A 113,925-nucleotide genomic window follows, 5' to 3' on the forward strand; every position below is an offset into this window, starting at 1 on the left:
CTGCCGGGTTTCTGGAGGGCTTCCTGGAAGCAGCGTCCACACCAAGCCCTTGGAAGGCCCAGGCGACGGAGGAGCCGGTCAGGCAGGGGCCGAGGACGGTGAGAGGCCGGGCGGGAAGGAGCATGTCAGGCAGGGGCAGAGGACGGTGACAGGCCGGGCGGGGAGGAGCCGGTCAGGCGGGGGCCCAGGACAGTGACGGGCCTGGCCGGGGAGGAGTGCGTCAGGCAGGGGCAGAGGAGACGGGCTGGGTAAGGGTTAGGGTTACAGTTAGGGCACAATTCACAATCGCAAAGACGTGGAAGCGACCCGAGTGCCCATCCATCCAGGAGTGCATGAATAAAATGTGGCGCGTGGACACCACGGAGTGCCATTCGGCTGTGAGGAGCAGCGGTGAGAGGGCACCTCTCGTGTTCTCCTGGCCAGAGCTGGAACCCGTTCCAGTAAGCCAAGTATCCCAAGAATGGACACACGAGCACCACGTGAGCGCGCTCACCAGCAAATTGGAACGAACGGATGGACACCTAAGTGGACGGAGAGGAATCACCTTCATCGGGTGGGTGTCGGGCGGGTGGGGGGAGGGGAGGGGCATCCACATCCATTAGGCATGGGGTGGGTGCGCACCGACTGGGGGATGGGCGCACTTGAAGCTCTGACCCCAGGGGGGAGGCTTGGAGAGGGCAACGTACCCGACCTTAACACTGGTACCCCCACAATACGCTGGAACAACATGAGAGGTATATGAATGAGAACACAGGGGGGAGGGGGGCACGGGCAATACATGTCACCTGAATACTTGTACTCCCATCATCTGCTTGAAAAGAGAGAGGAAAGAAAATGCAATAATAGAGGTAAGAGACACTTTTTAAAAATAATGAATCCGAAGAGAAAAGTAAAAGGAGGCCTGTGGAGCAGGTCTGGGTGTGACTCCGGATCCCCCAACATCAGGTGCCACCACCAAAGATTCCTGCGTGGAGCCCATAGAACCCCCAAAAGCAACGGGACGAGTTCTGGTCACATACTCCCTCAAAATGACATCCTGGCCTTCTTCTGGAACTCCCTCCCCTCTCAGACTCTCAAGGTTTCCTCCAGCGTGTCGGTTCCCACAGAGCAGACCTTTGGTCTGAGACCTGACAGTCCAGATGCCACGCATGCTGCCGCGTGGCGGCGGTGTCTCGGCTTGGGACAAGAGGAGGCCCCACGGTGCGGGCTGGGGCGCCAGGCACCGCGGCGGGCGCTGAGGGTTGGGGTCACCCCCACACCGGGCCGCCGCCGCGCTCCCAGAAAGGGGACAGAACAAGAGGCAAAAAAAAAAAAAAAAAAAAAGAAGCAGCCTGAGGCACCCGGTATTCCCAGGCGGTCTCCCATCCAAGTCCTAACCGGGCCCCACCCTGCTTAGCTTCCGAGACCAGACGAGATCGGGGGCGTTCAGGGTGGTGTGGCCCTAGACGGCGGCGGAGGCCGCCCCTGCCCCACTCAAGAAGCCGAGCCTCTCTGCGCTTTCCCCCCGCCGCCGCCGCCGCCGCCGCCGCCGCCGCCGCCGCCTCCCGCCCCAGGCCCCGCGCCGGGCCGGGCCTGTTGAGTTCGCCGGCCGGGTCCCGCGGGCTCCCAGGGACGGGGGTGATGGGCGGGGCGGGGCGGGGGGCTGTCTCTCTATACACACACACACACACACTCACACTCACTCACACAAGATGCGCCTCCACGGCTGGACTCGCCAAGGTGGAGCCCTCCCAGCCCCCCTCGTCTCCTCGCCCGGCCTCCTTCACCTACCCGCTGCCCACCCCCGGCGCGTCGCCGCCGCTGACGCTGACTGCGCACGCGCGCTCGCGCGGGGCGCTCGCCCTTTGACCCCAGCCAGGGGCCGCCCTCCCCCACAACCCCTTTCAGCTGCGCCCCCCCTCGCCCTGTGGGTGGGCTGCCGCCTATTCCCCCGGGCCAGGGCTGGGGCACAGCCAGTGTATGGGGCGTCTCTCTCTGGGGATGTGTCCCATGGGTGGGGTGGGGTGGCGTGGTTTGTGGGGCGCTGAAGAAATCAGTCCCCTCCATCTCCTACCTCTGGAAAACGCCCAAGCCCGTGGAGAACTGCCGGCACCGCTTCGTGGGGGCCGGGACCCTCCTCTGTGTCCTCCTGTGGCCCAGTCCAAGGGGCCTGGGCCTGGCCGGGGCTGCATTGGACCCCAACCACCCTGGCGTGTGGACTCGCTAAAAATCGGCCATTAGATATTGGATTCCAGCTTCCTTGAGGTCATTTCACTAATGAGTGCACCGGAAAGAGTTTCCTAATCCATCTGTGAGGGTGGCAACTGAAAGAGAATTTTAAAGCTGACAGAATAGGCGAGGGAAGGCATAGGAGATTTCCACACCCAGCAAGGAAGCCTTTCCCGAAATGGAAGAAAGAAACGAGCAAACAGAGACACCGGTAGCCCGCCCGGAAAAGAGTCTGCCCCCGAGAGAAAGTACCCTGACCAGGTTCACCCATGGGTGGGTGGGTGGCGAGCTAGCGAGGTTCAGAAGAGCGAGGACCGCAGTCTGTGCGGAAGACACCTGCGCTCGGGTGTGTGTGGCGGCCCGATTCGCAAGCAGCTCTAGATGTTAAACCAAGGAGAAGCCAGGGAGTTCCCAACGCCCCAGGTGTCCTCAGCCCACGACTGGCTGCTGTGGGAATGCGAAGCCCGGCTCCTTGTCTCAGAGCGGGGTTCCCAGGAGGATCAGGCTGAAGCTGGGACTTGGCCTCAAAGTGTCCCCTCGCATGGCCACCCCCTTCCCCTTCCTGCTCCTCTACTCCTGGTGCCCCTCCATCCAGGGGCCAGACCTTAGAGAGTCACCGCAAGAGAATCCTGGTCCCAAAGGAGCCTTCTGGGGGACCGGTGCTGAGAGAGGTTGTGGGCATGGCCCGCTGGGGCTCTGCCCGACCCAGGGCTGAGAGATGCCACCTCCCAGCTCTGGGTCCCTGCAGGAAGTGTTGGCAAGCACAGGGCCAGTCCCCCAAAGGCCCAGGTGCAGGGAGCCCAGGCCAAGCAGCCTGTGGAAGAAGCCACTTGCCGTGCCACCCCGGGAACAGGACTGCAGGCCCCGGCCCTTCCCACCTCCTCCTCCTCCTCCTCCCCCCCCCCGCACCTCCCCCCCCCCGGACATGGCACAGGGCTCAGAGACACCTCAGACTCTTGCTACCCAAGGTGCAAAGGGCATCAGTTGCTCCTCCAAGCCCCCCGCCCAGCAGACCACGTTGTCCAGCCAGCCCCCGGGCCTCCCTGGGGTGCCCAGCACAAAAGTGCAGACACCCACCGGACCCTCAGTCTCAGCTTTCGGATGTTTTTGCCACTCTAAGGACCCGCAGGCCCGCTGGGCCTTCGGGCAGGACAGAGAGCCCCGGGATCCGCCTTGGAGAGCTGCGTGTACGTACGTCCCCATCAGGAGGCGGTCCCCACCTCCGCGGCTCTCCCCTTGGCTCTCCCCTTGCGGGGAGCGGCAGCAGCCTGCAGCCGCAGGGCCTCAGGGAAGACACCAGGCTGGGCCCCCGCGGCACAGCGGGGGCACGTCCCCCGCACTCGACTTAGGGACGGCTGCTGGAGACTGCTGCGGCCACCCTGCTGCCGGGTTTCTGGAGGGCTTCCTGGAAGCAGCGTCCACACCAAGCCCTTGGAAGGCCCAGGCGACGGAGGAGCCGGTCAGGCAGGGGCCGAGGACGGTGAGAGGCCGGGCGGGAAGGAGCATGTCAGGCAGGGGCAGAGGACGGTGACAGGCCGGGCGGGGAGGAGCCGGTCAGGCGGGGGCCCAGGACAGTGACGGGCCTGGCCGGGGAGGAGTGCGTCAGGCAGGGGCAGAGGAGACGGGCTGGGTAAGGGTTAGGGTTACAGTTAGGGCACAATTCACAATCGCAAAGACGTGGAAGCGACCCGAGTGCCCATCCATCCAGGAGTGCATGAATAAAATGTGGCGCGTGGACACCACGGAGTGCCATTCGGCTGTGAGGAGCAGCGGTGAGAGGGCACCTCTCGTGTTCTCCTGGCCAGAGCTGGAACCCGTTCCAGTAAGCCAAGTATCCCAAGAATGGACACACGAGCACCACGTGAGCGCGCTCACCAGCAAATTGGAACGAACGGATGGACACCTAAGTGGACGGAGAGGAATCACCTTCATCGGGTGGGTGTCGGGCGGGTGGGGGGAGGGGAGGGGCATCCACATCCATTAGGCATGGGGTGGGTGCGCACCGACTGGGGGATGGGCGCACTTGAAGCTCTGACCCCAGGGGGGAGGCTTGGAGAGGGCAACGTACCCGACCTTAACACTGGTACCCCCACAATACGCTGGAACAACATGAGAGGTATATGAATGAGAACACAGGGGGGAGGGGGGCACGGGCAATACATGTCACCTGAATACTTGTACTCCCATCATCTGCTTGAAAAGAGAGAGGAAAGAAAATGCAATAATAGAGGTAAGAGACACTTTTTAAAAATAATGAATCCGAAGAGAAAAGTAAAAGGAGGCCTGTGGAGCAGGTCTGGGTGTGACTCCGGATCCCCCAACATCAGGTGCCACCACCAAAGATTCCTGCGTGGAGCCCATAGAACCCCCAAAAGCAACGGGACGAGTTCTGGTCACATACTCCCTCAAAATGACATCCTGGCCTTCTTCTGGAACTCCCTCCCCTCTCAGACTCTCAAGGTTTCCTCCAGCGTGTCGGTTCCCACAGAGCAGACCTTTGGTCTGAGACCTGACAGTCCAGATGCCACGCATGCTGCCGCGTGGCGGCGGTGTCTCGGCTTGGGACAAGAGGAGGCCCCACGGTGCGGGCTGGGGCGCCAGGCACCGCGGCGGGCGCTGAGGGTTGGGGTCACCCCCACACCGGGCCGCCGCCGCGCTCCCAGAAAGGGGACAGAACAAGAGGCAAAAAAAAAAAAAAAAAAAAAGAAGCAGCCTGAGGCACCCGGTATTCCCAGGCGGTCTCCCATCCAAGTCCTAACCGGGCCCCACCCTGCTTAGCTTCCGAGACCAGACGAGATCGGGGGCGTTCAGGGTGGTGTGGCCCTAGACGGCGGCGGAGGCCGCCCCTGCCCCACTCAAGAAGCCGAGCCTCTCTGCGCTTTCCCCCCGCCGCCGCCGCCGCCGCCGCCGCCGCCGCCGCCGCCTCCCGCCCCAGGCCCCGCGCCGGGCCGGGCCTGTTGAGTTCGCCGGCCGGGTCCCGCGGGCTCCCAGGGACGGGGGTGATGGGCGGGGCGGGGCGGGGGGCTGTCTCTCTATACACACACACACACACACTCACACTCACTCACACAAGATGCGCCTCCACGGCTGGACTCGCCAAGGTGGAGCCCTCCCAGCCCCCCTCGTCTCCTCGCCCGGCCTCCTTCACCTACCCGCTGCCCACCCCCGGCGCGTCGCCGCCGCTGACGCTGACTGCGCACGCGCGCTCGCGCGGGGCGCTCGCCCTTTGACCCCAGCCAGGGGCCGCCCTCCCCCACAACCCCTTTCAGCTGCGCCCCCCCTCGCCCTGTGGGTGGGCTGCCGCCTATTCCCCCGGGCCAGGGCTGGGGCACAGCCAGTGTATGGGGCGTCTCTCTCTGGGGATGTGTCCCATGGGTGGGGTGGGGTGGCGTGGTTTGTGGGGCGCTGAAGAAATCAGTCCCCTCCATCTCCTACCTCTGGAAAACGCCCAAGCCCGTGGAGAACTGCCGGCACCGCTTCGTGGGGGCCGGGACCCTCCTCTGTGTCCTCCTGTGGCCCAGTCCAAGGGGCCTGGGCCTGGCCGGGGCTGCATTGGACCCCAACCACCCTGGCGTGTGGACTCGCTAAAAATCGGCCATTAGATATTGGATTCCAGCTTCCTTGAGGTCATTTCACTAATGAGTGCACCGGAAAGAGTTTCCTAATCCATCTGTGAGGGTGGCAACTGAAAGAGAATTTTAAAGCTGACAGAATAGGCGAGGGAAGGCATAGGAGATTTCCACACCCAGCAAGGAAGCCTTTCCCGAAATGGAAGAAAGAAACGAGCAAACAGAGACACCGGTAGCCCGCCCGGAAAAGAGTCTGCCCCCGAGAGAAAGTACCCTGACCAGGTTCACCCATGGGTGGGTGGGTGGCGAGCTAGCGAGGTTCAGAAGAGCGAGGACCGCAGTCTGTGCGGAAGACACCTGCGCTCGGGTGTGTGTGGCGGCCCGATTCGCAAGCAGCTCTAGATGTTAAACCAAGGAGAAGCCAGGGAGTTCCCAACGCCCCAGGTGTCCTCAGCCCACGACTGGCTGCTGTGGGAATGCGAAGCCCGGCTCCTTGTCTCAGAGCGGGGTTCCCAGGAGGATCAGGCTGAAGCTGGGACTTGGCCTCAAAGTGTCCCCTCGCATGGCCACCCCCTTCCCCTTCCTGCTCCTCTACTCCTGGTGCCCCTCCATCCAGGGGCCAGACCTTAGAGAGTCACCGCAAGAGAATCCTGGTCCCCAAGGAGCCTTCTGGGGGACCGGTGCTGAGAGAGGTTGTGGGCATGGCCCGCTGGGGCTCTGCCCGACCCAGGGCTGAGAGATGCCACCTCCCAGCTCTGGGTCCCTGCAGGAAGTGTTGGCAAGCACAGGGCCAGTCCCCCAAAGGCCCAGGTGCAGGGAGCCCAGGCCAAGCAGCCTGTGGAAGAAGCCACTTGCCGTGCCACCCCGGGAACAGGACTGCAGGCCCCGGCCCTTCCCACCTCCTCCTCCTCCTCCTCCCCCCCCCCCGCACCTCCCCCCCCCGGACATGGCACAGGGCTCAGAGACACCTCAGACTCTTGCTACCCAAGGTGCAAAGGGCATCAGTTGCTCCTCCAAGCCCCCCGCCCAGCAGACCACGTTGTCCAGCCAGCCCCCGGGCCTCCCTGGGGTGCCCAGCACAAAAGTGCAGACACCCACCGGACCCTCAGTCTCAGCTTTCGGATGTTTTTGCCACTCTAAGGACCCGCAGGCCCGCTGGGCCTTCGGGCAGGACAGAGAGCCCCGGGATCCGCCTTGGAGAGCTGCGTGTACGTACGTCCCCATCAGGAGGCGGTCCCCACCTCCGCGGCTCTCCCCTTGGCTCTCCCCTTGCGGGGAGCGGCAGCAGCCTGCAGCCGCAGGGCCTCAGGGAAGACACCAGGCTGGGCCCCCGCGGCACAGCGGGGGCACGTCCCCCGCACTCGACTTAGGGACGGCTGCTGGAGACTGCTGCGGCCACCCTGCTGCCGGGTTTCTGGAGGGCTTCCTGGAAGCAGCGTCCACACCAAGCCCTTGGAAGGCCCAGGCGACGGAGGAGCCGGTCAGGCAGGGGCCGAGGACGGTGAGAGGCCGGGCGGGAAGGAGCATGTCAGGCAGGGGCAGAGGACGGTGACAGGCCGGGCGGGGAGGAGCCGGTCAGGCGGGGGCCCAGGACAGTGACGGGCCTGGCCGGGGAGGAGTGCGTCAGGCAGGGGCAGAGGAGACGGGCTGGGTAAGGGTTAGGGTTACAGTTAGGGCACAATTCACAATCGCAAAGACGTGGAAGCGACCCGAGTGCCCATCCATCCAGGAGTGCATGAATAAAATGTGGCGCGTGGACACCACGGAGTGCCATTCGGCTGTGAGGAGCAGCGGTGAGAGGGCACCTCTCGTGTTCTCCTGGCCAGAGCTGGAACCCGTTCCAGTAAGCCAAGTATCCCAAGAATGGACACACGAGCACCACGTGAGCGCGCTCACCAGCAAATTGGAACGAACGGATGGACACCTAAGTGGACGGAGAGGAATCACCTTCATCGGGTGGGTGTCGGGCGGGTGGGGGGAGGGGAGGGGCATCCACATCCATTAGGCATGGGGTGGGTGCGCACCGACTGGGGGATGGGCGCACTTGAAGCTCTGACCCCAGGGGGGAGGCTTGGAGAGGGCAACGTACCCGACCTTAACACTGGTACCCCCACAATACGCTGGAACAACATGAGAGGTATATGAATGAGAACACAGGGGGGAGGGGGGCACGGGCAATACATGTCACCTGAATACTTGTACTCCCATCATCTGCTTGAAAAGAGAGAGGAAAGAAAATGCAATAATAGAGGTAAGAGACACTTTTTAAAAATAATGAATCCGAAGAGAAAAGTAAAAGGAGGCCTGTGGAGCAGGTCTGGGTGTGACTCCGGATCCCCCAACATCAGGTGCCACCACCAAAGATTCCTGCGTGGAGCCCATAGAACCCCCAAAAGCAACGGGACGAGTTCTGGTCACATACTCCCTCAAAATGACATCCTGGCCTTCTTCTGGAACTCCCTCCCCTCTCAGACTCTCAAGGTTTCCTCCAGCGTGTCGGTTCCCACAGAGCAGACCTTTGGTCTGAGACCTGACAGTCCAGATGCCACGCATGCTGCCGCGTGGCGGCGGTGTCTCGGCTTGGGACAAGAGGAGGCCCCACGGTGCGGGCTGGGGCGCCAGGCACCGCGGCGGGCGCTGAGGGTTGGGGTCACCCCCACACCGGGCCGCCGCCGCGCTCCCAGAAAGGGGACAGAACAAGAGGCAAAAAAAAAAAAAAAAAAAAAGAAGCAGCCTGAGGCACCCGGTATTCCCAGGCGGTCTCCCATCCAAGTCCTAACCGGGCCCCACCCTGCTTAGCTTCCGAGACCAGACGAGATCGGGGGCGTTCAGGGTGGTGTGGCCCTAGACGGCGGCGGAGGCCGCCCCTGCCCCACTCAAGAAGCCGAGCCTCTCTGCGCTTTCCCCCCGCCGCCGCCGCCGCCGCCGCCGCCGCCGCCGCCGCCGCCGCCGCCGCCTCCCGCCCCAGGCCCCGCGCCGGGCCGGGCCTGTTGAGTTCGCCGGCCGGGTCCCGCGGGCTCCCAGGGACGGGGGTGATGGGCGGGGCGGGGCGGGGGGCTGTCTCTCTATACACACACACACACACACTCACACTCACTCACACAAGATGCGCCTCCACGGCTGGACTCGCCAAGGTGGAGCCCTCCCAGCCCCCCTCGTCTCCTCGCCCGGCCTCCTTCACCTACCCGCTGCCCACCCCCGGCGCGTCGCCGCCGCTGACGCTGACTGCGCACGCGCGCTCGCGCGGGGCGCTCGCCCTTTGACCCCAGCCAGGGGCCGCCCTCCCCCACAACCCCTTTCAGCTGCGCCCCCCCTCGCCCTGTGGGTGGGCTGCCGCCTATTCCCCCGGGCCAGGGCTGGGGCACAGCCAGTGTATGGGGCGTCTCTCTCTGGGGATGTGTCCCATGGGTGGGGTGGGGTGGCGTGGTTTGTGGGGCGCTGAAGAAATCAGTCCCCTCCATCTCCTACCTCTGGAAAACGCCCAAGCCCGTGGAGAACTGCCGGCACCGCTTCGTGGGGGCCGGGACCCTCCTCTGTGTCCTCCTGTGGCCCAGTCCAAGGGGCCTGGGCCTGGCCGGGGCTGCATTGGACCCCAACCACCCTGGCGTGTGGACTCGCTAAAAATCGGCCATTAGATATTGGATTCCAGCTTCCTTGAGGTCATTTCACTAATGAGTGCACCGGAAAGAGTTTCCTAATCCATCTGTGAGGGTGGCAACTGAAAGAGAATTTTAAAGCTGACAGAATAGGCGAGGGAAGGCATAGGAGATTTCCACACCCAGCAAGGAAGCCTTTCCCGAAATGGAAGAAAGAAACGAGCAAACAGAGACACCGGTAGCCCGCCCGGAAAAGAGTCTGCCCCCGAGAGAAAGTACCCTGACCAGGTTCACCCATGGGTGGGTGGGTGGCGAGCTAGCGAGGTTCAGAAGAGCGAGGACCGCAGTCTGTGCGGAAGACACCTGCGCTCGGGTGTGTGTGGCGGCCCGATTCGCAAGCAGCTCTAGATGTTAAACCAAGGAGAAGCCAGGGAGTTCCCAACGCCCCAGGTGTCCTCAGCCCACGACTGGCTGCTGTGGGAATGCGAAGCCCGGCTCCTTGTCTCAGAGCGGGGTTCCCAGGAGGATCAGGCTGAAGCTGGGACTTGGCCTCAAAGTGTCCCCTCGCATGGCCACCCCCTTCCCCTTCCTGCTCCTCTACTCCTGGTGCCCCTCCATCCAGGGGCCAGACCTTAGAGAGTCACCGCAAGAGAATCCTGGTCCCCAAGGAGCCTTCTGGGGGACCGGTGCTGAGAGAGGTTGTGGGCATGGCCCGCTGGGGCTCTGCCCGACCCAGGGCTGAGAGATGCCACCTCCCAGCTCTGGGTCCCTGCAGGAAGTGTTGGCAAGCACAGGGCCAGTCCCCCAAAGGCCCAGGTGCAGGGAGCCCAGGCCAAGCAGCCTGTGGAAGAAGCCACTTGCCGTGCCACCCCGGGAACAGGACTGCAGGCCCCGGCCCTTCCCACCTCCTCCTCCTCCTCCTCCCCCCCCCCCGCACCTCCCCCCCCCCGGACATGGCACAGGGCTCAGAGACACCTCAGACTCTTGCTACCCAAGGTGCAAAGGGCATCAGTTGCTCCTCCAAGCCCCCCGCCCAGCAGACCACGTTGTCCAGCCAGCCCCCGGGCCTCCCTGGGGTGCCCAGCACAAAAGTGCAGACACCCACCGGACCCTCAGTCTCAGCTTTCGGATGTTTTTGCCACTCTAAGGACCCGCAGGCCCGCTGGGCCTTCGGGCAGGACAGAGAGCCCCGGGATCCGCCTTGGAGAGCTGCGTGTACGTACGTCCCCATCAGGAGGCGGTCCCCACCTCCGCGGCTCTCCCCTTGGCTCTCCCCTTGCGGGGAGCGGCAGCAGCCTGCAGCCGCAGGGCCTCAGGGAAGACACCAGGCTGGGCCCCCGCGGCACAGCGGGGGCACGTCCCCCGCACTCGACTTAGGGACGGCTGCTGGAGACTGCTGCGGCCACCCTGCTGCCGGGTTTCTGGAGGGCTTCCTGGAAGCAGCGTCCACACCAAGCCCTTGGAAGGCCCAGGCGACGGAGGAGCCGGTCAGGCAGGGGCCGAGGACGGTGAGAGGCCGGGCGGGAAGGAGCATGTCAGGCAGGGGCAGAGGACGGTGACAGGCCGGGCGGGGAGGAGCCGGTCAGGCGGGGGCCCAGGACAGTGACGGGCCTGGCCGGGGAGGAGTGCGTCAGGCAGGGGCAGAGGAGACGGGCTGGGTAAGGGTTAGGGTTACAGTTAGGGCACAATTCACAATCGCAAAGACGTGGAAGCGACCCGAGTGCCCATCCATCCAGGAGTGCATGAATAAAATGTGGCGCGTGGACACCACGGAGTGCCATTCGGCTGTGAGGAGCAGCGGTGAGAGGGCACCTCTCGTGTTCTCCTGGCCAGAGCTGGAACCCGTTCCAGTAAGCCAAGTATCCCAAGAATGGACACACGAGCACCACGTGAGCGCGCTCACCAGCAAATTGGAACGAACGGATGGACACCTAAGTGGACGGAGAGGAATCACCTTCATCGGGTGGGTGTCGGGCGGGTGGGGGGAGGGGAGGGGCATCCACATCCATTAGGCATGGGGTGGGTGCGCACCGACTGGGGGATGGGCGCACTTGAAGCTCTGACCCCAGGGGGGAGGCTTGGAGAGGGCAACGTACCCGACCTTAACACTGGTACCCCCACAATACGCTGGAACAACATGAGAGGTATATGAATGAGAACACAGGGGGGAGGGGGGCACGGGCAATACATGTCACCTGAATACTTGTACTCCCATCATCTGCTTGAAAAGAGAGAGGAAAGAAAATGCAATAATAGAGGTAAGAGACACTTTTTAAAAATAATGAATCCGAAGAGAAAAGTAAAAGGAGGCCTGTGGAGCAGGTCTGGGTGTGACTCCGGATCCCCCAACATCAGGTGCCACCACCAAAGATTCCTGCGTGGAGCCCATAGAACCCCCAAAAGCAACGGGACGAGTTCTGGTCACATACTCCCTCAAAATGACATCCTGGCCTTCTTCTGGAACTCCCTCCCCTCTCAGACTCTCAAGGTTTCCTCCAGCGTGTCGGTTCCCACAGAGCAGACCTTTGGTCTGAGACCTGACAGTCCAGATGCCACGCATGCTGCCGCGTGGCGGCGGTGTCTCGGCTTGGGACAAGAGGAGGCCCCACGGTGCGGGCTGGGGCGCCAGGCACCGCGGCGGGCGCTGAGGGTTGGGGTCACCCCCACACCGGGCCGCCGCCGCGCTCCCAGAAAGGGGACAGAACAAGAGGCAAAAAAAAAAAAAAAAAAAAAGAAGCAGCCTGAGGCACCCGGTATTCCCAGGCGGTCTCCCATCCAAGTCCTAACCGGGCCCCACCCTGCTTAGCTTCCGAGACCAGACGAGATCGGGGGCGTTCAGGGTGGTGTGGCCCTAGACGGCGGCGGAGGCCGCCCCTGCCCCACTCAAGAAGCCGAGCCTCTCTGCGCTTTCCCCCCGCCGCCGCCGCCGCCGCCGCCGCCGCCGCCGCCGCCGCCGCCGCCTCCCGCCCCAGGCCCCGCGCCGGGCCGGGCCTGTTGAGTTCGCCGGCCGGGTCCCGCGGGCTCCCAGGGACGGGGGTGATGGGCGGGGCGGGGCGGGGGGCTGTCTCTCTATACACACACACACACACACTCACACTCACTCACACAAGATGCGCCTCCACGGCTGGACTCGCCAAGGTGGAGCCCTCCCAGCCCCCCTCGTCTCCTCGCCCGGCCTCCTTCACCTACCCGCTGCCCACCCCCGGCGCGTCGCCGCCGCTGACGCTGACTGCGCACGCGCGCTCGCGCGGGGCGCTCGCCCTTTGACCCCAGCCAGGGGCCGCCCTCCCCCACAACCCCTTTCAGCTGCGCCCCCCCTCGCCCTGTGGGTGGGCTGCCGCCTATTCCCCCGGGCCAGGGCTGGGGCACAGCCAGTGTATGGGGCGTCTCTCTCTGGGGATGTGTCCCATGGGTGGGGTGGGGTGGCGTGGTTTGTGGGGCGCTGAAGAAATCAGTCCCCTCCATCTCCTACCTCTGGAAAACGCCCAAGCCCGTGGAGAACTGCCGGCACCGCTTCGTGGGGGCCGGGACCCTCCTCTGTGTCCTCCTGTGGCCCAGTCCAAGGGGCCTGGGCCTGGCCGGGGCTGCATTGGACCCCAACCACCCTGGCGTGTGGACTCGCTAAAAATCGGCCATTAGATATTGGATTCCAGCTTCCTTGAGGTCATTTCACTAATGAGTGCACCGGAAAGAGTTTCCTAATCCATCTGTGAGGGTGGCAACTGAAAGAGAATTTTAAAGCTGACAGAATAGGCGAGGGAAGGCATAGGAGATTTCCACACCCAGCAAGGAAGCCTTTCCCGAAATGGAAGAAAGAAACGAGCAAACAGAGACACCGGTAGCCCGCCCGGAAAAGAGTCTGCCCCCGAGAGAAAGTACCCTGACCAGGTTCACCCATGGGTGGGTGGGTGGCGAGCTAGCGAGGTTCAGAAGAGCGAGGACCGCAGTCTGTGCGGAAGACACCTGCGCTCGGGTGTGTGTGGCGGCCCGATTCGCAAGCAGCTCTAGATGTTAAACCAAGGAGAAGCCAGGGAGTTCCCAACGCCCCAGGTGTCCTCAGCCCACGACTGGCTGCTGTGGGAATGCGAAGCCCGGCTCCTTGTCTCAGAGCGGGGTTCCCAGGAGGATCAGGCTGAAGCTGGGACTTGGCCTCAAAGTGTCCCCTCGCATGGCCACCCCCTTCCCCTTCCTGCTCCTCTACTCCTGGTGCCCCTCCATCCAGGGGCCAGACCTTAGAGAGTCACCGCAAGAGAATCCTGGTCCCAAAGGAGCCTTCTGGGGGACCGGTGCTGAGAGAGGTTGTGGGCATGGCCCGCTGGGGCTCTGCCCGACCCAGGGCTGAGAGATGCCACCTCCCAGCTCTGGGTCCCTGCAGGAAGTGTTGGCAAGCACAGGGCCAGTCCCCCAAAGGCCCAGGTGCAGGGAGCCCAGGCCAAGCAGCCTGTGGAAGAAGCCACTTGCCGTGCCACCCCGGGAACAGGACTGCAGGCCCCGGCCCTTCCCACCTCCTCCTCCTCCTCCTCCCCCCCCCCGCACCTCCCCCCCCCGGACATGGCACAGGGCTCAGAGACACCTCAGACTCTTGCTACCCAAGGTGCAAAGGGCATCAGTTGCTCCTCCAAGCCCCCCGCCCAGCAGACCACGTTGTCCAGCCAGCCCCCGGGCCTCCCTGGGGTGCCCAGCACAAAAGTGCAGACACCCACCGGACCCTCAGTCTCAGCTTTCGGATGTTTTTGCCACTCTAAGGACCCGCAGGCCCGCTGGGCCTTCGGGCAGGACAGAGAGCCCCGGGATCCGCCTTGGAGAGCTGCGTGTACGTACGTCCCCATCAGGAGGCGGTCCCCACCTCCGCGGCTCTCCCCTTGGCTCTCCCCTTGCGGGGAGCGGCAGCAGCCTGCAGCCGCAGGGCCTCAGGGAAGACACCAGGCTGGGCCCCCGCGGCACAGCGGGGGCACGTCCCCCGCACTCGACTTAGGGACGGCTGCTGGAGACTGCTGCGGCCACCCTGCTGCCGGGTTTCTGGAGGGCTTCCTGGAAGCAGCGTCCACACCAAGCCCTTGGAAGGCCCAGGCGACGGAGGAGCCGGTCAGGCAGGGGCCGAGGACGGTGAGAGGCCGGGCGGGAAGGAGCATGTCAGGCAGGGGCAGAGGACGGTGACAGGCCGGGCGGGGAGGAGCCGGTCAGGCGGGGGCCCAGGACAGTGACGGGCCTGGCCGGGGAGGAGTGCGTCAGGCAGGGGCAGAGGAGACGGGCTGGGTAAGGGTTAGGGTTACAGTTAGGGCACAATTCACAATCGCAAAGACGTGGAAGCGACCCGAGTGCCCATCCATCCAGGAGTGCATGAATAAAATGTGGCGCGTGGACACCACGGAGTGCCATTCGGCTGTGAGGAGCAGCGGTGAGAGGGCACCTCTCGTGTTCTCCTGGCCAGAGCTGGAACCCGTTCCAGTAAGCCAAGTATCCCAAGAATGGACACACGAGCACCACGTGAGCGCGCTCACCAGCAAATTGGAACGAACGGATGGACACCTAAGTGGACGGAGAGGAATCACCTTCATCGGGTGGGTGTCGGGCGGGTGGGGGGAGGGGAGGGGCATCCACATCCATTAGGCATGGGGTGGGTGCGCACCGACTGGGGGATGGGCGCACTTGAAGCTCTGACCCCAGGGGGGAGGCTTGGAGAGGGCAACGTACCCGACCTTAACACTGGTACCCCCACAATACGCTGGAACAACATGAGAGGTATATGAATGAGAACACAGGGGGGAGGGGGGCACGGGCAATACATGTCACCTGAATACTTGTACTCCCATCATCTGCTTGAAAAGAGAGAGGAAAGAAAATGCAATAATAGAGGTAAGAGACACTTTTTAAAAATAATGAATCCGAAGAGAAAAGTAAAAGGAGGCCTGTGGAGCAGGTCTGGGTGTGACTCCGGATCCCCCAACATCAGGTGCCACCACCAAAGATTCCTGCGTGGAGCCCATAGAACCCCCAAAAGCAACGGGACGAGTTCTGGTCACATACTCCCTCAAAATGACATCCTGGCCTTCTTCTGGAACTCCCTCCCCTCTCAGACTCTCAAGGTTTCCTCCAGCGTGTCGGTTCCCACAGAGCAGACCTTTGGTCTGAGACCTGACAGTCCAGATGCCACGCATGCTGCCGCGTGGCGGCGGTGTCTCGGCTTGGGACAAGAGGAGGCCCCACGGTGCGGGCTGGGGCGCCAGGCACCGCGGCGGGCGCTGAGGGTTGGGGTCACCCCCACACCGGGCCGCCGCCGCGCTCCCAGAAAGGGGACAGAACAAGAGGCAAAAAAAAAAAAAAAAAAAAGAAGCAGCCTGAGGCACCCGGTATTCCCAGGCGGTCTCCCATCCAAGTCCTAACCGGGCCCCACCCTGCTTAGCTTCCGAGACCAGACGAGATCGGGGGCGTTCAGGGTGGTGTGGCCCTAGACGGCGGCGGAGGCCGCCCCTGCCCCACTCAAGAAGCCGAGCCTCTCTGCGCTTTCCCCCCGCCGCCGCCGCCGCCGCCGCCGCCGCCGCCGCCGCCGCCGCCTCCCGCCCCAGGCCCCGCGCCGGGCCGGGCCTGTTGAGTTCGCCGGCCGGGTCCCGCGGGCTCCCAGGGACGGGGGTGATGGGCGGGGCGGGGCGGGGGGCTGTCTCTCTATACACACACACACACACACTCACACTCACTCACACAAGATGCGCCTCCACGGCTGGACTCGCCAAGGTGGAGCCCTCCCAGCCCCCCTCGTCTCCTCGCCCGGCCTCCTTCACCTACCCGCTGCCCACCCCCGGCGCGTCGCCGCCGCTGACGCTGACTGCGCACGCGCGCTCGCGCGGGGCGCTCGCCCTTTGACCCCAGCCAGGGGCCGCCCTCCCCCACAACCCCTTTCAGCTGCGCCCCCCCTCGCCCTGTGGGTGGGCTGCCGCCTATTCCCCCGGGCCAGGGCTGGGGCACAGCCAGTGTATGGGGCGTCTCTCTCTGGGGATGTGTCCCATGGGTGGGGTGGGGTGGCGTGGTTTGTGGGGCGCTGAAGAAATCAGTCCCCTCCATCTCCTACCTCTGGAAAACGCCCAAGCCCGTGGAGAACTGCCGGCACCGCTTCGTGGGGGCCGGGACCCTCCTCTGTGTCCTCCTGTGGCCCAGTCCAAGGGGCCTGGGCCTGGCCGGGGCTGCATTGGACCCCAACCACCCTGGCGTGTGGACTCGCTAAAAATCGGCCATTAGATATTGGATTCCAGCTTCCTTGAGGTCATTTCACTAATGAGTGCACCGGAAAGAGTTTCCTAATCCATCTGTGAGGGTGGCAACTGAAAGAGAATTTTAAAGCTGACAGAATAGGCGAGGGAAGGCATAGGAGATTTCCACACCCAGCAAGGAAGCCTTTCCCGAAATGGAAGAAAGAAACGAGCAAACAGAGACACCGGTAGCCCGCCCGGAAAAGAGTCTGCCCCCGAGAGAAAGTACCCTGACCAGGTTCACCCATGGGTGGGTGGGTGGCGAGCTAGCGAGGTTCAGAAGAGCGAGGACCGCAGTCTGTGCGGAAGACACCTGCGCTCGGGTGTGTGTGGCGGCCCGATTCGCAAGCAGCTCTAGATGTTAAACCAAGGAGAAGCCAGGGAGTTCCCAACGCCCCAGGTGTCCTCAGCCCACGACTGGCTGCTGTGGGAATGCGAAGCCCGGCTCCTTGTCTCAGAGCGGGGTTCCCAGGAGGATCAGGCTGAAGCTGGGACTTGGCCTCAAAGTGTCCCCTCGCATGGCCACCCCCTTCCCCTTCCTGCTCCTCTACTCCTGGTGCCCCTCCATCCAGGGGCCAGACCTTAGAGAGTCACCGCAAGAGAATCCTGGTCCCAAAGGAGCCTTCTGGGGGACCGGTGCTGAGAGAGGTTGTGGGCATGGCCCGCTGGGGCTCTGCCCGACCCAGGGCTGAGAGATGCCACCTCCCAGCTCTGGGTCCCTGCAGGAAGTGTTGGCAAGCACAGGGCCAGTCCCCCAAAGGCCCAGGTGCAGGGAGCCCAGGCCAAGCAGCCTGTGGAAGAAGCCACTTGCCGTGCCACCCCGGGAACAGGACTGCAGGCCCCGGCCCTTCCCACCTCCTCCTCCTCCTCCTCCCCCCCCCCGCACCTCCCCCCCCCGGACATGGCACAGGGCTCAGAGACACCTCAGACTCTTGCTACCCAAGGTGCAAAGGGCATCAGTTGCTCCTCCAAGCCCCCCGCCCAGCAGACCACGTTGTCCAGCCAGCCCCCGGGCCTCCCTGGGGTGCCCAGCACAAAAGTGCAGACACCCACCGGACCCTCAGTCTCAGCTTTCGGATGTTTTTGCCACTCTAAGGACCCGCAGGCCCGCTGGGCCTTCGGGCAGGACAGAGAGCCCCGGGATCCGCCTTGGAGAGCTGCGTGTACGTACGTCCCCATCAGGAGGCGGTCCCCACCTCCGCGGCTCTCCCCTTGGCTCTCCCCTTGCGGGGAGCGGCAGCAGCCTGCAGCCGCAGGGCCTCAGGGAAGACACCAGGCTGGGCCCCCGCGGCACAGCGGGGGCACGTCCCCCGCACTCGACTTAGGGACGGCTGCTGGAGACTGCTGCGGCCACCCTGCTGCCGGGTTTCTGGAGGGCTTCCTGGAAGCAGCGTCCACACCAAGCCCTTGGAAGGCCCAGGCGACGGAGGAGCCGGTCAGGCAGGGGCCGAGGACGGTGAGAGGCCGGGCGGGAAGGAGCATGTCAGGCAGGGGCAGAGGACGGTGACAGGCCGGGCGGGGAGGAGCCGGTCAGGCGGGGGCCCAGGACAGTGACGGGCCTGGCCGGGGAGGAGTGCGTCAGGCAGGGGCAGAGGAGACGGGCTGGGTAAGGGTTAGGGTTACAGTTAGGGCACAATTCACAATCGCAAAGACGTGGAAGCGACCCGAGTGCCCATCCATCCAGGAGTGCATGAATAAAATGTGGCGCGTGGACACCACGGAGTGCCATTCGGCTGTGAGGAGCAGCGGTGAGAGGGCACCTCTCGTGTTCTCCTGGCCAGAGCTGGAACCCGTTCCAGTAAGCCAAGTATCCCAAGAATGGACACACGAGCACCACGTGAGCGCGCTCACCAGCAAATTGGAACGAACGGATGGACACCTAAGTGGACGGAGAGGAATCACCTTCATCGGGTGGGTGTCGGGCGGGTGGGGGGAGGGGAGGGGCATCCACATCCATTAGGCATGGGGTGGGTGCGCACCGACTGGGGGATGGGCGCACTTGAAGCTCTGACCCCAGGGGGGAGGCTTGGAGAGGGCAACGTACCCGACCTTAACACTGGTACCCCCACAATACGCTGGAACAACATGAGAGGTATATGAATGAGAACACAGGGGGGAGGGGGGCACGGGCAATACATGTCACCTGAATACTTGTACTCCCATCATCTGCTTGAAAAGAGAGAGGAAAGAAAATGCAATAATAGAGGTAAGAGACACTTTTTAAAAATAATGAATCCGAAGAGAAAAGTAAAAGGAGGCCTGTGGAGCAGGTCTGGGTGTGACTCCGGATCCCCCAACATCAGGTGCCACCACCAAAGATTCCTGCGTGGAGCCCATAGAACCCCCAAAAGCAACGGGACGAGTTCTGGTCACATACTCCCTCAAAATGACATCCTGGCCTTCTTCTGGAACTCCCTCCCCTCTCAGACTCTCAAGGTTTCCTCCAGCGTGTCGGTTCCCACAACCTTTGGTCTGAGACCTGACAGTCCAGATGCCACGCATGCTGCCGCGTGGCGGCGGTGTCTCGGCTTGGGACAAGAGGAGGCCCCACGGTGCGGGCTGGGGCGCCAGGCACCGCGGCGGGCGCTGAGGGTTGGGGTCACCCCCACACCGGGCCGCCGCCGCGCTCCCAGAAAGGGGACAGAACAAGAGGCAAAAAAAAAAAAAAAAAAAAGAAGCAGCCTGAGGCACCCGGTATTCCCAGGCGGTCTCCCATCCAAGTCCTAACCGGGCCCCACCCTGCTTAGCTTCCGAGACCAGACGAGATCGGGGGCGTTCAGGGTGGTGTGGCCCTAGACGGCGGCGGAGGCCGCCCCTGCCCCACTCAAGAAGCCGAGCCTCTCTGCGCTTTCCCCCCGCCGCCGCCGCCGCCGCCGCCGCCGCCGCCGCCGCCGCCGCCTCCCGCCCCAGGCCCCGCGCCGGGCCGGGCCTGTTGAGTTCGCCGGCCGGGTCCCGCGGGCTCCCAGGGACGGGGGTGATGGGCGGGGCGGGGCGGGGGGCTGTCTCTCTATACACACACACACACACACTCACACTCACTCACACAAGATGCGCCTCCACGGCTGGACTCGCCAAGGTGGAGCCCTCCCAGCCCCCCTCGTCTCCTCGCCCGGCCTCCTTCACCTACCCGCTGCCCACCCCCGGCGCGTCGCCGCCGCTGACGCTGACTGCGCACGCGCGCTCGCGCGGGGCGCTCGCCCTTTGACCCCAGCCAGGGGCCGCCCTCCCCCACAACCCCTTTCAGCTGCGCCCCCCCTCGCCCTGTGGGTGGGCTGCCGCCTATTCCCCCGGGCCAGGGCTGGGGCACAGCCAGTGTATGGGGCGTCTCTCTCTGGGGATGTGTCCCATGGGTGGGGTGGGGTGGCGTGGTTTGTGGGGCGCTGAAGAAATCAGTCCCCTCCATCTCCTACCTCTGGAAAACGCCCAAGCCCGTGGAGAACTGCCGGCACCGCTTCGTGGGGGCCGGGACCCTCCTCTGTGTCCTCCTGTGGCCCAGTCCAAGGGGCCTGGGCCTGGCCGGGGCTGCATTGGACCCCAACCACCCTGGCGTGTGGACTCGCTAAAAATCGGCCATTAGATATTGGATTCCAGCTTCCTTGAGGTCATTTCACTAATGAGTGCACCGGAAAGAGTTTCCTAATCCATCTGTGAGGGTGGCAACTGAAAGAGAATTTTAAAGCTGACAGAATAGGCGAGGGAAGGCATAGGAGATTTCCACACCCAGCAAGGAAGCCTTTCCCGAAATGGAAGAAAGAAACGAGCAAACAGAGACACCGGTAGCCCGCCCGGAAAAGAGTCTGCCCCCGAGAGAAAGTACCCTGACCAGGTTCACCCATGGGTGGGTGGGTGGCGAGCTAGCGAGGTTCAGAAGAGCGAGGACCGCAGTCTGTGCGGAAGACACCTGCGCTCGGGTGTGTGTGGCGGCCCGATTCGCAAGCAGCTCTAGATGTTAAACCAAGGAGAAGCCAGGGAGTTCCCAACGCCCCAGGTGTCCTCAGCCCACGACTGGCTGCTGTGGGAATGCGAAGCCCGGCTCCTTGTCTCAGAGCGGGGTTCCCAGGAGGATCAGGCTGAAGCTGGGACTTGGCCTCAAAGTGTCCCCTCGCATGGCCACCCCCTTCCCCTTCCTGCTCCTCTACTCCTGGTGCCCCTCCATCCAGGGGCCAGACCTTAGAGAGTCACCGCAAGAGAATCCTGGTCCCAAAGGAGCCTTCTGGGGGACCGGTGCTGAGAGAGGTTGTGGGCATGGCCCGCTGGGGCTCTGCCCGACCCAGGGCTGAGAGATGCCACCTCCCAGCTCTGGGTCCCTGCAGGAAGTGTTGGCAAGCACAGGGCCAGTCCCCCAAAGGCCCAGGTGCAGGGAGCCCAGGCCAAGCAGCCTGTGGAAGAAGCCACTTGCCGTGCCACCCCGGGAACAGGACTGCAGGCCCCGGCCCTTCCCACCTCCTCCTCCTCCTCCTCCCCCCCCCCGCACCTCCCCCCCCCGGACATGGCACAGGGCTCAGAGACACCTCAGACTCTTGCTACCCAAGGTGCAAAGGGCATCAGTTGCTCCTCCAAGCCCCCCGCCCAGCAGACCACGTTGTCCAGCCAGCCCCCGGGCCTCCCTGGGGTGCCCAGCACAAAAGTGCAGACACCCACCGGACCCTCAGTCTCAGCTTTCGGATGTTTTTGCCACTCTAAGGACCCGCAGGCCCGCTGGGCCTTCGGGCAGGACAGAGAGCCCCGGGATCCGCCTTGGAGAGCTGCGTGTACGTACGTCCCCATCAGGAGGCGGTCCCCACCTCCGCGGCTCTCCCCTTGGCTCTCCCCTTGCGGGGAGCGGCAGCAGCCTGCAGCCGCAGGGCCTCAGGGAAGACACCAGGCTGGGCCCCCGCGGCACAGCGGGGGCACGTCCCCCGCACTCGACTTAGGGACGGCTGCTGGAGACTGCTGCGGCCACCCTGCTGCCGGGTTTCTGGAGGGCTTCCTGGAAGCAGCGTCCACACCAAGCCCTTGGAAGGCCCAGGCGACGGAGGAGCCGGTCAGGCAGGGGCCGAGGACGGTGAGAGGCCGGGCGGGAAGGAGCATGTCAGGCAGGGGCAGAGGACGGTGACAGGCCGGGCGGGGAGGAGCCGGTCAGGCGGGGGCCCAGGACAGTGACGGGCCTGGCCGGGGAGGAGTGCGTCAGGCAGGGGCAGAGGAGACGGGCTGGGTAAGGGTTAGGGTTACAGTTAGGGCACAATTCACAATCGCAAAGACGTGGAAGCGACCCGAGTGCCCATCCATCCAGGAGTGCATGAATAAAATGTGGCGCGTGGACACCACGGAGTGCCATTCGGCTGTGAGGAGCAGCGGTGAGAGGGCACCTCTCGTGTTCTCCTGGCCAGAGCTGGAACCCGTTCCAGTAAGCCAAGTATCCCAAGAATGGACACACGAGCACCACGTGAGCGCGCTCACCAGCAAATTGGAACGAACGGATGGACACCTAAGTGGACGGAGAGGAATCACCTTCATCGGGTGGGTGTCGGGCGGGTGGGGGGAGGGGAGGGGCATCCACATCCATTAGGCATGGGGTGGGTGCGCACCGACTGGGGGATGGGCGCACTTGAAGCTCTGACCCCAGGGGGGAGGCTTGGAGAGGGCAACGTACCCGACCTTAACACTGGTACCCCCACAATACGCTGGAACAACATGAGAGGTATATGAATGAGAACACAGGGGGGAGGGGGGCACGGGCAATACATGTCACCTGAATACTTGTACTCCCATCATCTGCTTGAAAAGAGAGAGGAAAGAAAATGCAATAATAGAGGTAAGAGACACTTTTTAAAAATAATGAATCCGAAGAGAAAAGTAAAAGGAGGCCTGTGGAGCAGGTCTGGGTGTGACTCCGGATCCCCCAACATCAGGTGCCACCACCAAAGATTCCTGCGTGGAGCCCATAGAACCCCCAAAAGCAACGGGACGAGTTCTGGTCACATACTCCCTCAAAATGACATCCTGGCCTTCTTCTGGAACTCCCTCCCCTCTCAGACTCTCAAGGTTTCCTCCAGCGTGTCGGTTCCCACAGAGCAGACCTTTGGTCTGAGACCTGACAGTCCAGATGCCACGCATGCTGCCGCGTGGCGGCGGTGTCTCGGCTTGGGACAAGAGGAGGCCCCACGGTGCGGGCTGGGGCGCCAGGCACCGCGGCGGGCGCTGAGGGTTGGGGTCACCCCCACACCGGGCCGCCGCCGCGCTCCCAGAAAGGGGACAGAACAAGAGGCAAAAAAAAAAAAAAAAAAAAGAAGCAGCCTGAGGCACCCGGTATTCCCAGGCGGTCTCCCATCCAAGTCCTAACCGGGCCCCACCCTGCTTAGCTTCCGAGACCAGACGAGATCGGGGGCGTTCAGGGTGGTGTGGCCCTAGACGGCGGCGGAGGCCGCCCCTGCCCCACTCAAGAAGCCGAGCCTCTCTGCGCTTTCCCCCCGCCGCCGCCGCCGCCGCCGCCGCCGCCGCCGCCGCCGCCGCCTCCCGCCCCAGGCCCCGCGCCGGGCCGGGCCTGTTGAGTTCGCCGGCCGGGTCCCGCGGGCTCCCAGGGACGGGGGTGATGGGCGGGGCGGGGCGGGGGGCTGTCTCTCTATACACACACACACACACACTCACACTCACTCACACAAGATGCGCCTCCACGGCTGGACTCGCCAAGGTGGAGCCCTCCCAGCCCCCCTCGTCTCCTCGCCCGGCCTCCTTCACCTACCCGCTGCCCACCCCCGGCGCGTCGCCGCCGCTGACGCTGACTGCGCACGCGCGCTCGCGCGGGGCGCTCGCCCTTTGACCCCAGCCAGGGGCCGCCCTCCCCCACAACCCCTTTCAGCTGCGCCCCCCCTCGCCCTGTGGGTGGGCTGCCGCCTATTCCCCCGGGCCAGGGCTGGGGCACAGCCAGTGTATGGGGCGTCTCTCTCTGGGGATGTGTCCCATGGGTGGGGTGGGGTGGCGTGGTTTGTGGGGCGCTGAAGAAATCAGTCCCCTCCATCTCCTACCTCTGGAAAACGCCCAAGCCCGTGGAGAACTGCCGGCACCGCTTCGTGGGGGCCGGGACCCTCCTCTGTGTCCTCCTGTGGCCCAGTCCAAGGGGCCTGGGCCTGGCCGGGGCTGCATTGGACCCCAACCACCCTGGCGTGTGGACTCGCTAAAAATCGGCCATTAGATATTGGATTCCAGCTTCCTTGAGGTCATTTCACTAATGAGTGCACCGGAAAGAGTTTCCTAATCCATCTGTGAGGGTGGCAACTGAAAGAGAATTTTAAAGCTGACAGAATAGGCGAGGGAAGGCATAGGAGATTTCCACACCCAGCAAGGAAGCCTTTCCCGAAATGGAAGAAAGAAACGAGCAAACAGAGACACCGGTAGCCCGCCCGGAAAAGAGTCTGCCCCCGAGAGAAAGTACCCTGACCAGGTTCACCCATGGGTGGGTGGGTGGCGAGCTAGCGAGGTTCAGAAGAGCGAGGACCGCAGTCTGTGCGGAAGACACCTGCGCTCGGGTGTGTGTGGCGGCCCGATTCGCAAGCAGCTCTAGATGTTAAACCAAGGAGAAGCCAGGGAGTTCCCAACGCCCCAGGTGTCCTCAGCCCACGACTGGCTGCTGTGGGAATGCGAAGCCCGGCTCCTTGTCTCAGAGCGGGGTTCCCAGGAGGATCAGGCTGAAGCTGGGACTTGGCCTCAAAGTGTCCCCTCGCATGGCCACCCCCTTCCCCTTCCTGCTCCTCTACTCCTGGTGCCCCTCCATCCAGGGGCCAGACCTTAGAGAGTCACCGCAAGAGAATCCTGGTCCCAAAGGAGCCTTCTGGGGGACCGGTGCTGAGAGAGGTTGTGGGCATGGCCCGCTGGGGCTCTGCCCGACCCAGGGCTGAGAGATGCCACCTCCCAGCTCTGGGTCCCTGCAGGAAGTGTTGGCAAGCACAGGGCCAGTCCCCCAAAGGCCCAGGTGCAGGGAGCCCAGGCCAAGCAGCCTGTGGAAGAAGCCACTTGCCGTGCCACCCCGGGAACAGGACTGCAGGCCCCGGCCCTTCCCACCTCCTCCTCCTCCTCCTCCCCCCCCCCGCACCTCCCCCCCCCGGACATGGCACAGGGCTCAGAGACACCTCAGACTCTTGCTACCCAAGGTGCAAAGGGCATCAGTTGCTCCTCCAAGCCCCCCGCCCAGCAGACCACGTTGTCCAGCCAGCCCCCGGGCCTCCCTGGGGTGCCCAGCACAAAAGTGCAGACACCCACCGGACCCTCAGTCTCAGCTTTCGGATGTTTTTGCCACTCTAAGGACCCGCAGGCCCGCTGGGCCTTCGGGCAGGACAGAGAGCCCCGGGATCCGCCTTGGAGAGCTGCGTGTACGTACGTCCCCATCAGGAGGCGGTCCCCACCTCCGCGGCTCTCCCCTTGGCTCTCCCCTTGCGGGGAGCGGCAGCAGCCTGCAGCCGCAGGGCCTCAGGGAAGACACCAGGCTGGGCCCCCGCGGCACAGCGGGGGCACGTCCCCCGCACTCGACTTAGGGACGGCTGCTGGAGACTGCTGCGGCCACCCTGCTGCCGGGTTTCTGGAGGGCTTCCTGGAAGCAGCGTCCACACCAAGCCCTTGGAAGGCCCAGGCGACGGAGGAGCCGGTCAGGCAGGGGCCGAGGACGGTGAGAGGCCGGGCGGGAAGGAGCATGTCAGGCAGGGGCAGAGGACGGTGACAGGCCGGGCGGGGAGGAGCCGGTCAGGCGGGGGCCCAGGACAGTGACGGGCCTGGCCGGGGAGGAGTGCGTCAGGCAGGGGCAGAGGAGACGGGCTGGGTAAGGGTTAGGGTTACAGTTAGGGCACAATTCACAATCGCAAAGACGTGGAAGCGACCCGAGTGCCCATCCATCCAGGAGTGCATGAATAAAATGTGGCGCGTGGACACCACGGAGTGCCATTCGGCTGTGAGGAGCAGCGGTGAGAGGGCACCTCTCGTGTTCTCCTGGCCAGAGCTGGAACCCGTTCCAGTAAGCCAAGTATCCCAAGAATGGACACACGAGCACCACGTGAGCGCGCTCACCAGCAAATTGGAACGAACGGATGGACACCTAAGTGGACGGAGAGGAATCACCTTCATCGGGTGGGTGTCGGGCGGGTGGGGGGAGGGGAGGGGCATCCACATCCATTAGGCATGGGGTGGGTGCGCACCGACTGGGGGATGGGCGCACTTGAAGCTCTGACCCCAGGGGGGAGGCTTGGAGAGGGCAACGTACCCGACCTTAACACTGGTACCCCCACAATACGCTGGAACAACATGAGAGGTATATGAATGAGAACACAGGGGGGAGGGGGGCACGGGCAATACATGTCACCTGAATACTTGTACTCCCATCATCTGCTTGAAAAGAGAGAGGAAAGAAAATGCAATAATAGAGGTAAGAGACACTTTTTAAAAATAATGAATCCGAAGAGAAAAGTAAAAGGAGGCCTGTGGAGCAGGTCTGGGTGTGACTCCGGATCCCCCAACATCAGGTGCCACCACCAAAGATTCCTGCGTGGAGCCCATAGAACCCCCAAAAGCAACGGGACGAGTTCTGGTCACATACTCCCTCAAAATGACATCCTGGCCTTCTTCTGGAACTCCCTCCCCTCTCAGACTCTCAAGGTTTCCTCCAGCGTGTCGGTTCCCACAGAGCAGACCTTTGGTCTGAGACCTGACAGTCCAGATGCCACGCATGCTGCCGCGTGGCGGCGGTGTCTCGGCTTGGGACAAGAGGAGGCCCCACGGTGCGGGCTGGGGCGCCAGGCACCGCGGCGGGCGCTGAGGGTTGGGGTCACCCCCACACCGGGCCGCCGCCGCGCTCCCAGAAAGGGGACAGAACAAGAGGCAAAAAAAAAAAAAAAAAAAAGAAGCAGCCTGAGGCACCCGGTATTCCCAGGCGGTCTCCCATCCAAGTCCTAACCGGGCCCCACCCTGCTTAGCTTCCGAGACCAGACGAGATCGGGGGCGTTCAGGGTGGTGTGGCCCTAGACGGCGGCGGAGGCCGCCCCTGCCCCACTCAAGAAGCCGAGCCTCTCTGCGCTTTCCCCCCGCCGCCGCCGCCGCCGCCGCCGCCGCCGCCGCCGCCGCCGCCTCCCGCCCCAGGCCCCGCGCCGGGCCGGGCCTGTTGAGTTCGCCGGCCGGGTCCCGCGGGCTCCCAGGGACGGGGGTGATGGGCGGGGCGGGGCGGGGGGCTGTCTCTCTATACACACACACACACACACTCACACTCACTCACACAAGATGCGCCTCCACGGCTGGACTCGCCAAGGTGGAGCCCTCCCAGCCCCCCTCGTCTCCTCGCCCGGCCTCCTTCACCTACCCGCTGCCCACCCCCGGCGCGTCGCCGCCGCTGACGCTGACTGCGCACGCGCGCTCGCGCGGGGCGCTCGCCCTTTGACCCCAGCCAGGGGCCGCCCTCCCCCACAACCCCTTTCAGCTGCGCCCCCCCTCGCCCTGTGGGTGGGCTGCCGCCTATTCCCCCGGGCCAGGGCTGGGGCACAGCCAGTGTATGGGGCGTCTCTCTCTGGGGATGTGTCCCATGGGTGGGGTGGGGTGGCGTGGTTTGTGGGGCGCTGAAGAAATCAGTCCCCTCCATCTCCTACCTCTGGAAAACGCCCAAGCCCGTGGAGAACTGCCGGCACCGCTTCGTGGGGGCCGGGACCCTCCTCTGTGTCCTCCTGTGGCCCAGTCCAAGGGGCCTGGGCCTGGCCGGGGCTGCATTGGACCCCAACCACCCTGGCGTGTGGACTCGCTAAAAATCGGCCATTAGATATTGGATTCCAGCTTCCTTGAGGTCATTTCACTAATGAGTGCACCGGAAAGAGTTTCCTAATCCATCTGTGAGGGTGGCAACTGAAAGAGAATTTTAAAGCTGACAGAATAGGCGAGGGAAGGCATAGGAGATTTCCACACCCAGCAAGGAAGCCTTTCCCGAAATGGAAGAAAGAAACGAGCAAACAGAGACACCGGTAGCCCGCCCGGAAAAGAGTCTGCCCCCGAGAGAAAGTACCCTGACCAGGTTCACCCATGGGTGGGTGGGTGGCGAGCTAGCGAGGTTCAGAAGAGCGAGGACCGCAGTCTGTGCGGAAGACACCTGCGCTCGGGTGTGTGTGGCGGCCCGATTCGCAAGCAGCTCTAGATGTTAAACCAAGGAGAAGCCAGGGAGTTCCCAACGCCCCAGGTGTCCTCAGCCCACGACTGGCTGCTGTGGGAATGCGAAGCCCGGCTCCTTGTCTCAGAGCGGGGTTCCCAGGAGGATCAGGCTGAAGCTGGGACTTGGCCTCAAAGTGTCCCCTCGCATGGCCACCCCCTTCCCCTTCCTGCTCCTCTACTCCTGGTGCCCCTCCATCCAGGGGCCAGACCTTAGAGAGTCACCGCAAGAGAATCCTGGTCCCAAAGGAGCCTTCTGGGGGACCGGTGCTGAGAGAGGTTGTGGGCATGGCCCGCTGGGGCTCTGCCCGACCCAGGGCTGAGAGATGCCACCTCCCAGCTCTGGGTCCCTGCAGGAAGTGTTGGCAAGCACAGGGCCAGTCCCCCAAAGGCCCAGGTGCAGGGAGCCCAGGCCAAGCAGCCTGTGGAAGAAGCCACTTGCCGTGCCACCCCGGGAACAGGACTGCAGGCCCCGGCCCTTCCCACCTCCTCCTCCTCCTCCTCCCCCCCCCCGCACCTCCCCCCCCCGGACATGGCACAGGGCTCAGAGACACCTCAGACTCTTGCTACCCAAGGTGCAAAGGGCATCAGTTGCTCCTCCAAGCCCCCCGCCCAGCAGACCACGTTGTCCAGCCAGCCCCCGGGCCTCCCTGGGGTGCCCAGCACAAAAGTGCAGACACCCACCGGACCCTCAGTCTCAGCTTTCGGATGTTTTTGCCACTCTAAGGACCCGCAGGCCCGCTGGGCCTTCGGGCAGGACAGAGAGCCCCGGGATCCGCCTTGGAGAGCTGCGTGTACGTACGTCCCCATCAGGAGGCGGTCCCCACCTCCGCGGCTCTCCCCTTGGCTCTCCCCTTGCGGGGAGCGGCAGCAGCCTGCAGCCGCAGGGCCTCAGGGAAGACACCAGGCTGGGCCCCCGCGGCACAGCGGGGGCACGTCCCCCGCACTCGACTTAGGGACGGCTGCTGGAGACTGCTGCGGCCACCCTGCTGCCGGGTTTCTGGAGGGCTTCCTGGAAGCAGCGTCCACACCAAGCCCTTGGAAGGCCCAGGCGACGGAGGAGCCGGTCAGGCAGGGGCCGAGGACGGTGAGAGGCCGGGCGGGAAGGAGCATGTCAGGCAGGGGCAGAGGACGGTGACAGGCCGGGCGGGGAGGAGCCGGTCAGGCGGGGGCCCAGGACAGTGACGGGCCTGGCCGGGGAGGAGTGCGTCAGGCAGGGGCAGAGGAGACGGGCTGGGTAAGGGTTAGGGTTACAGTTAGGGCACAATTCACAATCGCAAAGACGTGGAAGCGACCCGAGTGCCCATCCATCCAGGAGTGCATGAATAAAATGTGGCGCGTGGACACCACGGAGTGCCATTCGGCTGTGAGGAGCAGCGGTGAGAGGGCACCTCTCGTGTTCTCCTGGCCAGAGCTGGAACCCGTTCCAGTAAGCCAAGTATCCCAAGAATGGACACACGAGCACCACGTGAGCGCGCTCACCAGCAAATTGGAACGAACGGATGGACACCTAAGTGGACGGAGAGGAATCACCTTCATCGGGTGGGTGTCGGGCGGGTGGGGGGAGGGGAGGGGCATCCACATCCATTAGGCATGGGGTGGGTGCGCACCGACTGGGGGATGGGCGCACTTGAAGCTCTGACCCCAGGGGGGAGGCTTGGAGAGGGCAACGTACCCGACCTTAACACTGGTACCCCCACAATACGCTGGAACAACATGAGAGGTATATGAATGAGAACACAGGGGGGAGGGGGGCACGGGCAATACATGTCACCTGAATACTTGTACTCCCATCATCTGCTTGAAAAGAGAGAGGAAAGAAAATGCAATAATAGAGGTAAGAGACACTTTTTAAAAATAATGAATCCGAAGAGAAAAGTAAAAGGAGGCCTGTGGAGCAGGTCTGGGTGTGACTCCGGATCCCCCAACATCAGGTGCCACCACCAAAGATTCCTGCGTGGAGCCCATAGAACCCCCAAAAGCAACGGGACGAGTTCTGGTCACATACTCCCTCAAAATGACATCCTGGCCTTCTTCTGGAACTCCCTCCCCTCTCAGACTCTCAAGGTTTCCTCCAGCGTGTCGGTTCCCACAGAGCAGACCTTTGGTCTGAGACCTGACAGTCCAGATGCCACGCATGCTGCCGCGTGGCGGCGGTGTCTCGGCTTGGGACAAGAGGAGGCCCCACGGTGCGGGCTGGGGCGCCAGGCACCGCGGCGGGCGCTGAGGGTTGGGGTCACCCCCACACCGGGCCGCCGCCGCGCTCCCAGAAAGGGGACAGAACAAGAGGCAAAAAAAAAAAAAAAAAAAAGAAGCAGCCTGAGGCACCCGGTATTCCCAGGCGGTCTCCCATCCAAGTCCTAACCGGGCCCCACCCTGCTTAGCTTCCGAGACCAGACGAGATCGGGGGCGTTCAGGGTGGTGTGGCCCTAGACGGCGGCGGAGGCCGCCCCTGCCCCACTCAAGAAGCCGAGCCTCTCTGCGCTTTCCCCCCGCCGCCGCCGCCGCCGCCGCCGCCGCCGCCGCCGCCTCCCGCCCCAGGCCCCGCGCCGGGCCGGGCCTGTTGAGTTCGCCGGCCGGGTCCCGCGGGCTCCCAGGGACGGGGGTGATGGGCGGGGCGGGGCGGGGGGCTGTCTCTCTATACACACACACACACACACTCACACTCACTCACACAAGATGCGCCTCCACGGCTGGACTCGCCAAGGTGGAGCCCTCCCAGCCCCCCTCGTCTCCTCGCCCGGCCTCCTTCACCTACCCGCTGCCCACCCCCGGCGCGTCGCCGCCGCTGACGCTGACTGCGCACGCGCGCTCGCGCGGGGCGCTCGCCCTTTGACCCCAGCCAGGGGCCGCCCTCCCCCACAACCCCTTTCAGCTGCGCCCCCCCTCGCCCTGTGGGTGGGCTGCCGCCTATTCCCCCGGGCCAGGGCTGGGGCACAGCCAGTGTATGGGGCGTCTCTCTCTGGGGATGTGTCCCATGGGTGGGGTGGGGTGGCGTGGTTTGTGGGGCGCTGAAGAAATCAGTCCCCTCCATCTCCTACCTCTGGAAAACGCCCAAGCCCGTGGAGAACTGCCGGCACCGCTTCGTGGGGGCCGGGACCCTCCTCTGTGTCCTCCTGTGGCCCAGTCCAAGGGGCCTGGGCCTGGCCGGGGCTGCATTGGACCCCAACCACCCTGGCGTGTGGACTCGCTAAAAATCGGCCATTAGATATTGGATTCCAGCTTCCTTGAGGTCATTTCACTAATGAGTGCACCGGAAAGAGTTTCCTAATCCATCTGTGAGGGTGGCAACTGAAAGAGAATTTTAAAGCTGACAGAATAGGCGAGGGAAGGCATAGGAGATTTCCACACCCAGCAAGGAAGCCTTTCCCGAAATGGAAGAAAGAAACGAGCAAACAGAGACACCGGTAGCCCGCCCGGAAAAGAGTCTGCCCCCGAGAGAAAGTACCCTGACCAGGTTCACCCATGGGTGGGTGGGTGGCGAGCTAGCGAGGTTCAGAAGAGCGAGGACCGCAGTCTGTGCGGAAGACACCTGCGCTCGGGTGTGTGTGGCGGCCCGATTCGCAAGCAGCTCTAGATGTTAAACCAAGGAGAAGCCAGGGAGTTCCCAACGCCCCAGGTGTCCTCAGCCCACGACTGGCTGCTGTGGGAATGCGAAGCCCGGCTCCTTGTCTCAGAGCGGGGTTCCCAGGAGGATCAGGCTGAAGCTGGGACTTGGCCTCAAAGTGTCCCCTCGCATGGCCACCCCCTTCCCCTTCCTGCTCCTCTACTCCTGGTGCCCCTCCATCCAGGGGCCAGACCTTAGAGAGTCACCGCAAGAGAATCCTGGTCCCAAAGGAGCCTTCTGGGGGACCGGTGCTGAGAGAGGTTGTGGGCATGGCCCGCTGGGGCTCTGCCCGACCCAGGGCTGAGAGATGCCACCTCCCAGCTCTGGGTCCCTGCAGGAAGTGTTGGCAAGCACAGGGCCAGTCCCCCAAAGGCCCAGGTGCAGGGAGCCCAGGCCAAGCAGCCTGTGGAAGAAGCCACTTGCCGTGCCACCCCGGGAACAGGACTGCAGGCCCCGGCCCTTCCCACCTCCTCCTCCTCCTCCTCCCCCCCCCCGCACCTCCCCCCCCCGGACATGGCACAGGGCTCAGAGACACCTCAGACTCTTGCTACCCAAGGTGCAAAGGGCATCAGTTGCTCCTCCAAGCCCCCCGCCCAGCAGACCACGTTGTCCAGCCAGCCCCCGGGCCTCCCTGGGGTGCCCAGCACAAAAGTGCAGACACCCACCGGACCCTCAGTCTCAGCTTTCGGATGTTTTTGCCACTCTAAGGACCCGCAGGCCCGCTGGGCCTTCGGGCAGGACAGAGAGCCCCGGGATCCGCCTTGGAGAGCTGCGTGTACGTACGTCCCCATCAGGAGGCGGTCCCCACCTCCGCGGCTCTCCCCTTGGCTCTCCCCTTGCGGGGAGCGGCAGCAGCCTGCAGCCGCAGGGCCTCAGGGAAGACACCAGGCTGGGCCCCCGCGGCACAGCGGGGGCACGTCCCCCGCACTCGACTTAGGGACGGCTGCTGGAGACTGCTGCGGCCACCCTGCTGCCGGGTTTCTGGAGGGCTTCCTGGAAGCAGCGTCCACACCAAGCCCTTGGAAGGCCCAGGCGACGGAGGAGCCGGTCAGGCAGGGGCCGAGGACGGTGAGAGGCCGGGCGGGAAGGAGCATGTCAGGCAGGGGCAGAGGACGGTGACAGGCCGGGCGGGGAGGAGCCGGTCAGGCGGGGGCCCAGGACAGTGACGGGCCTGGCCGGGGAGGAGTGCGTCAGGCAGGGGCAGAGGAGACGGGCTGGGTAAGGGTTAGGGTTACAGTTAGGGCACAATTCACAATCGCAAAGACGTGGAAGCGACCCGAGTGCCCATCCATCCAGGAGTGCATGAATAAAATGTGGCGCGTGGACACCACGGAGTGCCATTCGGCTGTGAGGAGCAGCGGTGAGAGGGCACCTCTCGTGTTCTCCTGGCCAGAGCTGGAACCCGTTCCAGTAAGCCAAGTATCCCAAGAATGGACACACGAGCACCACGTGAGCGCGCTCACCAGCAAATTGGAACGAACGGATGGACACCTAAGTGGACGGAGAGGAATCACCTTCATCGGGTGGGTGTCGGGCGGGTGGGGGGAGGGGAGGGGCATCCACATCCATTAGGCATGGGGTGGGTGCGCACCGACTGGGGGATGGGCGCACTTGAAGCTCTGACCCCAGGGGGGAGGCTTGGAGAGGGCAACGTACCCGACCTTAACACTGGTACCCCCACAATACGCTGGAACAACATGAGAGGTATATGAATGAGAACACAGGGGGGAGGGGGGCACGGGCAATACATGTCACCTGAATACTTGTACTCCCATCATCTGCTTGAAAAGAGAGAGGAAAGAAAATGCAATAATAGAGGTAAGAGACACTTTTTAAAAATAATGAATCCGAAGAGAAAAGTAAAAGGAGGCCTGTGGAGCAGGTCTGGGTGTGACTCCGGATCCCCCAACATCAGGTGCCACCACCAAAGATTCCTGCGTGGAGCCCATAGAACCCCCAAAAGCAACGGGACGAGTTCTGGTCACATACTCCCTCAAAATGACATCCTGGCCTTCTTCTGGAACTCCCTCCCCTCTCAGACTCTCAAGGTTTCCTCCAGCGTGTCGGTTCCCACAGAGCAGACCTTTGGTCTGAGACCTGACAGTCCAGATGCCACGCATGCTGCCGCGTGGCGGCGGTGTCTCGGCTTGGGACAAGAGGAGGCCCCACGGTGCGGGCTGGGGCGCCAGGCACCGCGGCGGGCGCTGAGGGTTGGGGTCACCCCCACACCGGGCCGCCGCCGCGCTCCCAGAAAGGGGACAGAACAAGAGGCAAAAAAAAAAAAAAAAAAAAGAAGCAGCCTGAGGCACCCGGTATTCCCAGGCGGTCTCCCATCCAAGTCCTAACCGGGCCCCACCCTGCTTAGCTTCCGAGACCAGACGAGATCGGGGGCGTTCAGGGTGGTGTGGCCCTAGACGGCGGCGGAGGCCGCCCCTGCCCCACTCAAGAAGCCGAGCCTCTCTGCGCTTTCCCCCCGCCGCCGCCGCCGCCGCCGCCGCCGCCGCCTCCCGCCCCAGGCCCCGCGCCGGGCCGGGCCTGTTGAGTTCGCCGGCCGGGTCCCGCGGGCTCCCAGGGACGGGGGTGATGGGCGGGGCGGGGCGGGGGGCTGTCTCTCTATACACACACACACACACACTCACACTCACTCACACAAGATGCGCCTCCACGGCTGGACTCGCCAAGGTGGAGCCCTCCCAGCCCCCCTCGTCTCCTCGCCCGGCCTCCTTCACCTACCCGCTGCCCACCCCCGGCGCGTCGCCGCCGCTGACGCTGACTGCGCACGCGCGCTCGCGCGGGGCGCTCGCCCTTTGACCCCAGCCAGGGGCCGCCCTCCCCCACAACCCCTTTCAGCTGCGCCCCCCCTCGCCCTGTGGGTGGGCTGCCGCCTATTCCCCCGGGCCAGGGCTGGGGCACAGCCAGTGTATGGGGCGTCTCTCTCTGGGGATGTGTCCCATGGGTGGGGTGGGGTGGCGTGGTTTGTGGGGCGCTGAAGAAATCAGTCCCCTCCATCTCCTACCTCTGGAAAACGCCCAAGCCCGTGGAGAACTGCCGGCACCGCTTCGTGGGGGCCGGGACCCTCCTCTGTGTCCTCCTGTGGCCCAGTCCAAGGGGCCTGGGCCTGGCCGGGGCTGCATTGGACCCCAACCACCCTGGCGTGTGGACTCGCTAAAAATCGGCCATTAGATATTGGATTCCAGCTTCCTTGAGGTCATTTCACTAATGAGTGCACCGGAAAGAGTTTCCTAATCCATCTGTGAGGGTGGCAACTGAAAGAGAATTTTAAAGCTGACAGAATAGGCGAGGGAAGGCATAGGAGATTTCCACACCCAGCAAGGAAGCCTTTCCCGAAATGGAAGAAAGAAACGAGCAAACAGAGACACCGGTAGCCCGCCCGGAAAAGAGTCTGCCCCCGAGAGAAAGTACCCTGACCAGGTTCACCCATGGGTGGGTGGGTGGCGAGCTAGCGAGGTTCAGAAGAGCGAGGACCGCAGTCTGTGCGGAAGACACCTGCGCTCGGGTGTGTGTGGCGGCCCGATTCGCAAGCAGCTCTAGATGTTAAACCAAGGAGAAGCCAGGGAGTTCCCAACGCCCCAGGTGTCCTCAGCCCACGACTGGCTGCTGTGGGAATGCGAAGCCCGGCTCCTTGTCTCAGAGCGGGGTTCCCAGGAGGATCAGGCTGAAGCTGGGACTTGGCCTCAAAGTGTCCCCTCGCATGGCCACCCCCTTCCCCTTCCTGCTCCTCTACTCCTGGTGCCCCTCCATCCAGGGGCCAGACCTTAGAGAGTCACCGCAAGAGAATCCTGGTCCCAAAGGAGCCTTCTGGGGGACCGGTGCTGAGAGAGGTTGTGGGCATGGCCCGCTGGGGCTCTGCCCGACCCAGGGCTGAGAGATGCCACCTCCCAGCTCTGGGTCCCTGCAGGAAGTGTTGGCAAGCACAGGGCCAGTCCCCCAAAGGCCCAGGTGCAGGGAGCCCAGGCCAAGCAGCCTGTGGAAGAAGCCACTTGCCGTGCCACCCCGGGAACAGGACTGCAGGCCCCGGCCCTTCCCACCTCCTCCTCCTCCTCCTCCCCCCCCCCGCACCTCCCCCCCCCGGACATGGCACAGGGCTCAGAGACACCTCAGACTCTTGCTACCCAAGGTGCAAAGGGCATCAGTTGCTCCTCCAAGCCCCCCGCCCAGCAGACCACGTTGTCCAGCCAGCCCCCGGGCCTCCCTGGGGTGCCCAGCACAAAAGTGCAGACACCCACCGGACCCTCAGTCTCAGCTTTCGGATGTTTTTGCCACTCTAAGGACCCGCAGGCCCGCTGGGCCTTCGGGCAGGACAGAGAGCCCCGGGATCCGCCTTGGAGAGCTGCGTGTACGTACGTCCCCATCAGGAGGCGGTCCCCACCTCCGCGGCTCTCCCCTTGGCTCTCCCCTTGCGGGGAGCGGCAGCAGCCTGCAGCCGCAGGGCCTCAGGGAAGACACCAGGCTGGGCCCCCGCGGCACAGCGGGGGCACGTCCCCCGCACTCGACTTAGGGACGGCTGCTGGAGACTGCTGCGGCCACCCTGCTGCCGGGTTTCTGGAGGGCTTCCTGGAAGCAGCGTCCACACCAAGCCCTTGGAAGGCCCAGGCGACGGAGGAGCCGGTCAGGCAGGGGCCGAGGACGGTGAGAGGCCGGGCGGGAAGGAGCATGTCAGGCAGGGGCAGAGGACGGTGACAGGCCGGGCGGGGAGGAGCCGGTCAGGCGGGGGCCCAGGACAGTGACGGGCCTGGCCGGGGAGGAGTGCGTCAGGCAGGGGCAGAGGAGACGGGCTGGGTAAGGGTTAGGGTTACAGTTAGGGCACAATTCACAATCGCAAAGACGTGGAAGCGACCCGAGTGCCCATCCATCCAGGAGTGCATGAATAAAATGTGGCGCGTGGACACCACGGAGTGCCATTCGGCTGTGAGGAGCAGCGGTGAGAGGGCACCTCTCGTGTTCTCCTGGCCAGAGCTGGAACCCGTTCCAGTAAGCCAAGTATCCCAAGAATGGACACACGAGCACCACGTGAGCGCGCTCACCAGCAAATTGGAACGAACGGATGGACACCTAAGTGGACGGAGAGGAATCACCTTCATCGGGTGGGTGTCGGGCGGGTGGGGGGAGGGGAGGGGCATCCACATCCATTAGGCATGGGGTGGGTGCGCACCGACTGGGGGATGGGCGCACTTGAAGCTCTGACCCCAGGGGGGAGGCTTGGAGAGGGCAACGTACCCGACCTTAACACTGGTACCCCCACAATACGCTGGAACAACATGAGAGGTATATGAATGAGAACACAGGGGGGAGGGGGGCACGGGCAATACATGTCACCTGAATACTTGTACTCCCATCATCTGCTTGAAAAGAGAGAGGAAAGAAAATGCAATAATAGAGGTAAGAGACACTTTTTAAAAATAATGAATCCGAAGAGAAAAGTAAAAGGAGGCCTGTGGAGCAGGTCTGGGTGTGACTCCGGATCCCCCAACATCAGGTGCCACCACCAAAGATTCCTGCGTGGAGCCCATAGAACCCCCAAAAGCAACGGGACGAGTTCTGGTCACATACTCCCTCAAAATGACATCCTGGCCTTCTTCTGGAACTCCCTCCCCTCTCAGACTCTCAAGGTTTCCTCCAGCGTGTCGGTTCCCACAGAGCAGACCTTTGGTCTGAGACCTGACAGTCCAGATGCCACGCATGCTGCCGCGTGGCGGCGGTGTCTCGGCTTGGGACAAGAGGAGGCCCCACGGTGCGGGCTGGGGCGCCAGGCACCGCGGCGGGCGCTGAGGGTTGGGGTCACCCCCACACCGGGCCGCCGCCGCGCTCCCAGAAAGGGGACAGAACAAGAGGCAAAAAAAAAAAAAAAAAAAAAGAAGCAGCCTGAGGCACCCGGTATTCCCAGGCGGTCTCCCATCCAAGTCCTAACCGGGCCCCACCCTGCTTAGCTTCCGAGACCAGACGAGATCGGGGGCGTTCAGGGTGGTGTGGCCCTAGACGGCGGCGGAGGCCGCCCCTGCCCCACTCAAGAAGCCGAGCCTCTCTGCGCTTTCCCCCCGCCGCCGCCGCCGCCGCCGCCGCCGCCGCCGCCGCCGCCGCCTCCCGCCCCAGGCCCCGCGCCGGGCCGGGCCTGTTGAGTTCGCCGGCCGGGTCCCGCGGGCTCCCAGGGACGGGGGTGATGGGCGGGGCGGGGCGGGGGGCTGTCTCTCTATACACACACACACACACACTCACACTCACTCACACAAGATGCGCCTCCACGGCTGGACTCGCCAAGGTGGAGCCCTCCCAGCCCCCCTCGTCTCCTCGCCCGGCCTCCTTCACCTACCCGCTGCCCACCCCCGGCGCGTCGCCGCCGCTGACGCTGACTGCGCACGCGCGCTCGCGCGGGGCGCTCGCCCTTTGACCCCAGCCAGGGGCCGCCCTCCCCCACAACCCCTTTCAGCTGCGCCCCCCCTCGCCCTGTGGGTGGGCTGCCGCCTATTCCCCCGGGCCAGGGCTGGGGCACAGCCAGTGTATGGGGCGTCTCTCTCTGGGGATGTGTCCCATGGGTGGGGTGGGGTGGCGTGGTTTGTGGGGCGCTGAAGAAATCAGTCCCCTCCATCTCCTACCTCTGGAAAACGCCCAAGCCCGTGGAGAACTGCCGGCACCGCTTCGTGGGGGCCGGGACCCTCCTCTGTGTCCTCCTGTGGCCCAGTCCAAGGGGCCTGGGCCTGGCCGGGGCTGCATTGGACCCCAACCACCCTGGCGTGTGGACTCGCTAAAAATCGGCCATTAGATATTGGATTCCAGCTTCCTTGAGGTCATTTCACTAATGAGTGCACCGGAAAGAGTTTCCTAATCCATCTGTGAGGGTGGCAACTGAAAGAGAATTTTAAAGCTGACAGAATAGGCGAGGGAAGGCATAGGAGATTTCCACACCCAGCAAGGAAGCCTTTCCCGAAATGGAAGAAAGAAACGAGCAAACAGAGACACCGGTAGCCCGCCCGGAAAAGAGTCTGCCCCCGAGAGAAAGTACCCTGACCAGGTTCACCCATGGGTGGGTGGGTGGCGAGCTAGCGAGGTTCAGAAGAGCGAGGACCGCAGTCTGTGCGGAAGACACCTGCGCTCGGGTGTGTGTGGCGGCCCGATTCGCAAGCAGCTCTAGATGTTAAACCAAGGAGAAGCCAGGGAGTTCCCAACGCCCCAGGTGTCCTCAGCCCACGACTGGCTGCTGTGGGAATGCGAAGCCCGGCTCCTTGTCTCAGAGCGGGGTTCCCAGGAGGATCAGGCTGAAGCTGGGACTTGGCCTCAAAGTGTCCCCTCGCATGGCCACCCCCTTCCCCTTCCTGCTCCTCTACTCCTGGTGCCCCTCCATCCAGGGGCCAGACCTTAGAGAGTCACCGCAAGAGAATCCTGGTCCCAAAGGAGCCTTCTGGGGGACCGGTGCTGAGAGAGGTTGTGGGCATGGCCCGCTGGGGCTCTGCCCGACCCAGGGCTGAGAGATGCCACCTCCCAGCTCTGGGTCCCTGCAGGAAGTGTTGGCAAGCACAGGGCCAGTCCCCCAAAGGCCCAGGTGCAGGGAGCCCAGGCCAAGCAGCCTGTGGAAGAAGCCACTTGCCGTGCCACCCCGGGAACAGGACTGCAGGCCCCGGCCCTTCCCACCTCCTCCTCCTCCTCCTCCCCCCCCCCGCACCTCCCCCCCCCGGACATGGCACAGGGCTCAGAGACACCTCAGACTCTTGCTACCCAAGGTGCAAAGGGCATCAGTTGCTCCTCCAAGCCCCCCGCCCAGCAGACCACGTTGTCCAGCCAGCCCCCGGGCCTCCCTGGGGTGCCCAGCACAAAAGTGCAGACACCCACCGGACCCTCAGTCTCAGCTTTCGGATGTTTTTGCCACTCTAAGGACCCGCAGGCCCGCTGGGCCTTCGGGCAGGACAGAGAGCCCCGGGATCCGCCTTGGAGAGCTGCGTGTACGTACGTCCCCATCAGGAGGCGGTCCCCACCTCCGCGGCTCTCCCCTTGGCTCTCCCCTTGCGGGGAGCGGCAGCAGCCTGCAGCCGCAGGGCCTCAGGGAAGACACCAGGCTGGGCCCCCGCGGCACAGCGGGGGCACGTCCCCCGCACTCGACTTAGGGACGGCTGCTGGAGACTGCTGCGGCCACCCTGCTGCCGGGTTTCTGGAGGGCTTCCTGGAAGCAGCGTCCACACCAAGCCCTTGGAAGGCCCAGGCGACGGAGGAGCCGGTCAGGCAGGGGCCGAGGACGGTGAGAGGCCGGGCGGGAAGGAGCATGTCAGGCAGGGGCAGAGGACGGTGACAGGCCGGGCGGGGAGGAGCCGGTCAGGCGGGGGCCCAGGACAGTGACGGGCCTGGCCGGGGAGGAGTGCGTCAGGCAGGGGCAGAGGAGACGGGCTGGGTAAGGGTTAGGGTTACAGTTAGGGCACAATTCACAATCGCAAAGACGTGGAAGCGACCCGAGTGCCCATCCATCCAGGAGTGCATGAATAAAATGTGGCGCGTGGACACCACGGAGTGCCATTCGGCTGTGAGGAGCAGCGGTGAGAGGGCACCTCTCGTGTTCTCCTGGCCAGAGCTGGAACCCGTTCCAGTAAGCCAAGTATCCCAAGAATGGACACACGAGCACCACGTGAGCGCGCTCACCAGCAAATTGGAACGAACGGATGGACACCTAAGTGGACGGAGAGGAATCACCTTCATCGGGTGGGTGTCGGGCGGGTGGGGGGAGGGGAGGGGCATCCACATCCATTAGGCATGGGGTGGGTGCGCACCGACTGGGGGATGGGCGCACTTGAAGCTCTGACCCCAGGGGGGAGGCTTGGAGAGGGCAACGTACCCGACCTTAACACTGGTACCCCCACAATACGCTGGAACAACATGAGAGGTATATGAATGAGAACACAGGGGGGAGGGGGGCACGGGCAATACATGTCACCTGAATACTTGTACTCCCATCATCTGCTTGAAAAGAGAGAGGAAAGAAAATGCAATAATAGAGGTAAGAGACACTTTTTAAAAATAATGAATCCGAAGAGAAAAGTAAAAGGAGGCCTGTGGAGCAGGTCTGGGTGTGACTCCGGATCCCCCAACATCAGGTGCCACCACCAAAGATTCCTGCGTGGAGCCCATAGAACCCCCAAAAGCAACGGGACGAGTTCTGGTCACATACTCCCTCAAAATGACATCCTGGCCTTCTTCTGGAACTCCCTCCCCTCTCAGACTCTCAAGGTTTCCTCCAGCGTGTCGGTTCCCACAGAGCAGACCTTTGGTCTGAGACCTGACAGTCCAGATGCCACGCATGCTGCCGCGTGGCGGCGGTGTCTCGGCTTGGGACAAGAGGAGGCCCCACGGTGCGGGCTGGGGCGCCAGGCACCGCGGCGGGCGCTGAGGGTTGGGGTCACCCCCACACCGGGCCGCCGCCGCGCTCCCAGAAAGGGGACAGAACAAGAGGCAAAAAAAAAAAAAAAAAAAAAGAAGCAGCCTGAGGCACCCGGTATTCCCAGGCGGTCTCCCATCCAAGTCCTAACCGGGCCCCACCCTGCTTAGCTTCCGAGACCAGACGAGATCGGGGGCGTTCAGGGTGGTGTGGCCCTAGACGGCGGCGGAGGCCGCCCCTGCCCCACTCAAGAAGCCGAGCCTCTCTGCGCTTTCCCCCCGCCGCCGCCGCCGCCGCCGCCGCCGCCGCCGCCGCCGCCGCCGCCTCCCGCCCCAGGCCCCGCGCCGGGCCGGGCCTGTTGAGTTCGCCGGCCGGGTCCCGCGGGCTCCCAGGGACGGGGGTGATGGGCGGGGCGGGGCGGGGGGCTGTCTCTCTATACACACACACACACACACTCACACTCACTCACACAAGATGCGCCTCCACGGCTGGACTCGCCAAGGTGGAGCCCTCCCAGCCCCCCTCGTCTCCTCGCCCGGCCTCCTTCACCTACCCGCTGCCCACCCCCCGGCGCGTCGCCGCCGCTGACGCTGACTGCGCACGCGCGCTCGCGCGGGGCGCTCGCCCTTTGACCCCAGCCAGGGGCCGCCCTCCCCCACAACCCCTTTCAGCTGCGCCCCCCCTCGCCCTGTGGGTGGGCTGCCGCCTATTCCCCCGGGCCAGGGCTGGGGCACAGCCAGTGTATGGGGCGTCTCTCTCTGGGGATGTGTCCCATGGGTGGGGTGGGGTGGCGTGGTTTGTGGGGCGCTGAAGAAATCAGTCCCCTCCATCTCCTACCTCTGGAAAACGCCCAAGCCCGTGGAGAACTGCCGGCACCGCTTCGTGGGGGCCGGGACCCTCCTCTGTGTCCTCCTGTGGCCCAGTCCAAGGGGCCTGGGCCTGGCCGGGGCTGCATTGGACCCCAACCACCCTGGCGTGTGGACTCGCTAAAAATCGGCCATTAGATATTGGATTCCAGCTTCCTTGAGGTCATTTCACTAATGAGTGCACCGGAAAGAGTTTCCTAATCCATCTGTGAGGGTGGCAACTGAAAGAGAATTTTAAAGCTGACAGAATAGGCGAGGGAAGGCATAGGAGATTTCCACACCCAGCAAGGAAGCCTTTCCCGAAATGGAAGAAAGAAACGAGCAAACAGAGACACCGGTAGCCCGCCCGGAAAAGAGTCTGCCCCCGAGAGAAAGTACCCTGACCAGGTTCACCCATGGGTGGGTGGGTGGCGAGCTAGCGAGGTTCAGAAGAGCGAGGACCGCAGTCTGTGCGGAAGACACCTGCGCTCGGGTGTGTGTGGCGGCCCGATTCGCAAGCAGCTCTAGATGTTAAACCAAGGAGAAGCCAGGGAGTTCCCAACGCCCCAGGTGTCCTCAGCCCACGACTGGCTGCTGTGGGAATGCGAAGCCCGGCTCCTTGTCTCAGAGCGGGGTTCCCAGGAGGATCAGGCTGAAGCTGGGACTTGGCCTCAAAGTGTCCCCTCGCATGGCCACCCCCTTCCCCTTCCTGCTCCTCTACTCCTGGTGCCCCTCCATCCAGGGGCCAGACCTTAGAGAGTCACCGCAAGAGAATCCTGGTCCCCAAGGAGCCTTCTGGGGGACCGGTGCTGAGAGAGGTTGTGGGCATGGCCCGCTGGGGCTCTGCCCGACCCAGGGCTGAGAGATGCCACCTCCCAGCTCTGGGTCCCTGCAGGAAGTGTTGGCAAGCACAGGGCCAGTCCCCCAAAGGCCCAGGTGCAGGGAGCCCAGGCCAAGCAGCCTGTGGAAGAAGCCACTTGCCGTGCCACCCCGGGAACAGGACTGCAGGCCCCGGCCCTTCCCACCTCCTCCTCCTCCTCCTCCCCCCCCCCGCACCTCCCCCCCCCCCGGACATGGCACAGGGCTCAGAGACACCTCAGACTCTTGCTACCCAAGGTGCAAAGGGCATCAGTTGCTCCTCCAAGCCCCCCGCCCAGCAGACCACGTTGTCCAGCCAGCCCCCGGGCCTCCCTGGGGTGCCCAGCACAAAAGTGCAGACACCCACCGGACCCTCAGTCTCAGCTTTCGGATGTTTTTGCCACTCTAAGGACCCGCAGGCCCGCTGGGCCTTCGGGCAGGACAGAGAGCCCCGGGATCCGCCTTGGAGAGCTGCGTGTACGTACGTCCCCATCAGGAGGCGGTCCCCACCTCCGCGGCTCTCCCCTTGGCTCTCCCCTTGCGGGGAGCGGCAGCAGCCTGCAGCCGCAGGGCCTCAGGGAAGACACCAGGCTGGGCCCCCGCGGCACAGCGGGGGCACGTCCCCCGCACTCGACTTAGGGACGGCTGCTGGAGACTGCTGCGGCCACCCTGCTGCCGGGTTTCTGGAGGGCTTCCTGGAAGCAGCGTCCACACCAAGCCCTTGGAAGGCCCAGGCGACGGAGGAGCCGGTCAGGCAGGGGCCGAGGACGGTGAGAGGCCGGGCGGGAAGGAGCATGTCAGGCAGGGGCAGAGGACGGTGACAGGCCGGGCGGGGAGGAGCCGGTCAGGCGGGGGCCCAGGACAGTGACGGGCCTGGCCGGGGAGGAGTGCGTCAGGCAGGGGCAGAGGAGACGGGCTGGGTAAGGGTTAGGGTTACAGTTAGGGCACAATTCACAATCGCAAAGACGTGGAAGCGACCCGAGTGCCCATCCATCCAGGAGTGCATGAATAAAATGTGGCGCGTGGACACCACGGAGTGCCATTCGGCTGTGAGGAGCAGCGGTGAGAGGGCACCTCTCGTGTTCTCCTGGCCAGAGCTGGAACCCGTTCCAGTAAGCCAAGTATCCCAAGAATGGACACACGAGCACCACGTGAGCGCGCTCACCAGCAAATTGGAACGAACGGATGGACACCTAAGTGGACGGAGAGGAATCACCTTCATCGGGTGGGTGTCGGGCGGGTGGGGGGAGGGGAGGGGCATCCACATCCATTAGGCATGGGGTGGGTGCGCACCGACTGGGGGATGGGCGCACTTGAAGCTCTGACCCCAGGGGGGAGGCTTGGAGAGGGCAACGTACCCGACCTTAACACTGGTACCCCCACAATACGCTGGAACAACATGAGAGGTATATGAATGAGAACACAGGGGGGAGGGGGGCACGGGCAATACATGTCACCTGAATACTTGTACTCCCATCATCTGCTTGAAAAGAGAGAGGAAAGAAAATGCAATAATAGAGGTAAGAGACACTTTTTAAAAATAATGAATCCGAAGAGAAAAGTAAAAGGAGGCCTGTGGAGCAGGTCTGGGTGTGACTCCGGATCCCCCAACATCAGGTGCCACCACCAAAGATTCCTGCGTGGAGCCCATAGAACCCCCAAAAGCAACGGGACGAGTTCTGGTCACATACTCCCTCAAAATGACATCCTGGCCTTCTTCTGGAACTCCCTCCCCTCTCAGACTCTCAAGGTTTCCTCCAGCGTGTCGGTTCCCACAGAGCAGACCTTTGGTCTGAGACCTGACAGTCCAGATGCCACGCATGCTGCCGCGTGGCGGCGGTGTCTCGGCTTGGGACAAGAGGAGGCCCCACGGTGCGGGCTGGGGCGCCAGGCACCGCGGCGGGCGCTGAGGGTTGGGGTCACCCCCACACCGGGCCGCCGCCGCGCTCCCAGAAAGGGGACAGAACAAGAGGCAAAAAAAAAAAAAAAAAAAAAAGAAGCAGCCTGAGGCACCCGGTATTCCCAGGCGGTCTTCTCCCATCCAAGTACTAACCAGGCCCGACCCTGCTTAGCTTCCGAGACCAGAGGAGACCGGGGCGCGTTCAGGGTGGTGTGGCCCTAGACGGCGGAGGGCGCCCCTGCCCCGCTCAAGATCCCAGCGTCTCTGCGCTTCCCCGCCGCCTCCTCCCGCCCCAGGCCCCGCGCCCGGCCGGGCCTGTTGAGTTCGCCGGCCGGGTCCGGCGGGCTCCGAGGGACGGGGGGTGACGGCCCGGGCGGGGCGGGGCGGGGCGGGGCGGGGCGGGGGGCTGTCTCTCTCTCCACACACACACACTCACACTCACTCACACTCACACAAGATGCGCCTCCACGGCTGGAGCCGCCAAGGTGGAGCCCTTCCAGCCCCCCTCGTCTCCTCGCCCGGCCTCCTTCACCTACCCGCTGCCCACCCCCAGCGCGTCGCCGCCGCCGCTGACTGCGCACGCGCGCACCGGGGCGCTCGCCCTTTGACCCCAGCCAGGGGCCGCCCTCCCCCACAACCCCTTTCAGCTGTGCCCCCCGCCCTGTGGGCGGGCTGCCGCCTATTCCCCCGGGCCAGGGCTGGGGCACAGCGCAAGGGGGAGGGGAGCGAGTGTATGGGGCATCTCTCTCTGGGGATGTGTCCCATGGGTGGGGTGGGGTGGGGTGGGGTGGCGTGGTTTGTGGGGCGCTGAAGAAATCAGTCCCCTCCATCTCCTACCTCTGGAAAACGCCCAAGCCCTTGGAGAACTGCCGGCACCGCTACCGTGGGGGCCGGGACCCTCCTCTGTGTCCTCCTGTGGCCCGGTCCAAGGGGCCTGGGCCTGGCCGGGGCTGCATTGGACCCCGACCACCCTGGCGTGTGGACTCGCTAAAAATCGGCGATTAGATATTGGATTCCAGCTTCCTTGAGGTCATTTCACTAATGAGTGCACCGGAAAGAGTTTCCTAATCCATCTGTGAGGGTGGCAACTGAAAGAGAATTTGAAAGCTGACAGAATAGGCGAGGGAAGGCATAGGAGATTTCCACACCCAGCAAGGAAGCCTTTCCCGAAAGGGAAGAAAGAAAGGAGCAAACAGAGACACCGGTAGCCCGCCCGGAAAAGAGTCTGCCCCTGAGAGAAAGCACCCTGACCAGGTTCACCCGTGGGTGGGTGGCGAGCTAGTGGCATTCAGAAGAGCGAGGCCCGCAGTCTGTGCGGAAGACACCTGCACTCGGGTGTGTGTGGCGGCACGATTCACAAGCAGCTCCAGATGTTAAACCAAGGAGAAGCCAGGGAGTTCCCAACGCCCCAGGTGTCCTCAGCCCACGACTGGCTGCTGTGGGAATGCGAAGCCCGGCTCCTTGTCTCAGAGCGGGACAACCAGGAGGTGTGACGTACACCCCGGGGTTCCCAGGAGGATCAGGCTGAAGCTGGGACTTGGCCTCAAAGTGTCCCCTCGCATGGCCACCCCCTTCCCCTTCCTGCTCCTCTACTCCTGGTGCCCCTCCATCCAGGGACCAGACCTTAAAGAGTCACCGCAAGAGAATCCTGGTCCCCAAGGAGCCTTCTGGGGGACCGGTGCTGAGAGAGGTTGTGGGCATGGCCCGCTGGGGCTCTGCCCGACCCAGGGCTGAGAGATGCAACCTCCCAGCTCTGGGTCCCTGCAGGAAGCGTTGGCAAGCACAGGGCCGGTCCTCCAAAGGCCCAGGTGCAGGGAGCCCAGGCCAAGCAGCCTGTGGAAGAAGCCACTTGCCCTGTCACCCCGGGAACACGACTGCAGGCCCCGGCCCTTCCCACCTCCTCCTCCTCCTCCTCTTCCCCCCCCCCCCCCCCGACATGGCACAGGGCTCAGAGACACCTCAGACTCTTGCTACCCAAAGTGCAAAGGGCATCAGTTGCTCCTCTAACCCCCCCCCCGCCCAGCAGACCGCGTTGTCCAGCCAGCCCCCGGGCCTCCCTGGGGTGCCCAGCACAAAAGCGCAGACACCCACCGGACCCTCAATCTCAGTTTTCGGATGTTTTTGCCACTCTAAGGACCCGCAGGCCAGCTGGGCCTTCGGGCAGGACAGAGAGCCCCGGAATCCGACGTGGAGAGCTGCGTGTACGTCCCCATCAGGAGGCGGTCCCCACCTCCACGACTCTCCCCTTGCGGGGAGCGGCAGCCGCAGGGCCTCAGGGAAGACACCAGGCTGGGTCCCCGCGGCACAGCGGGGGCCCCGCAGGCGACTTAGGGACGGCTGCTGGAGACTGCTGCGGCCACCCTGCTGCCGGGTTTCTGGAGGGCTTCCTGGAAGCAGCGTCCACACCAAGCCCTTGGAAGGCCCAGGCGACGGAGGAGCCGGTCAGGCAGGGGCCGAGGACGGTGACAGGCCGGGCGGGAAGGAGCCGGTCAGGCGGGGGCCCGGGACAGTGACGGGCCTGGCCGGGGAGGAGTGCGTCAGGCAGGGGCAGAGGAGACGGGCTGGGTAAGGGTTAGGGTGACAGTTAGGGCACAATTCACACAATCGCAAAGATGTGGAAGCGACCCGAGTGCCCATCCATCCAGGAGTGCATTAATAAAATGTGGCGCGTGGACACCACGGAGTGCCATTGGGCTGTGAGGAGCAGCGGTGAGAGGGCGCCTCTCGTGTTCTCCTGGCCAGAGCTGGAACCCGTTCCAGTAAGCCAGGTATCCCAAGAATGGACACACGAGCGCCCCGTGAGCGCGCTCACCAGCAAATGGGTACGAACGGATGGACACCTAAGTGGACAGAGAGGAATCACCTTCATCATCGGGTGGGTGTCGGGCGGGTGGGGGGAGGGGATGGGCATACACCTCCATTAGGAATGGGGTGGGTGCGCACCGACTGGGGGATGGGCGCACTTGAAGCTCTGACCCGAGGGGGGAGGCTGGGAGAGGGCAACGTACCCGACCTTAACATTGGTACCCCCACAATACGCTGGAACAACATGAGAGGTAAATGAATAAGAACACAGGGGGGAGGGGGGCACGGGCAACACATGTCACCTGAATACTTGTACTCCCATCATCTGCTTGAAAAGAGAGAGAAAAGAAAATGCAATGAGAGAGGTAAGAGACACTTTTTACAAATAACGACTCCAAAGAGAAAAGTAAAAGGAGGCCTGTGGAGCAGGTCTGGGTGTGACTCCGGATCCCCCAACATCAGCTGCCACCACCAAAGATTCCTACGTGGAGCCCATAGAACCCCAAAAGCAACGGGACGAGTTCTGGTCCCATACTCCCTCAAAATGACATCCTGGCCTCCTTCTGGAACTCCCTCCCCTCTCAGACTCTCAAGGTTTCCTCCAGCGTGTCGGTTCCCACAGAGCAGACCTTTGGTCTGAGACCTGACAGTCCAGATGCCACGCATGCTGCCGCGTGGCGGCGGTGTCGCGGCTTGGGACAAGAGGAGGCCCCACGGTGCGGGCTGGGGCGCCAGGCACCCCACGGCGGGCGCTGAGGGTGGGGGTGACCCCCACCCCGGGCCGCCGCCGCGCTCCTAGAAAGGGGACAGAACAAGAGGCAAAAAAAAAAAAAAAAAAGAAGAAGCCTAAGGCACCCGGTATTCCCAGGCGGTCTTCTCCCATCCAAGTACTAACCAGGCCCGACCCTGCTTAGCTTCCGAGACCAGAGGAGACCGGGGCGCGTTCAGGGTGGTGTGGCCCTAGACGGCGGAGGGCGCCCCTGCCCCGCTCAAGATCCCAGCGTCTCTGCGCTTCCCCGCCGCCTCCTCCCGCCCCAGGCCCCGCGCCCGGCCGGGCCTGTTGAGTTCGCCGGCCGGGTCCGGCGGGCTCCGAGGGACGGGGGGTGACGGCCCGGGCGGGGCGGGGCGGGGCGGGGCGGGGCGGGGGGCTGTCTCTCTCTCCACACACACACACTCACACTCACTCACACTCACACAAGATGCGCCTCCACGGCTGGAGCCGCCAAGGTGGAGCCCTTCCAGCCCCCCTCGTCTCCTCGCCCGGCCTCCTTCACCTACCCGCTGCCCACCCCCAGCGCGTCGCCGCCGCCGCTGACTGCGCACGCGCGCACGGGGCGCTCGCCCTTTGACCCCAGCCAGGGGCCGCCCTCCCCCACAACCCCTTTCAGCTGTGCCCCCCGCCCTGTGGGCGGGCTGCCGCCTATTCCCCCGGGCCAGGGCTGGGGCACAGCGCAAGGGGGAGGGGAGCGAGTGTATGGGGCATCTCTCTCTGGGGATGTGTCCCATGGGTGGGGTGGGGTGGGGTGGGGTGGCGTGGTTTGTGGGGCGCTGAAGAAATCAGTCCCCTCCATCTCCTACCTCTGGAAAACGCCCAAGCCCTTGGAGAACTGCCGGCACCGCTACCGTGGGGGCCGGGACCCTCCTCTGTGTCCTCCTGTGGCCCGGTCCAAGGGGCCTGGGCCTGGCCGGGGCTGCATTGGACCCCGACCACCCTGGCGTGTGGACTCGCTAAAAATCGGCGATTAGATATTGGATTCCAGCTTCCTTGAGGTCATTTCACTAATGAGTGCACCGGAAAGAGTTTCCTAATCCATCTGTGAGGGTGGCAACTGAAAGAGAATTTGAAAGCTGACAGAATAGGCGAGGGAAGGCATAGGAGATTTCCACACCCAGCAAGGAAGACTTTCCCGAAAGGGAAGAAAGAAAGGAGCAAACAGAGACACCGGTAGCCCGCCCGGAAAAGAGTCTGCCCCTGAGAGAAAGTACCCTGACCAGGTTCACCTGTGGGTGGGTGGCGAGCTAGCGGCATTCAGAAGAGCGAGGCCCGCAGTCTGTGCGGAAGACACCTGCACTCGGGTGTGTGTGGCGGCACGATTCACAAGCAGCTCCAGATGTTAAACCAAGGAGAAGCCAGGGAGTTCCCAACGCCCCAGGTGTCCTCAGCCCACGACTGGCTGCTGTGGGAATGCGAAGCCCGGCTCCTTGTCTCAGAGCGGGACAACCAGGAGGTGTGACGTACACCCCGGGGTTCCCAGGAGGATCAGGCTGAAGCTGGGACTTGGCCTCAAAGTGTCCCCTCGCATGGCCACCCCCTTCCCCTTCCTGCTCCTCTACTCCTGGTGCCCCTCCATCCAGGGGCCAGACCTTAAAGAGTCACCGCAAGAGAATCCTGGTCCCCAAGGAGCCTTCTGGGGGACCGGTGCTGAGAGAGGTTGTGGGCATGGCCCGCTGGGGCTGAGAGATGCAACCTCCCAGCTCTGGGTCCCTGCAGGAAGCGTTGGCAAGCACAGGGCCGGTCCTCCAAAGGCCCAGGTGCAGGGAGCCCAGGCCAAGCAGCCTGTGGAAGAAGCCACTTGCCCTGTCACCCCGGGAACACGACTGCAGGCCCCGGCCCTTCCCACCTCCTCCTCCTCCTCCTCTTCCCCCCCCCCCGACATGGCACAGGGCTCAGAGACACCTCAGACTCTTGCTACCCAAAGTGCAAAGGGCATCAGTTGCTCCTCTAACCCCCCCCCCCGCCCAGCAGACCGCGTTGTCCAGCCAGCCCCCGGGCCTCCCTGGGGTGCCCAGCACAAAAGCGCAGACACCCACCGGACCCTCAATCTCAGTTTTCGGATGTTTTTGCCACTCTAAGGACCCGCAGGCCAGCTGGGCCTTCGGGCAGGACAGAGAGCCCCGGAATCCGACGTGGAGAGCTGCGTGTACGTCCCCATCAGGAGGCGGTCCCCACCTCCACGACTCTCCCCTTGCGGGGAGCGGCAGCCGCAGGGCCTCAGGGAAGACACCAGGCTGGGTCCCCGCGGCACAGCGGGGGCCCCGCAGGCGACTTAGGGACGGCTGCTGGAGACTGCTGCGGCCACCCTGCTGCCGGGTTTCTGGAGGGCTTCCTGGAAGCAGCGTCCACACCAAGCCCTTGGAAGGCCCAGGCGACGGAGGAGCCGGTCAGGCAGGGGCCGAGGACGGTGACAGGCCGGGCGGGAAGGAGCCGGTCAGGCGGGGGCCCGGGACAGTGACGGGCCTGGCCGGGGAGGAGTGCGTCAGGCAAGGGCAGAGGAGACGGGCTGGGTAAGGGTTAGGGTGACAGTTAGGGCACAATTCACACAATCGCAAAGATGTGGAAGCGACCCGAGTGCCCATCCATCCAGGAGTGCATTAATAAAATGTGGCGCGTGGACACCACGGAGTGCCATTGGGCTGTGAGGAGCAGCAGTGAGAGGGCGCCTCTCGTGTTCTCCTGGCCAGAGCTGGAACCCGTTCCAGTAAGCCAGGTATCCCAAGAATGGACACAGGAGCGCCCCGTGAGCGCGCTCACCAGCAAATGGGTACGAACGGATGGACACCTAAGTGGACAGAGAGGAATCACCTTCATCATTGGGTGGGTGTCGGGCGGGTGGGGGGAGGGGATGGGCATACACCTCCATTAGGAATGGGGTGGGTGCGCACCGACTGGGGGATGGGCGCACTTGAAGCTCTGACCCGAGGGGGGAGGCTGGGAGAGGGCAACGTACCCGACCTTAACATTGGTACCCCCACAATACGCTGGAACAACATGAGAGGTAAATGAATAAGAACACAGGGGGGAGGGGGGCACGGGCAACACATGTCACCTGAATACTTGTACTCCCATCATCTGCTTGAAAAGAGAGAGAAAAGAAAATGCAATGAGAGAGGTAAGAGACACTTTTTACAAATAACGACTCCAAAGAGAAAAGTAAAAGGAGGCCTGTGGAGCAGGTCTGGGTGTGACTCCGGATCCCCCAACATCAGCTGCCACCACCAAAGATTCCTACGTGGAGCCCATAGAACCCCAAACGCAACGGGACGAGTTCTGGTCACATACTCCCTCAAAATGACATCCTGGCCTTCTTCTGCAACTCCCTCCCCTCTCAGACTCTCAAGGTTTCCTCCAGCGTGTCGGTTCCCACAGAGCAGACTTTTGGTCTGAGACCTGACAGTCCAGATGCCAGGCATGCTGCCGCGTGGCGGCGGTGTCGCGGCTCGGGACAAGAGGAGGCCCCACGGTGCGGGCTGGGGCGCCAGGCACCGCGGCGGGCGCTGAGGGTGGGGGTGACCCCCAGCCCGGGCCTCTGCGGCGCTCCCAGAAAGGGGACAGAACAAGAGGCCAAAAAAAAAAGAAGAAGCCTACGGCACCCGGTATTCCCAGGCCCGACCCTGCTTAGCTTCCGAGATCAGACGAGATCGGGCGCGTTCAGGGTGGTGTGGCCGTAGACGGCGGAGGGCGCCCCTGCCCCGCTCAAGAAGCCCAGCCTCTCTGCGCTTCCCCGCCGCCTCCTCCCGCCCCAGGCCCCGCGGGGGCCCGTTGAGTTTGCCGGCCGGGTCGGTCGGGCTCCGAGGGACGGGGGTGACGGGCGGGGCGGGGCGGGCAGGGAGGGGCGGGCCGGGGTGGGGGGCTGTCTCTCTACACACACAGACACACAGACACACAGACAACACACACACACACACACACACACACACTCACACTCACACTCACTCACTCACACAAGATGCGCCTCCACGGCTGGACTCGCCAAGGTGGAGACCTTCCAGCCCCCCTCCTCTCCTCGCCTGGCCTCCTTCACCTCCCCGCCCCCCACCCCCAGCGCGTCGCCGCCCGCCGCCGCCGCCGCAGCCGCCGCCAATGACTGGGCGGGCGCGGGGCGCTCGCCCTTTGACCCCAGCCAGGGGCCGCCCTCCCCCACAACCCCTTTCAGCTGTGCCCCCCGCCCTGTGGGTGGGCGGCCCGCCTATTCCCCCGGGTCAGGGCTGGGGCACAGCTCATGGGGGAGGGGAGCCAGTGTATGGGGCGTCTCTCTCTCTCCCGGGATGTGTCCCACGGGTGGGGTGGGGTGGCTTGGTCTGTGGGGCGCTGAAGAAATCAGTCCCCTCCATCTCCTACCTCTGGAAAATGCCCAAGCCCCTGGGGAACTGCCCGCACCGCTACCGTGGGGGCCGGGACCCTCCTCTGTGTCCTCCTGTGGCCCAGTCCAAGGGGCCTGGGCCTGGCCGGGGCTGCATTGGACCCCAACCACCCTGGCGTGTGGACTCGCCAAAAATCGGCGATTAGATATTGGATTCCAGCTTCATTGAGGTCATTTCACTAATGAGTGCACCGAAAAGAGTTTCCTGATACATCTGTGAGGGTGGCAACTGAAAGAGAATTTTTTTTTTTTTTTTTTTGAGACAGAGTCTCGCTTTGTTGCCTAGGCTAGAGTGAGTGCCGTGGCGTTAGCCTAGCTCACAGCAACCTCAAACTCCTGGGCTCAAGCAATCCTTCTGCCTCAGCCTCCCAAGTAGCTGGGACTACAGGCATGCGCCACCATGCCTGGCTCATTTTCCTATATATATTAGTTGGCCAATTAATTTCTTTCTATTTACAGTAGAGATGGGGTCTGGCTCTTGCTCAGGCTGGTTTCGAACTCCTGACCTCGAGCAATCCGCCCGCCTCAGCCTCCCAGAGAGCTAGGATTACAGGCTTGAGCCACCGCGCCCGGCCTGAAAGAGAATTTGAAAGCTGACAGAATAGGCGAGGAAAGGCATAGGAGATTTCCACACCCAGTAAGGAAGCCTTTCCCGAAATGGAAGAAAGAAAGGAGCAAACAGAGACACCGGTAGCCCGCCCGGAAAAGAGTCTGCCCCCGAGAGAAAGCACCCTGACCAGGTTCACCCGTGGGTGGGTGGCGAGCTAGCGGCGTTCGGAAGAGCGAGGCCCGCAGTCTGTGCGGAAGACACCTGCACTCGGGTGTGTGTGGCAGCACAATTCCCAAGCAGCTCCAGATGTTAAACCAAGGAGAAGCCAGGGAGTTCCCAACGCCCCAGGTGTCCTCAGCCCACGACTGGCTGCTGTGGGAATGCGAAGCCCGGCTCCTTGTCTCAGAGCGGGGTTCCCAGGAGGATCAGGCTGAAGCTGGGACTTGGCCTCAAAGTGTCCCCTCGCATGGCCACCCCCTTCCCCTTCCTGCTCCTCTACTCCTGGTGCCCCTCCATCCAGGGGCCAGACCTTAAAGAGTCACCCGCAAGAGAATCCTGGTCCCAAAGGAGCCTTCTGGGGGACCCGTGCTGAGAGAGGTTGTGGGCATGGCCCGCTGGGACTCTGCCCGACCCAGGGCTGAGAGATGCAACCTCCCAGCTCTGGGTCCCTGCAGGAAGTGTTGGCAAGCACAGGGCCAGTCCTCCAAAGGCCCAGGTGCAGGGAGCCCAGGCCAAGCAGCCCGTGGAAGAAGCCACATGCCGTGCCACCCCGGGAACACGACTGCAGGTCACGGCCCCCCCCTCCTCCTGCTCCCCCCCCCACCCCCCGACATGGTGCAGGGATCAGGGACACCTCAGACACTTACTACCCAAAGTGCAAAGGGCATCAGTTGCTCCTCCAAACCCCCCGCCCAGCAGACCGCGTTGTCCAGCCAGCCCCCGGGCCTCCCTGGGGTGCCCAGCACAAAAGTGCAGACACCCACCGGACCCTCAATCTCAGTTTTCAGATGTTTTTGCCACTCTAAGGACCCGCAGGCCAGCTGGGCCTTCTGGCAGGACAGAGAGCCCCGCAATCCGACGTGGAGAGCTGGGTGTACGTCCCCATGAGGAGGCGGTCCCCACCTCTGCGGCTCTCCCCTTGCGGGGAGTGGCAGCCGCGGGGCCTCAGAGAAGACACCAGGCTGGGCCCCTGCGGCACAGCGGGAGCACGTCCCCGGCAGGCGACTTAGGGATGCCTGTGCCAGACTGCTGCGGCCACCCTGCTTCCGGGTTCCTGGAGGGCTTCCTGGAAGCAGCGTCCACACCAAGCCCCTGGAAGGCCCAGGCAATGGAGGAGCTGGTCAGGCAGGGGCCGAGGACGGTGACGGGCGGGGTGGAGCGTGTCAGGCAGGGGTCGAGGATGGTGACAGGCCGGGCGGGAAGGAGGCTGTCAGGCAGGGGCCCAGGACAGTGACGGGCCTGGCCGGGTGGAGCGAGTCAGGCAGTGGTTCAGGTGGTGAGCCGGGCAGGGAGGAGCCTGTCAGGCAGGGGCAGAGGACGGTGACAGTGAGGGGCCGGGGTGGGAAGGAGCCGGTCAGGCAGGGGCAGGGGCCGAGGACAGTGACGGGCCTGGCGGGGGAGGAGCGCGTCAGGCAGGGGCAGAGGAGACGGGCTGGGTAAGGGGTAGGGTGACAGTTAGGGCACAATTCACAATCGCAAAGATGTGGAAGTGACTGGAGGTCCCATCCATCCAGGAGTGCATTAATAACATGTGGCGCGTGGACACCACGGAGTGCTATTTGGCTATGAGGAACAGCGGTGAGAGGGCACCTCTCGTGTTCTCCTGGCCGGAGCTGGAACCTGTTCCAGTAAGCCAAGTATCCCAAGAATGGACACAGGAACACCACCTGCGTGCTCACTGTCAAATTGGGAGTAACCCATGGACACCTAAGGGGACGTAGAAGAATCACCGTGATAGGGTGGAGGTCGGTCGTGTGGGGGGAGGGTATGTGCATACACCTCCATTAGGAATGGGGTGGGTGTGCACTGACTGGGATATGGGCGCACTTGAACCTCTCACCAGAGGGGGGAGGCGAGGAGAGGGCAATGTACCCGACCTTAACATTGGTACCCCCACAATACGCTGCTAAAACATGAGAGATAAATGGACAAGGCAACAGGGGTAGGGGGGCACGGGCAATACCTGGAACCTGAATACTTGTACTCCCATAATCTGCTTGAAAATAGAGAGAAAAGAAAATGCAATAATGGAGGTTAGATACATTTTTTTTTTAGAGACTGAGTCTAGCTTTGTTGCTCTGGCTAGAGTGAGTGCCATGGTGTCAGCCTAGCTCACAGCAACCTCAATCTCCTGGACTGAAGCAATCCTGCTGCCTCAGCCTCCCAAGTAGCTGGGACTACAGGCATGCGCCACCATGCCCGGCTAACATTTTTTTTGCATATATATATATATTAGTTGGCCAATTAATTTCTTTCTATTTATAGTAGAGATGGGGTCTCGCTCTTGCTCAGGCTGGTTTCGAACTCCTGACCTCGAACAATCCACCCACCTCGGCCTCCCAGTGTGCTAGTATTACAGGCGTTAGCCACCACGCCCGGCCAAGAGGCTTTTTTTTTTTAAAAAAATGACTCCGAAATGAAAAGTAAAAGTAGGCCTGTCGAGCACGTCTGTGTGTGCCTGTGCATCCCCCAACATCCGATGCCCCCACCAAAGATTCCTACATGTAGTCCATAGAACGCCAAAATCAATGGGAAGAGTTCTGGTCACATACTCCCTCAAAATCACATCCTGGCCTTCTACAACTCCCTCCCCTCTCAGACTCTCAAGGTTTCCTCCAGCCTGTTGGTTCCCACAGACCAGACCCTTGGTCTGAGTCCGGACAGTCCCGATGCCATGCCTGTTGTCGCTTGGCTGGGGTGCTGCAGCTTTGGGCAAGAGGAGGCCCCACGGAGTGGGCTGGGGTGCCAGGCACGGTGGTGGGTGCTGAGGGTTGGGGTCACCCCCCTGGACCCCCGCCGTGCTCTCCAAATGGTGACAGAACAAATGACATCGACAGTGACAATTACATCAACAGTGACAATGACATCGACATTGACAATGACAATGACAGTGACAGTGACATCAGCAGTGACAATAACATCGACAGTGACAATCACAATGACAGTGACAATGACAGTGACAATGACATCGACAGTGACAATGACAGTGGCAATGACATGCACGGTGACAATGACATCGACAATGACATGGACAGTGACCATGACATCGTCAGTGACAATGACATCAACAGTGACAATGACAATGACATCGACAGTTACAATGACAATGACATCGACATTGACAATGACAATGACATCGACAGTGACAATGACAGTGACAATGACATCCACAGTGACAATGACTTCGACAGTGACAATGACAACAGTGACAATGACATCGGCAGTGACAACAGTGACAATGACATCGGCAGTGACAATGACAACAGTTACAATGACATCGGCAGTGACAATGACATCGACTGTGACAATGACATCGACAGTGACAATAATATCAACAGTGACAATGACAGTGACAGTGACATTGACAATGACAATGACATCGACTGTGACAATGACAATGACATGGACAGTGACATCAACAGTGACAATGACATTGACAATGACAATGACAGTGACAATGACATCGAAAATGGCATTGACGGTGACAATGACATCGACAGTGACAATGACAACAGTGACAATGACATCAGCAGTGACATCGACAGTGACAATGACAACAGTGACAATGACATTAACAGTGACAATGACAGTGACAATGACATCGACAGTGACAATGACAGTGACAATGACTTCGACAGTGACAATGACATCAACAGTGACAATGACAATGACATCGACAGTTACAATGACATCGACAGTGACAATGATATCAACAGTGACAATGACAATGACATGGACAGTGACATTGATATCAACAGTGACAATGACATCTACAGTGACAGTGACAATGACATCAACAGTGAAAATGACAATGACATCAACAGTGAAAATGACAATGTCATCAACAGTGACAATGACAGTGACAGTGACAATGATATCGACAGTGACAATGACATCGACAGTGACAATGACAGTGACAATGACATCGACAGTGACAATGACATCAACAGTGACAATGACAGTGACAATGACATCGACAGTGACAATGACAGTGACAATGACTTCGACAGTGACAATGACATCAACAGTGACAATGACAATGACATCGACAGTTACAATGACATCGACAGTGACAATGATATCAACAGTGACAATGACAATGACATGGACAGTGACATTGATATCAACAGTGACAATGACATCTACAGTGACAGTGACAATGACATCAACAGTGAAAATGACAATGACATCAACAGTGAAAATGACAATGACAGTGACAGTGAAAATGACTGTGAAAGTGACAATGACAATGACAGTGACAATGACATCGACAGTGACAATGACATCGACAGTGACAATCACAATGACAGTGACAATGACAACAGTGACAATGACATGGACAGTGACAATGAAAACAGTGACAATGATAGTGACAATGACATCGGCAGTGACAATGACAACAGTGACAATGACATCGGCAGTGACAATGACAACAGTGACAATGACATTGGCAGTGACAATGACAATGACATCAACAGTGACAATGACATCGACAGCGACAATGTCAACAGTGACAATGACATTGGCAGTGACAATGACAATGACATCGACAGTGACAATGACAACAGTGACAATGACAATGACATCGACAGTTACAATGACATCGACAGTGACAATGATATCAACAGTGACAATGACAATAACATGGACAGTGACATTGATATCAACAGTGACAATGACATCTACAGTGACAGTGACAATGACATCAACAGTGAAAATGACAATGACATCAACAGTGAAAATGACAATGTCATCAACAGTGACAATGACAGTGACAGTGACAATGACATCGACAGTGACAATCACAATGACAGTGACAATGACATCAACAGTAACAATGACATGGACAGTGACAATGACAACAGTGACAATGACAGTGACAATGACATCAACAGTGACCATGACAATGACAGTGACAATGACATCGGCAGTGACAATAACATCAACAGTGACAATGACAATGACAACAGTGATAATGACATCGGCAGTGACAATGACATCGACAGTGACAATGACATTGGCAGTGACAATGACATCGACAGTGACAATGACAATGACATCTACAGTGACAATGACAGTTGCAATGACATCAACAGTGACAATGACATCAACAGTGACAATGACAGTGACAATGACATCAGCAGTGACAATGACAGTGACAATTACATCGACAGTGACAATCACAGTGACAATGACAGTGACAGTGACAATTACATAAACAGTGACAATGACATCTACAGTGACAATGACAACATTGACAATGACAATAGTGACAATGACATCGACAGTGACAATGACAATGACATTGACAGTGACAATGAGAATGACATCGACAGTGACAATCACAATCACAGTGACAATGATATCGACAGTGACAATGAAAAGTGACATCGGCAGTGACAATGACATCGACAGTGACAATAACAGTGACAATGACATCGGCAGTGACATCGGCAGTGACAACGACATCGGCAGTGACAATGACGACAGTGACAATGACCACAGTTGTCACCATATTGTCACCATATTGTCACCAAATTGTCACCTGTTGTCACCAAATTGTCACCTGTTGTCACCTGTTGTCACCAAATTGTCACCTGTTTTTACCTGTTGTCACCAAATTGTCACCTGTTGTCACCATATTGTCACCTCTTGTCACAAAGTTGTCACCAAGTTGTCACCTGTTGTCACCTGTTGTCACCAAATTGTGACCAAATTGTCGCATGTTGCCACCATATTGTCACCAAATTGTCACCTGTTGTCACCATATTTTCACCTAATTGTCACCATATTGTCACCTCTTTTCACCATATTGTCACCTGTTGTCACCTGTTGTCTCCAAATTGTCACCTGTTGTCACCTATTGTCACCATATTGTCACCAAATTGTCACATGTTGTCACCATATTGTCACCAAATTGTCAGTAAATTGTCACCTGTTGTCACCTGTTGTCACCAAATTGTCACCTATTGTCACCAAATTGTCACATGTTGTCACCATATTGTCACCAAATTGTCACATGTTACCTTATTGTCACCAAATTGTCAGTAAATTGTCACCTGTTGTAACCATATTGTCACCAAATTGTCACATGTTGTCACCTGTTGTCACCAAATTGTCACATGTTGTCACCTGTTGTCACCAAATTGTCACCTGTTGTCAACTGTTGTCACCATATTGTCACCAAATTGTCACCTCTTGTCACCAAATTGTCACATGTTGTCACCGTATTGTCACCAAATTGTCACCATATTGTCACCTCTTGTCACCATATTGTCACCAAATTGTCACATGTTGTCACCTGTTGTCACCAAATTGTCCCCTGTTGTCACCAAATTGTCACATGTTGTCACCAAATTGTCACCTGTTGTCACCAAATTGTCACATGTTGTCACCGTACTGTCACCAAATTGTTGCATGTTGTCACCATATTGTCACATGTTGTCACCTGTTGTCACCATATTGTCACCAAATCGTCACATGTTGTCACCATATTGTCACCAATTTGTCACCTGTTGTCACCAAATTGTCACATGTTGTCACCAAATTGTCACCTGTTGTCACCAAATTGTCACATGTTGTCACCGTATTGTCACCAAATTGTTGCATGTTGTCACCATATTGTCACATGTTGTCACCTGTTGTCACCATATTGTCACCAAATCGTCACATGTTGTCACCATATTGTCACCAATTTGTCACCTGTTGTCACCAAATTGTCACATGTCACCATATCGTCACCTGTTGTCACCAAATTGTCACATGTTGTCACCTGTTGTCACCAAATTGTCACCTGTTGTCACAATATTATCACGTTTGTCACCATATTGTCTCATGTTGTCACTATATTGTCACATGTTTGTCAGAATTTTGTCACCATATTGTCACATGTTGTCACATTATTGTCACCAAATTGTCACATGTCAAAATATTCTCACCAAATTGTCACATGTCACAATATTGTCACGTTTGTCACAATATTGTCATAATTTTGTCACAATATTGTCCCCAAATTGTCACATGTTGTCACCATGTTGTCAACAAATTGTCACCAAATTGTCGCATCTTGTCACCGTATTGTCACCAAATTGTCACATCTTGTCACCATATTGTCACCGTATTGTCACCAAATTGTCGCATGTTGTCACCATATTGTCACCAAATTGTCACAAATTGTCACTATGTTGTCACCATGTTGTCACCAAATTGTCACCAAATATTCACATGTCACCATGTTGTCACCTGTTGTCACCATATTGTCACCAAATTGTCACATGTTGTCACCATATTGTCACCATATTGTCAGCAAATTGTCACCATATTGTCACCAAATTGTCGCATGTTGTCACCATATTGTCACCAAATTGTCACATGTTGTCACCAAATTGTCACCATATTGTCACCAAATTGTCACATGTCACCATGTTGTCACCAAATTGTCACCAAATTGTCACATGTCACCATATCGTCACCTGTTGTCACCAAATTGTCACATGTTGTCACCTGTTGTCACCAAATTGTCACCTGTTTTCACAATATTATCACGTTTGTCACCATATTGTCTCATGTTGTCACTATATTGTCACATGTTTGTCAGAATTTTGTCACCATATTGTCACGTTGTCACATTATTGTCACCAAATTGTCACATGTCTAAATATTCTCACCAAATTGTCACATGTCACAATATTGACACGTTTGTCACAATATTGTCATAATTTTGTCAAAATATTGTCACCAAATTGTCACATGTTGTCACCATGTTGTCACCAAATTGTCACCAAATTGTCGCATGTTGTCACCATATTGTCACCAAATTGTCACATGTTGTCACCGTATTGTCACCAAATTGTCGCATCTTGTCACATGTTGTCACCATGTTGTCACCTGTTGTCACCATATTGTCACCAAATTGTCACATGTTGTCATCATGTTGTCACCAAATTGTCACCAAATTGTCGCATGTTGTCACCATATTGTCACCAAATTGTCACATGTCACCATGTTGTCACCAAATTGTCACCATATTGTCACCAAATTGTCGCATGTTGTCACCATATTGTCACCAAATTGTCACATGTTGTCACCAAATTGTCACCAAATTGTCACGAAATTGTCACATGTTGTCACCATATTGTCACATGTTGTCACCTGTTGTCACCATATTGTCACCAAATTGTCACCAAATTGTCACCTGTTGTCACCATGTCAACAAATTGTCACCATATTGTCACCAAATTGTCGCATGTTGTCACCATATTCTCACCATATTGTCACATGTTGTCACCGTATTGACACCAAATTGTCGCATGTTGTCACCATATTGTCACCAAATTGTCACCTGTTGTCACCAAATTGTCACATGTCACCGTATTGTCACCATATTGTCACCAAATTGTCGCATGTTGTCACCATATTGTCACCAAATTGTCACCAAATTGTCACGAAGTTGTAACCATATTGTCACCAAATCATCACATGTCACCATATTGTCACCAATTTGTCACCTGTTGTCACCAAATTGTCACATGTCACCTGTTGTCACCAAATTGTCACCTGTTATCACAATATTATCACGTTTGTCACCATATTGTCTCATGTTGTCACTATATTGTCACATGTTTGTCAGAATTTTGTCACCATATTGTCACATGTTGTCACATTATTGTCACCAAATTGTCACATGTTGTCAAAATATTCTCACCAAATTGTCAAATGTCACAATATTGTCACGTTTTTCACAATATTGTCATAATTTTGTCACAATATTGTCACCAAATTGTCACATATTTGTCACAATATTGTCACATGTTTGTCACAATATTGTCTCATTTGTCACGTTTGTCACATTTTTGTCACATGTTTGTCACAATATTGTCACATGTTTGTCGCAATATTGTCACAATATTGTCACATGTTTGTCACATTTTTGTCACAATATTGTCACGTTTGTCACATATTTGTCAAATTATTATTACATGATTTTCACATGTCATATTGTCACATCATTTTCACAACATGTCACAATATTGTCACAATATGATTTTCACATGTGACAATATTGTCACAATATTGTCACACAATATTGTCACAATATTGTCACATGTTTGTCACAATATTGTCACAATATTGTCACGTTTATCACAATATTATCACAATATTGTCACTTGTTTGTCACAATATTGTCACATGATTTTCACAACATGTCACAATATTGTCACAATATGATTTTCACGTGTCAAAATATTATCACAATATTGTCACAATATGATTTTCACAGTGTCACAATATTGTCACATGTTTTTCACAACATGTCACAATTTTGTCACAATATGGTTTTCACAACATGTCACAATATTGTCACAATATGATTTTCACAACATGTCATAATGTCACAATATTGTCACAATATTTTCACAACATGTCACAATATCTCATAATATTGTCACTATATGATTTTCACAACGTCACATTGTCACAATATTGTCACAATATGATTTTCTACGGAGCTGAAAATAACCAACCACTCCCGTTTGACAGCGTAGCCTCCTGTGTTTTCGCTGAGCCTCAAATACTTTTCTCGTGGGACAAGAATGGCGTCCTGGACTGTTGGTGCCTCTCTCCGATCCAAGATGCTCCCCAAATCCACTGGGGTCTTCAGAGGGGGTTTCCTCGTCAGCTATGGCTTGCAGCGCAGAGAAGTGACGTCTCAAGTGGGCCTCTTTCTGTCATTTTTCTCTATATTTTGGCACACCCACACACATGCACACAACAATGCGTGCCAAACACTATCCTACACACACACACACACACACACACACACGTGCGCGCGCGCACGGGTAAGAAAAAGAAATAACCACTCCGCTACTTAAGACTCTAACTGGAAAAGGCAGAGGCAGGCCAACTGGCAAAATGCATGGTCATGGGCTTGCTTTCTTCTTTTTCCTGACTCCCAGATTTATTCCTGGGACTCCCGGACAAATTTCTAGGCTGTGAAGATGGGGATGGGGAGAGTTGAATTGCTCTAGCATTTGCACCAAGAAAAAAATCACACTGAAAAAGGAGAAGAAAGAAGAGAGGGACCCAACATTTTATGGGCTACTCACCAGCACTGCGCAAGGCATTTAGAGAAGGCTCTCGGCTCAGTTCAGTCTTGGAGAACAGTCTGTTGAAGGAGCAGGCTTCTCACCATTTTACAGGGAAGTAACACTGCAGCTCAGAGAGGTTGCTGACTGGACGAAAGCCACACAGCTAGTGGCTTCGAGGAGAGAGGGGACGTCTGACCCAGAGCTGATTCCAAAGCTCGCCCTCACTTCCATGCAGCACAGGCTTCTCTAGGTGGCCTTGAAGACGCCAGACGGGTGATTCCTGAGAACTCAGCCATCATGGCTGCACCACACTGTGCATGTGCTCAGTGCCACTAACCGACACACTTATAAATGGGTAAGGGGCCAAAGTTTATGGTATAAATATTGTACCACCATTAAAAAAAAATATTTCATGCCATGATAGTGGATAAGTTCTTTTTTTAAAAAAATATTTCCTGGTTTTCCCCTTTTACAGAAGCTACAGCTGCCCCGATTCCAAAGCTCTTTATTAGAATCTGCTCTTGCTAGTTGCAAAGAGACGTAAGAGAGAGGAAAAGTCAATGCCTGAATTTGAAGGTTCAAAGGACAGGCTGACTCTCGTTAGGGGCCGATGCAGCCGATAACTCTCAGCCAATGCTCACTGACCATTCTGGAAAACCTGGGGCCCTTCAAAGAATCTTGCTAAATTTCTATTCTGCCTGTGCTCTATAAACGGCTAAACAAAGCCTGGATGACAGCGTGTGTGTTTCCAGAATGGTTTACCAAATATCTTCAGCCACTGCTGAGACCTGCTGCTCAGAAGAAAGATTTCTTTCAAATATGAACAGCTTGTTAATCCTAGCACTCAGGGAGGCCAAGGCGGGAGGATCGCTCAAGGTCAGGAGTTCGAAACCAGCCTGAGCAAGAGCGAGATCCCCGTCTCTACTAAAAATAGAAAGAAATTAATTGGCCAACTAAAAATATATAGAAAAAAAAATTAGCCAGGCATGATGGCACATGCCCATAGTTCCAGCTACTCGGGAAGCTAAGGCAGGAGGATCACTTGAGGTCAGGAGTTCGAAACCAGCCTGAGCAAGAGCAAGACCCCGTCTCTACTATAAATGGAAAGAAATTCATTGGCCAACTAATATATATAGAAAAAATTAGCCAGGTGTGGTGGCACATGCCTGTAGTCCCAGCTACTCAGGAGGCTGAGGTAGGAGGATCGCTTGAGCCCAGGAATTTGAGGTTGCTGTGAGCTAGGCTGACGCCACGGCACTCTAGCCCAGGTGACAGAGCAAGACTCTGTCTAAAAAAAATATATATATATAAAATTTATTACAGCTTGTTGACAAGGTACCTGGTCACCCAAGAGCTCTAATGGAGATATACACACAGATGAATGTTACTTTCATGCTCCATTCTGCAACCCATGGATCAAGTTGTAACTCTGACTTTCAAGTCTTATTATTTAATAAGTATAATTTGTAAGGCTACAGCTGCCATAGATAGCGAATCCTCTGATAGATTTGGGCAACGTCGACTGAAAACCCTCTGGAAAGGATTCGGCATTCTAGATGCCATTAATAACCCCTGTGATTCATGAGAGGAGGTCAAAATAGCCAGGTGAACAGGAGCTTGCAATCAGTGGATTCCAACCCTCGTGGATGACTTTGGGGTCTTCAGGCTTCAGCAGAGGGAATGACCACAAAGGTGGAAATAACAATAGAGCTAGAAGTGGAGCTCGAAGATGTGACTAAACTCGATCCAATCTCATGATGGAACTTGAACAGAGGAGGAGTTGCTTCTTATGGGTGACCAAAGAAAGTGGTTTCTTGAGATGGAATTTACTCCTGGTGAAGATGCTGTGAGTATTGCTGAAATGGCTACCAAGGATTTAGAACATTCCAGCAACTTAGTGAGTAAAGCGGCTGCAGCCTTGGAAAGGACTGACTCCAATGTCGAAAGGAGTTGTCCTGTGGCTGATCAAATAGTATCACTATCACGTGCTCAAGAGAAACATTTTGCCGAAGGAAGAGTCCATTGAAGAGGCAACCCGCACAGGTCTCTTATCTTAAGCAATTGCCACAGCTACCTTAACCTCCAGTGACCACCACCCTAATCAATCAGTAGCCACCAATATGCAGGCAAGACCTTTGATCAGCAAAAAAAAAAAAAAACATTAAGACTCAGCGGAAGGCTGAGATGGTCATTACCACTTTTTAGCAATAAAGTATTTTTATTTAGTTATATTTTTAATTTTTTTATTTTTTTTTTGAGACAGAGTCTCACTCTGTCACCCAGACTAGAGTACCATGTGGTCAGCCTCACTGACAGCAACCTCCAACTCCTGGGCTCAAGCGATCCTCCTTCCCCAGCCTCCCAAGTAGCTGGGACTATAAGCATGCAACACCATGCCCTGATGATTTTTTCTATGTATTTTTAGTTGGCCAATTAATTTCTTTCTATTTATAGTAGAGACGGGGTCTCGCTCTTGCTCAGGCTGGTTTTGAACTCCTGACCTCGAGCAATCTGCCTGCCTCGGCCTCCCAGAGTGCTAGGATGACAGGTGGGAGCCACTGCACCTGGCCAATAAAGTATTTTTAAATCAAGGTATGTGCATTATTTTTTCTGACAAGATGCTATTGCATACTTAATGGACTACAGTATAATATAAACATAAGCTTTATATCTGCACTGGAAGACCAAAAACTTTGTGTGACTTGCTTTTATTGCAACATTCACTTTATTGCAGTGGTCTAGAAGTGACCCTGCAGTGTTTCTGAAGTCTCCCTGTCACTTAAACATTTGCAGCAACCCCAGTTTCCTCATGTGAATAATGATGTCTATCTCATAAATGACTTTAAGAATTTAATACGAAAATGCAAGAACGTGCTTAGACTATGATATCCCTGGCATATTGTAAATGTTCAATTAAAGATAGCTAATAGGATGATGATAAAATTCATAATCTGGGCCCAGCCCGGGTGGCTCACAGCTGTCATCCTAGCACTCTGGGCAGCTGAGGCAGGTGGATTGCTCGAGGTCAGGAGTTCAAAACCAGCCTGAGCAAGAGCAAGACCCCGTCTTTACTATAAATGGAAAGAAATTCATTGGCCAACTAATATATATAGAAAAAATTGGCCGGGTGTGGTGGCGCATGCCTGTAGTCCCAGCTACTTGGGAGGCTGAGGCAGGAGGATCGCTTGAGCCCAGGAGTTTGAGGTTGCTGTGAGCGAGGCTGACGCCATGGCACTCACTCTAGCCTGGACAACAAAGAAAGACTCTGTCTTAAATAAGAAAAAAAAAATCATGATCTGTTATTACTTCAGATCATTTATATTCTGATAAACCTAGATCCTTTCCCACTGGATTTAAAGAAATCAGAGAGTAGAAAGTACAATTAATGATATACATTTTTTTCTGGTTGTATTTACAGAGAAGTGGGAGGTGGAATGAGCCAGCTTTGGCAGGATTTTGTGGAGATGGGACCCATTTCTAAAATTACTAAGCATTTCCTTTTCTGAGGAAGCCTGTTCTTTTCCTTTGAAAGTGGATTTATTACCCAGACATTAATTGAAAGGCCCCAGGGCCGAAAGCTCTTCCTCCAAATAACCGTGCACACACTACCAGTTCATTTCTTATCCATCGCCCTGGCAAGGTTCAACAAAAGCAAAGAGAAGATGAATGGACTCAGTAGAGTGGCCTGGGCTCAGCTGATTCAGAGAGCTGACCTCATCAATACAGGGGGCAGCAAATTCCATCACGGAATTCCATGCATTTGCAGCAGCTTGTGCAATCGCTTCCTGTTGCAAGCATGCAAAGCATATTCCTCACGTGGCTGCCCCAAGGTTAAGGCCCCGCCCTTAACTTAACCAGTGCCACCACTTTTCACAGGTAATATATGCAGGAAGTCCTGCTTGTGCACACTGCTTTAGAATATAAAACTGTGTTTGGGTTGGGCTCAGTGGCTCACACCTGTAATCCTAGCACTGTGGGAGGCCGAGGCGGGAGGCTCTCTTGAGGCCAGGACTTCAAGACCAGCCTGAGCAAGAGCAAGACCCCATCTCTATTAAAAATAGAAAGAAATTAGTTGGCCAACTAAAAACATATAGAAAAAATTAGCCGGGCATGGTGGCACATGCCTGTAGTCCCAGCTACTCGGGAGGCTGAGACAGGAGAATCGCATGAGCCCAGGAGTCTGAGGTTGCTGTGAGCGAGGCTGACCACATGGTACTCTAGTCTGGGCGACAGAGTGAGACTCTGTCTCAAAAAAAAAAAAAAAAGAATTAGCCAGGTGCAGCGGCATGTGCCTGTAGTCTCAGCTACTTGGGAGGCTGAGGCAGGAGGATCGCATGAGCCCAGGGGTTAGAGGCTGCAGTGAGCTATGCTGACGCCACTGCACTCCAGCCTGGGCCACAGAGCAAGACCCTGTCTCAAAGAAGAAGAAAAAAAAGAAACCCGCATGTGCTTTATGCTTTATTGTCATAACTATTACAATGGATTAAATAGTGGTCCCCCCAAAAGACATGTCACCTCCAAAGTGACCTCATTTGGAAAAAAGTCTTTGCAGATGTAATGAGGTTAAGGATCTTGAGATGAGAGCAGGCTGGATTAGGGTGGGTCTAAATTCAGTAAGTCCTTATAAGAGACAGGAAGAAGCAGAGAGACACAAAGAACACGCCAAGTGACGACAGAGCCAGAGACAGGAGTGACGTGTCCACGGCCCAGAACACCAAAGATGCCAGCAGCCACAAGAAACTAGGATGGTGACACAGAAAAGATTGCCCTTGGAGCCTCAGGCAGGAATCGATCCTGCAGACACCTTGATTTGTGGCCTCAAGCCACCAGAAATGTGAGAAAAATAAGCTTCTGTCATTTTAAGTCACCCAGTTGACAGTAATTTGTTCCAGTAATTCTAGGAAACCAACACAACCGTGTAAAACTCCACGGCAAGAAAAACAGACTAGAAGGAAATCACAACATAACGCTAAGAGTATTCATTACTAGACGATGGAATTATGCTATTTTTTTTCCAGAAATCACTTGAGTTTGCCGCATTTTCCAAATTGTCTAAGCCGGACATTTATTATCCAACAAGTGCATCAAAATTAATTTTAAATAAGAAGTGAGCCGGGCGTGGTGGCTCACGCCTGTAACCCTAGCACTCTGTGAGGCCGAGGTGGGCAGATCGCTCAAGGTTAGGAGTTTGAAACCAGCCTGAGCAAGAGCGAGACCCCATCTCTATTATAAATAGAAAGAAATTAATTGGCCAACAAATATATATAGAAAAAATTAGCTGGGTGTGGTGGTGCATGCCTGTAGTCCCAGCTACTTGGGAGGCTGAGGCAGGAGGATCGCTTGAGCCCAGGAGTTGGAGGTTGCTGTGAGCGAGGCTGACGCCATGGCACTCACTCTAGCCTGGGCAACAAAGCGAGACTCTGTCTCAAAAATAAAATAAAATAAAATAAAATAAAATAAAATAAAATAAAATAAAATAAGAAGTAAACCTGCCTTACCCCTTTGCACTCGGATGTCGAGTGTGGATAATGTCGAGTGGAAAATGAGAAAAAAGCAAGCGAGTGCAAAGGGTTAAAAATGCTGTTATCAAAAAAAAGAAAAAAGAAAAAGTAAAAAAAAGTTCACCCATTCTACATGAACAAAAATAAAAGATAAATAAACAAATAAAACGGCTGTTATCACCAAGATGTTGAAACTCTGTTTTAAAAATCTGCAATGCCAAGCAGTGGGACACATCTATGAGGTCATTCCACCTTCTCAGAACCTAGGAAAACGTATGTCTGTCCCCTTCCCGGTGGCTACAGATATTCCAGGCCCGAGATGACAGACACGTGCCCTACTGTCTCCAGATTTGGGACTTCAAGAAGATGAGAGCAGTCTGTCGTTGGGATCTCCCAACAATTGAATAAATGGGTGGAGAAGGTCCAACGGCCCAGTGGTCGGGGATGACAATACCAGGATCACTCCTGGGTGCCTGACTGTGGGACAAACGCCAGAGAAATTGTGTCATCAGGGTAATTTTGTAGCATCCTTGAAGAAAGAAAACCCCTGCATTCTTCTAATAGGTCCCCCGGAGGCCCAATTCAAACTCCAAGTTGGAGGGGCCACTCTGGGTGTCACATGCACACGCACAATCACATAACGAGCCAATGTTTTAAGAACTGTGAAAGCAATTTCCGCATCACCAAGAGGTTTACTAAACATAAAATCAAAAAACGCCCTCGTTAAACGCCTTCCAACGGCCAAAAGTGCTTTTGCTCGAGTCTCTTTTGCCAACGTGGGTGGCAGCAATAACCCTAAAGCATTGGGGGTCACATGTTCAAACGCTTGGGTCCAAAGTCCGGATGATGACCTTCTTGTTTGTTTTTATGCTTGTTGATGTGCAGTTGGCCGCGGTTGGATGAACTGCAAACTCCATCCCTCCACTGATCCCTTTTGGGGCGTTTTCTTCTAGGGAACGTTAGGCGAATGGCATTTCCAAAGAAGCAGCCCCCAGCCAGGCGCGGTGGCTCACGCCTGTCATCCGGGCACTCTGGGAGGCCGAGGTGGGAGGATCGCTCAAGGTCAGGAGTTCAAACCAGCCTGAGCAAGAGCAAGACCCCGTCTCTAATATAAATAGAAAGAAATTAATTGGCCAACTAAAAATATATAGAAAAAATCAGCCGGTCATAGTGGCTGACACCTGTCATCCTAGCACTCTGGGAGGCCGAGGCGGGAGGATCGCTCAAGGTCAGGAATTCGAAACCAGCCTGAGCAAGAGCGAGACCCCATCTCTACTAAAAATAGAAAGAAATTAATTGGCCAACTACAAATACATAGAAAAAATTAGCTGGGCATGGTGGCACATGCCTGTAGTCCCAGCTACTCGGGAGGCTGAGGCAGGAGGATGGCTTGAGCTCAGGAGTTGGAGGTTGCTGTGAGCGAGGCTGACGCCATGGCACTCACTCACACCTGGGTGACAGAGTGAGACTCTGTCTCAAAAAAAAAAAAGCAGCAGCTCCTTTCACGATCTGTCCCATTCGGCCCAATTTAACGCCACATTTTTTTGCATGGTGAACAGAGGATTTGGAAGATCTGATTAGAAAACTGCAAGTGGCCTCCTGAGTAACCGGAAATCGAGTTGCATTTGATTCGCTTTCTCACTATGCTGCACCTTTCTGATACCTCGGTAAGCTGGACACCACGTACTCTGATTTGAGAGACAGGCATTTCACTCTTAAGACCCCAGCCTCAAATAAACCAACTAGCCCAGGGGTCTTCAGACACCCTGTTCCTGGCAGACACTGGTCCGATCTCATGCCCAAGCCATACAGAATGCAAGACTATATTTCCCCCAAGCTACAGTTTTCTATTTACACCCAGGAGAGTAAAAAAAAAAATGCCAGATCTCTGTCGCAACCGAGAACCAAGAACTTGTCATCTTGAACCCCCAAAAACCCGATTTCATGCCTTGACTCCACTATTTAGTCCTGTGTGGACCAGGGCATGTTATCTAACTTCCCTGTTTCCTTGTCTTTAAAAAAGTGGAGGATAGGCCAGGCGTGGTGGCTCGCACCTGTCATCCTAGCACTCTGGGAGGCCGAGGCGGGAGGATAGCTCCTGTTCAGGAGTTCGAGACCAGCCTGAGCAAGAGCGAGACCCCGTCTCTACTAAAAAAATACATAGAAATTAATTGGCCAACTAAAAATATAAAGCACAAAAATGAGCCAGGCATGGTGGCACATGCCTGTAATTCCAGCCACTCGGGAGGCTGAGGCAGGAGGATCGCTTGAGCCCAGGAGATTGAGGTTGCTGTGAGCTAGGCTGATGCCATGGCACTCACTCTAGCCCGGGTGACAGAGTGAGACTCTGTCTCAAAAAATAAAATTAAATAAAAACTAGAAAAGTGGAGGATAAAAGAGGAGCCCCAGGAAGGAGGGCGTCCTGGAACCAGCGTCCACACCAAGCCCTTGGGAGGCCCAGGAGAAGGAGGAGCCTCGTCAGACAGGGGCCGAGGGGACAGGCCAGGCGGGGAGGAGCGTGTCAGGCAGGGGCAGAGGATGGTGAGAGGCCTGGAGGGAAGGAGCCAGTGAGGAAGAGACGGGCTGGGTAAGGGTTAGGGTTAGAGTCAGGGCACAAGTCACAATCGCAAAGACCTGGAAGCGACCCGAGTGCCCATCAACCCATGAGTGCGTAAATAAAATGTGGCGCTTGGTCACCACGGAGTGCTGTTCGGCTATGAGGAACAGCGGTGAGAGGGCACCTCTCATGGTTCTCCTGGCCAGAGCTGAAACCCGTTCCAGTAAGCCAGGTATCCCAAGAATGGACACACGAGCACCACGTGAGCGCGCTCACCAGCAAATGGGTACGGACTGATGGACACCTAAGTGGACAGAGAGGAACCACTTTCATCGGGTGGGTGTCGAGCGGGTGGGGGAGGGGATGGGCATACACATCCGTTAGGAATGGGGTGGGTGCGCACCGACTGGGGGATGGGCCCACTTGAAGCTCTGACCCGAGGGGGGAGGCGGGGAGAGGGCAACGTACCCGACCTTAACATTGGTACCCCCACAAGACGCTGGAGCAACATGAGAGGTAAATGAATAAGAACACAGGGGGGAGGGGGGCACGGGCAACACATGTCACCTTAATACTTGTACTCCCATCATCTGCTTGAAAAGACAGAGAAAAGAAAATGCAATAATAGAGATAAGAGACACTTCTTAAAAAAATGAATCCGAAGAGAAAAGTAAAAGGAGGCCTGTGGAGCAGGTCTGGGTATGACTCCGGATCCCCCAACATCAGGTGCCACCATGAAAGATTCCTACGTGTAGCCCATAGAACCCCAAAAGCAACGGGAAGAGTTCTGGTCACATACTTGCTCAAAATGACATCCTGGCCTCCTTCTGGAACTCCCTCCCCTCTCAGACTCTCAAGGTTTCCTCCAGCGTGTCGGTTCCCACAGAGCAGACCTTTGGTCTGAGACCTGACAGTCCAGATGCCACGCGTGCTGCCGCGTGGCGGCGGTGTCGTGGCTTGGGACAAGAGGAGGCCCCACGGTGCGGGCTGGGGCGCCAGGCATCATGGCGGGCGCTGAGGGTGGGGGTGACCCCCACCGCGGGCCGCCGCCACGCTCCCAGAAAGGGGACAGAACAAGAGGCAAAAATAAAAAAGGAAGAAGCCTACGGCACCCGGTATTCCCAGGCGGTCTCCCATCCAAGTACTAACCAGGCCTGACCCTGCTTAGCTTCCGAGATCGGACAAGATCGGGCGCGATCAGGGTGGTGTGGCCGTAGATGGCGGAGGGCGCCCATGCCCCGCTCAAGAAGCCGAGCCTCTCTGCGCTTCCCCGCGCCTCCTCCCGCCCCAGGCCCCGCGCCCGCGACCAGCGCCGGGCCGGGCCGGGCCTGTTGAGTTCGCTGGCCGGGTCCGGCGGGCTCCGCGGGACAGGGGTGAAGGGCGGGGCGGGGCGGGCAGGGAGAGGTGGGCTGGGGTGGGGGGCCCTCTCCACACACACAGACACACACACACACACACTCACTCACACTCACACAAGATGCGCCTCCACGGCTGGACCCGCCAAGGTGGAGACCTTCCAGCCACCCTCCTCTCCTAGTCTGGCCTCCTTCACCTACCCGCCCCCCACCCCCAGCGCGTCACCGCCCACTGACTGCGCACGCTCCGGGCACTCGCCCTTTGACCCCAGCCAGGGGCCGCCCTCCCCCACAACCCCTTTCAGCTGCGCCCCCGCCCTGTGGGTGGGCTGCCGCCTATTGCCCAGGGCCAGGGCTGGGGCACAGCACGTAGGGGAGGGGAACGAGTGTAGGGGCGTCTCTCGGGATGTGTCCCATGGGTGGGGTGGGGCGGGGTGGTTTGGGGGCGCTGAAGAAATCAGTCCCCTCCATCTCCTACCTCTGGAAAATGCCCAAGCCCTTGGGGAACTGCCCGCACCGCTACCGTGGGGACCGGGACCCTCCTCTGTGTCCTCCTGTGGCCCAGTCCAAGGGGCCTGGGCCTGGCCCGGTATGGATTGGACGCCAACCACCCTCGGGTGTGGACTTGCTAAAAGTCGGCGATTAGATATTGGATTCGAGCTTCCTTGAGGTCATTTCACTAATGAATGCACGGAAAAGATTTTCCTACTCCATCTGTGAGGGTGGCAACCGAAAGGGAATTTTAAAGCTGACAGAGTAGGCGAGGAAAGGCATAGGAGATTTCCACACCCAGTAAGGAAGACTTTCCCAAAATGGAAGAAAGAAACAAGCAAACAGAGACACCGGTAGCCCACCCGGATCAGAGTCTTCCCCTGAGAGAAAGTACCCTGACCAGGTTCAACCATGGGTGGGTGGCGAGCCAGTGGCATTCAGAAGAGGGAGGCCCGCAGTCTGTGCGGAAGATACCTGCACTCGGGTGTGTGTGGCGGCACAATTCCCAAGCAGCTCCAGATGGTAATCCAAAGAGAAGCCAGGGAGTTCCCAGCGCCCCAGGTGTCCTCAGCCCACGACTGGCTGCAGTGGGAATGCGAAGCCCGGCTCCTTGTCTCAGAGCGGGACAACCAGGAGGTGTGACGTACACCCCGGGGTTCCCAGGAGGATCAGGCTGAAGCTGGGACTTGGCCTGAAAACGTCCCCTCACATGGGCACCCCCTTCCGCTTCCGGCTCCTCTACTCCTGGTGCCCCTCCATCCAGGGGCCAGACTTTAAAAAGTCACCAGCAGGAGTAGTCACTCCTGGTCCCAAAGGAGACTTCTGGGGGACCCGTGCTGAGAGAGGTTGTGGGCATGGCCTGCTGGGACTCTGCCTGACCCAGGGCTGAGAGATGCAACCTCCCAGCTCTGGGTCCCTACAGGAAGTGTTGGCAAGCACAGGGCCAGTCCTCCAAAGGCCCAGGTACAGGGAGCCCAGGCCGAGCAGCCTGTGGAAGAAGCCACATACCGTGCCACCCTGGGAACAGGACTGCAGGCCACGACCCCTCCACCTCCTCCTCCTCCTCCTCCTCCTTCCGCCCCCCCACATCGCACAGGGCTCAGAGACACCTCAGACACTGCTACCCAAAGTCCAAAGGGCATCAGTTGCTCCTCCAAACCCCCCTGCCCAGCATACCACGTTGTCCGGCCATCCCCCGGGCCTCCCTGGGGTGCCCAGCACAAAAGTGCAGACACCCACCGAACCCTCAATCTCAGTTTTTGGATGTTTTTGCCACTCTAAGGACCCGCAGGCCTGCTGGGCCTTCTGGCAAGTCAGAGAGCCCTGGAATCTGACGTGGAGTGCTGGGTGTACGTCCCCATGAGGAGGCGGTCCCCACCTCCGTGGCTCTCCCCTTGCTGGGAGTGGCAGCCACGGGGCCTCAGAGAAGACACCAGGCTGGGCCCCCGTGGCACAGTCGGAGCACGTCCCCCACAGGCCACTTAGCGATGGCGGCCGGCGGAAGGTTGGGTTGCATGAGATGCTGTGGCCGCCCTGCTACCGGGTTCCTGGGAGGGCGTCCTGGAACCAGCGTTCACACCAAGCCCTTGGAAGGCCCAGGCAACGGAGGAGCCCCTGAGGCAGGGGCCGAGGACGGTGACGGCCCAGGTGGGGAGGATCGTGTCAGGCAGGGGCCGAGGTGATGGGGCTGGGCGGGGAGGAGCGTGTCAGGCAGGGGCAGAGGACAGTGACAGGTGACAGGCTGGGCGAGAAGGAGTCAGTCAGGCAGGGGCCAAGTAGGAGACGGGCTGGCTAAGGGTTAGGGTTAGAGTCAGGGCACAAGTCACAATCGCAAAGACCTGGAAGCGACCCGAGTGCCCATCGACCCACGAGTGCCTAAACAAAATGTGGCGCATGGACACCACGGAGTGCTATTCAGCTATGAGGAACAGCGGTGAGAGGGCACCTCTTGTGGTTCTCCTGGCCAGAGCTGGAACCCATTCCAGTATGCCAAGTATCCCAAGGATGGACACACGAGCACCACGTGCGCGCGCTCACCAGCAAATTGGTACAAACCAATGGAAATCTAAGTAGACACAGAGGAATCACCTTCATCGCGTGGGTGTCGGGCGGGCATGGGGAGGGGAGGGGCATACACATCCATTAGGAATGGGGTGGGTGCGCACCAACTGGGGAATGGGTGCACTTGCAGCTCTTACCGGAGGGAGGAGGTGGGGAGGGGGCAATGTACGTGACCTTAACATTGGTACCCCCACAATACGCTGGAACAACATGAGAGGTAAATGGATAAGAACACAGGGGGGAGGGGGGCACGGGCAACACATGTCACCTCAATACTTGTACTACCATCATCTGCTTGAAAAGAGAGAGAAAAGAAAATGCAATCATAGAGATAAGAGACACTTTTTAAAAATAATGAATCCGAAGAGAAAAGTAAAAGGAGGCCTGTCGAGCAGGTCTGGGTGTGACTCCGGATCCCCCAACCTCCAATGCCACCACCAGAGATTCCTACGTGTAGCCCATAGAACCCCAAAACAACGGGACGAGTTCTGGTCACATACTTGCTCAAAATGACATCCTGGAATCCTTCCGGAACTCCCTCCCCTCTCAGACTCTCGAGATTTCCTCCAGCATGTCGGTTCCCACAGACCAGACCTTTGGTCTGAGATCTGACAGTCCAGATGGCACGCATGCTGCCCCGTGGCGGCGGTGTCGCGTCTTGGGATAAGAGGAGGCCCCACGGTGCAGGCTGGGGCATCAGGCACTGCGACGGGCTTTTAGGGTGGGGGTGACCCCCTGGACCGTCGCCGCGCTCTTCATATGGGGACAGAACAAGTGACATCGACAGTGACATCGACAGTGACAATGACGTCAACAGTGACAATGACATCGACAGTGACAATGACAGTGACAATCACAATGACAGTGACAATGACAGTGAAAATGACATCAACAGTGAAAATCACAGTGACAATGACATCCAGTCAGAATGACATCGACAGTGACAATGACATCGACAGTGACAATGACAACAGTGACTGACGTTGGCAATGACATCAACAGTGACAATGACAACAGTGACAATGACATCGGCAGTGGCCATGACAACCACAGTCAGAATGACATCGACAGTGACAATGACATCGACAATGACATCAACATTGAAAATGACAATGACATCAACAGTGATAATGACATCGACAGTGATAATGACAGTGATAGTGACATCGACAGTGACAATCACATCGACAGTGACAATGACATTGGCAGTGACAATGACATCGACAGTGAAAATAACAACAGTGACAATGACATCGGCTGTGACAATAACATCGACAGTGACAATGACAATGACAGTGACAATGACATCGACAATGACGATAACATCAACAGTGACAATGACATTGACAGTGACAATGACTGACAATGACATCGACAGTGACAACGACATCAACAGTGACAATGACAGTGACAATGACATCGACAGTGACATCGACAGTGACAATGACAATGACATCGACAGTGACAATGACAGTGACAAAGACATCGACAGTGACAATGACAACAGTGACAATGACAATGACATCTACAATGACAATGACAGTGGCAATGACATCAACAGTGACAAAGACAATAACATCAACAGTGACAATGACAACAGTGACAATGACAGTGACAATGTCATCAACATTGACAATGACAGTGACCATTACATCGACAGTTACAATGACATCTACAGTGACAATGACATCAACAGTGACAATTACAATGACAGTGACAACGACATCAACAGTGACAATGACATCGACAGTGACAATGACAACAGTGATAATGACATTGGCAGTGACAATGACATCGACAGTGACAATGACAACAGTAACAATGACATCGGCAGTGACAATGACATCGACAGTTACAGTGACAATTACATCGACAGTGACAATAACATCAAGAGGGACAATCACAATGACAGTGACAATGACAGTGACAATGACAGTGACAATGACATCGACAGTGACATCTACAGTGGCAATGACAACTGTGACAATTGCATAGGCAGTGACAATGATATCGACAGTAACAATGACAACAGTGACAATGACATCGGCAGTGACAAGGACATCGACAGTGACAATGACATCGGCAGTGACAGTGACAACAGTGATAATGACATTGGCATTGAGAATGACATCGACAGTGAGAATGACATCGACAGTGAGAATGACATCGACAGTTACAATGACTATGACAGTGACAATGACATTGGCAGTGACAATGACATCGAGAGTGACCATGACAGTGACAGTGACATCGGCAGTGACAATGACATCGACAGTGACAATGACAACAGTGACAATGACATCGGCAGTGACAATTACATCGACAGTGACAATAACAACAGTGACAATGACATTGCCAGTGACAATTACAATGACAGTGACAATGACATCGGCAGTGACAATGACATCGACAGTGACAATGACAATGACATTAACAATGACATCTACAGTGACAATAACATCAACAGTGACAATCACAATGACAGTGACAATGACAACAGTGATAATGACTTTGGCAGTGATAATGACATCGACAGTGAGAATGACATCGGCAGTGACAATGACATCGACAGTGACAATGACAGTGACATTTACATCGGCAGTGACAATGACATCGACAGTGACAATGACAACAGTGACAGTTACATCGACAGTGACAATGACAATGACATAGGCAGTGACAATTACATCGACAGTGACAATGACAGTGACAATGACATCAACAGTAAGAATAACATCAACATTGACAATCACAATGACAGTGACAATGACATCAACAGTGACAATGACAGTGACAATGACATCCACAGTGACAATGACATCGACAGTGACAATGACAGTAACAATGACAGTGACAATGACATCTACAGTGACAATGACAACAGTGACAATGACATCGACAGTGACAATGACAATGACATCGACAGTGACAATGACAGTGCCAATGACATCGACAGTGACAATGACATCTACAGTGACAATGACATCTACAGTGACAATGACAACAGTGACAATGACATTGGCAGTGACAATGACATCAACAGTGATAATGACATCGACAGTGACAATGACAGTGACAATGACATCGACAATGACAATGAGAATAACATCAACAGTGACAATGACAATGACATCGACAGTGACAATGACATTGACAGTGACATCGACAGTGACAATGACAACAGTTACAATCACATCGGCAGTGACAATGACATCAACAGTGACAATGATAGCCGTGACAATGACATCTGCAGTGACAATGACAATGACATCAACAGTGACAATGACAATGACATCAACAGTGACAATGACATTGACAGTGACAATGACAGTGACAGTGACATTGGCAGTGACAATGCCATCGACAGTGACAATGACAATGACATCAACAGTGACAATGACAATGACATCGACAGTGACAATGACAGTGAAAATGACATCGACAGTGACAATGACAACAGTGACAATCACATCGGCAGTGTCAATGATAACGACAGTGACACTGACAACAGTGACAATGACATCAACAGTGACAATGACAATGACTGTGACAATGACAATGACAGTGACAATGACATAGGCAGTGACAAGATGACAGTGACAATGACATCGACAGTGACATCGACAATGACAATGAGATCAACAGCAACAATGACATCGACAATGACATCAACAGTGACAATGACATCAACAGTGACAATGACATCAACAATGACGATGACACCAACACTGCCACCCCCACCCAGCCCCACGGCCTTTGGTTTGACTTTGCCCTCAGGCAAGGGAAAACCTTGGAGCTCTTGGTAACTTCCTTGTTCCAGAGATGAGCAAGGCAAGGCCCAGAAAGGTCCCACGACCTTCTCAGGGCCACACAGCAAGCGCCTCCAGCTCACTCTTCTCCATCTCCCCATCTGTGAGTGGCGACCAAAGGCCGGTGCCCCTTGCAGGGCTTGGCGGCGACTAAACACTGCGCCCAGCAGGCTCGTCACAGTGCCCAGGACACAGGAGGAAGCAAAACAGACGTCTGGCATGAATCCTTCTTTCCTGCCTCACCCATCCTCAGAGCAGGGGGCCCTTTCGACAAATCTGAAAAGTCGCCAAGTCTGGCAGCTTTGGGTTCGAATGTCTCTACCGCTGTGTATGTTATGGCTAAAAAAAAAGAAAAAAGAAAAAGAAAAAGGAGAAAGAAAAAAAAAGTCAGAAAGGCTAACTCTAAGATGAACCCCCTTCTGCCCTTGAACTTCACAAACTAGACCCAAAGTCCGTGGGGGGGGGTGGGGAGAGAAAGGGACCAGGGACATCTCGCCTTCCAGAACAAAATGACCCTTCTTCCTGCAGGCAAAGGACGGCCTGCAGGATAGCCAGGAAGTTGGCTCCCCTTTAGGAAGCCTAATTAAAACGACTTCTCTCGTGCATTCTTCTTCTTTGCTTAAACCCACATGTCTGCAAAGGAGGCCTCGAGCTGCGTGAGAGACTGCCCCCTGCCGGGGGATTTCATTATTGCAGGGAGGCTTCATTTCCAAACCCTCCCCAAGTCTGCAGAACGCCAAAGCCATCGGCAACAGGCAGATGCAAGATACCTCTGCTCCTCTTTCTATATTGAAAAATACTTTGGAAGCTCCTACACACCACGACACTGTGCTGGTCTGAGTCTCTCGTGGTGCCAGGCAGGGCTGGGAGGAAGCTTCTGGATGGACGCGTGCAACAATCCTGGGGTCACAGTGGACCAGTGATGATGAGCTTCCATCTCTCCAGGTAATCAGACAGAATCCAGATGATTCCTCAGAGAAGGGGAGAGGGGGGGGAGAAACATCAACATTCCAGCTTCAGAAGGCGGCTGGTCTACACCACCGGTCTCAGCAGAGTCTGAGATTGTACAGATGAGAAAAACATCCAGAGCTATATATAGAGTTTCAAGACATTTGTAAAAAATCCATTGTTTAATATCACCACGATTTCTTAGAAAAACAACTGTTTAACAGAAAAGTCAAAGACAAACATTATTATTATTTTTTTTTTTTGAGACAGAGTCTCATTCTGTTGCCCGGGCTAGAGTGCTGTGGCATCAGCCTCGCTCACAGTAACTTCAAACTCCAGGCCTCAAGCAATCCTCCTGCCTCAGCCTCCCAAGTGGCTGGGACTACAGGCATGCACCACCATACCCAGCTAATTTTTTCTATGTATTTTTAGTTGGCCAATTAATTTCTTTCTATTTTTAGTAGAGACGGGGTCTTGCTCCTGCTCAGGCTGGTTTTGAACTCCTGACCTTGAGCGATCCTCCCGCCTTGGCCTCCCGGAGTGCTAGGATGACAGGTGTGAGCCACCGTGCCTGACCCAAGCGTCATGATTTTTGAAACTGGATGGATTTACTTGCATGCACTTCACGACCTTTAGCCTTCACTTTTTTTATAGGAACCAATGAAAACATGATCACAGAACAGACTCTGTTTTTTTAACCCATGAGCTTTGGAAAAAACTTTGTTTTACAATCGAAGCAGTTGATAAAGCTATTTGCACTTTGGAAAAAAATAAGAAAAGATCCCATCCGATGTGAGAGCGTGTCCAGGCTCACCCACTGGCCCCGGTGGAGGCTGAAAGACAAGAGAAGCCACCCGGCCAATCCACAAAGTCGCAAGTCTGTGGAAGTCGGTGCTCAGTGCTGCCCGCCACTGAGATTTGGGGGTTAATTGTTGCACATCCTTAGGGTAACGACAGCTGGCTAATGCAGGACTCAAATTGCAGAAGTCCCCCAGTGTAGAAGAGAGTGACCAGATGCCACTAGGGCTTGGGGAAAGACAGTGATGACAGGCACAGTGCAATTTCTTCCTCACTCTCATGTCCCCCAGCTTCTGTGCAAGCTAGTGACTCCTTTCCTATTTGCTGGCTCTAATCAAAAGTTCAGTCTTTTGCTGGAGCAAAGAAACAAATTAGCTGAGTCCCCATCTTTTGTTATTCCAGTCACTTGACTCCAATGGATAGGAGCTTTTTTGCAAAAGCCTTTTGCATGTTGTCTTTTTAGAAGCCCGACTTTAATCAGTTTTGCTTGCAATTGTTCCAAACGTGTGACAGTCCTGCCTGTACCTTAGCAGGCAGGGCAAATAACCACAGTTCTGACTTCCATGTTGGAAGGCAGCATACATAGGACATATTATTCTGCAGAAATAAGTCCAAACTCTACAGCCTCCGGGCGCAGTGGCTCATGCCTGTAACCCTGGCACTCTGGGAGGCTGAGGCAGGAGGATTGTTTGAGGTCAGGAGTTCAAGACCAGCCTGAGCAAGAGTGAGACCCTGTCTCTGCTAAAAAAAATATACAAAGAAATGAGCTGGATGACTACAAATATATATAGAAAAAATGAGCCGGGCATGGTGGCGCATGCCTGTAGTCCCAGCTACTCGGGAGGAGGCTGAGGCAGGATCGCCTGAGGCCAGAAGTTTGAGGTTGCTGTGAGCGAGGCTGATGCCACAGCACTCTAGCCTGGGCAGCAGAGCGAGACAATGTCTCAAAAAAAAAAAACCACAAAAAACAAAAAAAAACTCTACAATCTAATAACTTTCGATCTTATGCAAGATATTTAACATCTATGAGCCTGTTTTCTCATCTGCAGAATGGGATTTCTAGTTGCCAAAGAGGGTTGTGGAATAGTAAATGAGGTGCTGTATGCATTACTCAGTTATGCAAGGCACCCCGAAATCCCATACTGATGTGTTGGTCCGTATGGACTTGAGCTGCCCCATGCAGAGACCATTTGGGGCAGGGGTGAGAGATCAGGTTTTAGAGTCAGAACCGGATTCTTAACCCGGCTCTACAACATACCAGCTGTTCTGAACAAGCCACTTCACCTTTCTCTTTCTGAGCCCTGATTTCATCCTCTGCCAAATGGTGATTGTAAAAATCAAAAGCGAAAACAAGCCAAAAATTCCATGCTACTGATATCATGAGATAAGGTATACAAACAGGTTTTTTTTTTTTTTTTTTTTTTTTATGTTTGTTTTTTTTTGAGACAGAGTCTCACTCTGTTGCCCAGGCTAGAGTGAGTGCCATGGCATCAGCCTCGCTCACAGCAACCTCCAACTCCTGGGCTCAAGTGATCCTCCTGCCTCAGCCTCCCCAAGTAGGTAGGTCTACAGGCATGCACCACCATGCCCGGCTAATTTTCTCTCTATATATTTTTTAGTTGCCCAATTAATTTCTATTTTTAGTAGAGACAGGGGTCTCGCTCTTGCTCAGGCTGGTCTCGCACTCCTGACCTCAAGCAATCCTCCTGCCTCGGCCTCACAGAGTGCTAGGATTACAGGTGTGAGCCACCACGCACAGCCTGCAAAAAGGTTTTTAAAAACCCTAAAGACCTGAGCAAGTATCAGGTTATTCTTATTCCTGGAGAGACCACAGGGGTGTATTCAGGCAGCATTTCTGTTTTAATGGTGCTTAATAAATGGAACGTAACCAATGGTGTTTAAAATAGATACTTAATAATTAAATACTACTGAAGCCTGTTAATGCAAAACCCAATGGGCTTCAATTATTGAGGCGTAGGCGGTCAAAACTGAAAATGCAATTTGAAGAGGTTTTTCCAAGAAGGTAGAAAACTGCAGAGCTCTACCCTGAAGAACGTTCCTTTCAGTCTGAGAAGACCCTGCTCACGAAACCCAACCCTAGAACGTGAAAGAACACAGGACTCCAAATGGCCTCATTTCTTGGTCGCCCAGATCGGAGGGACAGAGACAGGGAACAGCTGCCACGTGGAGAATGCAGCTCAGGAAATCTCTGCCCTGAAAACTGAGAACCGCCATTTAAGCGGAGCTTTTATGTGGCTTGTCATCCAACCTGACTGTGGTTCCCATACTGAAACTGATTAAACATACGGGTCATCTTTCCAGGAAAAACAAAACAAAACAAAACAAAAAACGCCCAACGTTATTATTTTTGCATAGATGCAAGCTGATGTCGCAGGCTGTCCGATTGGGCATTGGCAGAGGTGGGATTGGAAAATGTCTTTACAGCCTGGGCCCTGGGGTCTGCGTGCAGGGACTTGGTCCCCAGGATGAAGGTCACGATTAGTCCCAAATCTGAGAAGCGGTGAGATGATTACACATCTCTGCATTGTTCCTGCTACATTTCTTGTTCTTTCCCTCGTTTTAAATGGCACTTTTGTGTCCCTGCTGTGAGACTCAGATTCCAAGGATAACTTAAGGGTCTAGGAACAAAATATGGAGACACACTGGTTCAATCAGGACCCTGGGAAGGAATAGCCTAAAATGAAAGGATTTATCTGAATACGGACACAGGAGATGATGGGGGAAAAAGTTAACACGCCAAGTATGCAACTACCAAATATCATCTTTTCCTACTGGTAAAAATTGTCGCATTCAGTTGGGCTAAGAGAGATTAGCAGCTCCTCTTAATTGAAAAGAAAAAAAAGGGGGGGGTGGAAAAATTTTAGCCAGTTAGAAGCACGTCTTGATATTACAGAGAAGTGGTGGTGCTGTCTTGGTTAGCATGGACTCAAGTTCAAGAGTAGAGGCCAGGCGTGGTGGCTCATGCCTGTCATCCTAGCACTCTGGGAGGCCAAGGTGGGAGGATTGCTTGAGCTGAGGAGTTTGAGACCAGCCTGAGCAAGAGCAAGACCCCACCATCTCTACTAAAAATAGAAAAAAAATAGCTGAACAACTAAAAATATATATATAGAAAAAATTAGCCGGGCATGGTGGCGCATGCCTGTAGTCCCACCTACTCAGGAGGCTGAGGCAGGAGGATCGCTTGAGCCCAGGAGTTGGAGGTTGCTGTGAGCAAGGCTGACGCCATGGCACTCACTCTAGCCTGGGCAACAGAGCGAGACTTTGTCTAAATTAAAATAAAATAAAATAAATAAATAAAATAAAAATAAAATAAATACAATAAAAAATAAAATAATAAAATAAAGTAAAATAAAATAAAATATAAAAAAATAAAATAGATCCAGAGATGAGATGAATAAAATGAGAAGCAGAACAGACTAGCACCAAATCCTTAACACCAAGCACTCTGCCTGTTTCCACCCGACCCGAGGCAGAAGACAAATGCACCTTCTGAGAACGCCACAATCCTGCAGTGATCACATTACCAGTAGCTGAATGCTGTCCCCAGGCTGGTCCAAGCTTCATAAGGACAGTTTGTCTTATTTCCATAGACTCTTCACCAGGATAAAATTACCTGCAACTTCCCATCTTTGTACCAGGGGGTGAAATCCATCTCAGTGGCTTTCGCAAAAACTGGAAGTTGGCAAATGAAAGGAACGAATAAAAATGGTGTTCCAGTTACGTAAACTTGTTACCACAATTTAAAAAAAAAAATTGTAAATAGCATTCCAAACAGTTTGTTGAAGTTAAGTGCTTAGCCATTTAAAATTAGCCAGTTTTGTAATTTCAGACAAACTCATAGACCTATACATTTTTGGAAACTATTTTTCCCCCTCATTTAGCAATATTCACCTAATTAAAATTAGGTGTATTTGTACTTTGAAACATTATCATGCATCTGGCAAATCAACTCTATGTTTTGGAAATACAGTTTTTCTGTTTCCTAATTCTCTATAAATTGCAAAATTATAATAAAATGCAACAATAATGATGTCAGAAATGTATATGTACAAAGTTGGTCGGATGTTATGCATTGATGCATATATACACAGAGCCTTGGCTTCAGTGATTCTAATTCTAGGAATTTGTCTGACAGTTTCACACACAGAGGCAATGACAATGGACAGAAAAGAATGTCTACTGAGGCACCATTTTTGATAACTAGAACCTTAAAACATCTTAAATGATCATCAGAGGAGAACTGATAAAAAAATAAATGATGATATAGCTATACAATGGGTTATGCCATGGAAGTTTTAAATTTTTAATTAAGAATATTTATGTAGGCCAGGCGCGGTGGCTCACGCCTGTAATCCTAGCACTCTGGGAAGCCGAGGCGGGCAGATTGCTCAAGGTAAGGAGTTCGAAACCAGCCTGAGCAAGAGCGAGACACCGTCTCTACTATAAATAGAAAGAAATTAATTGGTCAACTAATATATATAGAAAAAATTAGACGAGCATGCTGGCACATGCCTGCAGTCCCAACTACTCAGGAGGCTGAGGCAGGAGGATCACTGGAGCCCAGGAGATTGAGGTTGCTGTGAGCTAGGCTGACGCCATGGCACACACTCTAGCCTGGGCAACAAAGTGAGACTCTGTCTCAAAAAAAAAAAAAAAAAAAGAATATTTATGTATACTGATAATGAAATCTCTCCAAGATATACTGTTAAGTGAAAAAGAGGAAGTATATACAAGATACTCTATTTGTGTTAAAAAAAACATGGCCAGGCCCGGTGGCTGACGCCTGCAATCCTAGAACTATTGGAGGCCAAGGCTGGAGGATCGCTCAAGGTCAGGAGTTCCAAAACAGCCCCAGCAAGAGCCAGACCCCATCTATACTAAAAATAGGAATTAGTTGGCCAACTAAAAATATATAGTAAAAATTAACTGGGCATGGTGGCACATGCCTGTAGTCCCAGGTACTGTGCATCCCCCAACATCCGGTGCCACCACCAAAGATACCTACGAGTAGCCCATAGAACGCCAAAATCAACGGGACGAGTTCTGATCACAACTCCCTCAAAATGACATCCTGGCCTTCTTCTGCAACTCCCTCCCCTCTCAGACTCTCAAGGTTTCCTCCAGCGTGTCGGCTCCCACCGACCAGACCCTCGGTCTGAGACCCGACAGTCCAGATGCCACGCCTGCTGCCGCGTGGCGGCGGTGCTGCGGCTTGGGGCAAGAGGAGGCCCCACGGAGCGGGCTGGGGCGCCAGGCACCGTGGCGGGCGCTGAGGGCGGGGTTGCCCCCCACCCCCCACTGCCGCCGCGCTCTCCGAATGGGGACAGAACACGAGGCAAAAAAAAAAAAAAAAAAAAAAAGGCCTACGGCACCCGGTATTCCCAGGCGGTCTCCCATCCAAGTACTAACCAGGCCCGACCCTGCTTAGCTTCCGAGATCGGACGAGATCGGGCGCGTTCAGGGTGGTGTGGCCGTAGACGGCGGAGGGCGCCCCAGCCCCGCTCAAGAAGCCGAGCGTCTCTGCGCTTCCCCGCGCCTCCTCCCGCCCCAGGCCCCGCGCCCGCGCCGACCCACTCGGGGCCGGGCCGGGCTGGTTGAGTTCGCTGGCCGGGTCCCGAGGTCTCCACGGGGCTGGGGTGCCGGGCGTGGTGGGCTCGGCGGGGTGGGGGGCTGTCTTCACACACACACACACACACACACACACACTCACACACTGACACACACCAGATGCGCCTCCAGCCTCCACGGCTGGACCCGCCAAGGCGGAGACCTCCAGCCGCCCTCCTCTCCTGGCCTCGCCTCCCTCACCTACCCGCCCCCAACCCAGTGCGCCGCTGCTGCCTGCGCATGCGCGGGCGGTCGCCTTTGGCCCCAGGGGCCGCCCTCCAGCACAACCCCTTTCAGCTGCGCCCCCGCCCTGCGTGTGGGCTGCCGCCTATCCGCCCCGGACCGGGGCCGGGGCACAGCGCATAGGGGAGGGGAGCGAGTGTAGGGGCGTCTCTCGGGATGTGTGCCATGGGTGGGGTGTTTTGGGGGGCGCTGGAGAAATCAGTCCCCTCCATCTCCTACCTCTGGAAACCCCCCAAGCCCTTGCAGAACTGCCGGCACCGCTACCGTGGGGGCCGGGACCCTACTCTGTGTCCTCCTGTGGCCCAGTCCAGGGGGCCTGGGCCTGGCCGGGGCTGGATTGGACCCCAACCACCCTGGGGTGTGGACTTGCTAAAAATGGGCGATTAGAGATTTGGTTCCAGCTTCATTGAGGGTCATTTCACTAACGAAGGCACCGTAAAGACGTTCCTGAGACGTTTGTGAGGGTGGCAACTGAAAGAGGATTTTAAAGCTGACAGAAGAGGCGAGGAAAGGCACAGGAGATTTCCACACCCAGCAAGGAAGCCTTTCCCGAAATGGAAGAAAGAAACAAGCAAACAGAAACACCGGTAGCCCGCCCGGATCAGAGTCTGCTCCTTAGAGAAAGTACCCTGACCAGGTTCACCCGTGGGTCGCGAGCTAGCGGCATTCAGAAGAGCCAGGCCCGCAGCCTACGCAGAAGACACCTGCGCTCGGGTGTCTGTGGCGGCACAATTCACCATTGCAAAGATGTGGAAGCGACCCGAGTGCCCATCGATCCACGAGTGGATTAATAAAACGTGGCGCGTGCACACCACGGAGTGCTATTCAGCTATGAGAAACGGCGGTGAGCGGGCACCTCCCGTGTTCTCCTGGCCGGAGCTGGAACCCGTTCCAGTAAGCCAAGTATCCCAAGAGTGGACACAGGAGCACCACGTGCGCGTGCTCACCGGCAAATTGGTAGGAACCCATGGACACCTAAGTGGACGTAGAGGAATCACCTCCATCGGGTGGGGGGAGGTGATGGGCATACACACCCTTTAGGAATGGGGTGGGTGCGCACCGACTGGGGGATGGGCGCACTTGAAGCTCTGACCAGAGGGGGGAGGCGGGGAGAGGACAATGTACCTGACCTTAACATTGGTACCCCCACCATAGGCTGCTAAGACAACAGGGGGGAGGGGGGCACGGGCAATACATGGAACCTTAATACTTGTACTCCCATAATCTGCTTGAAAAGAGAGAGAGAAAAGAATGCAATAATGGAGGTAAGAGGCATTTTTTTTTTTTTTTTGGAGACAGAGTCTCGCTTTGTTGCCCTGGCTAGAGTGAGTGCCATGGCGTCAGCCTAGCTCACAGCAACCTCAATCTCCTGGGCTCAAGCAATCCTGCTGCCTCAGCCTCCCAAGTAGCTGGGACTACAGGCATGCGCCACCGTGCCCGGCTAATTTTTTTTTTTTGTATATATATATATCTATATATCAGTTGGCCAATTAATTTCTTTCTATTTATAGTAGAGATGGGGGTCTCCCTCTTGCTCAGGCTGGTTTCGAACTCCTGACCTCGAGCAGTCCGCCCACCTCGGCCTCCCAGAGTGCTAGGATTACAGGCGTGAGCCAGCACGCCCGGCCAAGAGGCATTTTTTTTTTTTTTAAAAAATGACTCCGAAAAGAAAAGGAAAAGGGGGCCTGTCGAGCACGTCTGGGTGTGACTGTGCATCCCCCAACATCCGGTGCCACCACCAAAGATTCCTACGTGGAGCCCATAGAACGCCAAAATCAACGGGACGAGTTCTGGTCACAACTCCCTCAAAATGACATCCTGGCCTTCTTCTGCAACTCCCTCCCCTCTCAGACTCTCAAGGTTTCCTCCAGCGTGTCGGCTCCCACCGACCAGACCCTCGGTCTGAGACCCGACAGTCCAGATGCCACGCCTGCTGCCGCGTGGCGGCGGTGCTGCGGCTTGGGGCAAGAGGAGGCCCCACGGAGCGGGCTGGGGCGCCAGGCACCGTGGCGGGCGCTGAGGGCGGGGTTGCCCCCCACCCCCCACTGCCGCCGCGCTCTCCGAATGGGGACAGAACACGAGGCAAAAAAAAAAAAAAAAAAAAAAAAGGCCTACGGCACCCGGTATTCCCAGGCGGTCTCCCATCCAAGTACTAACCAGGCCCGACCCTGCTTAGCTTCCGAGATCGGACGAGATCGGGCGCGTTCAGGGTGGTGTGGCCGTAGACGGCGGAGGGCGCCCCAGCCCCGCTCAAGAAGCCGAGCGTCTCTGCGCTTCCCCGCGCCTCCTCCCGCCCCAGGCCCCGCGCCCGCGCCGACCCACTCGGGGCCGGGCCGGGCTGGTTGAGTTCGCTGGCCGGGTCCCGAGGTCTCCACGGGGCTGGGGTGCCGGGCGTGGTGGGCTCGGCGGGGTGGGGGGCTGTCTTCACACACACACACACACACACACACACACTCACACACTGACACACACCAGATGCGCCTCCAGCCTCCACGGCTGGACCCGCCAAGGCGGAGACCTCCAGCCGCCCTCCTCTCCTGGCCTCGCCTCCCTCACCTACCCGCCCCCAACCCAGTGCGCCGCTGCTGCCTGCGCATGCGCGGGCGGTCGCCTTTGGCCCCAGGGGCCGCCCTCCAGCACAACCCCTTTCAGCTGCGCCCCCGCCCTGCGTGTGGGCTGCCGCCTATCCGCCCCGGACCGGGGCCGGGGCACAGCGCATAGGGGAGGGGAGCGAGTGTAGGGGCGTCTCTCGGGATGTGTGCCATGGGTGGGGTGTTTTGGGGGGCGCTGGAGAAATCAGTCCCCTCCATCTCCTACCTCTGGAAACCCCCCAAGCCCTTGCAGAACTGCCGGCACCGCTACCGTGGGGGCCGGGACCCTACTCTGTGTCCTCCTGTGGCCCAGTCCAGGGGGCCTGGGCCTGGCCGGGGCTGGATTGGACCCCAACCACCCTGGGGTGTGGACTTGCTAAAAATGGGCGATGAGAGATTTGGTTCCAGCTTCATTGAGGGTCATTTCACTAACGAAGGCACCGTAAAGACGTTCCTGAGACGTTTGTGAGGGTGGCAACTGAAAGAGGATTTTAAAGCTGACAGAAGAGGCGAGGAAAGGCACAGGAGATTTCCACACCCAGCAAGGAAGCCTTTCCCGAAATGGAAGAAAGAAACAAGCAAACAGAAACACCGGTAGCCCGCCCGGATCAGAGTCTGCTCCTTAGAGAAAGTACCCTGACCAGGTTCACCCGTGGGTCGCGAGCTAGCGGCATTCAGAAGAGCCAGGCCCGCAGCCTACGCAGAAGACACCTGCGCTCGGGTGTCTGTGGCGGCACAATTCACCATTGCAAAGATGTGGAAGCGACCCGAGTGCCCATCGATCCACGAGTGGATTAATAAAACGTGGCGCGTGCACACCACGGAGTGCTATTCAGCTATGAGAAACGGCGGTGAGCGGGCACCTCCCGTGTTCTCCTGGCCGGAGCTGGAACCCGTTCCAGTAAGCCAAGTATCCCAAGAGTGGACACAGGAGCACCACGTGCGCGTGCTCACCGGCAAATTGGTAGGAACCCATGGACACCTAAGTGGACGTAGAGGAATCACCTCCATCGGGTGGGGGGAGGTGATGGGCATACACACCCTTTAGGAATGGGGTGGGTGCGCACCGACTGGGGGATGGGCGCACTTGAAGCTCTGACCAGAGGGGGGAGGCGGGGAGAGGACAATGTACCTGACCTTAACATTGGTACCCCCACCATAGGCTGCTAAGACAACAGGGGGGAGGGGGGCACGGGCAATACATGGAACCTTAATACTTGTACTCCCATAATCTGCTTGAAAAGAGAGAGAGAAAAGAATGCAATAATGGAGGTAAGAGGCATTTTTTTTTTTTTTTTTTGGAGACAGAGTCTCGCTTTGTTGCCCTGGCTAGAGTGAGTGCCATGGCGTCAGCCTAGCTCACAGCAACCTCAATCTCCTGGGCTCAAGCAATCCTGCTGCCTCAGCCTCCCAAGTAGCTGGGACTACAGGCATGCGCCACCGTGCCCGGCTAATTTTTTTTTTGTATATATATATATCTATATATCAGTTGGCCAATTAATTTCTTTCTATTTATAGTAGAGATGGGGGGTCTCCCTCTTGCTCAGGCTGGTTTCGAACTCCTGACCTCGAGCAGTCCGCCCACCTGGCCTCCCAGAGTGCTAGGATTACAGGCGTGAGCCAGCACGCCCGGCCAAGAGGCATTTTTTTTTTTTTTAAAAAATGACTCCGAAAAGAAAAGGAAAAGGGGGCCTGTCGAGCACGTCTGGGTGTGACTGTGCATCCCCCAACATCCGGTGCCACCACCAAAGATTCCTACGTGGAGCCCATAGAACGCCAAAATCAACGGGACGAGTTCTGGTCACAACTCCCTCAAAATGACATCCTGGCCTTCTTCTGCAACTCCCTCCCCTCTCAGACTCTCAAGGTTTCCTCCAGCGTGTCGGCTCCCACCGACCAGACCCTCGGTCTGAGACCCGACAGTCCAGATGCCACGCCTGCTGCCGCGTGGCGGCGGTGCTGCGGCTTGGGGCAAGAGGAGGCCCCACGGAGCGGGCTGGGGCGCCAGGCACCGTGGCGGGCGCTGAGGGCGGGGTTGCCCCCCACCCCCCACTGCCGCCGCGCTCTCCGAATGGGGACAGAACACGAGGCAAAAAAAAAAAAAAAAAAAAAAAAGGCCTACGGCACCCGGTATTCCCAGGCGGTCTCCCATCCAAGTACTAACCAGGCCCGACCCTGCTTAGCTTCCGAGATCGGACGAGATCGGGCGCGTTCAGGGTGGTGTGGCCGTAGACGGCGGAGGGCGCCCCAGCCCCGCTCAAGAAGCCGAGCGTCTCTGCGCTTCCCCGCGCCTCCTCCCGCCCCAGGCCCCGCGCCCGCGCCGACCCACTCGGGGCCGGGCCGGGCTGGTTGAGTTCGCTGGCCGGGTCCCGAGGTCTCCACGGGGCTGGGGTGCCGGGCGTGGTGGGCTCGGCGGGGTGGGGGGCTGTCTTCACACACACACACACACACACACACACACTCACACACTGACACACACCAGATGCGCCTCCAGCCTCCACGGCTGGACCCGCCAAGGCGGAGACCTCCAGCCGCCCTCCTCTCCTGGCCTCGCCTCCCTCACCTACCCGCCCCCAACCCAGTGCGCCGCTGCTGCCTGCGCATGCGCGGGCGGTCGCCTTTGGCCCCAGGGGCCGCCCTCCAGCACAACCCCTTTCAGCTGCGCCCCCGCCCTGCGTGTGGGCTGCCGCCTATCCGCCCCGGACCGGGGCCGGGGCACAGCGCATAGGGGAGGGGAGCGAGTGTAGGGGCGTCTCTCGGGATGTGTGCCATGGGTGGGGTGTTTTGGGGGGCGCTGGAGAAATCAGTCCCCTCCATCTCCTACCTCTGGAAACCCCCCAAGCCCTTGCAGAACTGCCGGCACCGCTACCGTGGGGGCCGGGACCCTACTCTGTGTCCTCCTGTGGCCCAGTCCAGGGGGCCTGGGCCTGGCCGGGGCTGGATTGGACCCCAACCACCCTGGGGTGTGGACTTGCTAAAAATGGGCGATGAGAGATTTGGTTCCAGCTTCATTGAGGGTCATTTCACTAACGAAGGCACCGTAAAGACGTTCCTGAGACGTTTGTGAGGGTGGCAACTGAAAGAGGATTTTAAAGCTGACAGAAGAGGCGAGGAAAGGCACAGGAGATTTCCACACCCAGCAAGGAAGCCTTTCCCGAAATGGAAGAAAGAAACAAGCAAACAGAAACACTGGTAGCCCGCCCGGATCAGAGTCTGCTCCTTAGAGAAAGTACCCTGACCAGGTTCACCCGTGGGTCGCGAGCTAGCGGCATTCAGAAGAGCCAGGCCCGCAGCCTACGCAGAAGACACCTGCGCTCGGGTGTCTGTGGCGGCACAATTCACCATTGCAAAGATGTGGAAGCGACCCGAGTGCCCATCGATCCACGAGTGGATTAATAAAACGTGGCGCGTGCACACCACGGAGTGCTATTCAGCTATGAGAAACGGCGGTGAGCGGGCACCTCCCGTGTTCTCCTGGCCGGAGCTGGAACCCGTTCCAGTAAGCCAAGTATCCCAAGAGTGGACACAGGAGCACCACGTGCGCGTGCTCACCGGCAAATTGGTAGGAACCCATGGACACCTAAGTGGACGTAGAGGAATCACCTCCATCGGGTGGGGGGAGGTGATGGGCATACACACCCTTTAGGAATGGGGTGGGTGCGCACCGACTGGGGGATGGGCGCACTTGAAGCTCTGACCAGAGGGGGGAGGCGGGGAGAGGACAATGTACCTGACCTTAACATTGGTACCCCCACCATAGGCTGCTAAGACAACAGGGGGGAGGGGGGCACGGGCAATACATGGAACCTTAATACTTGTACTCCCATAATCTGCTTGAAAAGAGAGAGAGAAAAGAATGCAATAATGGAGGTAAGAGGCATTTTTTTTTTTTTTTTTTGGAGACAGAGTCTCGCTTTGTTGCCCTGGCTAGAGTGAGTGCCATGGCGTCAGCCTAGCTCACAGCAACCTCAATCTCCTGGGCTCAAGCAATCCTGCTGCCTCAGCCTCCCAAGTAGCTGGGACTACAGGCATGCGCCACCGTGCCCGGCTAATTTTTTTTTTGTATATATATATATCTATATATCAGTTGGCCAATTAATTTCTTTCTATTTATAGTAGAGATGGGGGGTCTCCCTCTTGCTCAGGCTGGTTTCGAACTCCTGACCTCGAGCAGTCCGCCCACCTGGCCTCCCAGAGTGCTAGGATTACAGGCGTGAGCCAGCACGCCCGGCCAAGAGGCATTTTTTTTTTTTTTAAAAAATGACTCCGAAAAGAAAAGGAAAAGGGGGCCTGTCGAGCACGTCTGGGTGTGACTGTGCATCCCCCAACATCCGGTGCCACCACCAAAGATTCCTACGTGGAGCCCATAGAACGCCAAAATCAACGGGACGAGTTCTGGTCACAACTCCCTCAAAATGACATCCTGGCCTTCTTCTGCAACTCCCTCCCCTCTCAGACTCTCAAGGTTTCCTCCAGCGTGTCGGCTCCCACCGACCAGACCCTCGGTCTGAGACCCGACAGTCCAGATGCCACGCCTGCTGCCGCGTGGCGGCGGTGCTGCGGCTTGGGGCAAGAGGAGGCCCCACGGAGCGGGCTGGGGCGCCAGGCACCGTGGCGGGCGCTGAGGGCGGGGTTGCCCCCCACCCCCCACTGCCGCCGCGCTCTCCGAATGGGGACAGAACACGAGGCAAAAAAAAAAAAAAAAAAAAAAAAGGCCTACGGCACCCGGTATTCCCAGGCGGTCTCCCATCCAAGTACTAACCAGGCCCGACCCTGCTTAGCTTCCGAGATCGGACGAGATCGGGCGCGTTCAGGGTGGTGTGGCCGTAGACGGCGGAGGGCGCCCCAGCCCCGCTCAAGAAGCCGAGCGTCTCTGCGCTTCCCCGCGCCTCCTCCCGCCCCAGGCCCCGCGCCCGCGCCGACCCACTCGGGGCCGGGCCGGGCTGGTTGAGTTCGCTGGCCGGGTCCCGAGGTCTCCACGGGGCTGGGGTGCCGGGCGTGGTGGGCTCGGCGGGGTGGGGGGCTGTCTTCACACACACACACACACACACACACACACTCACACACTGACACACACCAGATGCGCCTCCAGCCTCCACGGCTGGACCCGCCAAGGCGGAGACCTCCAGCCGCCCTCCTCTCCTGGCCTCGCCTCCCTCACCTACCCGCCCCCAACCCAGTGCGCCGCTGCTGCCTGCGCATGCGCGGGCGGTCGCCTTTGGCCCCAGGGGCCGCCCTCCAGCACAACCCCTTTCAGCTGCGCCCCCGCCCTGCGTGTGGGCTGCCGCCTATCCGCCCCGGACCGGGGCCGGGGCACAGCGCATAGGGGAGGGGAGCGAGTGTAGGGGCGTCTCTCGGGATGTGTGCCATGGGTGGGGTGTTTTGGGGGGCGCTGGAGAAATCAGTCCCCTCCATCTCCTACCTCTGGAAACCCCCCAAGCCCTTGCAGAACTGCCGGCACCGCTACCGTGGGGGCCGGGACCCTACTCTGTGTCCTCCTGTGGCCCAGTCCAGGGGGCCTGGGCCTGGCCGGGGCTGGATTGGACCCCAACCACCCTGGGGTGTGGACTTGCTAAAAATGGGCGATTAGAGATTTGGTTCCAGCTTCATTGAGGGTCATTTCACTAACGAAGGCACCGTAAAGACGTTCCTGAGACGTTTGTGAGGGTGGCAACTGAAAGAGGATTTTAAAGCTGACAGAAGAGGCGAGGAAAGGCACAGGAGATTTCCACACCCAGCAAGGAAGCCTTTCCCGAAATGGAAGAAAGAAACAAGCAAACAGAAACACCGGTAGCCCGCCCGGATCAGAGTCTGCTCCTTAGAGAAAGTACCCTGACCAGGTTCACCCGTGGGTCGCGAGCTAGCGGCATTCAGAAGAGCCAGGCCCGCAGCCTACGCAGAAGACACCTGCGCTCGGGTGTCTGTGGCGGCACAATTCACCATTGCAAAGATGTGGAAGCGACCCGAGTGCCCATCGATCCACGAGTGGATTAATAAAACGTGGCGCGTGCACACCACGGAGTGCTATTCAGCTATGAGAAACGGCGGTGAGCGGGCACCTCCCGTGTTCTCCTGGCCGGAGCTGGAACCCGTTCCAGTAAGCCAAGTATCCCAAGAGTGGACACAGGAGCACCACGTGCGCGTGCTCACCGGCAAATTGGTAGGAACCCATGGACACCTAAGTGGACGTAGAGGAATCACCTCCATCGGGTGGGGGGAGGTGATGGGCATACACACCCTTTAGGAATGGGGTGGGTGCGCACCGACTGGGGGATGGGCGCACTTGAAGCTCTGACCAGAGGGGGGAGGCGGGGAGAGGACAATGTACCTGACCTTAACATTGGTACCCCCACCATAGGCTGCTAAGACAACAGGGGGGAGGGGGGCACGGGCAATACATGGAACCTTAATACTTGTACTCCCATAATCTGCTTGAAAAGAGAGAGAGAAAAGAATGCAATAATGGAGGTAAGAGGCATTTTTTTTTTTTTTTTGGAGACAGAGTCTCGCTTTGTTGCCCTGGCTAGAGTGAGTGCCATGGCGTCAGCCTAGCTCACAGCAACCTCAATCTCCTGGGCTCAAGCAATCCTGCTGCCTCAGCCTCCCAAGTAGCTGGGACTACAGGCATGCGCCACCGTGCCCGGCTAATTTTTTTTTTTTGTATATATATATATCTATATATCAGTTGGCCAATTAATTTCTTTCTATTTATAGTAGAGATGGGGGTCTCCCTCTTGCTCAGGCTGGTTTCGAACTCCTGACCTCGAGCAGTCCGCCCACCTCGGCCTCCCAGAGTGCTAGGATTACAGGCGTGAGCCAGCACGCCCGGCCAAGAGGCATTTTTTTTTTTTTTAAAATGACTCCGAAAAGAAAAGGAAAAGGGGGCCTGTCGAGCACGTCTGGGTGTGACTGTGCATCCCCCAACATCCGGTGCCACCACCAAAGATTCCTACGTGGAGCCCATAGAACGCCAAAATCAACGGGACGAGTTCTGGTCACAACTCCCTCAAAATGACATCCTGGCCTTCTTCTGCAACTCCCTCCCCTCTCAGACTCTCAAGGTTTCCTCCAGCGTGTCGGCTCCCACCGACCAGACCCTCGGTCTGAGACCCGACAGTCCAGATGCCACGCCTGCTGCCGCGTGGCGGCGGTGCTGCGGCTTGGGGCAAGAGGAGGCCCCACGGAGCGGGCTGGGGCGCCAGGCACCGTGGCGGGCGCTGAGGGCGGGGTTGCCCCCCACCCCCCACTGCCGCCGCGCTCTCCGAATGGGGACAGAACACGAGGCAAAAAAAAAAAAAAAAAAAAAAAAAGGCCTACGGCACCCGGTATTCCCAGGCGGTCTCCCATCCAAGTACTAACCAGGCCCGACCCTGCTTAGCTTCCGAGATCGGACGAGATCGGGCGCGTTCAGGGTGGTGTGGCCGTAGACGGCGGAGGGCGCCCCAGCCCCGCTCAAGAAGCCGAGCGTCTCTGCGCTTCCCCGCGCCTCCTCCCGCCCCAGGCCCCGCGCCCGCGCCGACCCACTCGGGGCCGGGCCGGGCTGGTTGAGTTCGCTGGCCGGGTCCCGAGGTCTCCACGGGGCTGGGGTGCCGGGCGTGGTGGGCTCGGCGGGGTGGGGGGCTGTCTTCACACACACACACACACACACACACACACACTCACACACTGACACACACCAGATGCGCCTCCAGCCTCCACGGCTGTACCCGCCAATGCGGAGACCTCCAGCCGCCCTCCTCTCCTGGCCTCGCCTCCCTCACCTACCCGCCCCCAACCCAGTGCGCCGCTGCTGCCTGCGCATGCGCGGGCGGTCGCCTTTGGCCCCAGGGGCCGCCCTCCAGCACAACCCCTTTCAGCTGCGCCCCCGCCCTGCGTGTGGGCTGCCGCCTATCCGCCCCGGACCGGGGCCGGGGCACAGCGCATAGGGGAGGGGAGCGAGTGTAGGGGCGTCTCTCGGGATGTGTGCCATGGGTGGGGTGTTTTGGGGGGCGCTGGAGAAATCAGTCCCCTCCATCTCCTACCTCTGGAAACCCCCCAAGCCCTTGCAGAACTGCCGGCACCGCTACCGTGGGGGCCGGGACCCTACTCTGTGTCCTCCTGTGGCCCAGTCCAGGGGGCCTGGGCCTGGCCGGGGCTGGATTGGACCCCAACCACCCTGGGGTGTGGACTTGCTAAAAATGGGCGATTAGAGATTTGGTTCCAGCTTCATTGAGGGTCATTTCACTAACGAAGGCACCGTAAAGACGTTCCTGAGACGTTTGTGAGGGTGGCAACTGAAAGAGGATTTTAAAGCTGACAGAAGAGGCGAGGAAAGGCACAGGAGATTTCCACACCCAGCAAGGAAGCCTTTCCCGAAATGGAAGAAAGAAACAAGCAAACAGAAACACCGGTAGCCCGCCCGGATCAGAGTCTGCTCCTTAGAGAAAGTACCCTGACCAGGTTCACCCGTGGGTCGCGAGCTAGCGGCATTCAGAAGAGCCAGGCCCGCAGCCTACGCAGAAGACACCTGCGCTCGGGTGTCTGTGGCGGCACAATTCACCATTGCAAAGATGTGGAAGCGACCCGAGTGCCCATCGATCCACGAGTGGATTAATAAAACGTGGCGCGTGCACACCACGGAGTGCTATTCAGCTATGAGAAACGGCGGTGAGCGGGCACCTCCCGTGTTCTCCTGGCCGGAGCTGGAACCCGTTCCAGTAAGCCAAGTATCCCAAGAGTGGACACAGGAGCACCACGTGCGCGTGCTCACCGGCAAATTGGTAGGAACCCATGGACACCTAAGTGGACGTAGAGGAATCACCTCCATCGGGTGGGGGGAGGTGATGGGCATACACACCCTTTAGGAATGGGGTGGGTGCGCACCGACTGGGGGATGGGCGCACTTGAAGCTCTGACCAGAGGGGGGAGGCGGGGAGAGGACAATGTACCTGACCTTAACATTGGTACCCCCACCATAGGCTGCTAAGACAACAGGGGGGAGGGGGGCACGGGCAATACATGGAACCTTAATACTTGTACTCCCATAATCTGCTTGAAAAGAGAGAGAGAAAAGAATGCAATAATGGAGGTAAGAGGCATTTTTTTTTTTTTTTTGGAGACAGAGTCTCGCTTTGTTGCCCTGGCTAGAGTGAGTGCCATGGCGTCAGCCTAGCTCACAGCAACCTCAATCTCCTGGGCTCAAGCAATCCTGCTGCCTCAGCCTCCCAAGTAGCTGGGACTACAGGCATGCGCCACCGTGCCCGGCTAATTTTTTTTTTTTGTATATATATATATCTATATATCAGTTGGCCAATTAATTTCTTTCTATTTATAGTAGAGATGGGGGTCTCCCTCTTGCTCAGGCTGGTTTCGAACTCCTGACCTCGAGCAGTCCGCCCACCTCGGCCTCCCAGAGTGCTAGGATTACAGGCGTGAGCCAGCACGCCCGGCCAAGAGGCATTTTTTTTTTTTTTAAAATGACTCCGAAAAGAAAAGGAAAAGGGGGCCTGTCGAGCACGTCTGGGTGTGACTGTGCATCCCCCAACATCCGGTGCCACCACCAAAGATTCCTACGTGGAGCCCATAGAACGCCAAAATCAACGGGACGAGTTCTGGTCACAACTCCCTCAAAATGACATCCTGGCCTTCTTCTGCAACTCCCTCCCCTCTCAGACTCTCAAGGTTTCCTCCAGCGTGTCGGCTCCCACCGACCAGACCCTCGGTCTGAGACCCGACAGTCCAGATGCCACGCCTGCTGCCGCGTGGCGGCGGTGCTGCGGCTTGGGGCAAGAGGAGGCCCCACGGAGCGGGCTGGGGCGCCAGGCACCGTGGCGGGCGCTGAGGGCGGGGTTGCCCCCCACCCCCCACTGCCGCCGCGCTCTCCGAATGGGGACAGAACACGAGGCAAAAAAAAAAAAAAAAAAAAAAAAAAGGCCTACGGCACCCGGTATTCCCAGGCGGTCTCCCATCCAAGTACTAACCAGGCCCGACCCTGCTTAGCTTCCGAGATCGGACGAGATCGGGCGCGTTCAGGGTGGTGTGGCCGTAGACGGCGGAGGGCGCCCCAGCCCCGCTCAAGAAGCCGAGCGTCTCTGCGCTTCCCCGCGCCTCCTCCCGCCCCAGGCCCCGCGCCCGCGCCGACCCACTCGGGGCCGGGCCGGGCTGGTTGAGTTCGCTGGCCGGGTCCCGAGGTCTCCACGGGGCTGGGGTGCCGGGCGTGGTGGGCTCGGCGGGGTGGGGGGCTGTCTTCACACACACACACACACACACACACACACTCACACACTGACACACACCAGATGCGCCTCCAGCCTCCACGGCTGTACCCGCCAATGCGGAGACCTCCAGCCGCCCTCCTCTCCTGGCCTCGCCTCCCTCACCTACCCGCCCCCAACCCAGTGCGCCGCTGCTGCCTGCGCATGCGCGGGCGGTCGCCTTTGGCCCCAGGGGCCGCCCTCCAGCACAACCCCTTTCAGCTGCGCCCCCGCCCTGCGTGTGGGCTGCCGCCTATCCGCCCCGGACCGGGGCCGGGGCACAGCGCATAGGGGAGGGGAGCGAGTGTAGGGGCGTCTCTCGGGATGTGTGCCATGGGTGGGGTGTTTTGGGGGGCGCTGGAGAAATCAGTCCCCTCCATCTCCTACCTCTGGAAACCCCCCAAGCCCTTGCAGAACTGCCGGCACCGCTACCGTGGGGGCCGGGACCCTACTCTGTGTCCTCCTGTGGCCCAGTCCAGGGGGCCTGGGCCTGGCCGGGGCTGGATTGGACCCCAACCACCCTGGGGTGTGGACTTGCTAAAAATGGGCGATTAGAGATTTGGTTCCAGCTTCATTGAGGGTCATTTCACTAACGAAGGCACCGTAAAGACGTTCCTGAGACGTTTGTGAGGGTGGCAACTGAAAGAGGATTTTAAAGCTGACAGAAGAGGCGAGGAAAGGCACAGGAGATTTCCACACCCAGCAAGGAAGCCTTTCCCGAAATGGAAGAAAGAAACAAGCAAACAGAAACACCGGTAGCCCGCCCGGATCAGAGTCTGCTCCTTAGAGAAAGTACCCTGACCAGGTTCACCCGTGGGTCGCGAGCTAGCGGCATTCAGAAGAGCCAGGCCCGCAGCCTACGCAGAAGACACCTGCGCTCGGGTGTCTGTGGCGGCACAATTCACCATTGCAAAGATGTGGAAGCGACCCGAGTGCCCATCGATCCACGAGTGGATTAATAAAACGTGGCGCGTGCACACCACGGAGTGCTATTCAGCTATGAGAAACGGCGGTGAGCGGGCACCTCCCGTGTTCTCCTGGCCGGAGCTGGAACCCGTTCCAGTAAGCCAAGTATCCCAAGAGTGGACACAGGAGCACCACGTGCGCGTGCTCACCGGCAAATTGGTAGGAACCCATGGACACCTAAGTGGACGTAGAGGAATCACCTCCATCGGGTGGGGGGAGGTGATGGGCATACACACCCTTTAGGAATGGGGTGGGTGCGCACCGACTGGGGGATGGGCGCACTTGAAGCTCTGACCAGAGGGGGGAGGCGGGGAGAGGACAATGTACCTGACCTTAACATTGGTACCCCCACCATAGGCTGCTAAGACAACAGGGGGGAGGGGGGCACGGGCAATACATGGAACCTTAATACTTGTACTCCCATAATCTGCTTGAAAAGAGAGAGAGAAAAGAATGCAATAATGGAGGTAAGAGGCATTTTTTTTTTTTTTTTGGAGACAGAGTCTCGCTTTGTTGCCCTGGCTAGAGTGAGTGCCATGGCGTCAGCCTAGCTCACAGCAACCTCAATCTCCTGGGCTCAAGCAATCCTGCTGCCTCAGCCTCCCAAGTAGCTGGGACTACAGGCATGCGCCACCGTGCCCGGCTAATTTTTTTTTTTTGTATATATATATATCTATATATCAGTTGGCCAATTAATTTCTTTCTATTTATAGTAGAGATGGGGGTCTCCCTCTTGCTCAGGCTGGTTTCGAACTCCTGACCTCGAGCAGTCCGCCCACCTCGGCCTCCCAGAGTGCTAGGATTACAGGCGTGAGCCAGCACGCCCGGCCAAGAGGCATTTTTTTTTTTTTTTAAAATGACTCCGAAAAGAAAAGGAAAAGGGGGCCTGTCGAGCACGTCTGGGTGTGACTGTGCATCCCCCAACATCCGGTGCCACCACCAAAGATTCCTACGTGGAGCCCATAGAACGCCAAAATCAACGGGACGAGTTCTGGTCACAACTCCCTCAAAATGACATCCTGGCCTTCTTCTGCAACTCCCTCCCCTCTCAGACTCTCAAGGTTTCCTCCAGCGTGTCGGCTCCCACCGACCAGACCCTCGGTCTGAGACCCGACAGTCCAGATGCCACGCCTGCTGCCGCGTGGCGGCGGTGCTGCGGCTTGGGGCAAGAGGAGGCCCCACGGAGCGGGCTGGGGCGCCAGGCACCGTGGCGGGCGCTGAGGGCGGGGTTGCCCCCCACCCCCCACTGCCGCCGCGCTCTCCGAATGGGGACAGAACACGAGGCAAAAAAAAAAAAAAAAAAAAAAAAAGGCCTACGGCACCCGGTATTCCCAGGCGGTCTCCCATCCAAGTACTAACCAGGCCCGACCCTGCTTAGCTTCCGAGATCGGACGAGATCGGGCGCGTTCAGGGTGGTGTGGCCGTAGACGGCGGAGGGCGCCCCAGCCCCGCTCAAGAAGCCGAGCGTCTCTGCGCTTCCCCGCGCCTCCTCCCGCCCCAGGCCCCGCGCCCGCGCCGACCCACTCGGGGCCGGGCCGGGCTGGTTGAGTTCGCTGGCCGGGTCCCGAGGTCTCCACGGGGCTGGGGTGCCGGGCGTGGTGGGCTCGGCGGGGTGGGGGGCTGTCTTCACACACACACACACACACACACACACACTCACACACTGACACACACCAGATGCGCCTCCAGCCTCCACGGCTGGACCCGCCAATGCGGAGACCTCCAGCCGCCCTCCTCTCCTGGCCTCGCCTCCCTCACCTACCCGCCCCCAACCCAGTGCGCCGCTGCTGCCTGCGCATGCGCGGGCGGTCGCCTTTGGCCCCAGGGGCCGCCCTCCAGCACAACCCCTTTCAGCTGCGCCCCCGCCCTGCGTGTGGGCTGCCGCCTATCCGCCCCGGACCGGGGCCGGGGCACAGCGCATAGGGGAGGGGAGCGAGTGTAGGGGCGTCTCTCGGGATGTGTGCCATGGGTGGGGTGTTTTGGGGGGCGCTGGAGAAATCAGTCCCCTCCATCTCCTACCTCTGGAAACCCCCCAAGCCCTTGCAGAACTGCCGGCACCGCTACCGTGGGGGCCGGGACCCTACTCTGTGTCCTCCTGTGGCCCAGTCCAGGGGGCCTGGGCCTGGCCGGGGCTGGATTGGACCCCAACCACCCTGGGGTGTGGACTTGCTAAAAATGGGCGATTAGAGATTTGGTTCCAGCTTCATTGAGGGTCATTTCACTAACGAAGGCACCGTAAAGACGTTCCTGAGACGTTTGTGAGGGTGGCAACTGAAAGAGGATTTTAAAGCTGACAGAAGAGGCGAGGAAAGGCACAGGAGATTTCCACACCCAGCAAGGAAGCCTTTCCCGAAATGGAAGAAAGAAACAAGCAAACAGAAACACCGGTAGCCCGCCCGGATCAGAGTCTGCTCCTTAGAGAAAGTACCCTGACCAGGTTCACCCGTGGGTCGCGAGCTAGCGGCATTCAGAAGAGCCAGGCCCGCAGCCTACGCAGAAGACACCTGCGCTCGGGTGTCTGTGGCGGCACAATTCACCATTGCAAAGATGTGGAAGCGACCCGAGTGCCCATCGATCCACGAGTGGATTAATAAAACGTGGCGCGTGCACACCACGGAGTGCTATTCAGCTATGAGAAACGGCGGTGAGCGGGCACCTCCCGTGTTCTCCTGGCCGGAGCTGGAACCCGTTCCAGTAAGCCAAGTATCCCAAGAGTGGACACAGGAGCACCACGTGCGCGTGCTCACCGGCAAATTGGTAGGAACCCATGGACACCTAAGTGGACGTAGAGGAATCACCTCCATCGGGTGGGGGGAGGTGATGGGCATACACACCCTTTAGGAATGGGGTGGGTGCGCACCGACTGGGGGATGGGCGCACTTGAAGCTCTGACCAGAGGGGGGAGGCGGGGAGAGGACAATGTACCTGACCTTAACATTGGTACCCCCACCATAGGCTGCTAAGACAACAGGGGGGAGGGGGGCACGGGCAATACATGGAACCTTAATACTTGTACTCCCATAATCTGCTTGAAAAGAGAGAGAGAAAAGAATGCAATAATGGAGGTAAGAGGCATTTTTTTTTTTTTTTTGGAGACAGAGTCTCGCTTTGTTGCCCTGGCTAGAGTGAGTGCCATGGCGTCAGCCTAGCTCACAGCAACCTCAATCTCCTGGGCTCAAGCAATCCTGCTGCCTCAGCCTCCCAAGTAGCTGGGACTACAGGCATGCGCCACCGTGCCCGGCTAATTTTTTTTTTTTGTATATATATATATCTATATATCAGTTGGCCAATTAATTTCTTTCTATTTATAGTAGAGATGGGGGTCTCCCTCTTGCTCAGGCTGGTTTCGAACTCCTGACCTCGAGCAGTCCGCCCACCTCGGCCTCCCAGAGTGCTAGGATTACAGGCGTGAGCCAGCACGCCCGGCCAAGAGGCATTTTTTTTTTTTTTTAAAATGACTCCGAAAAGAAAAGGAAAAGGGGGCCTGTCGAGCACGTCTGGGTGTGACTGTGCATCCCCCAACATCCGGTGCCACCACCAAAGATTCCTACGTGGAGCCCATAGAACGCCAAAATCAACGGGACGAGTTCTGGTCACAACTCCCTCAAAATGACATCCTGGCCTTCTTCTGCAACTCCCTCCCCTCTCAGACTCTCAAGGTTTCCTCCAGCGTGTCGGCTCCCACCGACCAGACCCTCGGTCTGAGACCCGACAGTCCAGATGCCACGCCTGCTGCCGCGTGGCGGCGGTGCTGCGGCTTGGGGCAAGAGGAGGCCCCACGGAGCGGGCTGGGGCGCCAGGCACCGTGGCGGGCGCTGAGGGCGGGGTTGCCCCCCACCCCCCACTGCCGCCGCGCTCTCCGAATGGGGACAGAACACGAGGCAAAAAAAAAAAAAAAAAAAAAAAAGGCCTACGGCACCCGGTATTCCCAGGCGGTCTCCCATCCAAGTACTAACCAGGCCCGACCCTGCTTAGCTTCCGAGATCGGACGAGATCGGGCGCGTTCAGGGTGGTGTGGCCGTAGACGGCGGAGGGCGCCCCAGCCCCGCTCAAGAAGCCGAGCGTCTCTGCGCTTCCCCGCGCCTCCTCCCGCCCCAGGCCCCGCGCCCGCGCCGACCCACTCGGGGCCGGGCCGGGCTGGTTGAGTTCGCTGGCCGGGTCCCGAGGTCTCCACGGGGCTGGGGTGCCGGGCGTGGTGGGCTCGGCGGGGTGGGGGGCTGTCTTCACACACACACACACACACACACACACACTCACACACTGACACACACCAGATGCGCCTCCAGCCTCCACGGCTGGACCCGCCAAGGCGGAGACCTCCAGCCGCCCTCCTCTCCTGGCCTCGCCTCCCTCACCTACCCGCCCCCAACCCAGTGCGCCGCTGCTGCCTGCGCATGCGCGGGCGGTCGCCTTTGGCCCCAGGGGCCGCCCTCCAGCACAACCCCTTTCAGCTGCGCCCCCGCCCTGCGTGTGGGCTGCCGCCTATCCGCCCCGGACCGGGGCCGGGGCACAGCGCATAGGGGAGGGGAGCGAGTGTAGGGGCGTCTCTCGGGATGTGTGCCATGGGTGGGGTGTTTTGGGGGGCGCTGGAGAAATCAGTCCCCTCCATCTCCTACCTCTGGAAACCCCCCAAGCCCTTGCAGAACTGCCGGCACCGCTACCGTGGGGGCCGGGACCCTACTCTGTGTCCTCCTGTGGCCCAGTCCAGGGGGCCTGGGCCTGGCCGGGGCTGGATTGGACCCCAACCACCCTGGGGTGTGGACTTGCTAAAAATGGGCGATGAGAGATTTGGTTCCAGCTTCATTGAGGGTCATTTCACTAACGAAGGCACCGTAAAGACGTTCCTGAGACGTTTGTGAGGGTGGCAACTGAAAGAGGATTTTAAAGCTGACAGAAGAGGCGAGGAAAGGCACAGGAGATTTCCACACCCAGCAAGGAAGCCTTTCCCGAAATGGAAGAAAGAAACAAGCAAACAGAAACACTGGTAGCCCGCCCGGATCAGAGTCTGCTCCTTAGAGAAAGTACCCTGACCAGGTTCACCCGTGGGTCGCGAGCTAGCGGCATTCAGAAGAGCCAGGCCCGCAGCCTACGCAGAAGACACCTGCGCTCGGGTGTCTGTGGCGGCACAATTCACCATTGCAAAGATGTGGAAGCGACCCGAGTGCCCATCGATCCACGAGTGGATTAATAAAACGTGGCGCGTGCACACCACGGAGTGCTATTCAGCTATGAGAAACGGCGGTGAGCGGGCACCTCCCGTGTTCTCCTGGCCGGAGCTGGAACCCGTTCCAGTAAGCCAAGTATCCCAAGAGTGGACACAGGAGCACCACGTGCGCGTGCTCACCGGCAAATTGGTAGGAACCCATGGACACCTAAGTGGACGTAGAGGAATCACCTCCATCGGGTGGGGGGAGGTGATGGGCATACACACCCTTTAGGAATGGGGTGGGTGCGCACCGACTGGGGGATGGGCGCACTTGAAGCTCTGACCAGAGGGGGGAGGCGGGGAGAGGACAATGTACCTGACCTTAACATTGGTACCCCCACCATAGGCTGCTAAGACAACAGGGGGGAGGGGGGCACGGGCAATACATGGAACCTTAATACTTGTACTCCCATAATCTGCTTGAAAAGAGAGAGAGAAAAGAATGCAATAATGGAGGTAAGAGGCATTTTTTTTTTTTTTTTTTGGAGACAGAGTCTCGCTTTGTTGCCCTGGCTAGAGTGAGTGCCATGGCGTCAGCCTAGCTCACAGCAACCTCAATCTCCTGGGCTCAAGCAATCCTGCTGCCTCAGCCTCCCAAGTAGCTGGGACTACAGGCATGCGCCACCGTGCCCGGCTAATTTTTTTTTTGTATATATATATATCTATATATCAGTTGGCCAATTAATTTCTTTCTATTTATAGTAGAGATGGGGGGTCTCCCTCTTGCTCAGGCTGGTTTCGAACTCCTGACCTCGAGCAGTCCGCCCACCTGGCCTCCCAGAGTGCTAGGATTACAGGCGTGAGCCAGCACGCCCGGCCAAGAGGCATTTTTTTTTTTTTTAAAAAATGACTCCGAAAAGAAAAGGAAAAGGGGGCCTGTCGAGCACGTCTGGGTGTGACTGTGCATCCCCCAACATCCGGTGCCACCACCAAAGATTCCTACGTGGAGCCCATAGAACGCCAAAATCAACGGGACGAGTTCTGGTCACAACTCCCTCAAAATGACATCCTGGCCTTCTTCTGCAACTCCCTCCCCTCTCAGACTCTCAAGGTTTCCTCCAGCGTGTCGGCTCCCACCGACCAGACCCTCGGTCTGAGACCCGACAGTCCAGATGCCACGCCTGCTGCCGCGTGGCGGCGGTGCTGCGGCTTGGGGCAAGAGGAGGCCCCACGGAGCGGGCTGGGGCGCCAGGCACCGTGGCGGGCGCTGAGGGCGGGGTTGCCCCCCACCCCCCACTGCCGCCGCGCTCTCCGAATGGGGACAGAACACGAGGCAAAAAAAAAAAAAAAAAAAAAAAAGGCCTACGGCACCCGGTATTCCCAGGCGGTCTCCCATCCAAGTACTAACCAGGCCCGACCCTGCTTAGCTTCCGAGATCGGACGAGATCGGGCGCGTTCAGGGTGGTGTGGCCGTAGACGGCGGAGGGCGCCCCAGCCCCGCTCAAGAAGCCGAGCGTCTCTGCGCTTCCCCGCGCCTCCTCCCGCCCCAGGCCCCGCGCCCGCGCCGACCCACTCGGGGCCGGGCCGGGCTGGTTGAGTTCGCTGGCCGGGTCCCGAGGTCTCCACGGGGCTGGGGTGCCGGGCGTGGTGGGCTCGGCGGGGTGGGGGGCTGTCTTCACACACACACACACACACACACACACACACTCACACACTGACACACACCAGATGCGCCTCCAGCCTCCACGGCTGGACCCGCCAAGGCGGAGACCTCCAGCCGCCCTCCTCTCCTGGCCTCGCCTCCCTCACCTACCCGCCCCCAACCCAGTGCGCCGCTGCTGCCTGCGCATGCGCGGGCGGTCGCCTTTGGCCCCAGGGGCCGCCCTCCAGCACAACCCCTTTCAGCTGCGCCCCCGCCCTGCGTGTGGGCTGCCGCCTATCCGCCCCGGACCGGGGCCGGGGCACAGCGCATAGGGGAGGGGAGCGAGTGTAGGGGCGTCTCTCGGGATGTGTGCCATGGGTGGGGTGTTTTGGGGGGCGCTGGAGAAATCAGTCCCCTCCATCTCCTACCTCTGGAAACCCCCCAAGCCCTTGCAGAACTGCCGGCACCGCTACCGTGGGGGCCGGGACCCTACTCTGTGTCCTCCTGTGGCCCAGTCCAGGGGGCCTGGGCCTGGCCGGGGCTGGATTGGACCCCAACCACCCTGGGGTGTGGACTTGCTAAAAATGGGCGATGAGAGATTTGGTTCCAGCTTCATTGAGGGTCATTTCACTAACGAAGGCACCGTAAAGACGTTCCTGAGACGTTTGTGAGGGTGGCAACTGAAAGAGGATTTTAAAGCTGACAGAAGAGGCGAGGAAAGGCACAGGAGATTTCCACACCCAGCAAGGAAGCCTTTCCCGAAATGGAAGAAAGAAACAAGCAAACAGAAACACCGGTAGCCCGCCCGGATCAGAGTCTGCTCCTTAGAGAAAGTACCCTGACCAGGTTCACCCGTGGGTCGCGAGCTAGCGGCATTCAGAAGAGCCAGGCCCGCAGCCTACGCAGAAGACACCTGCGCTCGGGTGTCTGTGGCGGCACAATTCACCATTGCAAAGATGTGGAAGCGACCCGAGTGCCCATCGATCCACGAGTGGATTAATAAAACGTGGCGCGTGCACACCACGGAGTGCTATTCAGCTATGAGAAACGGCGGTGAGCGGGCACCTCCCGTGTTCTCCTGGCCGGAGCTGGAACCCGTTCCAGTAAGCCAAGTATCCCAAGAGTGGACACAGGAGCACCACGTGCGCGTGCTCACCGGCAAATTGGTAGGAACCCATGGACACCTAAGTGGACGTAGAGGAATCACCTCCATCGGGTGGGGGGAGGTGATGGGCATACACACCCTTTAGGAATGGGGTGGGTGCGCACCGACTGGGGGATGGGCGCACTTGAAGCTCTGACCAGAGGGGGGAGGCGGGGAGAGGACAATGTACCTGACCTTAACATTGGTACCCCCACCATAGGCTGCTAAGACAACAGGGGGGAGGGGGGCACGGGCAATACATGGAACCTTAATACTTGTACTCCCATAATCTGCTTGAAAAGAGAGAGAGAAAAGAATGCAATAATGGAGGTAAGAGGCATTTTTTTTTTTTTTTTTTGGAGACAGAGTCTCGCTTTGTTGCCCTGGCTAGAGTGAGTGCCATGGCGTCAGCCTAGCTCACAGCAACCTCAATCTCCTGGGCTCAAGCAATCCTGCTGCCTCAGCCTCCCAAGTAGCTGGGACTACAGGCATGCGCCACCGTGCCCGGCTAATTTTTTTTTTGTATATATATATATCTATATATCAGTTGGCCAATTAATTTCTTTCTATTTATAGTAGAGATGGGGGGTCTCCCTCTTGCTCAGGCTGGTTTCGAACTCCTGACCTCGAGCAGTCCGCCCACCTGGCCTCCCAGAGTGCTAGGATTACAGGCGTGAGCCAGCACGCCCGGCCAAGAGGCATTTTTTTTTTTTTTAAAAAATGACTCCGAAAAGAAAAGGAAAAGGGGGCCTGTCGAGCACGTCTGGGTGTGACTGTGCATCCCCCAACATCCGGTGCCACCACCAAAGATTCCTACGTGGAGCCCATAGAACGCCAAAATCAACGGGACGAGTTCTGGTCACAACTCCCTCAAAATGACATCCTGGCCTTCTTCTGCAACTCCCTCCCCTCTCAGACTCTCAAGGTTTCCTCCAGCGTGTCGGCTCCCACCGACCAGACCCTCGGTCTGAGACCCGACAGTCCAGATGCCACGCCTGCTGCCGCGTGGCGGCGGTGCTGCGGCTTGGGGCAAGAGGAGGCCCCACGGAGCGGGCTGGGGCGCCAGGCACCGTGGCGGGCGCTGAGGGCGGGGTTGCCCCCCACCCCCCACTGCCGCCGCGCTCTCCGAATGGGGACAGAACACGAGGCAAAAAAAAAAAAAAAAAAAAAAAAAGGCCTACGGCACCCGGTATTCCCAGGCGGTCTCCCATCCAAGTACTAACCAGGCCCGACCCTGCTTAGCTTCCGAGATCGGACGAGATCGGGCGCGTTCAGGGTGGTGTGGCCGTAGACGGCGGAGGGCGCCCCAGCCCCGCTCAAGAAGCCGAGCGTCTCTGCGCTTCCCCGCGCCTCCTCCCGCCCCAGGCCCCGCGCCCGCGCCGACCCACTCGGGGCCGGGCCGGGCTGGTTGAGTTCGCTGGCCGGGTCCCGAGGTCTCCACGGGGCTGGGGTGCCGGGCGTGGTGGGCTCGGCGGGGTGGGGGGCTGTCTTCACACACACACACACACACACACACACACTCACACACTGACACACACCAGATGCGCCTCCAGCCTCCACGGCTGGACCCGCCAAGGCGGAGACCTCCAGCCGCCCTCCTCTCCTGGCCTCGCCTCCCTCACCTACCCGCCCCCAACCCAGTGCGCCGCTGCTGCCTGCGCATGCGCGGGCGGTCGCCTTTGGCCCCAGGGGCCGCCCTCCAGCACAACCCCTTTCAGCTGCGCCCCCGCCCTGCGTGTGGGCTGCCGCCTATCCGCCCCGGACCGGGGCCGGGGCACAGCGCATAGGGGAGGGGAGCGAGTGTAGGGGCGTCTCTCGGGATGTGTGCCATGGGTGGGGTGTTTTGGGGGGCGCTGGAGAAATCAGTCCCCTCCATCTCCTACCTCTGGAAACCCCCCAAGCCCTTGCAGAACTGCCGGCACCGCTACCGTGGGGGCCGGGACCCTACTCTGTGTCCTCCTGTGGCCCAGTCCAGGGGGCCTGGGCCTGGCCGGGGCTGGATTGGACCCCAACCACCCTGGGGTGTGGACTTGCTAAAAATGGGCGATGAGAGATTTGGTTCCAGCTTCATTGAGGGTCATTTCACTAACGAAGGCACCGTAAAGACGTTCCTGAGACGTTTGTGAGGGTGGCAACTGAAAGAGGATTTTAAAGCTGACAGAAGAGGCGAGGAAAGGCACAGGAGATTTCCACACCCAGCAAGGAAGCCTTTCCCGAAATGGAAGAAAGAAACAAGCAAACAGAAACACCGGTAGCCCGCCCGGATCAGAGTCTGCTCCTTAGAGAAAGTACCCTGACCAGGTTCACCCGTGGGTCGCGAGCTAGCGGCATTCAGAAGAGCCAGGCCCGCAGCCTACGCAGAAGACACCTGCGCTCGGGTGTCTGTGGCGGCACAATTCACCATTGCAAAGATGTGGAAGCGACCCGAGTGCCCATCGATCCACGAGTGGATTAATAAAACGTGGCGCGTGCACACCACGGAGTGCTATTCAGCTATGAGAAACGGCGGTGAGCGGGCACCTCCCGTGTTCTCCTGGCCGGAGCTGGAACCCGTTCCAGTAAGCCAAGTATCCCAAGAGTGGACACAGGAGCACCACGTGCGCGTGCTCACCGGCAAATTGGTAGGAACCCATGGACACCTAAGTGGACGTAGAGGAATCACCTCCATCGGGTGGGGGGAGGTGATGGGCATACACACCCTTTAGGAATGGGGTGGGTGCGCACCGACTGGGGGATGGGCGCACTTGAAGCTCTGACCAGAGGGGGGAGGCGGGGAGAGGACAATGTACCTGACCTTAACATTGGTACCCCCACCATAGGCTGCTAAGACAACAGGGGGGAGGGGGGCACGGGCAATACATGGAACCTTAATACTTGTACTCCCATAATCTGCTTGAAAAGAGAGAGAGAAAAGAATGCAATAATGGAGGTAAGAGGCATTTTTTTTTTTTTTTTTGGAGACAGAGTCTCGCTTTGTTGCCCTGGCTAGAGTGAGTGCCATGGCGTCAGCCTAGCTCACAGCAACCTCAATCTCCTGGGCTCAAGCAATCCTGCTGCCTCAGCCTCCCAAGTAGCTGGGACTACAGGCATGCGCCACCGTGCCCGGCTAATTTTTTTTTTGTATATATATATATCTATATATCAGTTGGCCAATTAATTTCTTTCTATTTATAGTAGAGATGGGGGGTCTCCCTCTTGCTCAGGCTGGTTTCGAACTCCTGACCTCGAGCAGTCCGCCCACCTGGCCTCCCAGAGTGCTAGGATTACAGGCGTGAGCCAGCACGCCCGGCCAAGAGGCATTTTTTTTTTTTTTAAAAAATGACTCCGAAAAGAAAAGGAAAAGGGGGCCTGTCGAGCACGTCTGGGTGTGACTGTGCATCCCCCAACATCCGGTGCCACCACCAAAGATTCCTACGTGGAGCCCATAGAACGCCAAAATCAACGGGACGAGTTCTGGTCACAACTCCCTCAAAATGACATCCTGGCCTTCTTCTGCAACTCCCTCCCCTCTCAGACTCTCAAGGTTTCCTCCAGCGTGTCGGCTCCCACCGACCAGACCCTCGGTCTGAGACCCGACAGTCCAGATGCCACGCCTGCTGCCGCGTGGCGGCGGTGCTGCGGCTTGGGGCAAGAGGAGGCCCCACGGAGCGGGCTGGGGCGCCAGGCACCGTGGCGGGCGCTGAGGGCGGGGTTGCCCCCCACCCCCCACTGCCGCCGCGCTCTCCGAATGGGGACAGAACACGAGGCAAAAAAAAAAAAAAAAAAAAAAAAAGGCCTACGGCACCCGGTATTCCCAGGCGGTCTCCCATCCAAGTACTAACCAGGCCCGACCCTGCTTAGCTTCCGAGATCGGACGAGATCGGGCGCGTTCAGGGTGGTGTGGCCGTAGACGGCGGAGGGCGCCCCAGCCCCGCTCAAGAAGCCGAGCGTCTCTGCGCTTCCCCGCGCCTCCTCCCGCCCCAGGCCCCGCGCCCGCGCCGACCCACTCGGGGCCGGGCCGGGCTGGTTGAGTTCGCTGGCCGGGTCCCGAGGTCTCCACGGGGCTGGGGTGCCGGGCGTGGTGGGCTCGGCGGGGTGGGGGGCTGTCTTCACACACACACACACACACACACACACACTCACACACTGACACACACCAGATGCGCCTCCAGCCTCCACGGCTGGACCCGCCAAGGCGGAGACCTCCAGCCGCCCTCCTCTCCTGGCCTCGCCTCCCTCACCTACCCGCCCCCAACCCAGTGCGCCGCTGCTGCCTGCGCATGCGCGGGCGGTCGCCTTTGGCCCCAGGGGCCGCCCTCCAGCACAACCCCTTTCAGCTGCGCCCCCGCCCTGCGTGTGGGCTGCCGCCTATCCGCCCCGGACCGGGGCCGGGGCACAGCGCATAGGGGAGGGGAGCGAGTGTAGGGGCGTCTCTCGGGATGTGTGCCATGGGTGGGGTGTTTTGGGGGGCGCTGGAGAAATCAGTCCCCTCCATCTCCTACCTCTGGAAACCCCCCAAGCCCTTGCAGAACTGCCGGCACCGCTACCGTGGGGGCCGGGACCCTACTCTGTGTCCTCCTGTGGCCCAGTCCAGGGGGCCTGGGCCTGGCCGGGGCTGGATTGGACCCCAACCACCCTGGGGTGTGGACTTGCTAAAAATGGGCGATTAGAGATTTGGTTCCAGCTTCATTGAGGGTCATTTCACTAACGAAGGCACCGTAAAGACGTTCCTGAGACGTTTGTGAGGGTGGCAACTGAAAGAGGATTTTAAAGCTGACAGAAGAGGCGAGGAAAGGCACAGGAGATTTCCACACCCAGCAAGGAAGCCTTTCCCGAAATGGAAGAAAGAAACAAGCAAACAGAAACACCGGTAGCCCGCCCGGATCAGAGTCTGCTCCTTAGAGAAAGTACCCTGACCAGGTTCACCCGTGGGTCGCGAGCTAGCGGCATTCAGAAGAGCCAGGCCCGCAGCCTACGCAGAAGACACCTGCGCTCGGGTGTCTGTGGCGGCACAATTCACCATTGCAAAGATGTGGAAGCGACCCGAGTGCCCATCGATCCACGAGTGGATTAATAAAACGTGGCGCGTGCACACCACGGAGTGCTATTCAGCTATGAGAAACGGCGGTGAGCGGGCACCTCCCGTGTTCTCCTGGCCGGAGCTGGAACCCGTTCCAGTAAGCCAAGTATCCCAAGAGTGGACACAGGAGCACCACGTGCGCGTGCTCACCGGCAAATTGGTAGGAACCCATGGACACCTAAGTGGACGTAGAGGAATCACCTCCATCGGGTGGGGGGAGGTGATGGGCATACACACCCTTTAGGAATGGGGTGGGTGCGCACCGACTGGGGGATGGGCGCACTTGAAGCTCTGACCAGAGGGGGGAGGCGGGGAGAGGACAATGTACCTGACCTTAACATTGGTACCCCCACCATAGGCTGCTAAGACAACAGGGGGGAGGGGGGCACGGGCAATACATGGAACCTTAATACTTGTACTCCCATAATCTGCTTGAAAAGAGAGAGAGAAAAGAATGCAATAATGGAGGTAAGAGGCATTTTTTTTTTTTTTTTTTGGAGACAGAGTCTCGCTTTGTTGCCCTGGCTAGAGTGAGTGCCATGGCGTCAGCCTAGCTCACAGCAACCTCAATCTCCTGGGCTCAAGCAATCCTGCTGCCTCAGCCT

General features: G+C 58.1%; 12 non-coding genes and 15 pseudogenes across 12 annotated transcripts; all 27 read right to left on the reverse strand.

The window, feature by feature from the left end:
* Positions 1–1,328: 1,328 nt before the first annotated feature.
* On the reverse strand, positions 1,329–1,447 carry LOC142865491 (uncharacterized; annotated as a pseudogene).
* A 3,471-nt stretch (positions 1,448–4,918) lies between these two features.
* Positions 4,919–5,037, reverse strand: LOC142865492 (uncharacterized; annotated as a pseudogene).
* Positions 5,038–8,508: 3,471 nt separating this feature from the next.
* Positions 8,509–8,627, reverse strand: LOC142865493 (uncharacterized; annotated as a pseudogene).
* A 3,484-nt stretch (positions 8,628–12,111) lies between these two features.
* Positions 12,112–12,230, reverse strand: LOC142865494 (uncharacterized; annotated as a pseudogene).
* A 3,478-nt stretch (positions 12,231–15,708) lies between these two features.
* On the reverse strand, positions 15,709–15,827 carry LOC142865495 (uncharacterized; annotated as a pseudogene).
* A 3,469-nt stretch (positions 15,828–19,296) lies between these two features.
* On the reverse strand, positions 19,297–19,415 carry LOC142865496 (uncharacterized; annotated as a pseudogene).
* Positions 19,416–22,890: 3,475 nt separating this feature from the next.
* On the reverse strand, positions 22,891–23,009 carry LOC142865497 (uncharacterized; annotated as a pseudogene).
* A 3,475-nt stretch (positions 23,010–26,484) lies between these two features.
* LOC142865499 (uncharacterized) lies at positions 26,485–26,603 on the reverse strand (annotated as a pseudogene).
* A 3,475-nt stretch (positions 26,604–30,078) lies between these two features.
* On the reverse strand, positions 30,079–30,197 carry LOC142865500 (uncharacterized; annotated as a pseudogene).
* Positions 30,198–33,666: 3,469 nt separating this feature from the next.
* Positions 33,667–33,785, reverse strand: LOC142865501 (uncharacterized; annotated as a pseudogene).
* Positions 33,786–37,249: 3,464 nt separating this feature from the next.
* Positions 37,250–37,368, reverse strand: LOC142865502 (uncharacterized; annotated as a pseudogene).
* A 3,476-nt stretch (positions 37,369–40,844) lies between these two features.
* Positions 40,845–40,963, reverse strand: LOC142865503 (uncharacterized; annotated as a pseudogene).
* A 3,483-nt stretch (positions 40,964–44,446) lies between these two features.
* LOC142865505 (uncharacterized) lies at positions 44,447–44,569 on the reverse strand (annotated as a pseudogene).
* A 3,424-nt stretch (positions 44,570–47,993) lies between these two features.
* Positions 47,994–48,116, reverse strand: LOC142865504 (uncharacterized; annotated as a pseudogene).
* Positions 48,117–51,509: 3,393 nt separating this feature from the next.
* On the reverse strand, positions 51,510–51,601 carry LOC142865507 (uncharacterized; annotated as a pseudogene).
* Positions 51,602–72,306: 20,705 nt separating this feature from the next.
* LOC142865305 (5S ribosomal RNA) lies at positions 72,307–72,425 on the reverse strand. The gene has a single exon (XR_012915608.1). It is a non-coding gene; the product is annotated as a 5S ribosomal RNA (ribosomal RNA).
* A 13,625-nt stretch (positions 72,426–86,050) lies between these two features.
* On the reverse strand, positions 86,051–86,169 carry LOC142865431 (5S ribosomal RNA). Its single transcript, XR_012915701.1, has one exon. It is a non-coding gene; the product is annotated as a 5S ribosomal RNA (ribosomal RNA).
* A 2,479-nt stretch (positions 86,170–88,648) lies between these two features.
* LOC142865442 (5S ribosomal RNA) lies at positions 88,649–88,767 on the reverse strand. Its single transcript, XR_012915702.1, has one exon. It is a non-coding gene; the product is annotated as a 5S ribosomal RNA (ribosomal RNA).
* Positions 88,768–91,246: 2,479 nt separating this feature from the next.
* On the reverse strand, positions 91,247–91,365 carry LOC142865453 (5S ribosomal RNA). The gene has a single exon (XR_012915703.1). It is a non-coding gene; the product is annotated as a 5S ribosomal RNA (ribosomal RNA).
* Positions 91,366–93,844: 2,479 nt separating this feature from the next.
* LOC142865464 (5S ribosomal RNA) lies at positions 93,845–93,963 on the reverse strand. The gene has a single exon (XR_012915704.1). It is a non-coding gene; the product is annotated as a 5S ribosomal RNA (ribosomal RNA).
* Positions 93,964–96,441: 2,478 nt separating this feature from the next.
* LOC142865475 (5S ribosomal RNA) lies at positions 96,442–96,560 on the reverse strand. The gene has a single exon (XR_012915705.1). It is a non-coding gene; the product is annotated as a 5S ribosomal RNA (ribosomal RNA).
* A 2,481-nt stretch (positions 96,561–99,041) lies between these two features.
* Positions 99,042–99,160, reverse strand: LOC142865487 (5S ribosomal RNA). Its single transcript, XR_012915707.1, has one exon. It is a non-coding gene; the product is annotated as a 5S ribosomal RNA (ribosomal RNA).
* Positions 99,161–101,639: 2,479 nt separating this feature from the next.
* Positions 101,640–101,758, reverse strand: LOC142865498 (5S ribosomal RNA). Its single transcript, XR_012915708.1, has one exon. It is a non-coding gene; the product is annotated as a 5S ribosomal RNA (ribosomal RNA).
* Positions 101,759–104,236: 2,478 nt separating this feature from the next.
* Positions 104,237–104,355, reverse strand: LOC142865508 (5S ribosomal RNA). The gene has a single exon (XR_012915709.1). It is a non-coding gene; the product is annotated as a 5S ribosomal RNA (ribosomal RNA).
* Positions 104,356–106,834: 2,479 nt separating this feature from the next.
* LOC142865509 (5S ribosomal RNA) lies at positions 106,835–106,953 on the reverse strand. The gene has a single exon (XR_012915710.1). It is a non-coding gene; the product is annotated as a 5S ribosomal RNA (ribosomal RNA).
* Positions 106,954–109,435: 2,482 nt separating this feature from the next.
* On the reverse strand, positions 109,436–109,554 carry LOC142865510 (5S ribosomal RNA). Its single transcript, XR_012915711.1, has one exon. It is a non-coding gene; the product is annotated as a 5S ribosomal RNA (ribosomal RNA).
* A 2,479-nt stretch (positions 109,555–112,033) lies between these two features.
* Positions 112,034–112,152, reverse strand: LOC142865027 (5S ribosomal RNA). The gene has a single exon (XR_012915329.1). It is a non-coding gene; the product is annotated as a 5S ribosomal RNA (ribosomal RNA).
* Between the last annotated feature and the right edge of the window lie 1,773 nt (positions 112,153–113,925).

This window comes from Microcebus murinus, chromosome 28, assembly GCF_040939455.1.
Source record: "Microcebus murinus isolate Inina chromosome 28, M.murinus_Inina_mat1.0, whole genome shotgun sequence".
In the NCBI taxonomy this organism is placed as follows: domain Eukaryota; kingdom Metazoa; phylum Chordata; class Mammalia; order Primates; family Cheirogaleidae; genus Microcebus; species Microcebus murinus.